Source organism: Phoenix dactylifera, chromosome 14 (assembly GCF_009389715.1).
Source record: "Phoenix dactylifera cultivar Barhee BC4 chromosome 14, palm_55x_up_171113_PBpolish2nd_filt_p, whole genome shotgun sequence".
Lineage (NCBI taxonomy): Eukaryota > Viridiplantae > Streptophyta > Magnoliopsida > Arecales > Arecaceae > Phoenix > Phoenix dactylifera.
This window is the reverse complement of record NC_052405.1, coordinates 851,688-980,795: the sequence shown is the minus strand read 5'-3', so window position 1 is coordinate 980,795 and position 129,108 is coordinate 851,688. Positions and strand designations below refer to the sequence as shown.

General features: G+C 38.7%; 12 protein-coding genes and 1 non-coding gene across 21 annotated transcripts; 8 read left to right on the top strand and 5 right to left on the bottom strand.

Annotated features, from left to right (window-relative positions):
* The first annotated feature begins 15,128 nt into the window (after positions 1-15,128).
* On the top strand, positions 15,129-31,153 carry LOC103701247 (nicotinate phosphoribosyltransferase 2-like). 3 transcript variants are annotated; one of them, XM_008783243.4, is made up of 15 exons: positions 15,129-15,642; positions 17,475-17,619; positions 20,555-20,674; positions 20,817-20,951; positions 21,060-21,121; positions 22,041-22,116; positions 23,462-23,563; positions 25,278-25,394; positions 26,353-26,411; positions 27,293-27,467; positions 28,861-28,995; positions 29,107-29,205; positions 29,526-29,634; positions 30,448-30,560; positions 30,767-31,153. In XM_008783243.4, the coding sequence occupies exons 1-15, from the start codon at positions 15,464-15,466 to the stop codon at positions 30,842-30,844; spliced, it is 1,704 nt and encodes a 567-aa protein (XP_008781465.1). In that variant the 5' UTR covers positions 15,129-15,463; the 3' UTR covers positions 30,845-31,153. The 3 variants fall into 3 exon arrangements, with proteins under 3 accessions (XP_008781465.1, XP_026658093.1, XP_008781466.1); XM_008783244.4 differs by having other exon boundaries at positions 15,451-15,646; XM_026802292.2 differs by lacking the exon at positions 25,278-25,394.
* Positions 31,154-33,168: 2,015 nt separating this feature from the next.
* LOC103701248 (probable serine/threonine-protein kinase At1g01540) lies at positions 33,169-37,586 on the top strand. Its single transcript, XM_039133234.1, has 7 exons — positions 33,169-34,738; positions 34,969-35,073; positions 35,213-35,335; positions 35,429-35,599; positions 35,700-35,829; positions 35,906-36,115; positions 37,045-37,586. Exons 1-7 carry the CDS (start codon positions 34,128-34,130, stop codon positions 37,207-37,209), a joined length of 1,515 nt encoding a protein of 504 aa, XP_038989162.1. The 5' UTR covers positions 33,169-34,127; the 3' UTR covers positions 37,210-37,586.
* Positions 37,587-40,290: 2,704 nt separating this feature from the next.
* On the top strand, positions 40,291-44,361 carry LOC103701249 (40S ribosomal protein S10-1-like). The gene is made up of 5 exons (XM_008783246.4): positions 40,291-40,532; positions 40,629-40,677; positions 40,770-41,052; positions 41,167-41,302; positions 44,025-44,361. The coding sequence occupies exons 1-5, from the start codon at positions 40,530-40,532 to the stop codon at positions 44,097-44,099; spliced, it is 546 nt and encodes a 181-aa protein (XP_008781468.1). The 5' UTR covers positions 40,291-40,529; the 3' UTR covers positions 44,100-44,361.
* Positions 41,942-42,035, top strand: LOC113462356. Its single transcript, XR_003384556.1, has one exon. It is a non-coding gene; the product is annotated as a small nucleolar RNA Z161/Z228 (small nucleolar RNA).
* A 1,882-nt stretch (positions 44,362-46,243) lies between the features above and the next one.
* Positions 46,244-53,726, top strand: LOC103701250 (sec1 family domain-containing protein MIP3). The gene is made up of 7 exons (XM_008783247.4): positions 46,244-46,459; positions 47,152-47,295; positions 48,397-48,549; positions 49,831-50,373; positions 50,501-52,003; positions 52,086-52,154; positions 52,621-53,726. The coding sequence occupies exons 1-7, from the start codon at positions 46,412-46,414 to the stop codon at positions 52,747-52,749; spliced, it is 2,589 nt and encodes an 862-aa protein (XP_008781469.2). The 5' UTR covers positions 46,244-46,411; the 3' UTR covers positions 52,750-53,726.
* Positions 53,727-55,817: 2,091 nt separating this feature from the next.
* LOC103701255 (probable receptor-like protein kinase At1g49730) lies at positions 55,818-65,912 on the top strand. Of its 3 annotated transcripts, none has more exons than XM_008783252.3 (9): positions 55,818-56,072; positions 59,165-59,716; positions 60,649-60,945; positions 61,568-61,829; positions 61,919-61,971; positions 62,061-62,125; positions 63,000-63,089; positions 63,172-63,256; positions 65,100-65,912. In XM_008783252.3, exons 1-9 carry the CDS (start codon positions 55,994-55,996, stop codon positions 65,636-65,638), a joined length of 2,022 nt encoding a protein of 673 aa, XP_008781474.2. In that variant the 5' UTR covers positions 55,818-55,993; the 3' UTR covers positions 65,639-65,912. The 3 variants fall into 3 exon arrangements, with proteins under 3 accessions (XP_008781474.2, XP_038989152.1, XP_038989151.1); XM_039133224.1 differs by having other exon boundaries at positions 59,165-59,554; positions 65,100-65,638; XM_039133223.1 differs by having other exon boundaries at positions 60,661-60,945; positions 65,100-65,638.
* A 2,144-nt stretch (positions 65,913-68,056) lies between these two features.
* LOC103701254 (protein RALF-like 34) lies at positions 68,057-68,473 on the bottom strand. The gene has a single exon (XM_017841391.3). The coding sequence runs from the start codon at positions 68,471-68,473 to the stop codon at positions 68,057-68,059; it is 417 nt and encodes a 138-aa protein (XP_017696880.2).
* Positions 68,474-69,609: 1,136 nt separating this feature from the next.
* On the bottom strand, positions 69,610-81,165 carry LOC120112980 (fluoride export protein 1-like). 5 transcript variants are annotated; one of them, XM_039133228.1, is made up of 7 exons: positions 81,091-81,165; positions 75,327-76,053; positions 74,907-74,984; positions 71,734-71,832; positions 71,454-71,646; positions 70,900-71,321; positions 69,610-70,139 (listed from the first exon to the last, which is right to left on the bottom strand). In XM_039133228.1, exons 2-7 carry the CDS (start codon positions 76,032-76,034, stop codon positions 69,918-69,920), a joined length of 1,722 nt encoding a protein of 573 aa, XP_038989156.1. In that variant the 5' UTR covers positions 76,035-76,053; positions 81,091-81,165; the 3' UTR covers positions 69,610-69,917. The 5 variants fall into 5 exon arrangements, with proteins under 5 accessions (XP_038989156.1, XP_038989153.1, XP_038989155.1 ...); XM_039133225.1 differs by having other exon boundaries at positions 80,960-81,140; XM_039133227.1 differs by having other exon boundaries at positions 81,046-81,136.
* Positions 81,166-82,728: 1,563 nt separating this feature from the next.
* LOC103701253 (thioredoxin M3, chloroplastic-like) lies at positions 82,729-85,972 on the bottom strand. The gene is made up of 2 exons (XM_008783249.4): positions 85,181-85,972; positions 82,729-83,325 (listed from the first exon to the last, which is right to left on the bottom strand). The coding sequence occupies exons 1-2, from the start codon at positions 85,431-85,433 to the stop codon at positions 83,006-83,008; spliced, it is 573 nt and encodes a 190-aa protein (XP_008781471.3). The 5' UTR covers positions 85,434-85,972; the 3' UTR covers positions 82,729-83,005.
* Positions 85,973-86,199: 227 nt separating this feature from the next.
* On the bottom strand, positions 86,200-95,079 carry LOC103701252. The gene is made up of 7 exons (XM_008783248.4): positions 94,852-95,079; positions 91,577-92,289; positions 91,158-91,235; positions 88,041-88,139; positions 87,761-87,953; positions 87,209-87,633; positions 86,200-86,825 (listed from the first exon to the last, which is right to left on the bottom strand). Exons 2-7 carry the CDS (start codon positions 92,267-92,269, stop codon positions 86,607-86,609), a joined length of 1,707 nt encoding a protein of 568 aa, XP_008781470.1. The 5' UTR covers positions 92,270-92,289; positions 94,852-95,079; the 3' UTR covers positions 86,200-86,606.
* Positions 95,080-108,357: 13,278 nt separating this feature from the next.
* On the top strand, positions 108,358-114,233 carry LOC103701256 (putative box C/D snoRNA protein SPCC613.07). Its single transcript, XM_008783254.3, has 5 exons — positions 108,358-108,622; positions 108,738-108,942; positions 111,869-111,937; positions 112,182-112,314; positions 112,395-114,233. The coding sequence occupies exons 1-5, from the start codon at positions 108,394-108,396 to the stop codon at positions 113,079-113,081; spliced, it is 1,323 nt and encodes a 440-aa protein (XP_008781476.2). The 5' UTR covers positions 108,358-108,393; the 3' UTR covers positions 113,082-114,233.
* A 2,431-nt stretch (positions 114,234-116,664) lies between these two features.
* LOC103701257 (glycine-rich protein 2-like) lies at positions 116,665-117,896 on the top strand. Its single transcript, XM_008783256.4, has one exon. It carries the CDS (start codon positions 116,959-116,961, stop codon positions 117,601-117,603), a length of 645 nt encoding a protein of 214 aa, XP_008781478.2. The 5' UTR covers positions 116,665-116,958; the 3' UTR covers positions 117,604-117,896.
* Positions 117,897-125,128: 7,232 nt separating this feature from the next.
* On the bottom strand, positions 125,129-127,888 carry LOC103701258 (auxin transporter-like protein 3). Its single transcript, XM_008783257.4, has 8 exons — positions 127,672-127,888; positions 127,384-127,569; positions 126,844-126,956; positions 126,563-126,746; positions 126,353-126,450; positions 125,907-126,114; positions 125,546-125,803; positions 125,129-125,465 (listed from the first exon to the last, which is right to left on the bottom strand). The coding sequence occupies exons 1-8, from the start codon at positions 127,822-127,824 to the stop codon at positions 125,274-125,276; spliced, it is 1,392 nt and encodes a 463-aa protein (XP_008781479.1). The 5' UTR covers positions 127,825-127,888; the 3' UTR covers positions 125,129-125,273.
* Between the last annotated feature and the right edge of the window lie 1,220 nt (positions 127,889-129,108).

The following is a 129,108-nucleotide window of genomic DNA, read 5'->3' as shown; positions in this document are numbered from 1 at the left end:
CAACAAAAATTAATCTTAGTCAACAGCAAAAAAAAAAAAAAAAAAAATGTTGCCCGTTAGGTGTAAGACCATTGTCTAAAGGTTTTGGCAGTGATTTTGCCGGTCACTGCCTATGCGGCCGCTATCTGAAGAAGTCAAAAGCAATAATTTTTTGATTTTAAGCCAATGGCTAAATAATAGTTGCCTAACAGAATTTTATACACTAATTTTTGCCGAGTAAAAGTAAAGGCTGTGACAAAGAAAAGGCAGCATTTTTTTTGTGTGAGGACCCGTGCGGGCGTGTGTTTAGTCCCACATCGGTTATTCGCCGGGTAGATCTTGGGTACTTATACAGGATCAAGGAACTCAAACAATACCTTCCGGCTAGCCATTTTGGGTGAAGTCCTGGATTGTTACAAATGGTATCAGAGCCGAGGACGGCTCTTATCCGATGGTGGGAAGGGTGTGAGGCCCAATAGTCCCACATCGGAAAGACTCGTTCCAGTGCCTGGGCATATAGGCGGGTGTCTCCAAATCCTGCAGACGCGTTTTGGGAGGAAAACAAAACCGGGGAGGGGTGAAGGACGCTTGCGTGAAGCCCCAGAACCGGACAATATCTGGCAGGGGAGCCTCGTGTTCCCCCTCATGTGGCCCCCACGTGGGCACTAGGTGCCTCACGTGCCTCGCAGAGGCGGGGGCGTGACATTTGGTATCAGAGCCGAGGACGGCTCTTGTCCGATGGTGGGAAGGGTGTGAGGCCCAATAGTCCCACATCGGAAAGACTCGTTCCAGAGCCTGGGCATATGAGGCGGGTGTCTCCAAATCCTGCAAACGCGTTTTGGGAGGAAAACAAAACCGGGGAGGGGTGAAGGACGCTTGCGTGAAGCCCCAGAACCGGACAATATCTGGCAGGGGAGCCCCGTGTTCCCCCTCATGTGTTGAATAGACATGTTTGTAACAACCCAGGACCTCACCCAAAATGGCTAGCCGGAAGGTATTATTTGGGTTTCTTGATTCTGTATAAGTACCCAAGATCTACCCAGCGAATAACCGATGTGGGACTAAATATACGCTCGCACGGGTCCTCACATACTTCCCCCGTTCAAGCCCTGACGTCCTCGTCAGGCTAAGGGTTCAAATCCATTCAAATCTAATCACAAACACCACGATCGGTCCGTGGTCAACCTCAATAGATCCGTGCTGCAGTGTCCCCTAGTCCACATAAGTTATAGGCCGGGTCCGCTCTGATACCATTTGTAACAACCCAGGACCTCACCCAAAATGGCTAGCCGGAAGTTATTATTTGGGTTCCTTGATTCTGTATAAGTACCCAAAATCTACCCAGCGAATAACCGATGTGGGACTAAACACACGCCCGCACGGGTCCTCATATTTTGCATAGGCATTAGATTTTTTTTGAGGTTTTGGCAGCAATTTTTCTTTTTTACAAAATACAATATACAACTTCATATACCATCGACATTCAACAATCAAAGTTCAAAAAATATATAAGAAACAATGTTCAATAGTTATTGTGTCTTCTTCAATGATCCTTATCTCTCTCAACGTTCCTCTCCATGTTGCGAAGAATGATCCTCTCCCTCCGTAGCATTGTCTCCCCTTGACATATCTCTATCATGAACAAAAAGTAAACCATATAAGAAACAACATTCAACAATAAAATCATAAAAAATATAGATTTATTATATGTAATAAAAATATATTTTTTTGTAAATAACAAAAATATTTTTTGTTACATAGATAAACCATTACAATTACAATAAAGACTAATATATAGGTGGCCATTTTATATCAGCAGAAATATAAAAGATTTGATATAAAAAAATATTATCCCGAAACTAACTCCAAAAAGTTATAACCCCAAGATGTATAAAACATCTGCATGTGTTTCTGATTTTTTTTTTTTTTAATTTTCTGAGTATCAGTTCTTAGCCCTATGCAGGCTGACCCACTCTATTGGCGTTATATGGTGAGGTGGTCTTATTTGGACCACCAACTTGCTCACCCAAGTGATCAGTCACATGGTCGACAGACCATAATCTTAGATATTATGGCCGCATGGTCCACGTTCGCTGACGCTTTTAAGCGTCAGTTACGTTGATGATGAACGACGCTTTTAAGCGTCGGCATAGATGGACGACGCTTTTTTGACGCGTCGGCCTAAACCGAACCCACACCCACCTGCCCGACGACTTACCCACGCTTTGGGGGGCATGGGCAGAAAATCTACCGACGCTTAAAAGCGTCGGTAAAGACCAAAAAAAGCGCCGGAAGATATTCTTTCTTTTGTAGTGTGACCATACCTCTAAGAAGTTCTACCATTGGCGCCATATATCCTCTTGTCCCTCACAACTGCAATGTGGTTTCATATGGGCCATTGGCAATGGAACTCAGGTGAAATTAATGCATGATCCCCGGTTTCCTTCAGTTTCTTTTGACGCATGGCCTACTTATTACCTAAACATGGACTCAAATTTATTGGATGCATAGGTATCTAACTTCATATCACAAGGCAGAAGGCTGATCAGTTTATGGTGGGGAGCCACTCGATTTGCACAGGTCACAGTCATAGATTTTTATAAGCCGGCAACCCCATCCATATTACAAAGTGCACCTTTAAACTTCAACGCTATGTGGCATCTAAGTGTTCCAATTAATGAAGGTAGAGACATTCTGTTGGAAGTCACTATGGAATAAAGACATGCTCAAAATCAGATATCTTGATCTTCAAGGGGGGATTGGCGATTACTACCCATCGTTGAGAGATATCTGGGTCATGGTCTGAGATGGGATGGCCATTCAGGCGAAGTATACTTTCCGTGAGGCGAATGGGGCGGCCGATTGGATGGCTTTGTTTGTTGCCAATCATTCTGGAGGACACCTATGGGTGGGTGAGGCGGAGTTGCCTAGTGCTCTTCGAGATGTACTGCTTTTGATTTTCTTAGCTGTATTCGTACTCGTGTAGTATGCTTTTTTCGGTTTAGCAAAAAAAAGAAAAAAAAATCAGATATCTTCTTGATTCTTAGCTTTATCGGCAGATGTTTCTTCTCTCTCTCTCTTTTCTCTATTACTTCAGTTAATTTCTTGATTCTTGGCTTTTTTGATATTTTACAAGATTTACTCATTCATTCAACCATCATGCCGATATCGCAATATTTACAAAAAATCTATGCAATGATCATATTAGTCTCCTTGAATTATTTCTTTCCATATTAATTAATATTGATACTAAATGGACTTGTTCATTCCAAGTAAATCTTGACCAGTAGAAAAAAAAAGGGGGGAAAATAGATGACATTGTACAAATGGTTATAAATTTTACAAAAGTCATGGTTAGAACAGTAAAACAAATTTATTTGATTATCTTTTGCCCAAACAAGCAAGAAAACAAAACTAAAATAGAAGAACAATAAAAAATTGACAGAGTAACCATCAAGAGGTGGTGTGTTGCTCTCTTGAGATGATACACATCATCTACCGAATTATTTGATGCAGCAAATTAATAATTTTTGCATGTCGTCCTCAGGATGCAACAAGCCCAGCCACCTATCCGTAGACCTTGCAAGTCTATGCCTGTAAGATGAGATACCCCTCAAATGGTACATTTTTTACCCGGTTAGTATAATATATGCATGAGAAAATATTGTATTGTCAGCACTGTAGTGAGCATATGTTTAGTCCTACATCGACTATGTATTAGATGAATCTTGGATACTTGTACAGGGCCAAAAAATTCAAATAATACTTTCTAGTTAACTTTTTTTAAATAAGATTTTAAATTGTTATAAATAGTATCGTAGTGAATTCAGCCTATAGTCTATGTGGACTAAGGAACATTGCAGCACAGGCCTATTAGAATTGATCACATGTCGATCGTGGTATTTATAATTGGATTTATAGAACTCATGGATGGATTTGCAAGGATTTGTATCCTTAGTAAGTGTAGGGCATGCAAGGGACCAAAAAATACCTTTCGATTAACTTTTTTGGGGGAGGTTCTGGGTTGTTATAGATGTGCTCCATTATTGATAAAAAAATAGTCAAAAGTATTGACAATTTGAGGGAGAATAATGAGCAAGAAGAACTAAAGTTAGAATTTTAGTACTCTTATTGTTTTGGCCTTGCTCTATTTATAAGTCGATGAGGAACATCTCAATTAAACAAGTTTTAATGTGCTAATTTAATCATTTTAAATTCATAATTATAAAATTTGCTATTCATGGGCCAAACTAACATGCATGTAGCCGGCTAACTAAAAGTTGAGCATTGGGTATAAAATTGAAGCTTTAATAGGTAAAGGTTTTCTTTCGTCAAATTTGTAATCAGTCAATTAATGAGATTTTTAAACTACAATTATTCTTCTTTAATGGCTAAGTATTTGAATCCATTCAAATCTAATCACAAACACTATAATCGGCCCGTAGTCAGCTCCAATGAATCCGTACTGCAGCGTCCCCTAATCCACGTGGGTTTTGAGTTAGGCCCGCTTGACGCTATTTGTAATAATCCTGGACCTCACCCAAAAAGACTAGTTGAAAGATATTATTTAGGTTTCTTGATCCTATATAAGTACCGAAGATCTACTTAGCGAATAATCGATGTGGAACTAAACATACGCTCGTATGGATCCTCACTTTTTTTTTTAATGACCAAAGTTCAAATTTGTGTATGAGATTTTTAAAAACATTAACTAAAATCATTCTTCTTTAATGGCCAAAGTTTTTCCAATTCAATTTTAAATAAGCAAACTTCCATATAATAATTGGTGCTAAATAGATTAAAAAAAGTCATTTTTTAATAAAAATATACCAAATATCTCTCACTTATTAAAAAAACTTATTTTTATATATAATAAAATGGTTAATGGCTTAGGCCCTGTTTGGGGGAGCTTTTGGAGGGCCAGAAAGCACTTTCTGGCCCTCCAAAAGTACTTTTAGATGAAAAACGGTGTTTGGTAAATTTTTCAAAAAGCTGTTTCAGCTTTTGCGGGAAGCTGAAAACAGCTTTTGGGAGGAAGCTCCAATTTGGAGCTTTTGGGAGGAAGCTGTTTCAGCTTTTTCGGAAAGCTATATTTTTGACCAAAATACCCCCATTTAAAAAAAAAAATTCCTCCCCCAAAACCGTCTCACCGCCTGTTCCTCTCCCCTCCTGTTCCTCTCCCAACCCACCTCCCAACCCACTCGCACCCTCCCCCCGCCGCCCGCCTGTTCCTCTCCCAACCCACCTCCCAACCCACCCGCACCCCCCCTCCCCCCCGCACCGCCGCCGCTGCTGTGCCTCCCTCTCCCCCGCCGCCGCACCCCCTCCCTCTCCCACGCCGCCGCACCCTCTCCCTCTCCCTCTCCCCCGCCGCCGCTGCAGTGCCTCCCTCTCCCCCGCCGCCGCATCCCCTCCCTCTCCCCCGCCGCTGTAGTGTCGCACCCCCTCCCTCTCTCCCGCCGCCGTAGTGCCGCACCCCCTCCGGCGCCGTCGGCCACCGAGACTGCCGCCAGCCACGGCCCGGCCCCCTCCCGCGGCCGCCGCGGCCTGGCCCCCTTCCGGTGCTGCCGGCCGCGCGGGAGGAGAAGAACGGAGAAGGGGGCAGAGGAAGGAAGGAGAAGAAGAGAAGAAAAAAAGAAAAGAAAAAAAGAAGAAAATAAAATAAAATAAATGAAAAGAAAAGAAAAGAAAAGAATAAATAAATAAATAAATAAATAAATATTTATATAAATGAATGAATGAATGAATAAATAAATAAGATAATAAATAAATACATTTCAATGGATAAAATAATAAATAAATAAATACATAAATAAAAATATATATACGAATGAACGTATAAATAAATAAATAAAAAGAAAAATAATGAGTGAGTGGCAAATAATCTGATCCTTATGATATTGATAAGTATAGTGAATTTGTCGCCATTGCAAATTGTTAAATAAAGAAATAATCTATTAAACAGATAAATGATTATTTATTGTTGTATTATACTATAAATATATTATTATATTACATTATATCATAATACATTAATATGTAATGTTACATAATTTAATATTATGTTATATTATGAGAAATTAATTTATACTAATAATATATTATTTTATACCTTTATTATTGTATTATACTATACATATTATATTATATTACCTTATATCATAATACATTAATATGTTATTTTAAATAATTTAATATTATGTTATATTATGAAAAATTAATTAATACTAATAATTATAATATTTTATATCTTTATTATTGTATTATACTATAAATATAATATATATTACATTATATCATAATACATTAATATGTTATGTTAAATAATTTAATATTATGTTATATAATAGAAAATTAATTTACTCTAATAATTATATTACCATTATGCTATGTTATGCAATATCATATTACTATATTATAATAATAATATTTTATATTATAATAATATTATACTATATCGTATATTATGTATTAATATATGTTATGTTTTATCATGCTCTATTGTATAATACTATGCAATGTCCTTTATGGTAATTTTGTCATATAAAAGTACTTTCTCAGTTTGTTTACTAAACATATGTTAAAGTTCCACAGCACTTTAAAAATATAGTTACTAAACAACAAACAGCTTTTTATAACAGCTCTACTTCAGACAGCTCTACTTTCAACAGCTCTACTGCCAACAGCTTTTCCAAACAGAGCCTTAATTTCTATTTAGTGTTTCGTCAATGTTGCTTTCGAGACGATCACTTGGTAAAAGGTTGGCGGAGGAGTGCTTGAGCCGGTCAAGGGCGGATTTATCCTGCTTCAATAATTAAGCAAAATGACGGAAGATATGACGTCGCCGGCTCCAATAATGTTGAGCCACAGGAGCTGCCGTATACGTCAGGCTGGACCTGTCCATCAATGTTGCGTACTTTTGGATCCTAATGGTAGTGCTATTAAACCCCTCAAGCTTGTGGAAGTAGGACCCAATTTATATTCCAATCCAATCCTAATGGTTTGGATTAGTTCGAGTTTCCACAGGAAATCTAATGAACCAGATCCAATTTATATTCGGAAAAGGTCAAGTTCTTTGATCCAAATCTAATTCAAATAACTTTGATTTCGGAACCGCAAGCCAACCAATTGCGCTTTCTTCCCATGCTTTTTTAGTAAGAGAGAGAGAGAGGGAAAAAAAAAACTTCCTTCTGCGGTCACGAAAATTAAAACCGGCTTGCTTGGTAATTGTTGAGAGAGGAAGAGGGGCCTTGAATTTAGTCCCACATCGGCTAGTAGCGGAAAGGTTCTGTGTCTTAAATGGGGGTTGGAAAACCTTTCCTCTCGAGGCGCCTTTTGAAGGGCAAAACCGTGAGGGCAGTGGTCTCCCCCCGTCTGCGCTGGACGCGCGGGCCGGAGCGCCCAAAGGGCAGTGGTCTCCCCCCGTCTGCATTGGACGCGCGGGCCGGAGCGCCCAAAGCGGACAATACCTCGGGAGGAACGCAGTCCTCTTTCTCTGCTAGCTTAATGTGGGCTAGGCTGTTGTGTGAGGCTCCGGCAGAATGCCGTCCCCGCAACAGATGGTGCGCCAGGTAGGGGCGCCTCCTCCGACCGTTGACTACCCCTCAGGACTGTAGAGGCTCAATAACCTTCCCGCTGGAGGGGCTATGTTGAGGGAGGGGGAAGGGCCTTGAATTTAGTCTCACATCGGCTAGTAGCGGGAAGGTTCTGTGCCTTAAATGGGGGTTGGAAAACCTTTCCTCTCGAGGCACCTTTTGAAGGGCAAAACCGTGAGGGCAGTGGTCTCCCCCCGTCTGCGCTGGACGTGCGGGCCGGAGCGCCCAAAGTGGACAATACCTCGGGAGGAACGCAGTCCTCTTTCTCTGCTAGCTTAATGTGGGCTAGGCTGTTGTGTGAGGCTCCGGCAGAATGCCGTCCCCGCAACAGATGGCGCGCCAGGTAGGGGCGCCTCCTCCGACCGTTGACTACCCCTCAGGACTGTGGAGGCTCAATAACCTTCCCGCTGGGAGGGCTATGTTGAGGGAAGGGGAGGGGCCTTGAATTTAATTCCACATCGGCTAGTAGCGGGAAGATTCTGTGCCTTAAATGGGGGTTGGAAAACATTTCCTCTCGAGGCGCCTTTTGAAGGGCAAAATCGTGAGGGCAGTGGTCTCCCCCCGTCTGCGCTGGACGCGCGGGCCGGAGCGCCCAAAGCGGACAATACCTCGGGAGGAACGCAGTCCTCTTTCTCTGCTAGCTTAATGTGGGCTAGGCTGTTGTGTGAGGCTCCGGCAGAATGTCGTCCCCGCAACAGATGGCGCGCCAGGTAGGGGCGCCTCCTCCGACCGTTGACTACCCCTCAGGACTGTGGAGGCTCAATAACCTTCCCGCTGGGGGGGCTATGTTGAGGGAGGGGGAAGGGCCTTGAATTTAGTCCCACATCGGCTAGTAGCGGGAAGGTTCTGTGCCTTAAATGAGGGTTGGAAAACCTTTCCTCTCGAGGCGCCTTTTGAAGGGCAAAACCGTGAGGGCAGTGGTCTCCCCCCGTCTGCGCTGGACGCGCGGGCTGGAGCGCCCAAAAGGCAGTGGTCTCCCCCCGTCTGCGCTGGACGCGCGGGCCGGAGCGCCCAAAGCGGACAATACCTTGGAAGGAATGCAGTCCTCTTTTTCTGCTAGCTTAATGTGGGCTAGGCTGTTGTGTGAGGCTCCGGCAGAATGCCGTCCCCGCAACAGTAATATTTTGAAGGAAAAAATCTCCTGCGCCTTATCGTTTTGTTTCTCTTGCATGGTACGGCTTGACCACTGGACGGCAAATGGGCAGCCATCCATCTACATTCAAGCATTTAAACATGTGAGACCTATACCATTTTTTATAGTATTTAACAATTGATATGATGTGCCATTGAAGAAGCCGTCCAAAATATCTCCATGCTGTAGGTTGTTTCCGCTCGCGACCTGAGCAAAGCAGAAGCATTCAATCCTAGAATCGATCTTTTTTCATCGCAACCTTGCAGTCTCGATTTTTTATCTATACCGAGTAAAACTCCCCGATAGAAGAGCAGCTCGACTTATACTCTCTCAAGGATATGTCTGGTCTCGCCACATGCCAGATTATTGTGATATATCTCTAAAATTATTATACCATATCGGCAATCTATAGTGGTACGATTCTGAATTTGTTAGAATGCGATCCCGGAAGATTCGAACTCTAATGATAAACAGATCTGAATGGTTCTGTGAAAGAGATAATCAGAAATTAACTTGGCTAGGATAGGCTCTGTCTTTTTGATTTTCTATTCATAAAATATTTACTGATTTAAGCATCGAAGAGCTCGGTCAAAACCAATCTGACAAGCCTTCATTCTTTATCCATCTTCACGTCCAGGGATTGGCAGAAATATTATTCATTTAGGGATTTTTAGATTGGGGTCACATAATTTTTAAACGTGTTTGTTTTTATTGAGAAACCTTAAATTTGTACCCTCTTATTTCTTTTTTTTATATGTCCTGTATCAATAAAATTGGTTTACTTTCACCAAAAATAAATTAATTAATTAATAGGAGCAAGATAATATGTTTTTTTCGCAGAAGATCGGCAAGGCAAATTACTTGCCTATACTTTTAGCCATCTGGTCTCTGCTCTAGCATCATCAATGACCGGCCTCCACTTTTTTTTTTCTTTCTTTTTTTCTTTTTCTTGGTGGTAAGTCATTGAACAATTTTGATAATGACCTTTGAACAATCTTGACTACAATGTTGCCTTGTAGATACAAATATGGGACAAAGATATGAGACATTTCTTTTGCTGATTCGAAGAGGGCAGGTAAAAGACTAATTATTATTTAGCAGCACTGTTGATAGCCCCCTCCATTATTTAGCAGGACTGATAATGCTATCCTTCTTAGCTGTATATTTTAGTCTGACTTCTAATGGTGATCTATACTTGCAATTAGAAGTAAAACTAATAGGATTGGCAGAGAAGACAAGTATGTGGAAGTTAAGAAACATGTTTTGAAAAAGATTGGGGCGGCGATTTGGCTAAGCGATATCATTATCAAGTATAGGTTTGGCCGAGCAAAATCTCTCACATGTGGAGTGAACGAGGGAAGAAGGAAGACCTACCAACACTATAATTATCTAGATCGATGTACCCTATCGACGTAACATCAAGACCTATGTCTATAAGACTTTTAAATTTTTTGGAGGCCATTGGGACAAGCTTTGATCCACTATTAACCATTTCTTAAGATACTAAGTACTTGACCGATTTAACAAATGCTAATATCATGGAGATTGGGAAAGCGATGGCCTCAGACATCTCTTCTCATTTCTATCTCTTTTTCCTCCTACTAAGCAGTACCCAACATCACATGAAGGGTAGGGTGGCGTCCAAACAAGTACTGGACTTTGGATAGGGCTAGGCCAAATTTGTGAACGGATTGAGCAGTGGGATACCCCTTTTCCATTCATTGGGAGATCCAATCATCAAAATCAATAAAAGAGCATCATGGACCGTAGGTGTAGCTCTCACACTGAAGCATGTGCCTCGGCATTTGTGTTCATATTCTCGAGATCTATGTGCCTACGCCTCACCATCTCAAGAAAAAGGAAATAGAAAAACCTAGCTCACTAATTCAGTTAAATTTTAACAAGTAATTAAGGGCTGAATAAAATTCGAGGATTGCCGCCTTCTTTATTTTATTTTTGCTTAGATAGCAAAGTTTAATTAGGACCGCAATCGAATCGAATACATAATAGATAAAAGATATATCAACTCAAATCTGACGTATTTATTAAATGGATCAAAAATATATTTTTGAATCTGACTATTTTATTAAACAAACTATTTCAATCTACGAAAAATTGAAACAAGCTAAATAGATTAAATCGTCAAACATTGCCGCCTCTATGCCTAAGTAATTTTGTTGATCGAACTCATAATATACAGGCTTGCATGTAGGTTGTGGAAAATTGCAATTCAGAAACAAATCCATGAACCAGCTGGAGAAATTGAGAACTTGCCTGGAGAGCCAAGCAGCTGCTTTGAGGGGCGAAAGTTTGCGTATAAAATGAACTGAGCCTGGTTCCGGCATAGCATTATGGCTTCATCAGGCCAGCGTTTCTGTAGTTTACCATGACTTCATTACAGTAAAAAAAACTTTCTCAAAAATAAAAATGCTGGCTCCCTTTTCAAGCTCCTAATTTGCAGCGACAGAGATGACGACCTCTTCTATTCTATTCGATATGTTCCAGATCTCTCTTTATGGTCACTCCACCCTGGTTAAAACAAAGTAATTTTACTACTTGCTCTGTTTCTTTACCTTTCTTTCAATCTTTTCTGTTCAAATCAAGGTGGCTCCTTTTTTCTGTAAAATTGCAATTTTTGTTTCTTTCCCACAGCGACAAAGTGGTACCACTGCGCAACCCCAACGGTATACTGCTCCAAAGAGATCCCTAAGATTGGTTGATGCGGATGAAGAAGCATGCATCAGTGGTTAAAAAATTAGCTTGGGGGCCATTTTTTTTTGGAAGGCAAGCTGACCTCCATGTACTTTCTCCTTACACGACACCCATACAGACAAGAGATGGAAATGGACAAAGGTAGCTCTCATTTCGTCGGCCAGGTGAGCTGAACTTAAAAATTGGGATGGAGCTTCCGGTAGTCTGAAAAAATATCTCTTACGAGAAGTGTACTTGATATAGATAGTATATGCCTAGAGTAAAACTCTTATGTGGTGATTGATTGGATACGAATGGATCAATATGAAAATGATCATCCGTTGCTTTGTGAGACTCGTAGGTTGGTTCGGAAGTTAGGCTTTTTTTAGGCAGCACAAGTATTTCGAGAGGCAAATAGAGCAGCAGGCTGAATTGCCTCATTTGTTGTTCGGCACTCCGAAGAGTTCATCTGGACAAGTGTAGCAGATATACTCTCTCCCTTGCATCATTTTTTTCTTGATTTGGCAGGTTGTACTCATATTAGAGCCATATGAAACGTCGTTGTTAAATAATAATAATAATAATAATAATAATAATAATAATAATAAAAGAAGAAGGCCAAGCATTGTGATCCCATGGTTCAATCCACTTTAATGTTGATGGAAGGTAAAATGGATCGTCCTACTTCAACATGGAACCACCCAAACTCCATCGAGCGAGCCGACCATGGCTAAGAGCCAGGCTGACCTCAACCCCACCAAGTGCCAGACAGACCCCGGCCTTGCCAAGAGGCCAGAGCCGACCTCAGCCCGCCAAGAGGCTTGAGCCGACCTCAGCCCACTAAAAGCCGAGCTAACCTCCACCAGAGGTCAGAACTGGCCTCAGCCCGCCAAAAATCGAGTCGATCTCCACAAGTGGTTGGAGCCGACCTCGCCAAGCATATGCCACAGTCTCCAAGCCTGTCCGACCTCGACTCGAGGTCGAGCCAACCTCAGCCATGTCAACCTTGGTCTCGCCATCTCCAAATCTTTGTCAAAGATCTGGCGGATCCTCAGGACAAGACTGAAGAAATATCTCCTAAATTCCCATCGAAGGCCTCACGGATCCTCGGAGCAAATCTGGAATGATGTTTCCCAGATCCTCCACCGGCGGGATCAGTCTCTGTGATTCGTGCCGTCTCTAGCTATTGGCCCACTGATCACATCTCAGTCTGAGATTTCAGATAACAACCGTCACTCTCACCCTATAAAGAAGAGGAAGGGGGGAAAGGCTCTCGGTAAGCTGGACAAGCTTCTACAAGCTACTACAAAATATTTTGAGCTATAAGAGGCCAAAAAAAGGCACTCATAAAGCTTCCCTTCATTAAAAAAAAAAAAAAAGGTCCGGCTAACTTAGTCATGGAAGGGCCTTCGTCGGAACCCCCGTCGGAGGTGGCACCCTTTCTCCGTCCCAGCCGGCATCTTCTCAGAGCCACCCTGGACCACCGGAGGCAGTCCTTTTCTCCATCCTCGGCCGGCGTCCCCTCGGCTCCCTTCCAGCGTGGTCGCCCCATGCCAGATTTCAACCACAACAGATGTGATGGCGACCACCGCAACCATGACTCATGCGTCATGATCGACGACCAATCAATCCTTTTTCCTTCTTCTTCTCTACCTCTTCCTCTTTTCCAGGGACGCATGCGATCCCAGCCCGCCCACACGCATGATTCCTCGCTCCCATCCTTTTCAAAATAGTGCCGCAGAGCATGCAGATCGCAAGCTCCACCCGGCCACTCGGGAAGAGTACAAACCGAACACCAACACTCTGCGAACCAAAAGGAGTGGAAGAAACACGGAGGCGCCGGAGCGTGGCGGCGTCCGGGCTCGCCGCCGGCGGCCTCGGATACGATGACGGTGAACGGGTGGACCCACACGGGTGAGGTGGGATCCACCTGTGTTCTGTTCCCGGTCAACCTGGGAGGGGTGTCACGGGAGGCCGGTCTCCCGCCCGCCTTGCTTCTAGATATCATCTTCAAAGTCCCCTGCATCTAGAAATAGAGTATGCTGTTTCTAAGATGAAAGGCAAACTCCTAAGACGGTGGGTTTGCATATTTGGTTTCCACACAAAGACTAGCAGTTTTTTTTATCATATTTAACTGTAAAAATACTCGATTTAATTAACTATAGGAATAAAAATACAGTATAATCATCAAAGCTACTCCAATTTATCTTGATTGATGCGACCATGATCATCCATCAAGTGTTCCCCTCTCATGGATTAATGAACAATATCCATTCGATGTGCCAGATGCCGGCAAGCGCCTATAATAACAATGTAAGAGTTCAATATTATAAATCTCAAAAGGAGAAGAAATATTTTGAAGTTTATGTTTATTATACTTGCATCCAATAATATGTAAAACCTACATTTACACTCAGTTAAATCATGTAGGGTTATCTTGGTCATTTTTTAAAATTTTTCTGATGTAAAATTTAGGTTCCATTAAAAGTTAATGGCTTGATTAACGTTCTATTAAGTTATAAGTTAAAGTATTTGATAAAAATAAACATCAGTAGGGTAAGTGTAGATTTTTCATACTATTGAGTGTAAATATAGTAGGAGGTTTCTGTAATTCATTCAATATTTTAAAAGGAGTATTATGATTATTATATAAGAGAGCTATTATAATAGCTATAGTGTTATATTATGATGTATATGTCAATACATATCAATACATTGATAAAAATGCAATCAATTAGGTATCCTGATAATATCACCTTTCAAGAAACAAATCTTGAAAGAATGGTATTGGTTACAAAGTAAACCGACATCGAGCTCAGAACTAATCTAACCAAGATCATTTTATCCATCATCGATAGGGCTTTGTACTACCATCCCTTCAATCGAGCATGCACACCCTGTTCTGCTGACGAGCACTCGACCCTCCGAAGGCTAAATCTTTAATTATCTTATATCACATGCAATCTTCATAGAGAATTATGTTATGGTCTTTTATGATTATAATATTAATATTAGTTTTAAACATTGATTTTTGTTAAAAAATCGATTTGTATCCAAATAATATTTGATTGATATTCAAATTTTGGTAGAAAAATATGGATATACCTGATATCCAATTTATATTTATTCATTCAGGACAAATAAGGATATACTTAATTTCTAATTTATATCTTACCAATTTAGAACAAATATAAATATTAATTTTAGTATCTATTTAATATCCATATATATATTTATGTTTATTGAATAATATGATTTAAAATCTGGATAAACAATATCCGATCCTTAGCCGATTGGTTTTCATTGGGCACAAATCTATTTGTGGGCCACCGTGCTTAGAAGCTTCATGTTTACGGACTCAATTATGCAATACACAATATATTTCGTCACACATCAAGGTTTGTGAGCCACATATCAGTATTATGCAGCTAGAAAGATCAATGCAAGACAAACTATAATGGAACGAAAGTCCAACTCTGCCTAAATTTTCGGCTATGTACCCATGACAAAATTCATAATACATAAAAGAACTTTTTACACCATCCTAGAAAGAAGCAAATGGACCCCACTGTTCATTTGATGAATGGTCCTATGCATCATGGATCGTTAATCATCTTTCAAGATCATCAATTCAAGTCAACTCGAGTCCCACCTGTCAACAGTATTACTCCCATGTTTTTTTGAAAAACCATTAAGCAGGGAATCCGCCGGCGCCGCCAGTACGACGAGCCCATCCTCGCCAAAGCGTTATTTTTTAATCTTTTCTTCTTTTTTCTAATACTAACGCAGCGCCGGCCCCAGAGATCCAAGCCAATCCGATGCACGACACGTGTCCGTTCTCTCCAAAATATTCGCGATTCGATCGGAGACTGTGAGGGATGAGAACGGAAATGAACGGCTTCCTGTTCTGGTCACCTCCGCAACGGCCGTCCTATTTAAGGGCTTCCCCCCTCGCCGTCCCATCTATCTCGGAAAACCTTCCGCCCTGCCGCCTTCCCTTCCGTTCTTTGCGGTGGCTCCGGCGATAGAAACCCTAGCGGATAGAGAGAAAAAGGAAAGCGGATCCATGGCGGGGAAGGCGGTAGCGGCGGCGGTTATGGTGAATGGATCGGTGGCGGAGAAGGAGGTGCTGGCGGAGATCGGCGGGGCGACGAATCCGATGGTGACCCCGCTCCTCACGGACCTCTACCAGTTTACCATGGCCTACGCCTACTGGAAGGCTGGGAAGCATCAAGACCGGGCTGTGTGCGTATGATCCCTTCCTCTCGGTCTCTCTATGCCCGCTTTCTTCTGTTTCTTGTTATGATTTGGTGCTGGAATGGATAACAGAGTAGGGATGCGGTGTTCTGAGATACGTATCGATAGTAGCTCTGTTTCTTGAATGTGGCTGGGATGATACGGCGTTCTATTTGAGTTGGCTATTTGAATGATTTGAGTTCTTTGTTTGCTAATTCGGTTTATTAGTTTTTCTCCCTTCGTTTTTTGCCAGGAAGATGGAAAAAAATAACATGTTTATTACATTAAAATTTCTTATAGTTTTCAAGTGGGATTTCTCCCTCTCTTTCCATCAAAAAAAAAAAAATCTTATAGTTCTGATCTATAGGGGAAAACATGTAGACTGTAATGTTCTTGATTGATGTTTTCCCTTCTTGGGGTCTCCCTGTCACCATGTTGTATGCCCACCGGAACGTCAGGAAACATCTTCACTGGGACGCACATGTCTGGCCGCTCGTACTTTCCTTGTTTCTTGGGATGAAATATTTGTTATTCCTCTTTCTTGCTATGATTCGACCATAGATTGAATGGTCAAGTAGGAATTTGATGGAGAAATTGATTGATCTGGGTTCTCTTTCGTGGATGTATGATGGAGCAGTTTGGAGTCTTTAGTAGCAGAAGCAGATAATTGGGGCTTCCTTTTCTTGTGAGAAAGATGCAAAAATAACACATTTTTGCTTTGGAATTTCTTGATAGTTTTATTATCCATGTGTATAGCTGGATAGCATAAAGTAATTACCTTGTACTATATTTTTGAGACATTTATTATGTGACTTATGTTTGCTTGTTTCTTTCAGCTTGGATATTGTTTATTTCTTTAAGCATAAGATTACAGCAAACAAATAGATGGGACAAAGTCTTCTTGGCTATGTTTATTGGTGTAGTTAAATTTTAAAACTAGTTTAGGCATTTGATTGTTATTGTAATGTTACGTGTTAGATGGATTGTTTTGCGTTGTCTTGGATATAGCAAAAATGAGAACGGCTATGGGTTAAATCAAGGTAGGATGAGACTTGATAGTCTTGTAGTGGGAACATCTCTATTGTTCTAATTTTTTATTTGATTTATTGCATAGACATACGGGGTTGACTTATGAGAATGGACTTCTTAAGATGAAGCTGAATACTTCGTTATGAAAGCAGCACAGCAAAGGGAATTAGTATCAGAGTTTCACTTTGTCACTCTGTTTGGATAAGTAGGTGAGGCAGGAAAATAAAAGAAAGGAAACGAGTGCAGATAATAGAAAGGAACTGAAGACGATTTCCTACATGTGAGAAAAACAGAGAAGAGTAAGGGAATTCCTCTTCTTTCCAAATCTCCTTACTTTCAGAGATCAATAAAGTAAGTTAGGAGAGAAACCTTGTTTGTATTATCCAAATGTGAAATTCTGACTTTCTTTTTCTCTCTCCTAACCAAACAAGGGATTCTGACTGTCTTTTATTATCTATTCCTCCTGTCCAAATCTTTCAATCAAAAAAGAGCATCAAGTCAAAATGCACGGTGATGAATTGTCGAATACACCATCTGAACTCTCTCTCTTCTCCCCCCTCTCTTTCTCTCAATCATTGTTAATTATGAAACAATTTTTTCTTTTCTGGTTATTGAATGTCAATTCTTTTTTTAACTCAATAGAAGTCAACACTTAAGGTTGTGTTCTTTTTAGCTTCTAAGAATTTTCATGTGTATGATGGATATGTAAGTTATGGCTACTGTGACATAAGTAGGATATGAAATTGATTCAGCAGTTTCTTAAGATATTATATAGTGTACACCCTAATGTCCTTAACTTTAAGATGTTACAGGTTTGATCTGTACTTCCGAAAGAACCCCTTTGGCGGTGAATATGCTGTATTTGCTGGTTTGGAAGAATGCATTCGGTTTGTTGCCAATTTCAAACTTGAGGAAGAGGAAATCTCTTTCCTGCGCTCAATCATGCCTATGTGTGAGGTATGATATGCTATTCATGCTGCTGATGTTCTGATTTGATATGTGTTTTTATTGTCTATATTATTGCCATGTGCAAAGTATTATATTATTTTTATTCATTTGTCATGCATTGATCATTTTTCTTGGTGCAACCAATCTTGGAAAATGGTTTAGAATTTTTGTTTGGTCAAATTTGCTAGTTTCTTTTGATTGTGAACTATTCAAATCAGGGGGCAGCAATAAAGACATTTTGCGAAGAACTCCTTCATTATTCTTCATTTATGATTAACCAATAGAGAAACAGGGTTTTTGGCACATTACTTCTATATTTGACAAAGACTGCCTTTTATCCCATCTTCGCCCACCACCAGCCGCCTTGTCTCCTCTACCTCCATCTCATTCTCCTGCCTTGGTTCCAATCTGCCACCTCCCCTCCTCCCCCTCCACCTTGTTACCCTTCATTAGCCCAGCTCAACACCTCTTCCTTGTTCTCCATCGCTACTTTGTTTCCTCACCTCCTCTTCAACATGCCTACTGACATGGTTGAATAAAGCTGCAAATAGACATAACATGTAAATGGAATGCCAGTACATGCCACTATTTTGGCAATGATTTCAACCTCCATAGTCTGCCTTGCTGAGGTTCTCGATGGCCATGAAGTTGTGCCGTTTGTGGCTTGCAGGGAACCTATGACAACGAAGCCACAAGGTAGCAGTAGAGAGGGAGTGAAGAGATGGGGGTCAGGAGAGGAGGTGGCAGTTGTCGCCATGCGGAGATTGAAACGTGGAGAGCTACCTCTCTTTTTCTTTTATATCAACATCTGCTGTGTCAGTACCGGTTGCCTGGCAAAATGGGTCAGTACGATCCCACGTCGTGCCGTGCTGGCCTTGTACTGATATAGTAGAGGCGGGAGAGTGGGAGAACGGGAGAGAGGAAAAGAGAGAGAGAGAGAGAGTGGGAGAGGGAGGGAGAGGGAGAGGAAGGAGGAGAGAGACCGGTCGGGGCCGGACAGAGGCCAGGGAGCCGTAGAGGTGGGTCTCCACCTTCGATTCCTTGGTTCGTTCGAAACAAGGGCCCAAAGGGGGCTCTTTTTATTTTTGAGAATTTTAAATGAAAGTTGACAAATCCATTGCTGACTTCACTTATTTTTTTTCAATGGGTTTGCCGACTTTCACTTACAATTTTCAAAAATAAAAGGGCCCCCCATCGGGCTCTTGTTTTGAACAAAACAGGGGACCGAAGGTGGAGCCCCACCTCCTCTGCGTGGAGGCTCCTCGGTCTTCGCCGGCCGGCCCCGACTGGCCTCTCTCCTCATTCCTCTCCCTCTCTCCCCCACTCTCTCTCTCTTCCTTTTTTTTTTTTTTTCTCTCTCCGGCGACGGGTCTTGGTTTCATTGCCGGAATTGTCCCGGTCTGCAGCTGGGTGGGTCGGGACGGTTCTGCCGACCATGTTTTATATACTATAGCCCAACAAAATCAACTTATTTGCGGTACTTGCCCTTTGTACTTGGGTTTAAAACCAGTGATTACTGGCTAAAAGAGGAGTCATCTCAGCTTGTTAGAAATTGAATGGACAATAATGTAAGAGTTAATAGAAAAATAAAGTTGCATTGAGATTTGGGAGTACTGTGGCAAAATCTATGGAATAAATGTTGGACGGGGTTATAGCTACCATCTGTGACTAGCCAATGAATTTATTTTATCATCTTTTAAATGGAGGCTGATAACTCTATAATCTATCCACATCTGTAAGTCAGTGGCAATATGGATTTTGCTTTCGGTTAACAGTTTTGGTAGGTACTTCATGATTTAATTGAGATTATGTGGCAATATTTAAATGCCAAATTGACTATTCTACAACATGCGTCCTTGCTGGAAAAGAAGTAATATTGCCAAAAGGTTTCAGGGCATTATAATAAGTGATTCTAAATGATGGATTAATTATGGGCAACTATTTGATGTAGCTGCTCGCTTGAACCTGAACAGGAAAACCAGTGACTTGAACAGGATTATATAAAATCAGAGGAAGGAGTAGAACATGATGGCAGAAAAGATGAAAGGAAACCATGGGAAAGGATAGGAGCAGAGACCAATTATGGAAGAAAGGAGAGAAATTGGTTCAAGAGATAATGAATGGGGATCAGAGAGCAAAGAATGTTGCACTCAAAATGGGGGTAGCCATTTATCAATCCTCCACCTCCTCGAGTCTCTCTCTGTCTCTCTATGTGTGTTTGTGTCTTAAATGAACAATATAAACAACCCAAGATGTAAAAAAATTCCAAAAAAATATTCTGCATGCATATGGATTCCCCCATCACATCGGCTTGTTCCCACTCTTTCTTTGAATAAGCAAAAAATTTTACCAAAAGGTATGGAAGTCCTGCTTCTTAATTTCTTCTTCCGTCACTTCATGAAGATATAAATGCACAAACCTATTTCTGCCACATTCTTGTATAAGACATTTTAGATTTAAGCTCATTTTATTACTTCATGAATTACATGAGGCTATGTCAACTGTGATTGAACATTCAATATTATCACAAATCTTGACTAGCATCGGATCATACTCATCGGTAGAAAACAATGGGTGTGAGCTTACATGAACTCTACATACACTCTACTTGCCTGGGTATAGTGAAGAAGATCTTTGATGTGTTTCGTCTCATTGAAAAACCTTTATGTGACATGCTTTAATATTATATAGAGTAGAATAGACATGCCATACACCTAGCCTTGTTACAATCAAAACATTCCAATATCTTACAGATTCTATTTAGGGAAAATTTATACTTGTTATCCTCTTTTTCTAGCTTGTGTTCATGTAGAATACAAGATTTTTGCACAAATGGTTAACTTTAACTTTTTATGTTCTTTGTTAAGAAATGCATAGTGCCTCATCTTGCTAGTCCTGCCTAACCTTATAGGATTTTAAATGTTTCCTTTCCCTCTCTCTCTAGGATGGGTTCTTTGATTATCTCAGGGAAGTTGACTGCTCCAATGTTGAGGTGTATGCTGTTCCTGAGGGTTCTGTTGTTTTCCCAAAGGTGCCCTTAATGAGAGTTGAAGGACCCGTTTCTGTGAGTAATTAAACAGTTGCTAGATTTGAAATCTTCTGCCTTTACTTATTTAATTCTAATCTTTGTTTTATTCTTTTGTACTATTGATGATTCTTGTTAAGCTTTCCATTTCACCTATATTATTTTGTTATGTGTTTGCTAGATTGTTCAACTGCTTGAAACTCCATTTGTAAATCTTGTGAATTATGCGTCATTAGTTACTACAAATGCTGCAAGACACCGACTTGTTGCAGGAAAGTCAAAAACTCTCCTTGAATTTGGACTTCGACGTGCACAGGTCCCTCTTCCCCTCCCAGGACACCCCTCCATATTTTTTCTCATAGCATGCTAAGTGCTTTTTATGTGTTTCTTGATCTGAAAAACCTATACTTCTTCTGATGTTTAGGGGCCTGATGGTGGAATGAGTGCCTCAAAGTACTGCTATATTGGTGGATTTGATGCAACAAGGTCTACTATGTTGAAACAATGTACCATATCTTTAGTGGTTCTGCTTTCTGACTTTTCTGCTGATTGGATGATTTTATCTGTTTGAAAACTTATGATGCATTGATTTTCTCTGGATACTGCTAAATATGATCTGCTGTGCAACTTGTGGCAGAATTTACAAGAGTTACGCATATTAAACTTGATTATTATTTTCATCATATTTTGTTATAGTCATGTTTACTCCATTATCTGTATATCTATAATGTAGCTATAAAGTCCTCAAAGTGGCACGAGTTTGAAGCCACTCCTTTTTGGTGGAGATTGTGCTTTAGAATTTAGAATGTTAACTTTACTGATGGAAGTATGGAACAGTTAACTAGCAGACATGAGCTGTGTAAAACCTTATTTAAAACTTATATGCTTCTATTGTTTGGCTCATCATCATCATCATTATCTGAAAGATTAGGAGTGACTATGTGGAACTAATCCAAGCATCAGGTCCTATTCTTGTAATTTGTTTTAGTTCTAATTAATGATATCATCTCTTCAAAGTTACTAATCCTAGAACTAGATAAAATAGGTGGCCTAGTGCATGAGGATCCTACCATTACAGGGTTTGTGGATGGTTACATGTACACAGCCGTACCTCCACATGCAGAGAGGCTATTTCCGTATTCCGAACCTGTGACCTCCAAGTCACAGTGGAGTAACCTTGTCATTGCACCAAGGCTCACCCTCAAGCTTAGAACTAGATGGACATCCCTATTATTTGCATGTAAGATTAGTAGGAAATATATTGGTATTACTATGATTGCTTGAATTTTTCTTACATAACAATCATCAAGACACAGTTCCTCCACCTTTTTCATGAAAGAATTACTAATTTTGTTTTTGGTTTCACTGTGTTGTTAATATCTTTCCTTACATCCTTTGCTTACAGCAATGTTGCAGCTGGAAAATTGTTTGGCATACCACTCCGCGGAACCCATTCACATGCCTTTGTTAGCTCATTCATGGTCAGTAGTTTCACCTACTAGTATATTATGCCTATGAATGTTATAGGCAAATCTGGAGTGTTGTCTCCATTCCTTTTCCAATACATGTGTAACATCATTTGTTTTTAACCATTACAGGGTCATACTAATTCATATAGGTTATTTCTTGCATATACTGAATGTATTAACGAGCTGATAGACGGCATGTAGCAGAGAGTAGATTTTCTAGCAAATAGCAGGTCTAAAGTGGAACTCAAAGCATGTTGCTAGAATATACCAATATTTTTTTCTTACCATCAAAAATTAATATTCCACATCAATTTCATGCATCAACTTCTTGAAAACATAATCAAAAAATTCAAAAGCAAAGTTGTGAAAGTCCTTGAGCATCAGTAAACGTCCACAAATGAAAACATATTTTTTTTCTCCTATTCTATCATCATCCACCAAACATCCTAATATCACGCTAACATCCACATAATGTAAAAGTCCACAATCTAATACCACCATCCTCCAATAGCATCACTCGTAAGATAAAAATATCCATAGTAACATAATATCAAATTTAAAATAAATATGTCCACAATTATATAACATTATTCACTAAACAAAACATTATCTTCAAAGATAATAGACTCCACCAAAGTTTAGAGAAAAAATATCAAATGGTAATTTGATGATTTACTATCTCAATAATCAATGATCATCTGCTAGTTCTAGGAGGTTTACTCCTTGAGCATCAGAACTAGAGTTGTCTGAGTCATTGAGTTGGAAACTGATCAAGCCCACTATGGAATAAATCACTCATTTTATACCCATGGCATAGTGGTCACCGAAGCAGGTTTTCCCTAGATGTATTGAGCACTTCATATCCAAGTGTGATGTAGCGCAACTATGATAGCATAGTAGTTATGGGCTGAAATGGTTGTGGCAGCCGATTTTTAAGACAATGATTAACAAATTTCCAAGTTATTGTGCATAGTTCAAGGATTATGTATGGCAAGAGAAGAATTAAGCCTCCATTATTCTGAAGCAAAATTAGTTGGCATTCTTTCGTATCTTCTTTAATTTTGTTTTGTGAACCTTACGCGCGCGCTCGCACACTGCTCTTGGTTGTGCCATCAAACATGCACAAGTAGATACATGAGTGTGATGTATGGAATTGTTATAATATTTTACATGCAGAAAGGTTGTGAAGGCTTTTTACAGTGGAGGATTTCCATTGTTAAGTTATTACCATAACTAGTTGTTTATTTCTACATTTTTTATCACTAGTTGCTTGTTCTACATTTTCATTATTACAAATCAAAGCACGGACTAAGCTAACTTATTTATTGGTAAGCTAACTTATTTAGTGGTTTTGCAGAGCCCTGATGAGATCTTGGACAGAGCACTTCTGAGTCATGATGGCTCTAGTACTTGTAAGGATTTTGTTAGGCTGGTGCAGAGCTGGCTTAGCAAACTTCAGGTGGTTATTTGTTATATGGCAGTGCAAATATATCTGTCTTTATGATTGGACTTCTCTTTCGTATTACTTTTGATTCTATCATCCATACACTATTTCAAACTTTATCCTTAGGTTCAGCTTTTTTGCATTTTAAGAAAATAATTGGATAGTCTGCTTTCCATGCTTTTGCAGGTTAATAGACCAAATTAGGTTCTTTCTCTGAATGTTTTGTATAATCTCCTCTTAGTTTACATTTTTAATTTTCGTTTAATCATCTGAAATGTGATGAACTGTTTATGTACGACAATAGCTGCTATTTTCCTGCAAATTCTAGTGGTGACTCTAGGTCATCCTTCCTTTCTTTCATTGTCATTCCCTTTTCTCATTGTCTATCTACATTTTGCTGCCGAATAGGGCCTTATATGGTTCCAAGTTCCAACTTGTCTGATAAATTTCTTCTTTGATGTTCAGCATCATTTATATTTTCTGCATCTTGTTTTTTGTGATACCTGTGGGAACATCGAGATGTCGGAATTCAGAAGTTTGTGGATTTTTTTTCTTTCTAAAAGAAAATTTGGCTAACTGTAACTTTTGATCAGAGTTTATAATATTGGACTGAATTTGCAGGCTTGGCTTAAGAATACTGAAGAAAGATCTATCTAAAATCCAATTCCATGGTTTTGTGATATCAGATAGAAACAGTAATGGGTAGAAATTGGAAGAAAAGAAAATTACATAAAAGGCTAGGGGTAAAGATTTAGGATTAAGTAATGGGAATGATATCAGCCAATTTTCTTTTTGCTGGTCTAAAATGATAGCAGATAAAATAAGAAGTATGTAGAACAAGGATAATTGAGAACTGTATATGGGGGAATTGAACAAGGGTTCATTAAATGGCAGGAATCATGAAATGGCTGGTTTGCAGATTCTAAATAAAATTATTGCATCTAAAAAAAATGTAGAATATCTTACTAATCAGTTCTATTAGGTACTGTTATAGGGAATTAGCCAACACGTACTCCTTTGCAATCCTTGTCCATCACCATCAATGTTTCTTAATGGAGTCCTTTTGTTCGATAGGCCATGACACCACTAAAGAGTACTAGGAGCAAAGCGTTAGAAGTTTAATGTTCTAAAGAATCACATTTTATGAACAAATTTTAGAAATGTGCCATGTATATCCTTCTTATGTGTCATCCAGTCACTTAGATTTGGACCCTGGACCCTCCCACGTCAAAGAAAAAGAAAAAGAAAAAAAAGCATATCATGGATAGGCTGTACCCATGGTCCCCCCTTCCCCTTCTTCTTTAGACGTGCACAGACAAGCAAGATGCACCAAAATCCCCTTTCCATGAAGTGCGGTCTTTGTTTACTTCCTACATAATGTAGCCTTAGTTCTTAAGTTGGTTGTGTTTCTCTCTCCCCCCCCCCCCCCCCCCCCTCCTCTGTCTCATATAATCTCTAGATCTTTGGGCATCAGATTATGGACTGTTAAGATTGTTTGTTTCTAATAGTTATCTAATGGATGTACATATGCTGAATTTTCATGTATCGTGCTTGACTATTATGTTTGTGCGTTCATAGTATTTTGACTGTATGTTCTAAGAGTTGTCCCTCACTGGTGTATCAATTTATTTTTGGTTCAAATTAACATTTTATGTTCCTCTGTTTTCATTTATGAATTAAGTAAAGAATGAATATGGTCGAATTTACACTTTCCCTTTTCGGCCTTTAGCGGACAGGTTTGTTGCGTGGTGTTTTTGGTGAGACAAATCAGAGTGAGCTGGCAGCATTCACGTCATATGCATTGGCATTTCCGAATGACTTCCTAGCCCTTGTAGACACTTACGATGTATGTGGATTGTGGAATGATCTTGCAGTTTCTTTATTTCACCTTGATTATATGTTTCTCCTATTGCACTTGTTGTTTTACTATTTTTTTGGGTGTTCCTATTGTTCGATCAAATTATGCTCAATTAATTCTATGTTTTTAGATTTCATTCACAGTCACTTTTATCTGCAATTGTGAGACATATTAAAAAAGGGTTTTGTATTGCAGTTATTGTCTTTTCAAGCATCTTTGCCCTGGCTAGTATATAATGCACACATGCAACTATCTTTTGAAGTCTGCCATGATGGTAAATGTTTGAGATTATATGATGGTTTCCAAAACAAACAAGGTGCATGCAGCTTGTCTTCTTACTAGGCAACCACCCAAGCATATAATATTTGGAAAGAGTATTGATCAAATTGCTACCACAGCCTTATCCTAGCTGTACGACATATGACCATTGGATTTACAGTTACATGACACATAAACTATAGAAAAATATGGAGAATAGAGCCAAGAGGTTGTAGACATCTACAACAATAGCAACCAGCAGTTAACATTTTTTTAATGTTTTATTCTTTACTCAAATTTGTTTTCCTGCTTTCTTATTATTCCAAGATATTGTAGTCATGTCCTTATGGTTACATAGAATTACTTCTGATCATTCCATGCACTTCCATTTTTTATGCTTATATGTCAAGGTTACATGTTATGATCATGTGCTTGTTCATATATTGATTCTCTAGTATGTCATAAAACTGATGGTACACTCAGTTATTCTTTATGTTTACCTATTTTTCTATGTATATTTGTCAACTTAATATCTCACAACATGTTTCATTTTATATATTTTAATTATAACACGTTAATATATATACTGAACTTTGGACCGCATGAGTTTTGTTATACTATAATTGAATTATCATTGTTGTCATATCCTGTTGGCTTATCAGCTCGTGTTAAACATTCTATTCATTAGGTTATGAAGAGTGGAATTCCCAACTTTTGTGCAGTAGCTCTAGCACTTAATGATTTGGGGTAAGTTCTGTACCTTTGAATTATTTTGGAGTTACCTTTGTTAAATTTTCGTTTCACATGTACAACATCTGAAATAGTTATAGTTTAGAGTTGCATCTAGTTCAGCCATAATTTTGTTGGCTTTTGGCATGAACATAAATATGTTTGCTTCTATCTTATAGTTCACTCTGTAATATTTATGAAAGGCACGGGTCTTGAATTTTTTCTGGACTTTTCCAATATAATTTTGGTGGAAGGGTTGAGATAAAGATGCAAAAAGAGAAGCAAATAGAACCAAACTTAGGCTGAATTATGTCCTTGGAAAATTTTTAAATAACATCAAATTGTCAAAAGATAAGTCCTCATGCACAGATCAATGTTGACTTAAGATAAATATTTCTCCAGTAACTTGAAGTAGCATAAGAGAGAAAGCATGATTAGAGTGAGGCAAACTCACACACATGCAAACACACAGTCTTAATGCATAGTAAATTGTCCATGCTATGACATCAAAATGTCTGGCATGCCTCTCAAATGATGAATTAACTTGTGGCATGTCTGAATACACACATGCGCTTCTATCTAAGTTTTCAATATATTCATTTGGTGCATTAATAATAGAATTTATATGTATTGTGTGCAAATACACTCGATTCCTACAGATAACTACAAGCTCTGGAGGTCAGTTAGCCTAGCTAACATGATGCATATCTTTTTGATCAGTTTCTCTCATGCATAATGCCAAACTATAGATTTATGTTCTTGATGATCTAGTGTCAATTTTCTTTAGGGGAGATTCTGAATTATTAACTAAATCAAAGTTTTATGGTTTAACTTTTATTTATGACTTGCATGATCCAATTTAATTTTATTAAGTGGCAAAGTAAATATTTCTGATGCAGGTATAAAGCACGTGGAATTAGGTTGGACTCTGGTGATCTAGCATATTTGTCATTTGAAGCTCGAAATATTTTTCATGCAATAGAAAAGGAATTTAATGTAGCCGGTTTTGGAAAAATGACAGTTACAGCTAGCAATGACCTTAATGAGGAAACACTTGATGCCTTGAACAAGCAGGTAAACAGTTCAAATGAAGTTACGCTGTTGGCGATATTTTCATTTTTGAATTGCATGCTGTGTTGGAAAAAAATGACAAATGCATTAGAAGTTCTTTAGAGGAAGAAATTCTTGATAAAAGTTGCAAGAGTGAGGTTCCAGTAGGCCAATGACTTAGCAAGATGGCTTTATCATAGCTTACTGTTTAATGTGATAAGTTTTTTGTTCATTTGTTCAAGAACCTCTTTCGTTTCCGTTGTATGAGGCAAGTGTATGGCCTAGATCACCATCTTCTAATGCTACTGATATTTAATGGACCTTCTAGCCTTATCAGGTGTCATAAACAGTCCAGTCAGATCAAATTAAAATCTCTTGTATTTACTCGAATTCCAACATTTAGCATTGTTCATAAGAATGTCATTTATGCCCCCATTTTATGTCTTCTTGAACTTTCTATGAGGCTGCCCTTTCAAAGTTCATAGCTAGAGGATAACTACTACTTAGGTCGCTTATGGATATCAATTTGTGACAAGCTGATTTTTTGTATTGGGATTTCCACCGATCCACTTTTGATGTTACGCATGGAAGATCTCATCTCCAAAATTACTTGCGGTGAAGTTGGATTTTTTAAGATTAATTGCTAAAATAGGAGTTTTCAAATCATAGCCTAATATGTAAGACTAGAACTACAATGATAAGTATACGACAATCATTTCACACCAGATTGCATATCTATCAAGAAATAGTGGTATTGAGATTTCAGCCATACGAGGGCTCCAACCCTGGATCTCTCCCAAGTGGAAAGGATACGAACTGAGTTAAGGGCCTAAGGCTGGTTGGAACTGTAGTAGTTCACGAACTACTGGTAATGTTGTTGTCATCAATCAACTTGACATTTATCAGTTTACAAGAAGCAGATGATTGGATAGTGAACTAGATGATCTTTCCAATGATCTAACCACATAAGAAAGTAAGCAGTGGAAAATTTATCCATGTTCGACAGATTTAGTTACCCTGATCATTATATGTTGCTCTTGGAAGCATGCTTGTGACTGAAAAAAATCCCATTTCATTACCTCAATGGTAAAGTTGAAACCTACCACCTGTATTACTTTTGTTTTCTTGCATATCTAGGTTCATAAAAGTGATATTTCAAAAGCAAGATTTCATTGTGATGATCTGTTGAGCTGTTTATCTGCACCTATAAACCAGGTGGCAATTGCCAAGATTATCAACTTCATTAGACTATGACCTGAATAGGATATTTAGTTCTTTCATGTTATGTTTCCTATCCATGTTGTAATGTGCTATCCATAATGTTACTGGTTTCGAAGGTCCTAAATTCGCAAATTCTGCAAGCACTATACTTTCAATCCATAATGCTGCTATATGATGTTTTGATTTTTTTATGCAGGGACATGAGGTAGATGCCTTTGGTATTGGAACTAATCTGGTGACATGCTATGCTCAACCAGCTCTTGGTTGTGTGTTCAAACTAGTTGAGATAAATAATCAGCCTCGCATTAAACTATCTGAGGATGTTACAAAGGTAAGATCGTACATCAAAAGGAAAACTTGCTATGATTACTTTACATAAAAAGGAAAACTTCCTATTATTACTTGCTTTGACGGAGTTATTATTGTTTTTCTTATTCCCTAGGTCTCCATACCATGTAAAAAACGAATTTTCAGATTGTATGGAAGGGAAGGTTATGCATTGGTAGATATTATGACTGGAGAAAATGAACCACCTCCTACGGTATGTGATTATCTTTTGTTTGAAGTTGAGCCTTGGGGCTGATTATTTGCCAATTGGGAATGTCTGTCTTATCATCATTCAGATGAAGTTAATTAAGTAGGAAGAACAATCTATTATTGAATAATTGGATAGAACCTATTCAAGTTTTTATATGATGATTAGCACTCTTTAGTTATTGGATCCCTGATGTTTCAATGCTGTTATATTTTAGGATTAGTTTTTCCATTGAGTTATACAGCAAGTTTGAGGACACTGTGTTGAGTAAAACTGAAGGATGTAAATCAACTACTCACCTTTTTTTCTTCTTTCCACATTTGTAGGTAGGAGAGCGTATTCTGTGTCGCCATCCATTCAGTGAATCTAAGAGAGCGTATGTTGTGCCACAACATGTAGAAGAGCTTCTGAAGTGTTACTGGCTGGGAAATTCAAGTATGAATCCTGAAGTTCTAGTTTGTTCTGGACTAGCTTGTTTCTGAGCATGACCTGCTTTCTTTAGCTTGCGGGTTGTTTATTATTTTTTCATTCTAAATGCATAGTGTGAAGATCAATGGTAAGAGATTGTCACTGTTAATATAGGATGGATTGAAGCTTATACTCATTCAATATGACTTACTCTCAGGTCCCACTACTGAGGAATAATATACAGATTCAGTTAACTGTCTAGTTTGTAGGTTGGAAACTCCAGTATATACTGATTATTATGGGAACAAATCCATCAATCAGTCTAGAAAGCTACCAAATGTTCTTTTGCATACAACAATTGTTGTCCATTGGTCCATTAAGGGAAGTAGTATGGTTATAGAAACATTTTGCTTGGTAACTGAATGGTAAGAGAATAAAGCCTGATTATATAAAGACATTCCTTTGTTTATGAATGCTTCCAATGGAACGACCCTCCCTTCCTCCTCTTTTCCTTATAACACTGGGTGTACTGCACAATTGAAACTAAAACCAAGAAACCAAGAATTTCTTTGATGTAATACTCACTCTTAGAATAGCTTCAGTTTACTTTTATTTAGCAAATATAAAGATGTAATACTCACACTTAGAATAGCATCAGTTTACTTTTATTTAGCAAATATAAAGATACATTGCAGCTACCGTTGTCACTTGTAGAGTTTCAATTCTTCTGAAACTAAATTCTTAATTTGGTAATCATAGATATGAAATTTTATGAATGCTGTCTTTTGGATTTTACCTATAAGTTGAATTGACACAGAAACTGTACGTCTGTTATTGTAGGTAAACGAAGAGAAGAACTACCTTCACTTGAGAAGATCAGAGCTCGTTGTATGCAACAGCTTGAACAAATGCGGCCTGATCACATGAGGAGGTTAAACCCAACGCCATACAAGGTTAGCTGTTGAATTTGCAATGTTTTGCATTCAATTAAATGTAACATTACACAACTTTATTCATACTGAATTTTAAGTATTAACATTCGGTTGGTTGACTAAACTTTATATTCAACTGAATGTAAAGCTTTTTTTTTTCCTTCACAGCATCTAGATTGGTACATTGTATTGAATATAACTCTCACATTTACCGTACCACTGTCCAGGTAAGCGTGAGCGGGAAGTTGTACGACTTCATTCATTTTCTATGGCTCAGCGAGGCACCAGTTGGTGAATTGCAGTGATATACACATATACATACATACATGCAAATGTATGTATTTATTCAGGTGATAAGACAACAATTATCTCAGAAGAAATAGGAATCTCAAAATGTTATGGGCCCATATTTAGTTAATAATAATATTTTTTGTGTATTTAAGGTGCCTGTATGATAAATTTTTTCCTATACATGGTTCATTCTCATTAAGTTTTGGAATTCTCTTGTATGGACCTCTTTGAGAGCTTGATTTAAAGAAACCATAATAATGGAAGAATGCTAGCACAGTCAGATGTATTATTATATCCAATTTATGAGGAGGTGCATTTTTAAATCTGCTTTGTAGAATTTTGATTCCTGCTTTGTAGAAAATTTTGGAACTGTTGGCTGGATGTTGGCGAGAAGCGAAATTAATATTATGCTTGTACACTAATCAAATAATTGTTTATGTGCGCCTCATCAATAGGACTACTATTTTTTCAGTAAGTGCCTTCATTTTGGTTGAAACTACCAAGTGATGGGATATTATTTGCCATGTAGTTTAACTACTCTATAATTGGATGCAAAACATTTCTTTCAATATCTTATTACTGCCTAAAGATGAACCATTTTGTTGCCTAGCCCAGAAAATCTCCAAATTCTTGTGAACCCCTGCATTCATGTTGGAAGGAAAATATGGTGAATAACCGGGACCTTTCTGTTTCCATGCTTGTTAATTTCAATTGTAAGAAATCTAAAGCTACATGATTAGAATATTGCTATGTAATGTTAAAGCCTGATATACAGTATTGACATGTGAGGTTAAAGCCCAAATACATTATTGACCAATCCTCTAGTAGCTCAAGTTTTTGTAATTTAGTAGTATCAGAATTACAGGTCAAGCATTCAAAATCTCTTCCAACTTGATTATTCTTTAATTTGCCCATTTGTCGTCCTGCACGGTTTTATGTCTACGATCGTCTCCATTGTTAACATCAGATTGATTCAGTCGCAGAAGCTTGATCAATCACAGCTTCTTTGCGGAGCCCTATTAGATACCAAGCCTCTTGTCATTCGGAGCTTTATATCATTGAATTTTGATCTGGATATTAAAGCTAAAGACTGACCAACTTTTAATTCCTGTTTACAGAAAATTATTATAGCAATGGAACTTATGCTGAGCTATGGCTGTGCCTGAAGACATTTTTTTTTTGTTCAGTGTCAGCCCTTTAATCAAGCAATCACCAACCCAGAGTGGAAGAGGTCTTCACATATTCCTTGATAAGGACCCGGAAAGAAATCCACTTAAAATAGGCACTAAATATAAGATCGTATATGTCTCGGTCCCACCATTTTGTGCATAAAATACTAATCTATTTGGACTATTTGCTAGTCCGGATCTTTAATGGTGGGTCGCCTTTCACCATTAAGAAGGTCAGAAGCTGGCGAGCCTTCTTGACTTTCTTGGGAACGGAGAGATTAGAAGAAATTGCTTCCAGAGTTACAATTACTCTGGTGGAGGACTCCACACCATATAATCTGTGCAAGCAATGGAGAGGAGAGGCACAGATAGGTACGTTCCAACAGATTCCTTCTGTTTAAATTACAGCAGCAATTTAATATCTAGAGTGTTTGGTCCATGGATTGGATGGTTGAGATCAGGTAGGTAATGAGCTCGCACCTAATATCTTGTTTGATTTGGGCCAAAAAATTCTTATCTTTCACATTGTCAGGCCTCTTTATTGGTCTAGAAGCCACCAGGGTGATGAGGGCACATTGTACGAAATCTATGTACATTTTTTGTTTTTGGGGTAATAATGAAGGCACATCCTTATCAAATACTTAATTTCCTTTGCCTGTCGCACTCTTTTGATTCTTTAGACTTCTAAATTCTGAGTATTGAGAGACAAAAGAGATGGTGAGGGGTTCACATTGGATCCTTCCAGGATATTTATAATGAATAATGACCTCATTGTTTGAAATGCCATTAGGGGGTTTTCTACCGCTTGCTACAAAATTACGCAACTCCCGCTCTGTTCTCTAATATAGGCAGGTTGGATCCAACGTTTCTAGTATTAATTGTTTACATTTTCTGTTTTTTTCCCCCCTCCTCCCTTTAAAGGAGAAAGTCCCTATCACTAGTTTGGTGGCACAAGAAAAATAACAGCAATTTGTGATCGAGTTAGCGGCTTAGATGTGGAGGTTACAGGATATCTATCCGGACAGGATGTACAGAGAAATATTATAGATATAAAATATTTAATTTGACTATTTTATATTGCCATAAAGAATGGCATGGCATGCTATTATTTAAAAAGCAGGGGCTATCAACTTGACAGATATAGCTAACATATTTTCCTCCCTTTTTCTTTTTTATAGATATACGTGCTTTTTATGTACGTCCACATTCTAATTCTATATTTTATTTTGAGGATGTGAGTACCTGTGGGCTACCGAAAAGCATTAAAGACTTTCCATGACTCCAAGGCTCCAAAAGATCCAAAACTGCTGCACTGCGTTACAATCTAAAACTAGCTTGCTGATTATATGACTAAATTAATATTGTGGAGTGAATACTTGCAATTATTCCCGCAGTCCCATCATGACAGCTGCAACCACCTCTAATTATTCCATCTCTCGTATTCTCCGTTTCCCTCCCCAGTCTTCGGTCCACTGGGCCTAAACCTTTCTCCAGCCTCCCGTCCTCTTTTCTTTTGTACAACTCTCTAGCCTCCGTTAGCTTCTTCTGTGGCCCACCTGTTTCTCTAGTTGGATGCTTAAAGCTCTGCCATCCTGCCACCTGTTTCTCTTTCTCCATGCATCTCACTCCCCATCTCACTCCGCTTCATCAGCTTCGCAGACACTCGTTTATGGGTCCGAAACGTTCCGAAGAAGATAAATGAGACTGATTTTTATTATTATTATTTCGAAAATAGCCTTAATTTTTATTTCGACTACTTTTTGCGGACATCCAGGTGACGGTGCTTTGTAAGCTGTTCCATTTTTAGGTCTGTTTAGCACTGTCGGCTTAGCATCGCTCTTTACCAAACGAATCACCCCTCTCTCACTCGATCACGTCAAATCTCATTACCACCATCTCCTCACTCTCAAAAATCCTGTTTTTACGCAATCAAATCCCCTTCCGCCCCTGCGTTCCTCTCCAAAATCCAATTTTTAAGCAAACAAATCCTGTTTCCACCCCTGCATTGCTCTCCAAGATCCAATCTTTCATCGCATTCTTTCCAACCTCCGACCTTTATCACAGGGCCCAGTTTTCATCCCTCCTTCTCCACTATTGCATTAAGAAGGAGGAGGAGGAGGAGGAGGGGATGTTGGACTCTGATCTCTCCAAGCCCACGGCCATCTTTGGCCTCCGCCTGTGGGTGGTGGTGGGCATCTGCGTCGGCGCCGCCTTCGTCTTGTTCCTCTTCTTCCTCTCCCTCTGGTACGCCTCCAAGCGCAGGACGACCCCGACTATCCCAAACTTCTCCAAAGAAATCCAAGAAGTCCGCGCCGACCGCCCTTCCCGCCACTCCGACCCCAAGTCCTTCGCTCAATTCCTTCGAAACCCCCCCTCCGATTCCCAGCCCCCTGTTCGCCTCCCTGTCAAGCGGCAGCCGGAGGAGGAGACGCCAATCGGGCTCCAGAAGATCCGTGTGGAAACCGGCAAGGACCACCGGATCACCTTCCCGGAGCGGGGGAGCGGTGGCGGGTCGTCGCATGGGAGCGGCGAGAGCCGGGCGGTGGAGCAGGCCTCGCCGGCCGTCCCCGAGGTCTCTCACTTGGGGTGGGGGCACTGGTACACTCTCAGGGAGCTCGAGGTGGCGACCAATATGTTTGCTGATGAGAATGTCATCGGAGAAGGCGGGTACGGGATTGTGTATCATGGCGTTTTGGAAGACAACACTCACATTGCTGTCAAGAACTTGCTCAACAACAGGTAGCATCTGCCCAAGTTGGCAGCTTTTTACCATTTTTGCAGCAAAGTTATCATTTTGGTTTGAAATTATGGTACTTGCATGAGAATGCGATGTTTGAATTGTATGAGAGTATAACCTGGTCTCGGAGTTTTAGAATTGCAGACAGGTTGTTGTAGGTGTATAATGGATTTGAATACGACTATCCAATTTTTATACGATTGCCATTTGATTAATGGTGTTGGGTTTTCAGAGGTCAAGCTGAGAAGGAATTTAAGGTAGAAGTGGAAGCAATTGGACGCGTTCGGCACAAGAATCTAGTGAGATTACTTGGATATTGTGCAGAAGGTGCTCATAGGTACTAAATTTTACTGTCTTTTTTTTCTTATCATCTCATATGAGCACAGCCAGTGCTGTAATTATGGTGGATCAGGATATGTGGCAGTGTTGTTAGGAATGCTTGTATCTTCTAATAATCCAATTTTGGGGGGTTTCAGGATGCTCGTATATGAGTATGTGGATAATGGCAACTTGGAGCAGTGGCTTCATGGGGATGTTGGACCCGTTAGCCCTTTGACATGGAAGATTCGGCTGAACATAATACTTGGAACAGCAAAAGGGTATGGCTGAATGTTATTATTGCCAACACTTACTCAGTTTCAGTGTATTCCATTCTTTCTCCATTTCTTGAAAGCTGGCTTATGGAAATGTAGGTTACTTTACTTACATGAGGGTCTCGAACCAAAGGTAGTTCACCGTGATATTAAATCAAGCAATATATTGCTTGATAGGCAGTGGAATTCGAAACTTTCAGATTTTGGCCTCGCTAAGCTCCTGGGCTCGGAGAGTAGCTATGTCACAACTCGCGTGATGGGAACATTCGGGTTGGTTTGAATCTAATTACTATTTTTTAGTGCACTTTCGTTATAATTAAACTAGGTCGTAAGAGAAAATTAATGATTTCCTGTTCCTGCCTGGTGATAGTTATGTGGCTCCTGAATATGCCGGCACTGGTATGTTGAACGAGACGAGTGATATTTATAGTTTTGGGATTCTTATTATGGAAATAATATCTGGTCGGAAGCCGGTTGACTACAGTAGGCCTCCAGGAGAGGTTAGTATTGAATGTTTCTGCTAATTGCGAAAGATCTTGATTTGATGCTCATCAAGTTGACAATGGAGTTTTTCAGGTTAATCTGGTAGAGTGGCTAAAGGCACTGGTCAGCAACCGCAATTCTGAGGGACTTTTGGATCCGAAGATGCTCGAGAAACCTTCTTCAAGGGCATTGAAACGGGCACTCTTGGTAGCACTGCGCTGCGTGGATCCTGATTCACAAAAGAGGCCGAGGATGGGCCAGGTGATACATATGCTTGAAGCTGATGATTTCCCATATCGAGATGTAAGTCAAGATCGCATCTCTATTAAACCAGTGGAGCTAATCTCTTGGTCTTTTTCGATGATATCAAGTACTTTTTTGGTCAAGCTGTCCACAATTTCTGCATGCCGCTCTTTACCTGCTCAGAATTGAATTCTACAAATCTATATCTCTCTATCATTTACTCACGCTACTTTAGCTTTCCTATTTTATATGGACTCTACTATGAACATTATCCGCATTATAAGTGGTCTGCATCAACATTTCTGGATCTTAAATCTGAATTTGGAGCACCTAAATACATCTTAATATCCATCTTTATACTACTAGTTTCATAGATGTTTGAAATAAGAGCACTAAAGTACTTATTGCATATTGATCGTGATGCCTCTTATGCCTTCGTTGTAAGTGGAAAATTTGAAACTGCGCATCAGTCAGGAAGGCATTTCTGGTTTCATTTTTCTCTGATGTTGTACTGGTGAAATATCAGTTTTTAAATCTGCAATACCTGCATCCTCAAAAAAGAACGAACTGAATTCTGCCGGCGTTGTCTTCACAATGAAAAAAGGGCTGATGCTGTGCGAGTTTTTTCCCCCTCTCCTATCTGTTTACATGACACCATTTGAATATGTTGTCATCAATTTCTGCCTTCAGCCTCTAGTTTCTATTTTTCTCTCTTAGTGACGCCCGATTTCATATACATCTATTATGAAATTACATCCATAAAGACTTTCATTCCGAAATTGCAATATTAACTACTTCATATTCTGTTGGCTTTTGCCCTTGGTTATTGTAGAATTAGAATAACAGCATGTTGCTGAAGTCTTTCTTCTGGCCTCCATACCTTGTGCCCAGATTGACATAGTCGACTGGCTATAACTGAACTGCGTTGGCTCCATTTCTTGTAAGATCTTAACTGATTGGTGTCCAATTTGTCGTATGGTCTATTCCAGGACCATCGAGCTGGACGAGATCCGGGGCAAACTTGCCATGACTCTCCACAGGCAAAAGCAAGAATATTAGAAAAGCCAGAGATGGAAAGAAGCGATGGCAGTTGCAGCGAGAATAGCAACATGTCGAGCAGCCTGCTAGGTGGAGAGAGCAAGAGGAATAACTAAGCATCAACATTCAGTTGGATTATCTATCCAAGGTCTAGTATGCTCCATTGACTCAGATTAATCATGCAATTAAATTATTAAACCTCGTCCTGTTGTCTGTAAATGCAGTTCCAGCTTAGTGTACATGCTTGAAGTCCTATAAAGTTTTGTGCACTATTCATTCTGCTGTCTTTTATAATTTGATTTATATGTCTCAACTAAAGTTGGGTAGGTGGTACAGGGATGCCAAGGGAGGACTGTTTACTTATTGTGTGGCCTATTTCCTATGGGCTTTTTTTAAAGGGTAAATTTTATATATGTAATGTTTGTTCTATGTTTGACCATCAGTTTTGTTAAATTACACCGAGAAAGTAATGCTAAATCTGATGTTTTATTAAGGCATCTTTAGTTCTGGAGGTCCAACTCTGGGAATATTCGATCCGGAAAAGTAAAGATGCTTGCGCTCTCCAATATGACTATGGTTCCAGACCTTGATCTGATGATTATAGAATACAGCCATATGAGGAGGCTCAGTAAAATTATCTCCTGCTCCTTTTTATTTCAATTCCGAAACCTTGGAAAACTATCAAAAAAAATTTCACTGCTGAAAGAAAGAAAGAACAAAAGGGTTAGCTATACCACAATGACTTGGCAATCATTCATGAAGCTCTGAGGTTGTGAAATCTAACCTAGCTTGCCCATCATCACCTTGCAAGAAATTTTTAGGTTGTTTTCGAAGACATGCATGAGTTAATTGCGCTGACCATGCGTGGTTGAGATTTAGAAACTAGGTTGCTAAAAACCAAGCGACAATCCAAGGAATGAAGCATGACAACCACTAGAATGCATTGCAAACACTGGAACTTTCAAATCACCAAGAGGAAGGAGTTTAAACTTTGGATGCTACAGACCGCTTCCTATCTATACTTTAGCATGGTGAGGTGGGCAGCCACTGAGCCTTGTCAGTGGAGTAGGAGTCAGAGCTGGTAGCTACTGGAGGGATTGCTGCCAGCTGAGAACACTGCATTATTATATGGAGGGGCCTGGGCCAATCCATTGCTGATGAAGGATGGTAAGGAGAGCAAGTGGAGAGCGCTGTTCTCTTTCTTTTCTTGTTTACTTTTTTTTTCTCTGGTTCAGACACAGGAGGCTGCAGCCTGCAAACAATAGCACGGCAGCACAGAGAGAAACATGATCAGCTTTTCTTTTTTGGAAGCCTGCCTTCGATGAGTGGAGGTAGTGGATGCAGATGGGCCACCTCTCTCTCCCCCCAACCCCTGCGAATTATGCTGGGAAATTTTAAGAGATTTGTTTGTGAATCACGTATGGATTCTTCTGTGCATTCATGACAGAGTCATGGCATTTTGTTGAGCATACCTTTCGTTGCAGAACCTCACTGCTGGACGAAGGACTGGAGATACTCCGGCTGAGATCCTCCTAAAAGGAACTCGCATGGCAGCAACCTCAAAATGTCGCATTGGCATTGAGCCAGGGAGGTTGTGTTGTGTGCTTGAGCTGTGAAATCTGGATGCTCATTTCTTACTGTACCAAGTTCCATGGAGAAATCTCAGCATGCCGTACAAATTCGAAGCTAGTCAAAGTAATTTCGTAGGGTTGTAGATGGGCTTCGACGAGGTTGTTGGGCCGGTCTTACTGTAAAATTTGGAAAACCTCGACCAAGGTCTGGCCCACCCTATTCACAAAATAGGTCCAAAAGAACCTCCTGCTTATTGCTTTCAAACTATTCTCTGTCGTGACCTTGGCATTGGCCGGTCTTAACGCCTCTTTCACTTCCAAGAGAATTTACACCCTGCACTATGTGCACCATCCCAATATTCTTGCTTTTTTTCTATGGACCTCGTTCATCATACGCTTGTCTTGGCGAAGACAAGCTGATTGACATGGTGCACGGCCACGTTGGGGCACATAGTTTAGGGCATAATTTGCCGGCTTCCAAACAAACCATCAAGCTTCCAGACTTGAGTAGTGGTATCGCTTAAAATTTCGACCCAGTTAGAGATTCTCTAAGTACAAATTCTAGGTTCATGAGTAGAAATACCGAACTGATTGGGTAGGATTGCCTCTTCTCTCACCACCATGATAGCAAGATCTACGAGCAATGAGTTGGTGACAACTGATTGTAGTTATAATTCCTCCTAGTTTCTTTTTATTATTTATATTTTTAATTGCTTCAGGCTCTACTCCCATCTTCTCATTGAAATGTTTCATCGTAGTTGTTATTACCAATACTCAGTCCGACTTAAGCATCGGAGAATCTGGTTGAAGCCAAATCCGATGAGCTTTTCTCTTCTTTCTATGTATAGATCAGTATATTTTCATGGCAGATCAACGCTTCATCTTCTACCACAATAGTTCAATTAGCGCCCTCCTTGTCTCTAGATCATCCGATCGGATTTTAGTGACAAAAATAGTAAATCCAACTGTCGTTGTGTAAACTCTGATAAGAACAAACAAATTTTATTGAAAGTAGATGTTATCTAAACTTACTTTTGAAGTTGGTTCGGTCCCAATAATGCGTATCAATGAGCCGTGTTTGGTCCCAAAAAAAACATAATGACCAACCCTATGAACTATGGCTTACACACTTCTTTACTTGACAACCATAATTTCTAGGTTCGATTTTTGGATAGTGCACTTCTTAAAATCGAAATGTGTAATTGTATGCAAGTGGATCTCCCTAGCTCCCTCCCCTGCTCTCTATCTCTATTTCTCCCACGCACCAAAAAAAGAAGGAAAGAAAGATTCAAGCCCCCACTCCAATCAACTTAGCAACTCGTCTTGTTTTTCTCATATTTATTGCAATTCAAGTGGAAAAGAAGTAGAGAGCCATATGCTGCTAAGTTGGCCTAGGACATGATCTATACCACTCTAGCTTGACAATATTACAAGCATTATTAATTTTGCAAGCAGCAGCAGCATCACCATATTGTCTTCGTCTTTTTAATCCAATAATTATTTCTAGTGTATCGCACGAGTATTATGTAACTATGTTTATTGATGTCCGAGCCCAAAATTAGATATACCAACGGGCCATGTATCTGGACTTAGGCCCAAACCTGTTGAAGCCCAGCACATAAAAGTGACAAATAAGCCTAATAGACGAAGCCGTGCGATCAGTGGGGTCCTCTTAAATTGAGAACATCCATCATAAACTCCTAACCGTCCGATTGACCGTGATCAACTCTCCAGTGTACTTCCCAATCCCAGCTTATATAACCCCTGCCACTCGAGCGCTAGGGTTTTCTCCAGCCCCACCTTTCACCTCCCCCGCGCTCGAGCTCTCCTCTGCGGCGGATCACCCTTCCTCCAAATCCGTCACCATGGTAAGCAAATGAGGCTTTCTTTTTCTCTCGATTTCAATCAATTTCTTCTACCTTCGTCGTCTAATCCCCTTTCCCCAATCTCATTACCCCTATCAGATCATCTCCAAGAAGAATCGCCATGAGATCTGCAAGTACCTCTTCCAAGGTGCGCTTTTTAGGTTAGGGTTACGGATTTTGGATCGTAAAGGATCGTTTTTGATTCGTTCTAATGGCATTTTTTTGGTTGGGGGAGATCAGAGGGAGTTTTGTACGCGAAGAAGGATTACAACCTCGCGAAGCACCCGGACATCGATGTGCCGAACCTCCAGGTGATAAAGCTGATGCAGAGCTTCAAGTCGAGGGAGTACGTGAGGGAGACGTTCGCCTGGCAGCACTACTACTGGTACCTCACCAACGACGGCATCGAGTACCTCCGCACATTCCTCAACCTCCCCTCCGAGATCGTCCCCGCCACTCTTAAGAAGTCCGCTAAGCCCCCATCCCGCCCCTTTGGCGCCGGCCCGCCCGGCGACCGCCCCAGGTGCTTACCCTCTCTCTTATCAAGAAACGTTCTTGGTCCATCTTGTGCTGCCTCTTTTGCTTTTATAGTTTGTGACTTCTTGATGATTGTGTTATAATGTGTGTCTTGGGACAGGGGGCCGCCTCGCTTCGAGGGTGATAGGCCGAGGTTTGGAGATAGGGACGGCTACCGTGGAGGCCCTCGTGGTGCTCCCGGTGATTTTGGCGGGGATAAGAGTGGTGCGCCTCCTGAATTCCAGCCATCGTTCAGGGTAAGTGCCTTCCACCTGTCATCTATTTGCAGAATTTCTTAATTGTATCGCATTGTTGCAAATACTTTTGGTTAAAAGGTATCGTATCTAATATATTTTTATGTACTCTTCGTTACATGACGAACTAACAGAATCGTTGCCATTACTGTTAAGGTTCTCATTAATAGTTTTCTTAATTCTATAATCAACTTTGTACTTACTAGCTGAAGTCCATTATCACTGCCATAAATTTTAAAATGATGTGCCTTTACCACTTCTGGTTACTCATCTGGAATAAAAGTGGTCTCATTTATCTCCAGCTCTGCACAATACTTTTACTTATTGACTTGCTCGGTGAACCTAAATTATATTGGTTCAAAGGCCAAAAGCCAGATCAAAAGATTGTAAAGATTATGTTTTAATTTGCATAGTTTTGTCCTAACTTCCAACTTCACTTTTACCTTGCCATTGATTTATGAGCTTTTCTACACCATGATGTTCGATTTTCTTTTAATGTTTTGCACGGCAAAATGCATGGACCTAGACCATGTGAATGGTTTTCACGTTGCCGTAGATTTATCATCTATATCTTGGTCTTTGAATTTTCTTTCTTTTCCTTAGTAATGATGCTCTTTAATGTTTTGTATTGCAAATATCTGGAGCTAGATGATGAGCATGGTTTATAAATATCTCACGATGGTCATCTGAGGCATTCTTGGTGCCTAGATTGATGCAAATCTGTTCTCTGATGGCTCTTATTGATCTTCAGATTTTATCTTACACCATGCATATCCGTACTTTAATGAACACTAAATAGAGAAGATTGTGTTTACATAAAAGTTGCTTGTTTTGGAAGCTATGCATAGTGCGGGTGCACACCTCCAAGTTAGTTCGTTTCTTCTGTATAGTCTGCACTAATATTCATATTAACTTATTAGCTTGAAGTCAATCCTTGACAAATTGTGTGGTAATATTTTAGGATCACTATTGGAGCTTAACAATTTGGTATGTGGCTAAGACTGTGGTGCTAGTTTTAAAATTTTCAACCTGTTATAGCTTGAAACTAGGCATAAAAGTGGCATTTGGTGATCCAAATGAGATCACCAAGGTGATCTTAGATCACTGGTGATCCTTATTCCTGCATAATCTGATCTTCGATGATTTGCGTTCGGTATGCTATATTCCAGTGATTAAACATTTTTAGGTATCCATGAGTAACCTATTTGGTATTTCATGGGAATCCAAGATCACTCACTATATAATTTCAAAGCTATTCTTGATATATTCCATAAAATATATTTATTAACTATATAAAATATTAATATATTAATTATTAATTTATTCTATAAAAATATATTTATTAGTCCTACAATTATTAATCCTATAAAGATATATTAACTGTTCTTATAGAATTAATATTTTTTATTTATACTTATAATATATTATTTTTAACACTAATAATTATTTTGAGTAGGAAAATAAATCAAATAGAAGTAATATATTAAATACTTTGATTATATAAACATAAACTACAATAATATATTTCTACTATAATTTACAATTGTCATTAAATAATTGTACGACAATAATATGATTAACAATATATTATAATATAACATATATCATAAATATAATATATGTGATATCAATATAATATATGTGATATCAATATAATAAAGTATCATATATAATATTGATATAATATATTAAATGTATATTGATATATATAATTTTTTTGCTGGACTAAGGGGTACTTTTGCTGGATTGAGGGGCACTTTTGTCCTCATCTTTCAACCCAATATCACTACTCTGGGGTGATCTTTAATTTTCGGCCTCAAGGATGGGTATCCTATTACTGGGTCGAGCAGTGATTTGAGGAATAAGGGTAATTTGCGATCAATGCCACGTAGGATCACCATGGTGCAACCAAATAGAGAGTTCTCATCATCTCCACCCACATCACCCTTGGTTGATCACTCCATATCAAACGCCCCCAAAGGATAAAAAAGAGAGTCAGTGGATGCAGTTAATAATATTTCATTTTTTGGTTTTCATATAAACCATTTCTTTGAAGTATTTTGTGTAATAAAAAGTAAATTTTATGCCCTTTGGATTCTTTATATGTAAATTCAACTGGGTCTCTTCGTTTTTAATAAATCTGCTTGTGATTTCTATAATGGATGTGTATGATTTGCCTGCTCTCTGAAGTATGCAAAGTAGTTACATCCGGATGGATGATTTGCCTGCTCTCTGAAGATTGGCCATGTCCATTTGACTAAAACTGCACCCTTGGTCTCCCACATGGAATTGTTTGCCACTCTTGGGTAGGTTTCTCTTTAGCCAAATATTGCAACTACCACTTAGCCACCAACCATTTTTACTATTTGATGCCCTCTTACTACTACTTGTCTTGGAGCTGATAATTTCTCTATTAATAAGAAACCATTTTTTTGTTCATTCTTTTAATTCTTAATTGATATTAAAGACATGCTAGAGATCTAATGTCTTCAATGATCCTGCAATATGGAGTTTTATTTCTTAATGTCCCATGGCAATGCAGCTAGCTCACTTTAATACAAGTTTGATCTTGTGCAATATCATGTGTATTTGCGGTGTCTGTGTTATTTCATATTGTTATTTAATGATTAATATCTAATCATTCAAATTTTTGAAAACTGATTGTACCTTCTTTGAGGCAAGTAGGTAATTTTTCTAATGGACTTCCATCCTTGAGATTCTACAGGGTACTGGTGGTAGGCCTGGCTTTGGCCGTGGTGGTGGTGGATTTGGGGCTGGTCCTGCATCCTCAATGGAGTAGTGCTAAGTTTCTGCCTTTTGTGCTGTCACTGCCTCATTACATGCTTGTAGCTCTTTTGAGAAATTTTGTAGTGGTGAAAGTTCTTTCTTTGGATGAAATTTCTTGATAAGAATGGTTTTTTTTTTTTTTTTTTTGTGTAGACTAGTGAATCTTGTTGGTTTCTTTTGGGATCATGTTGAACCGGCTTCTACCACTGAGAAAAATTTAGTCCTTTGAATGCAGAACTGTTGAATTTGGGCATAGTGAGATTGTTTTTCTTTCAGGATTGGCTAAGGTAGATTGTTAAAATTAATTGTAACTCTTGAATGCTTGTATGAGACAGGGGTTTTGTACCTTTCAATCAAGATACGCCGTACCGTCCGGTTCGGACTGGCATGGGATCGGTACTATAGGTACTATATCTGGTACAGGTGCGGGTGCCATACGGATATTCGGTATGCTAAAAAAATTTCGTACCATACCATAGCGATACTATGCTAGTGTGGCATTGGTATTGGAGTCATCTATCTAGATGGTAAGCTTGCTTGCAGGCTACTTACATGCGATGCTGGATCTGGATTTACTTTCGATGGCTGTGTACTATAATTTCAGAGCATTGAAATTCTTGTCAGGTGGTCTTGGAACCAAAGTGTGGAGATCTGAATGGGGTGTATTATTGTAACTCTGGTCACAATAGATGCATGTTCCTCTGACAAATTGAATGTATTGGCATGGCACAAATACTACATGCTTAATGCGGCCGAAGCTCAATCTGTTTGAATGCCGAGCTAAAGTAAGACGTTTCCAAGATTCGTAGCCAAAAAAGAGAAGCACATCTTGGAGATATTCAGAGATGAGTGTCATGGCTCGTGCCGTGTTAATTACCAGTTGCATGTTGGCATTAGCTTTGCCATCTTGTTGGATGTTGCTTTCTTGTACCTGGTAAGCATTCGTCCTACTGTCATGTAGATCAAAAACTTATCGGTATTGATCTGCACCGAGTGTCAAACAAGTGAATCACAGCAGGAGACCCGCCAGATCTCTGTAGTTAATTACTACTTGCAGCGAACTGACCATTTGATCTGATTTGGGCGCTGCTTGTGCAGATATATAAAGTAGGTTGGTATTTTGACTCAATTGATGATCCTCTTGTCATCGTTGCTCCAAAGATTTGCCTAGCTCGCTCATGTTTGGCACGGTTAGCATGAATTATATATACAGTTATGCAATGTAAAAATCCAACATGATGTTTATATACTGATGAAAAGTCCACTTGATAAGACAATGCATTTTAGTTGTTAGGCTAGGGATCTGATGGTGAAAATTAGTCTGAAGGGAGAACATTAAAGCTTATGAAGGCTGAATTACATGTGAAATGGGGAACGTTGGCGTGGTTCTTCAATTAGGCTGCTTATGACCCCAGCTTGACTTTGAGGTGGAACGTTGGCATTTAACAGAGTACAAATATTTGAGCATCTAAGCTTTTGTTTGGCTCAAGCTGGTTTCGACTATAAGCCAAGAAGGAGGTAATTTATTCTGCCCTATTAGGTACCCGATCCTAATGGAGTGGGTTTTATCTGATTTGTTACAGATTCGAGAGGAGCATGTGTAATGGTAAGATCCATCTTAAACTCAATCCGGATATATATAACTTTTCACAAATCCTATCCCCATTCTTTTCTATAGCTATTCTCAACATATAAAAGTTTATATATTAGGGTGCCTAATTGTTTATTTTTTAATTAATTTATTGTGGGGTTATTAGATTTTTGTTCTTATTAAGTCTTGCATAATTTATAGGGCACTGCTTTAGGGCTCATGCAGCCATGTCGTCTACAGAAACCGAATGCTGGGTTCAGGGTGTGACAGTGTTCTCAATTTAGAGAATAATTGGGTTTATAAAGAATAATATTTTTGTTTGTTCGTCTGGTTGAAAATTTGATTTGTTATATTTTATATCTTCTATATCTATTTTACTTAATGTTACGTAAAGTACTAAAATTTATTATCTATTTATTTAATTTGTAAAAAAAAATTAGATCCATATAATCTGTTCGATCTGAACCTGGCCGGCTCTCCATTACCGGTATCCGGAACACGCGAAAGGCAATCCGTTTCAGGGTCGGGTCTAGAGCAAATAAGTCTCGAATCCGAACCCGTGTCTTTGCGACCGGCCGAACGAAGAAGGGCTAACGGGATCAACCTGGCCTGGGAAGGGTTCGTCCATCGATCTATCGTCGTCGTCCTCTCAATTTCTCGTAATACCCCCGTCTCTTTCTCGGAGCGTTCTTTTCTTCTCGTAGAAGTCTCGAACTTGGTGGAACGAAGAAGGCATGGCTTCCGTCGATCTAATCAGATCTTGCCTCGACTCCATTCGCCAGGTATTCCAGCGTTTTTTTTTTTTTTTGGTTTCGTGTTTGGATTTTTTCCATTCTCTTTTCTTTCTCTTTTCTTTCATCGAATTCAATCAATCCATCGCCGGTTGGTTTCATATCTTCGATTTGGACTTGGAATATCAGTGGCTCGCTTGTTCGAGGAAAGCCTTGCGTCCTGTATCAGTTTGCTGCTTTTTGGTTGCTTAAGCGGATGCCTTAATGATATCCTAATCTTTAAATTGGTCTCGTGGGGAATTAGATCAGATGTGTCGGTAGCTTGCTTGTTTCGCAGACTATCTGGGATTTATTGGTTGCTTGCTTGATTTCTGCTAAAGATATTTCCACTAATAATCTTGATAGTTTCGACGTGGTTTATGATTAGATTTAGTCCAATTGTACACTAAGACGGAACTTGTTAGGGTTCTTTATGTAATAAAGCTAGTTCCTTTGCCCAAAAAAGAGGGGTCTAGTTCCTGTGATAATAGTAGATGAAAAGGGTTTATAAAGCCAGAGGTAGATATCCGTTAAATGTGTCCTTGTGCAATCTTGCATTCCTATGGAAACTCATTTGGCATGAGCCTTAGACTAAGACCATCATTGGTGAGACTAATATGCTTCTTGTGAATTGTGATAGGTATGTCATAGTATTTTGTAGAGACATCGAACCTTGTTTTGATTCTTTTTTCTTTCTCTTCTAGATTTCGGATCAGGTTGCAGAGGCGATTCTTTATCTAGATGCTGGCTGTTTAGAGGCCTTTCAGTTTGTTGGAGCATTCCCTCTGTTATTGGAGCTTGGAGTGCGTGCTGTTTGCAGCTTGGAAAACATGTCTCCTCCAGAAATTGTAAGTATGCTTTTTGACAGTTGTATCACTTGAGTATGCTGGTTGTTTAGAGGCCTTTATGCTGCTGGGCATAAGATATGGGAACTCGATTCTGCAGTTAAAAATTGTTGGTTGTTCAAAGGTTTCTGTTGAACATAGTCATGAATATTAATTACTACCAGAACATCCTTATGAATATTTTTTCTTTGATATCTTACATACTTTAGACATTCATGAACTCATGCACAAACATGTACCAATGGGTGCGGTAAAACACGGATATCACAACACAGGGCCAACTGGCCCATTTATGTTGAGCATCAGTACATGGCCTAGTGGAAATTGTTCTTTCACAATCATAAACAGTTTATTTTTTTATTTTTTTTGAGAAATAACTTAAAAACTTTAATTTGAAGAGATCATTCAACCATCTTTTGTGTGTAACTCCAAACTGATCATGTAAATTCCTTTTGAGTATTTGCATTGTGTGGAAGTTTTTTGTATTACAGTTGATTTTGGTCATGTGAATTAGTTGAGGTTCCTTAAAGAAAGTATTGCAATAGAACCTCTTAAACAGGTCCCTTGCATCTCTATTGACAGCACCCAGAGAAAAAAGTGAGTTATATTATGCAAACCATCTTTGCACTGTCCTCCTTCATTGCATTTGTTCCCTGTGTATTTCTTTATATTTATTTTATTTTTCAGGTACCTTCCATTTTCTAAGATAAAAATGCCTTGGTCTTATTTCTTTTGTAATTATTTTTGAAAATGACATGAATTGATTTTTGCCCACTCATCGTCTGAATAAATCTATGTTCCTGAACAAATGCTTGATAAATCAAGATTCTGGTAAGCGTTTGTTGTATTGCATCACTTATTCAAGAGCATGAAAATTAATCAAAGTGATGATTCAGAATTTTCGTAATTGAATGATATTTCATGAACCTATATCAGTTACTGTCAATTATTTAAATCATCTTGCCTATTGTTCTGGTATTATCTTCATCCATCTATCAACATAAGCTTCAAGATAAATGCTATGCTCCCAATATATATATGGCATGCACCCAAAATGATTGGAAGTTTAAAATAAGCCTGAATCTTTTCCCCCCTAAATTTCAGATAGTGGATTGGAACTCAACTTCCATGGATCCTGCTAGGAAGATTGTAATTATCACCTCACATCTCCTCAGCGATGCACATCGGTATATATTGCGTTGCCTGGCTACTCACAGGATGGTTCTTCAGTGCACTATTTTTACATCTATCTCAGAGGTGCTTCTCCGGTCCCAGATCTGTTTCCTTCAGTATTGGTAAATGTTTCAGTTTCTTTATTAATCGATGAGTTTCTTGCCAATATTTTATATTTGACAACCAGGAGATTCTTTGCTGGAATAGTATCGAAGTAATGCTCCTTTTTGTGTCTCCAGTCAGAATTGAATGATTATATTCCTTCAACATGACATTGTTTTTGACAAAATTAGGCATTATTTGGAGGTCTTAATTTCAAAATCATGATTTATCCTTTTCAGAGATCTTAAAATGGTAAGTTTTGAGAGTTGAGAGATTTTTAGGAGGTTTTTGATTGTTAAGTGAAAAAAAAATGGAAAAACATAAGATGATAAGAAAAGACTAAGGTTTTCTCAGGATTTTCTAATTTCTACTCAAAGTAAAAAATTTATGAATATATAATTTGTGATTCTAAATTTCCATTGACATGTAAAATCATGGAAGTTTATGATATTGTAGTTTACATCCAGTGCCCCCTTCAAGGATAGTTTGGCATTACATCAGAAGAAATACTGATGAATCCAATTCGCCCCATTATATATGTGGCCATTTAAGTGACACATGCCTTGATTCCAAGATATGCTACAAAAGGATCTCTTTTCTGTCAAACCAGAGCTACTTCTTAACCCTTGCAGCCTATATCGCACCCCCCCCCCCTCCTCTCTCTCTCTCTCTCTCTCTCTCTCTCTCTCTCTCTCTCTCTCTCTCTCTCTCTCTCTTCACCTTATCTCCATTCTTGCTGCTGTTACATTTATAGAGTTCAGTTGTTAATGACATCCAAGTATGTCTAAGGTTCATCCTCTATCTTTTCTTATTCTTAAGTTATAGCTTTCGCCTGTAACACCATCTACTGCATGGATTATATGATTATTAATGAGAAACTATGACATCCAAGTATGTCTAAGGTTCATCATCTACCTTTCTCCTTTTCTTGCATGTATGAAGTCTGAACCTCATCTCCCTTGTTATGCAAGCGAAATTGTGACTCCTGTCTGTAGATTGTTAATGCATACTGTAGAATATTTGGATTTCTCTTGTTTATGAAAAACTTTAGAAAATGTCTGCATGCCTGCTGCTCTTTGTATGATGCATCTTCTATTAGACAATGATGGACAACTAATACATCCTTCTGCATTTGAGTATAATTCCCAGTATAACACTTTGTCTTGACTTTCTAAACAATTACACAATATAAGCAGGTCTCTCAACATCTCGTACATCGTCAATCTTTCTTTGTGTTCGTTACTGTATTCCCTTTTTTTTCAGATTTCTCACTCAGCATATGTTGATTCACCCCTGGGACCTGACGCTTTTCGTGAATATGAGTCCTTGCTTCTCCAAGACTATGAAGAGCTCGTGAAAAAGACTGGAAAAAAGGGACTTCACTCTCATCAGCAAAATGAAATCAGACAGTCTACAAAAAGTGACCACCAGGAGAAATTGGTTTCTGATGATGACAGCTTTTCACAGCTAGCATCCACTGAAGGATATGATACTAAATTTGAAGCTAGCACTGCTAGAAGGCATATATGTGATGATGACTCCATTAATTGTACAGAAGCAGAAGATGGTTCTACTAGACTGCGTGTTACTGTGGATCACTTCCCTATGGTCCTGTGTCCTATTTCACCAAGAGTTTTTGTTCTGCCTTCAGAAGGAACAGTTGCAGAAGCATGCCTGTCAAATGACCATGAAGATTCTCTTAGTCCTGGATTGCCGTCCATTTGTACAGGACTTCCTTCTGATGGTGAAGATTTTCCTCCTGGAGCAACACTGAGTGCTCATTTTCTTTACCATTTGGCTGCTAAGGTAGTTCTGTGCCAGGGTAAACTATGGCACTAATGTCAATTGTATTCTTCTATTTGTCAAGCTATTTTTTCGTTTATTGTTCCTTTCTGACCACTTTTTTCTTTCTTCATATTGTTTGACTGTGTAGATGGATCTGAAGTTGGAAATCTTTTCTTTGGGTGATACATCAAAAATGATTGGCAAAATTTTGACAGATATGTCGAGCCTATATGACGTTGGTCGTACCAAAAGATCAGCTGGCTTATTGCTTATTGACCGCACGCTTGATCTTCTTACACCTTGCTGTCATGGCGATTCATTTTTTGATCGGATGTTTGCCTCGTTGCCACGCAGGGGAAGGACTTCAGCCTCTTTCCCTGCAAAAAGCTCTCAAAGTTCCAACAGGCTTGCACCTACTTATGTACAACGTGTTCCACTTGATATAAAAATACCCTTTGGAACAATTTTCAGCAAGGATGAACCTGCAATGAGCAGCACTCAGCTATCCGAAAGCTTTGGAGCATTTGCCGCAGGCTGGAACTCTGGTGAAGTTGGCTTCGAAGCTGATCTAGTTGATGTTGCGGACAAGGTTCACGCTAACAATGTGGACCATGAATTTAGTTCGCTGTGCGGGTCCTTTTTGTCCACTTATACAGGAGTGAATTACTTAGAAGCATTACTTGATAGAGGAGCGAAAGATGGGGCCATCCTGATAAAGAAGTGGCTTTTGGAAGCTCTGCAGCATGACAAAATACCTCTAAACTTAAAAGGTCACCTGAATTTGATTTCAGAGCTTCATGCTTTGGTTAAAAAGTTGGCTCCAAATCAGATGTCTCTTATACAAAACAGAGGCATCATCCAGCTGGCATTAGCTGCTGAAATTGCATTAAGCGAGCCTCATGGCTCCCGTTGGGATGCATTTGTGAGTGCTGAGAGAATATTGACCGTAAGTTCTGTAGATACTACTCAGAGTCTTTCGAGTCAAATCCGTGATTTGATCAATACAAGCATTTTATCAAGATCAATGGAAGCATCCCAGGGTGTTCTCTCTTTTCATGATGCTTTACTTCTATCAATGATTGGATATATTTTGGCTGGTGAACATTTTCCAACATCTGTGTCTAGCAGCCCCTTTTCTTGGGAAGAGGAGCATTCCCTGAAAGAAGCTATAGTGGATGCTATCCTTGAAAAGCCATCATCAGCAAAATTTCGGTTCCTCCATGGTCTAGAGAATGAACTTGAGGCTACTTCTAAGAAGGGGGAACCTGTGATGCAGGAGGATACTCTTGTAGAGTCACCAAAAATTGATGATTTTGATGATCAATGGGGTAGCTGGGATGATGAAGATACGGACAATCAACATGAACAAGCATATGGGGACATGCAGCTTAAATTGGAGTTGCGAGACAGGGTTGATCAACTTTTCAAGTTCTTCCACAAGCTGGCCAGTTTGAAGTGGAGAAACCCAACTCTCAAAGAAGGGCTGGTAGCATCAAATAGATATGGAGGTGATCCTTATACTAGGAAAAGTTTGCTCTATAAGCTTTTGGTCACTATATTGGCAAAGTATGATGTACCTGGACTGGAATATCACTCCTCGGCAGTTGGACGGTTCTTCAAGAGTGGGTTCGGTAGATTTGGCCTTGGCCAGGTATGTTTTGTGCATCTGGGCCTCTTGTATTATTTGATAATTAACGTACTTGCAGTAATGCGACATCAAAACTCTCTTTCAGGCAAAACCAAGTTTTGGAGACCAAAATGTTCTTCTCATTTTTGTTGTGGGGGGCATCAACAGTCTTGAGGTTTGGATTTCTCTACTACTAACCTCTCATATATGATATTTTATTGTTGAGGGGTATACCTTTTTCCTAATCTGGTAAAGACTTTCATGAAGAAGGAAAGCTCTCATTGGATTTTGTAGATCTGTTCATATACCTTGACCAGAGTTGCAGGCTGTATAGCCATGATTAGGTGCTTGCCAGAAAATAGATTGCTTAATTTTGTGGGACATCACTGAAAACCTACGCATTATACTCTTCATGCTTTTTGTTCTTCTAAAAAACTGCTCCATTTGAATCTTTGAAATAAAATGTCAAGCATATCCACTTTAATTAAAATGTGATTTTTTATAACTGAGCATGCAGTAGTGGATTGGAGCAATAAAATGAGAGTGCTAAATTCTGTAAATAGGTTTTAATCATTTCCTTGTATGTTAAATATAATAGATTTTGAATTACCGTACTGATACTTATATCATTGTACTGCTAGGTTCGGGAAGCTATGGAGGCAGTTTCAGAAAATAGTAGACCAGAGATAGAGTTGATTCTTGGTGGCACAACCCTTCTAACCCCAGATGACATGTTTGACTTGCTGTTGGGCTCTTCTAGCTACATTTGATTCTGCTGCACATCGTTGGAAAAGAGAATTAGAAGTGCAATCTATCTGCTGTTGTGTGAGATCATACGTATCTCATGTGAATATGTTTCAGGTGATGACTGAGCCCATCGTCACTTCAAATGAATTTCATGTGCATTTTTGCAGGAGACAATTAGTGGATTATCAATTCAAGTGTCAAATGCAAATTTGCACTAAGCACCTTGCAGTACAGGATGCCTGTTCCAGAGTTTCAAAAAATGATTGTATGATATAGAGAATTTTACATTCTGACGAGCCTCAAGTTGCGGTTATAGTCCAGAAGGAGAAACAGATTATAAATGTTCAATGCACTACAAAATGTGGTGGTTCAGAGGAACTGATTTCTATGACCACTCTTTGGAGGGAGCTTGATTGATATTCAAATATCAAGTAAGCTAATGGAAGCATTTTGCTACTTTTAAAAAAGATTTTATTTACTAGATCAAATACGTGCAAAAAAAAAAAAAAAAAATCCTTCATGAAGCAGCGGGTGCGTTGGCCACCTTTTTGGAAACTTCTTTTGAAATATTATGCGGATAATGCTTTACGGAATAGGAGAGGGAAGGTTTCAGTCTTGTACTTCTCATGAACGTGGATGCTGCTGAGGTTAACTATTATCCATTTTACCTTCGACATGGATTTTTGTGCTGTAGATGGTGGAAAAATGGCAGCCTTCTAGGTGCTGGTTATCTACAATTGTGTCCAGGTCAGTCTAAATGATTCTATTCATTTTTTGTACTTGATTGCTGGGGTCAATTGAGTGCACTGTAAACAGGAATGCTTGAAATTACCCTCTGCTAATTTTGCAGTCAAATGCTGGGTATAACTATTGTTATGTAAAGCTGTTCGTGAAGTTGTTGGTTCAAATGTGCATGAACACCAGGTCTTATGTGTATTCATATACCAATTTTTTTTCACTTACAATGCCGTATTATCAAAGTCTTTTTACTACGGGAGATCAATTTAGAGGATACATGCAGTTCTGCTGCTTAATCTGCAGACATTTTTCTGGTGGCATTTTGGGTCAGCGACAGAGCCATTATTGTCCTCTATGCTTAGTGTGGCATCTAGAGATTCTCATGTATTTTTGAACTTGTGGGTGATATTGGAGCTACTTTCCCACCTAACCCTTAGTATTTGCCTACACATGTACATGTAGCTATTAGTCAGCTCAAAGTAGGGCAAACTTAAGGGTCCCAGGCTTTTCTATTAGATACAGCTATTTTTCAGATGCTTGCATATAAATTTATGTTTGGTGGTAGATTAACCATCTGAATTGCCCTTCAAGCCATGTATAGCTGTTGTTCTCGATCATCAATTTTCTCCGATGACAAGCTCGATCAATGTAGATTGCAGTTTTAGAGCCAAGTTAGAAATTTATGTTCTTGTAAATTTCTATGCCTCAGAACCCTCCTCTTTGTTCATAATTTACTGCTACTGTTGCCACCTTAAAAAGAAAGAAGAAAGAAATGAAGAGCTCGAGGAGCTATGCCTCTATATAGATGTGGGGCAGGAGGTTAGAGTTTGCGGCAGACAACAGGAGGGAGAGATTTATGAAGCGAATAACTGTAGGTTGGTTTGGTTGCTGGTCAGTTGGGTTTAATAGTATGCAGCTGATGAGGATGATGTCTTTGTCGTGGTGAAGTCCGATAGGGAGACAGATTGGGGTATCTTTATGTGATGCCAAGGTGAGAAGAGTCTCGCATCCAAGCGTTTACGCGAGACTGACCCACGTAAGCCTCCATCTTTGTACCTGATGGACCCCAAGTCATTTAGGTTCCGTTTCTTCTTGGACCATCCTTGGGCATTACTTGTTTAAGCTTTGTGGGACTGATGCTGTTAATATTTAATAAGAGATCCAATCCAAACACATGAAGCTCATATTGGGAAAGTGAAGCAATTTGGTAACCGGATCACTTTAAGTGCTCGGTTCTCGGGGAAAAAATACTGCTTAGAATCAATTTGTGCCCGTTCCCAGCATATGTATACATAGGGGTGCAAATGAGCTTCGCAGTTCATGTGTTGCTCAAGTTCGACTCAACTCGACTATTACTGAATTTGAGTAGCAAAATGCTCAGTTTGAAAGCTCGCAAGCCTAATCGAGTATATATATTTTTAATAATATTATATTTTTATTGTATAATATATATTATTAATTTAATATTTTAAAATATAATATTATGTTATATTCTTTTTTAATCATGTTTTTTTTAATTATGACTAAGATTTGAATTCAAGCTCAAACTCGAGCTTGAGTTTGGCTCTATTGATATCTGAGTTGTGTCGACCCAATTTCTTTATAGAGTCAAGTTCGAACTTGTATATTAAGGTTCGATTGGTCGCGAGTTAAGTTTCGAGCACAAGTACTTTGAATTGAAACCATTATGAGCTTCTGGTTACTCAACTTGGCTCGGCTTGATTGTTATATAATTATTGCTAGTGTAGCAGTGTCTAAATAAATTAGAAGAAATTCCTTATGGATCTCCTCTCTAAAATGGAGAATTTTGTGGCATCACGTTCATATGTGCTATCTTCGAGCTAGGAACAGATGCAGTTAAAGTCTCTCGCCAACCTTGTATTATGCCCTCCATTCTTGGGGGAGAGGTTTGGTTTGAAGTTGGGGGAAGGCATCTTTTCAGCTAATAAAACAACATTAACCAACGCTCGCCCGTGAGACCTTTCCAGTTAAAAGCTCATCGCAACGTATGAGATTTACTTGGGATTTGGGTAGTTGGGTTGTGGTCCCTCTTTTAAATATCACAATGTACCCATGATGAATACTGAAGAGACCCAACCAATTTGCACCCACATCTACACCCTCTAATAGAGCCATGGATCCAATGCTTTTCCACCGCTCTCCACGTGCATTTTTTGTTGCCTATGTGGGTGACCTTATAGTAACCTCGAATTTCGTTCGATTCCTCTCCCTCCGACCCACGATATCTCGGGGCCCACGCGGACATATCCCCACGGTGGGGAACAAGTTCTGCTCACCGCCGGATCAGCTTAAGAGCCGCGATACCCCTTCTCCTCGCAGGCTGTAAGGCTGGCGCGGAGAATCTCGCTCGTGGGCTGTCAACGCCGCGCGTGACCAGAACCGTCCGAGTCCTGGCGAAGAAGCGGCGACTCATAAGTCGGTGAGATCACCGCCTCGTCTCACTCTCGAGCTCTCGCTTGTCCTCTCCCTAGTTCCCTTGTTGGCTTCTTGGATTCTCCTTCCTCTCTCATGCCGGCTTTCGTTCTCGGCTTCTTGGTGGCGGCGGTGGCGCTTCTCCATTCTCGCTTTCTTCTTGTGACCGCCGGAGGTCGGTTCTCTTCTCTCGCCTCACAAAGGAGACATTTTTCTTTGGCTGCCTTTTTAATTATGGTGGTTCTGAGGTCTTCGCAGAAAAAGGGCGAATCTGGCAATCGTTTTAGTTACTTGATCCTTTTTTTGCTGCAGCTGTAATTGTTTAAAGACGCGAGATTATAGAAATCTGTATATCTTTGTTTTCTTTTTGGAAATTATTGATTAAAAACGGTTTTTTTGGGCTTTTTTCCCAATACAGGTGTTCTATATTTTATTAAATGATTATTTCTTATTTCTGTCATCAAATTCTATTGTCAATGCTTGCAACGATTTATGGGTTGGGGTGTTCTTAGGACAGCTACCGATTAAGGTATACTTTAATGGATGATATCGATATGTCACGAAAGGATATAAAGTTTCGGTGTTTCAGTGTTTTCCCTCACCATTCAGTTATATTGTGCTAGGTCTCTTTAATTCCGTAGTTTGTTTGTCCTGGCATCAGATGTCTATTGGTTGAGGTCAATCTGGTCAATTTACAGCAGTAGTTTGGTCATGCACCGTGAAGTTGATAAGCGCACTAATATTCTGCATTCATTTGGGTGGCATTAATTCTGCTAGCACTCATGTCTGCTTAGCAAGTTCTACTTGAAGATTTGAATTGTAAAGAAGAGTGTTGGAGTTTTTACACTGAATTGAACCCGGCTTGTAGTTTGTTTTATTTGAGAGAACTTACACATTGCGAACATGTCATGTTTCCTTAAATTAATTGGTATTGTAGAAACTCCTCCCCTTAATCTCTTTCTGCTTGTTCTTGTAGCCTAGCTATTGCGAAGGGTCTAGCTTATAGGTCTTCTTTGCCCTTTGTTCATAACCTTTTGGAAGTTCCTGTCGATCTTGAAATCATATTGCTTCCTCCTCCGTCATAGGAACTCACTGAAACATTTGTCCAGCCTTGCTTGAAATTGGTGCTTCCTTGCTTCTAATGTACTTATTGATTTGATCTACAAGCAGCCTTCCTTATCTTTTCTGAGTGAATGTTGGATAGGATGATTCTTTCAGTTTATTTTTTATATCTTGCATTGTCCTTGTGTTGGTGCTCTTAGCATTAGAGGCAGAGCTCAATTCTCAAGTTCCTTTCTCTGGCTTTCTCAACAAGCAGAAGTTGAACACGCTTTTTCTGTTTTCTTTTATTGGAGTTTAGAGATTTATTGTCTCTCATGGGGCAAAAATTACTCTCATCCACTAAACATAAGACTGTTTGAATTCACCCAATATTTTCCTGTATATCTTTCCTTTGGAGATAGCTTCTCAATTTCCTCCTGTATTCAAATAAGTTTCAAGTTCTCTAGGATTTGATGGTTTCAGATCCAGGTTCAACTATTTTGATGTATTTGATGGCATCATGCTTAAAGAATTAAACTTTATAATTTTTGAAAACAGAATGTTTGAAAAATCATGTTCAGATTCTAACCATTTTATCATTTGATGGCAATTTGACAAGCCCACCCCCCCCCCTCCCCCGCCCCCCCAAAAAAGAAAAGAAACTCTTGTTGTAATTAAATATCAAAATGCTTACCAATCTTTTCAAAATTTGCAGAAGACAAGTTTAATCTAGAAAAATGTTACCTTTATTTTGGATGAATGAAGAAATGAGAAAAAAAAATGACAAATGAAATAACCCACAAACAATAAAGTCAGTCCCATTAGTTTGTTTTAACTGGAAATTCGAAAACATCATAGGTTTTGGATTGGTTCTAGCTGAATTTTTGACATTTTGCCCTCAGTTTCCGTGTCATGGAGGAGATGTCACAAAGTATCATAACAAAGTTTTTCTATCCCCATAAAAAATGAACAAAGCATTGGTGAAATATCTAAAATTCATTTCTTTCTGAAGCATAAGATCTATCTCGCTGAAGAATGCACTTGTATCTTCATGTTGAGCTTGGCCGCCAGATCTTAATATGACATTCTGTTATTTTCCTCTTGGGGTTGAAATAATGCAAAACGACTACTTATCTTCAGTATCCAAAGGTATGATGAAGAACAAGTAGGCAAAGTAGCACCTTTCCTTTTGAATTATCTCACCACCACAATCAGATTGCCTAAAACTTTTCAACTAGAAAAAGACCAAAGCCATCCTGCACCTGCGGCATATAATATAGGAATCTACTAATCATGAAGCATAGAAACCCAGCCTTAGTTAATACATGATCTACCACCACGACTGCTTTCTCTACCCAGCACCTGGACCCTTTTCTGAGCTCAAAATGCTATTTCACCATCATCACCAAGTGGTTTTTTGTATCCCTTTTGACCTTGAGATAGCCAAGTCATTAATTGTCGGAACTTTCTGGCGGTTGTCTTTTTTAACTTCACCAAAAAGTATTGGGAACACCCGATACTTGAAACCAGAATTTTCTAACTAAATGTTGCATGCCAATTATGATGTAGCAATGCATTTATAGATTGTTTCGACTTTCCCAACATTTCTCGCTCTTGTTTCTTGGAAGTGCTGCATTGTAAAATTTTTCCTATTTTTCAGTTAATTGGTCCTCTTCCTTTTTTGCTTCTTCTCTAGGGTTTTCTTGGTCATCAATACGGCGACTTATCCTTAATGTAACTGATCTGATTCTCAGAACAAGAGGAATTCCGTGCTTCTATCAGATCCTCTTGCTGTAGTGTATCTAGCTTCAACTTCTTTGAGAATTCTACTAGCATAGTAGATTAGCTTTTCTTAAGATATAGCTTAAGTTCCTTACCTGCTATTGGAGCCATCATCACTGGGGTCTTCGCTAAGGTCTCCTTGATTTTCACAAAGGCTTGTCGATGGACCTCTTCCCATTTGTACTCCACCTTTTTCTTTAGCAATTCCACGAGAGGGGCTGATAAGATCTTTATCGTTGTTGGTGGTCCTAGAAACTTTTAGTTTGATATCAGAAAACGTAATGTTTCTGTTTTTGATGAGTAATTTATGTGTTGTTATGATCTGATCTGTCTTCTTGTCATGTGCCCATAACAATTATATGACTATTTCAAAAGAAAGAAATTGTTATGATTATTTCTTATATCGAAACTGCTATTTTAATGATTATTCTTTCACTCGTGCAGATTGTCCCCTGGATTTGAGTTGGTCAAATTTCACCTCAATAGCTTCTACATGTTCAAGTCAGAATGAGCGATCAAAGTGTTGCCGCTATATTAATGCCCTTGTTGCAGTTTCCGTTGCTCAGTATGCAAATACAACAGGAGATCTGGGTGTTCCATCAGCACTCTCTGATATTTGCATTAACTCAGTCTTTGAGACATTAAATTCAAATGGGATACCTCGTAATGCGACTATGTTTTGTGGACTGGGGCCTAAAATTCCAGTTTCTTTTCGGTGTGAGGAGAGAGGAACAGTGCTGGAAATGCTCCAGTCTCCTAATTTTGATGATGTTGTCAGAAACTGCAAGATGCCTCTTTCACTGGAAAGTCGTTGCAAAAAGTGTTTAAACTCTGGTATATCATACCTTCGCCATCTTATAGGAGCACAAGATAATGTCACATTAAATATATGTCGTGATGCAACTTTTGTTGCACTTGCTAACCAGGGGGACAACTTTTTGGCTGCTGATGTTGCAAGTTGCTTCTTTAGTGTCCAAGGGCTTAGCATTCTTCGAGGTTTGACCAATTTCTCAATTGATTGCTTTTATCATCTCTGTGAAACAAAGAGGGTGGGCCAGTGCACGAGGCTCCAGGTCACAATAAAGCAACCTTACCATTGTGCCAAGACTTACCCTCTTTTATCATCTCTATGATATGACAAAATAAACAGATGTTTTTGCTGGTGATGTCTTTCACCTTTTCAATAGCTCATGCTAAAGGTGTTACATAGTTCCGTTTGCTTTGTTTAGCAAAAAAGACTTACAGGAGGAAAGCACGTGGTGGCAGCACAATTTTGATCTAAGAAAATGCATGCCAATCTAATATGCCTCCACATACATATTCTGTTTGCTTGATAAACATGATGAGAGATTTTTTATCCCTGTGAAGAGATTGTTGAGTTCTTGATGAATTAGGTGATATTGTTCTGTTGAAATGGTAGTTGAACAACATGGTTAGAGTTTGAAGCTAATTATTTGAGAAGGACTTGAGGGTGTGCCAGTAGGTATATGTGATCAAGCAATAGTTAGATGTCTACTTGTTATCATGTAAGTCATGATCAGCTGTCTTTGTGTGAAACAGATGAATATACTGCTGGTGTCTTTTGGTTCTCATAAATTGTTTGTTGAGTTCTGTTGACTTCAGTTCATAGATGAATCATCTCAACCCATGGAAACTAATAACCTAGACAACCAAGTGTTTTCATGCTGCATGGATCTCTCTTTATCAAATGTCGGATTCCTGTGCAAAGGTGTAGCACAATATGGATTTCAATTATCCATCTTTTGAGCATGATATAATATGATATATTATATATTTATATATCCCTTGAAGTGTTTTTGTGAGTCTAATAGATGAATACCAGACTAACTAGAGCTCGTATATCTTTATTTTTTCTCGCACACATTCACTTATTTTTACTGTCACTGCTAATTAAATTAACATTTCAGAGAATTCTTCAGAGTCATCTCTCCAATCACCTGCCCCTGCAACTTCTCCAAGTCCATCTTCTGCTCAAGCTCCTGCTCCGCAATTAATTGGCATGCCTCTTAAGAAACATCACCATACATACCAGCTTGGATTGATTCCAGGAATTGGCATTATGATTACTGGATTGGCAAGTTTACTACTAATAATCTTGATACTGCTTATTTGTAAGAAAAGTAGACAATTGAAGAGAATGGAAACTCACACTGAGAATTTATGGAATGCATCATCATCATCACATTTCTGGAAGTTTCAGGAAGGTAAATTTATTTTACCACATTCTGTTCTCACATGTTGATTTTTAAAACTTTTATCATCACATATTAATTTATTGTATGGTCCATCATTAGAAGCCTAGAATGTTTGATCAAAGTAAAGATCGCATTCATATAAAACAATAGAATTATATATATTTTTAAAAAAGGTACATCCCCTTATAAGAATTGAAATGCAAAAAATTCCTAAGGGTAAAGCAAACAATAAAGAGAACATGGATTATCATTGGGCAAGTAGTTGAAGATCATGAGTTTCAGTTTGATTTGTTTTGAAATATTGGTCCGCTATAAAGATTGTCTCAGGATTTTAGCTTGACCTACTGACTGCTATTGTTATCTGGATAGATGATAGCTAAGGGTACTTTATGGGGACCAGTATTGGTATATCAGGTTGTCCACATGCAAAGGTGGCAGACTACACTAGATGCTAACTTTTTTTGCCAGTCACGCAGGTGAATGGCTCCTTAATAATTGGTCTGGGAAGGTTATGTTCTTTATTTGACTCAGAGTCTTAGGCTTGTGAAGATTTAAATCAAATGGTTGTCAGAGCTCTCTGTACACAATTTGAAATTCCATTCGAAGTATGTCTTACCAAGATCTTCTGCAGGTGCATCTACTATGTTCCATAGGTTCAGTTACAAGGAAACAAGAAAGGCAACAGGCAATTTTAGCACCATTATAGGAAGAGGTGTATTTGGAATCATTTACAAAGCTCAGTATGATGATGGTTCTATTTTTGCTGTGAAACGGATAAATAATATTTCTGAACAAGGTGAGGTTGAGTTTTGCCGAGAAATGGAGCTTCTTGGCAGGTTGCATCATCGCCACCTTGTTGCTCTGAAAGGCTTCTGTTTTGCGAGATGTGAGAGGTACTCGTTGTCTTACATATTTTGCCAATACAAAATTCCTAATATTTTTGCAATATAATGATTTTCTTCATATATCTCATTATTTTCAGGTTTTTGATGTATGAATTCATGGAAAATGGTAGCCTAAGGGATCATCTTCATTGTAATCCTTCCCTTCTTCTCTTTCTTCTTGTCTATGTTTCATGTTACATGTTGAGACATTAGGAGAAAATCTGTCTTCTACCTTTGCAGCATCAGAGAGAACGTTGGCGTGGCAAACTAGAATCCAGGTTGCTGTGGATGTGGCCAATGCTTTGGTAAGCTCTATGGTAACGCTTAATATGGACCATAACAAAATGGAAAATTCTTATCCTATGTACTTTCTTGACCAAAAATTGAACTTTAATTTCTAATATTATAATCTATTGTGCACTCTCTGTACACTTTTGACTAAATATTTAATGCAACTACTGAAATTATGAAGAGTTAGGGGGGCTTTTGAAGTTCTTTTTCTGTCTAGAACTATCCATGCACAATTTGAGAGGTTTATTTGATAACTGTCACTCCCTCTTACATATTCTTGAACCATGGCCATGCCATTTGCTCCTTCACTCCTTTCTGCAAATAAATGGGTTAATAGTTGATCCTCCTTTTCTTTACCCAATCAATAAAAACATAACTTGTCTGTCCTTCTAGCCTAAATGCTACTGTTGTCTGATATCATATTTATTGGTTGGAATTCTCTCTCTCTTTTTTTGGGTAAATGTTGGAAATCACTGTCCAATTACTGTCTGATAACTTGACAGCGTTCTTTGCAAGTTTGATTCCATGATGTTCAGTGCAACTCAGTATGCATATGTATATGCTGACATTAGTATGCTTATCCTCCACACGTTAGGCCTGCTCTTAGTCTTCAAGATCTGAAGGATGTATGTTAATTGATATCGTCTCATTATTTGTTCTTGCTGATTTTTAACCTGGTATCGACTTCCCACAAATCTAGTAATCATGCCATGAAGAAAGGCTTGTTATTTACTTAAATGCTTCAATTTGAGTACTGGTTGTTGGGTTAAAACTGACGATGACTGAATGCTAGGGTCAACTGCTAATCTTTTTATTGGATTCCCTTTTTGGCAAAGGATTTGTTAATTGTTATATTTTTAATCCTCTTTTAATCATTTGCACATGCAGGAGTACCTCCATTTTTATTGTGATCCCCCTCTTTGCCATGGAGACATAAAGTCTAGCAATGTTCTTTTAGACAAGAATTTCCTAGCAAAGGTACTTGATGTGAACGGTTGAGAACATAATACTTAGATTTTTCGGTCGGTTACAAACGATGACAGTCATTATCTGCATATAGGTTGCTGATTTTGGTCTTATGCATTCTTCTAGAAGTGGTGCAATTGGCGTTGTACCAGTAAACACAAATACCCGGGGATCTCCTGGTAGGATATTTCATATAGTATTTTACTGGTAGGATAATTCTAGAAAAGAATTGTTACACTGCGCTGCCTTTGTTGTTAAGCCAAAGCTAGCATTTTACTGAATTTTCTATATCTTCTGCCTAAATAGTTTAGCTAAATCATTAAAACTTATAAGTAACATCTGATTTGAGCATGAAGAATACTTGCTAAATTATTTCGTAAATATCTGCTGCATAATTCTTCTGACATCATTGTAATCAACATTTAGGTCATTCCAGTGTGTTAGTAAATTATATTAGGCAACATCATTGATTATAAGTTGAGACAGATGCTGCTCATGTATACCTTATACTTAACAGCACGGCAGATATAGCGAATTTAATGACAATGAGTTAACATAGCTTGCGTGTAAGGATCTACAAGGAGTTACAGCCAAGGAGATCGGCTAGTTCTGACTATTTTCCCTGCATGCAAGTCACGTGATTTGAGGATACAGAAATTATAAATATGAAATAAATTTGGACATATCACTTGCCAGATTGGTAATCCTAACCCAAAAGAAGAATTTGCCGATACTCTTACAATATTGGTAAACTTTAACTAAGAGTCCTAAGATGGAAGGTATACCTCAAGCATTTTTTAAAAAATGTTTAGGGACTAGAAAAAATGTTTTAGGCTTTAAGCATTGAACTCTGAAATACATATGCCCACATTTATATTCATGAATGCTAAAACTCTTGCTTTTTTTATTGATGTAAAATGTTCAGGAATTTTAGCCATCTATTCTTATATGACATGAACCTGTACAACCTGCATTAATATCCCCTTGTTTTTTATGCTTGATGTAACCTTTAGTTGCATGTGTTGCTTGTGTTCTATAACATCCTCCCTTTCTTCCATTTTTCAGTTATTAATGCATTCGGTGTCATGACATTACTAGTAAATGATATATAGAACTGCTTAACTAAAGGTGTGTGTCTTGGTGAGTTTGAAGGAAGTTCTAGAGCATGGAAGGCATAGGAAATTAGTTGTTTACCTTAGCACCTGTAGGGTGCCTTTTGTGGGATATGTTGCATTGAGGATCCAATTTGAATAATGTGACATGAGCATTTGGGTAGCTCATTGGATCATTTACCTCCGTTGCCTTTCATAAAAGCATGTTTAAATGAATGTGGATGACTTATACAGGACACATAAGGTGAATGAAGTGGAGGTGGACTTTCCTGGTGCAGTTATTGGTTCTATTTTTGAATGGTTAGATAAATGAAGAATTGAACATGACTTCAATTGTTGATAGTGCTTTGAGATTTAGAGCAAAGGTTTAGAATAGTAAGATTGGCTATGCATACATCAATCTTTATGTCTGGTAGTCATAACATGTGCATAGCAGAGAGACAGATATGAAGCGAGAAGTATACTTAACGAAAGACTATGGAATAACACAAATATAAGAAGGTTAGGGGAGAATATTACAGGCATCCTATTGTCAGGAAATAATAGAAGGATAGAAATATGCTACGGTATTGTTGTAACAAAGAATTGCCCAATGCAGATGGGATTTAGTTGAAATGTCAAAAATATAGGACGAGAGACCAAAGAATCCTCGAATAGAAGCACTATGGTAGAGACCTCCAAGTGCTTCATTTTGTGGGGTTTCAGACTTCTGGCATAAAGTAGGACTCGCCAATTCAAACCAAATAGATGGAATAGAGCTTCATGTTTATGTCCTTCTACTTGATGTCCAAGAATGATGAATTACTTCATAGAGTGATCCCTGCAAATCTATGACTTGGAATTGATTCCTCAATAGAGTAAGTTGAATCTGGAATGGAAAGCTATAGGATTTTAATGTCAATGGATGCAGGTTACATGGATCCTGAATACTTGGTGACTCAAGAGCTGACTGAGAAGAGTGATGTGTACAGCTATGGTGTATTACTCTTAGAGCTTGTGACTGGGAAGCTAGCGATACATGATAACAGAAATCTGGTCGAATGGTCTCAGGAATTCATGGCAGCTGACTGTAGGCTACCTGAGTTGGTTGACCCAGCAATTGCAGATCAATTTGACTTGGAACAACTTCAGGTGGTGGTAGCTGTCATACAGTGGTGTACCCAGAGGGAGGGGAGAGCGAGGCCATCAATCAAACAAGTACTCAGGATGTTCTATGAGAGATTGGATCCAGTGCACATTGGCTTTGCACAAGCCGTGGAAGACGAAAAATACTATCATAATGGGGGAAGGACTAGAAAATTGAAGGCTCATCAGACTGAGATGGTCGCTTATAGTGGCGATGCCAGATGTCTTCAATCTTCGTCAAGCACTTCAAGATCCTACTGCAGCCGAAGTTTTTTGTTGGAGGGCGGTTCACCACAGTCCCCACCTGGTAGTTTTTCTGTTTGAGATTGTTCTGGCTATCTGAAATTTTTTGTTTTTGTCCCTCCCATCTCAAACTCTGCAAAGAAATTGCAAGTTTCAGAGGGTTGTAATGTAGTAGAGCTGGTCAACTTAAGGTTGGCCTACCATTTGTGGAAGAGCTTTGTTTACCATAGTTTTTGCCTTCTTGGGATTATTTTTTTCCCTCAAATGCTGTACAAATTCTTAGAAATTGCAGCCACAACTCTCTGATCACCCATTTTCAGGAAGAATTGAGTGGCTTTATTAAGTTATTGATTAATTTTGGTGCATCCATTACATTTGAAGTGGTTGATCTTGAACAAGAACCCAAAGAATGAGAGGAAGACAGATTCCATAGTAACAGGTTGGAGACCATTATGGCTAAAATTTGGCTTGGGCTCCTCTTATTCTATTAATAATGTTGGTAAAAGGTTCCTACAGTTACTTGATTGCTACTAATTCAAGATGTTCTTTTATTGTATTAATGTTGGGGAAAAGAGTTGATATAACTTTTTGGTTGCTAGCAACTCAAGGTGATGAATTTCTAGAGTTGCTTGAACAACAACGAATTTTCTGCTTACAGCCACTAACTCGAGATATTAACTGAGAGATGTTACAACATAATTTTCATATAAAGAATTCTTAAATGGATCATGATGGTAGTCAGGCTGCTTCTTTCTCTTATGCCTCAATAAGGACCTCAACGGTATATCAAATGTTTAAAATAAAAGGGAAATAATTATATATATAACAGAAAGGTTAGATCCAAGAAAGTAGATGGAATAATTGTTTTTTGAATATGAATTTGTACTTCTTTGGCATGGTTTAACTTAGATCACGTGGAACCTCCAATTTGAAAGAAAAACCAACTTACGTTTTACTTGTAAGATAAAAAGCTAAGAGAATCTAATTACATCTGTGTAGATGAAGTGCAAACAGTTCCAAAAGAAGTCTTCTTGGTCTTCTTATAACAGAGGAACTCGTACATTTTATAAAATATATTTCTTAAGCAATTATTTATATAATTAATTTCCTTTGAAGAGCTTTGTGCACAAGCAACTTTATTAGTTGCTGGAAGTTTTCTCTATAATAAACTTTTAATGGTTCATAAATTTGTTACAGGACTTCTTTTATGAATAAACAGCAATCAATTCTTATTTTTTCCATATATCAATGCATCAATCAATCAAGTAAAAACTCTTTGGTCCTCCGTTGGTGCACCAGCATTGAAGCATCCCCACCTATTCTCCTATTCAGGGTTTGAGAAATGCGAGATAGCTACCAAGTTCAGTTCCCCAATGTGTAACAAAAAGCTCCGTGGAGCTCGGTCCTTCAGCATGGCCATGGTGACTCTGGTAAGGAATCCTGCAGCTTTCTTTCACTTGACATCTATCACTTGACTCTGGCAAGGATTCCATATAAACCCCAACAACGTCATGGTCATGGACCCAGGGCTGATGTATGTTACAGGCTTGCAAGACTATATCGATTTCCATTATGCTCTCAACTACTCATGACTTAAGATTGGAATGAATTGTATCCTCTGCCCCATTAACAAAATTCAGAAAATCGAACTCCTAAGATCTGCCAAGTAAACCAACCAACAGCCAGTTGACTTTGTACAATTAATTAAAACCAAAGAGTTCGATCACGAACTTGCCAGCCAATTAAAGGTAAAAGGGACAGATAGATCACAAGCCAGGTGTTTTGGCCACAAAGCACCATAAGCTCTCATTAGATATCTTCCGCCATCAACTTTTTCTTTTTGACTCCTCTTATAATCCATCCAAATCACTTGCTAGCTACTAGCTTTCAAATATAGAGCCGTTCAATCCCCCCACCACTTATGCTTCCAAACTCATGCCTCCTCTGAGCCACCACCACCATCACCTTAACATATCCTTGATGATGCAGCGAAGTACCACTAATTGCACTTCCACACTTCAAGGCACAAGATATGACCTTGACGGGGAACCACATTCTAAATCCAACTACAACCAAATATTCTGCATCCATTAAAAACACAGCCTTTGAGCTTTCACCTCTTCTCTTAAAAAAAAATATATTTTGAAATCAGCATTCTAAAAAGATCTTGTCCCAATACAATTATACAACACATAGCAATCAAACAACAACATTAAATCAAAAAGGACCACACAACAAAAAACCAGTCTCGTTCCAAATACTTAGTAAGCAAATACATATTACAATAAACCAACTATATCAGATCCGTAGTCCAACAAAATCCTGCCCTGCCGAGGCCCGAATTAACCAGCGCCGCATAACACTTGAATGCATCCATTAGTATCGCCACTAACAACAACAACAACAACAACAAGGCAGTAGAAACAGGAGTAGTAGTCATAGGCATAGAATGGGATATATATATATATATATAAGACCTTTTTTTCTTGTTTTTGGAGCTCATCTCCGGCAGCGGGTGATGGCAGAGCAGCCACGATGGTAGGGGCGGACGGGGCCACGGGCGCGGTAGCAGTTGTGGGTGTAGTAGGAGCGGCCAGAGCGAGGAGGACACGGCACCCGGTTGGCCGACAGCGCCCCGTAGGAGATGTAGTACTGGATCCGACGCCAGAACAGAGCCCTCCTGTTATCCTTGGCCGCCTCCCCTAGCTCTTCTTCGTCTCCCTCATAGCCGAAAGGGTAGGAGGAAGAAGAGTAGAGGGAGGGGGTGGTCGGCCACTCCATGGCATCCGTCATCAGCTGCAAGCTAGTGTCATCCATCTGGGCTTCCACAACAGCCACCATGTGGACAGGAGAGAAGACGAGGACGAGGACGAGAAGGAGGAGGAGAGAAGGGGAGAAGAGGTTTGGGAGAGCCATTGGAGGAGAGAGTGGGAGCTGGTCAGTGTAGATGAAGGAAAAAGGAAGGGGGGGAGAGATAGAGAGAGACAGAGGTGGATGGGTGCAGGTTTGTGGAGTTTTAGAGGGAGAGCCAGATTACAGCTGGGAGAACAGCGAGGTCTGAATCAGCTGTCTGTCGTGCTGAAACTTCTGATGCTGTTGGGTGACGTGGCTTATTTTCTATTGGTCAGCAGTGAATCCAAATGTAGATAAGAAGCGGCCCTGTCGGAGGTCCGTGATGAATCTTGTGAACATGGTGTACGTGGAGGTGCAAGAATGAGATGAACAAAGTTTGCTGTTTGAGACGATGCAGCAGTTGGAACTGGATGGGAACGCGGCATCGGACAACGTGCCCCCTTGATTCCGGACAGTACGAGCTTGCTTACATGGATCTAGGCACCGCCTTTTTTTGTCGTTTTTATCATTTTTCGGTGCAAGGGAAGTGGCAACGCGGGAAACGAAGGAGGTAAGGTTACGGCCTCACGGGGCGAGGTGCGCCCTAGATCGGGACGCGGAGGTTCTGACGGACTCGGTTTGCGTTACCTCGGTGCGCCAAGAACCGTGGATCTGAAGTTAGATCTCGTTTGATGGTCGGACACCTGGGAGATTTCTGACCGCCCGTTCTCATATGATCATGATGGAATCGAGTGGTACAGGCTGCTCGTGATGTAGCAGTGGAGTGTATGTACTATATGGACGGGCCCAGCTGCCGCCCAACCTACGAAATAAATGAGTGAAGGGTGCACCACAATTACAATAGCCGTGTCTCTCTTTTTGTGTGATCTCAACCTTTATACTGTCATCAATCCAAACTAAATTTTCAGTTTCAGAACCAATCTCAACAATTTCCACTTCAATTCGTAAGCATATAGATAATGGAAGCATGCATGATTACTTTTTTTTGTGGCTGTGTATGTGTTCTACAGCATATGCCCACGTCTAAGATTCTTTTCCTTTAATGTTTTCTCCCGAGTCATCACTAACCTTTCCATATCTAACTGGAATTCCTGGTTTTTTTTTATTTTTTTTTTTGCATGCTTGAAGGTGCTTTTTCTGTCCTACAATATTCAATTATACAACATGTATACAAGGTTAGGACACCAAGGACAACAAAATAAAAACAGTTAACCACAAATCTTAAAGATTTCAAGGATTCTGCATAGACTCCTCATTGCCTCAGTCCTACATTATCTCTGAAATTTTATCCATTAAACAAAACATTTTACAAGAATTAAATCTAGAAGAAAATCTTGGCTGTTTATATATTTTTCATCCAATCTGTTACCCCAGACAAATAATATCCATCTTTTCTTTTTCCATGAAGCATCTAATGATGCCTTTGGTAACAATAAATTTAGAATTGGATAATAACTGTTACTGTTAACCGAACTGCATTGTGTTTGCTGAATATTTCAGGTAACTCTTACTGATCGTAATGCTTTGTCCACACAGGAACAGAGTAAATAAGAGTTCCCAGTGCAAATGATGGAATGATGGTGATGGCAGTGTAAGCATATGCCCTCCTTCTGTGCCCACTCTGCCACATGGCGAACACTTCGGCAATAAAGGTCGAAACAGTGCTCAAGCAGCCAAGGAAACCGAACTGGACTCCATTCACAATGATTGAACATCTCTTTGTGCCTACCTGAACACACACCAAACCAAACTGTTTCAGTAAATGGAACTGAAGAAACTAAACTTCCCTTGGTCAAAACCTAGTGTGAAATGAACTTCCCAGAGAAAGATGCAATGCTATTGGAGTGTTATGCATCAACATTTCAAATTTTATGATTTGGCTAGATTGTTAACTCTTAGCTGGGCTATATCGATCATTTGGACTTATGCATGTAGAGATTCATACGCTGAGCAAACTGTATTGTTACTAATATGATGGTTTATATTTCAAATTAAAAAAAAGTCAATATTGATTGAACAATTCACATTTTAAACTGAATCTTAGCTAAACTATTTTTTATTTATGTATGTAAGTTAGTAGATATGGGTCTCAGGCGATCAAGCAATACAGACTTAAGTTCAATATATTATTTATTTACGTATGCATGTTTGAAGCTATGGATCTGAAGCAATGCAAACTTAATTTATAGGCAGAATGGATTGTGTATCATCATGAAGATTTCCTTCTTTGACATTGTCGCATACTAAACATATGCTCTTTAAAAGGTAAACGAAATATAATAAGTTACAGCTATACCAGAAGTTCACTTGGAAGGCTAAACCGAAAAAAATAACCTACTTATCCAAGTTTATAGTGACTTCAATAAATTTTGAGTGATAATTTAATTCAATCCAATCATCTAGTGATTTATAAAAAATTTAATTTTTAAGGCATTAGCAAGACAATTGCCTATCATAAAATTAATTTTATAGCAGAATGCTTCTCATACCACTTTGCTTATTGTTGCAAGTGCAGCCATAAGACATGCTGCAAGAATGTTTGCTGACAATGTCCCAATGGGGAGCCATTTGAGCCTTCCTTTCCTTCCCAGCCCTTGGCCATTGAGCCTAGCCAAGTACCAGCGGATCCACACACCTAGAGGTCCCATTAAAAACCCTAACCAAAGGACAGCACCATCGGCGAGACTATCCAACTCGGTCCTAGCCAGCACCCCACTCAAAGCCCACAACAAGCCCCATAGCAGTAACATAAATGTCATGACCATTATTTGCCCACCGAAGCTTTGCACACTTAACTTTTTCAGCCTGCATCCAGCTCTTCCTGACTTGTCAAACCAGCCTGAACAGCTTCTTTGGAGTCCTTCAGCAGCTGAAACCCCGACAAGGATGCTTATACCAACCATGGACATCCCTATAGATTTATTTTAAAAAAACAACGGTCAGACCCTCCAAAATCATACAAGCATGATCAAGAAAAGCAAAATTTTGCATGCATTGAACTTCACTGCACTCTATTTTAGATGTGATATATATGTTAGCTTGCCTATTATGAAGCCAACCACAGCTTGCACCCAATGACCCTTGGAAGACAATTCAAGCATTTTCTGATTCCAGCCACTGAAGGTGGTGAGACTTCCCAGGTACCCTGTTGTCAGTCCAACAACTAAATGCTCAGATACATCACGTATCTGTGCTTTGAACACAAAGCCAAACCACCCCATAAGAAAGGAACCTAACTGGTAGAAAGAATATACATGGTTCAATTGTAATGTTGATAATATTATAAGAATATTATGAATGCAAAGAGCAGATGTGAGAGATACCATATTAGAGGGAAGATCAAGGTAAAGTGCACTATCCCCTGTGAAGTCTAGAGGACCGCCAGGGCCAAAGAGCTTTTGTAGTAAATACCTTGTAAATTCCTGACAATAAGTTTAGGGTTTATTCATTCCTCATGATATTTACATAAGCTGCACGGAGTGTCATTGCCAGAAAAATGGTTTGCTTACATTGGGAAGATGCTTACATGTTAACATATACTGCAGATATCAAAGAATGAGAAAAGTAAAATGGTAAGCAACCAAACGTCACCTGTTTCATTATTATGGCTGTTAAATTAGGTGCAGAGATGGTGGACAGAGATAATCTTCCAAATTGTATGCTCAGTCTTGCATGGAAAACATCCAAGTTGTTGAAGTTTGTATTATTATTTTAGTAAAGATAAGTTAGTGAAACAAAATTTCATGAGAGTTGCTACGTCTAGCTTTGCATGTTGAGTTTCCAATAGATTCTTATAATTAATATCTTCTTGAAAGTCGGCGGCTCCATCTCATGGCAGATAACTAGAGATGAATGGGTTTAAGAATTCCATATGCAAGTAACGTCAGCTGCAGGAATCTAAATATAACCAGATAGCATATATTTCAAAGATATTTAAGCTAGAGAGGGGAAAAAAGCATGTCAAATAAACTTTGATGAATATTTTATAAAGTTAAATAGGTAATATAGATCTTAAAAGGGGAAGCAGAATTCTTTATCAACTGCTTCAGATCAGAAGTGATTCACATGGCAGGGGGACCATGTGATCCATGAGTCCAATACAGCTCTGGTTAGACAGGTACGAAGTTGTGCTTGACTAATTTGGCACTGTTTGATTCATAATTCCATAAGATCGGCCCTTAAATCATAAAAGTTCATTCATTTAAGACATTTCTTGAAAATAACCTTAACTCAATTAACCAACCAGGTTGATGTGATCAAGGAAATAATGGAGATATCATGCAGCAAGTATTTAAAATGGCATGACTGTGATAAAAATATATTGCAATAGGAGTTTTTCCAGCTCTAATAGTGCAGAAACATGGAACTTGAAAATTCATATATTTCTTGACACACATTTTTTAGAGGAAATATTTCTTGGCACATAGATATGTCAAAGTAAAGATGTCTAGCATAGAGATTCTGAAAGATCAGTCACAAAGAGTGGTTTACAATCACCAGACGTCAAGAACCTTGTTCTCTTCATCTTCATCATAGTGGATGATGTTGACTAGTTAAAAAATGGAATGTGCTAGTTCAGGGACATGCTATTGTCCAAATTTCTAATACCTAGCCCAGTGAGGATACTTAAGCAACAGAAATCCTCCCTGGCCACAAAATTCTTCTTCTTCTGTGAATTCTTTTAAGATTAAACCTATAATAAAAGAAACAAAATTGCCTCCTTTTTAGGTGCCTCAGCAACTGGAAGAATACCATCAACAAACGTCGCAGACAAATGGATATGATAGAGTGGTATGCTGGAAGTATCACAAATATGTTCAAGATGCAATATTCCAGGTATACAAATAAGATTAAATGAAATAAAAAAAGGCCAACTCAGATGCTTATAATGTTGACAGTGCTTAGAAATGATGGAGGCAGCATTCATTTTTGCATTCTCACGAACTTTGTGGTTCAGCAGACCAGCAATACAGGGAATTAACATCCAGAAATAAAAACATTAATACAGTCACATAAGGATTTATGCTGTTTCTGGCAGCTGTCTGAATCCAAAGCGCTAGGCAAGAAATTCTTCAGATGGTAAAAAGTATGTGAAATCATTCAGTACCTCAAAAACATCTATCACATGCAAAAGGCAGTAGATCACATCATGCAGTGCCTTATACTTTTTGCAAAACCCAATTTAGTATGCCATTGGGAGTCAAACTAGTATCTGAAGATGCATCTTTAATTAATCCCTGTTTAAGTTTCTGTAATGTAATGGCTCTCTTATCCTAAATGAGACTTTGAAATCCAAATCAATCTAAGGAAATATTACTCCACAGTAATAACATTAATGGCTGTGGTGAGATTAGCTTGGTCATAAATTCCAATTAGGACTGCTATCAATTTCTTCCCACAAGCTCATGACTCCAATACTCCCTTTCCATGCATACATACAGCTTAACCTGAATGTGACATAAATTGGCTCTGTAGACAGTTATTAAATAAGAAAGCATAGACACTGCTGCAAAATTTATGTTACAAGGGAGAACATCTACCCTCTAGATGTCTTCAAATTTCCTCTTTCCAACTTACAAAGTTTGAGTTTCCAAACTAAAACACAAAAGGTACAAATTAGAAATGAAATATCCTACTCTCACCTGATAGTATGATATGAGGTGAAAATAATACAGTTCTTGCGGCGAATCAGGTTTGATGTATCCAGAAAAATTCTATACATAAAAAATGGGTGTCTTAAGGATTTTCTCCATGGAAATGAACCAAATTGATTTGACAGCTCTCTGACCATGTTCAGTAAAAATATAACAGTAAACAATCACTTGGTTCACAAAGTAGTTGAAGTACAATTGTAAGTATTCATGCCTCTTTGAAAACTGGGGTCTAAGAAAGATAATTGTGTCCTCTATGCTCGGAACACAAAAAATTCTTGACAAATCATATTTTTACCATCATAGAAGAAATACCTCGGTGTCAGTGAAGGGTATGCCATATGAATCAGTACTCTCATCCAAATGCATTTTACATTTCATTGTTCATTTTCCAATGGCTTTGTCATAGATGTCCCTTCTAATTGATCTTATGTAGTTACTAAAAAAATCAGTATGAGAAGTGACATAAAAAGGAGGTAAAGAAAATCACATGCTCCCATTTGTGTATTTTTATGATCATCACCTAAGAGAATAAATTTTCATACTGCAGCATCTCTTTAATGATCATATTAGTGTTCTCTTGGCAGTTTAGTTCTTTAAACAAGTAATCAAGTTGTCAGTCAGAGCAACTTAGTGAAACAGATCCAGTGGAATCATATATGAACAGGGATACAAATGATCAGAGAATCCAGGCAACATTTCATGAAGGAGCATTTGAGGTGCTGCTGTTACACAAGCAAATTTATTATGTAAAAACATTTCATTAAATTACAAAGGTATCACCAAGCTAAGAGATATCACAGCTGCTAAAGGTAAAAGATCTCTACAAAAGCATCATATCTTACCCCAAAAATTCCAAAAACAGCTAAGACAATCAAATAGAAAATGTAGTCCAGTCTTTGAGGGAGCCTGTACTGCTTGTCCTGCAAGTGGGCATGCCATCAGCTAATTTTTCTGTTTATTTTACCTTAATAGTAGGAAGGAATTGGAAATTCAGTGCAAGTCACGTGTCTCTCCTTCTCTTTCATTTGTGTAAAATGGTGAGCTCACTTAAGTTTAATAAACATAGTATCAGTTTGATACTAAGATGCAATATATCTGTTTAAGAAATGAGGCATAAGTTTTATGATCATTTCTAGCAGCAGCACTATTGCTGTTCATTTAAATATCACCAGCACAATACTTAAGTCTAGATGTTTCATATGATGACGAATTTGAAACTTCCAGCTGTTGTTGATGATGAGAAAAACATGTAGGGGACTCACATTGAGTGATGTACTCTTTTGCATTTGATTCTTCTCGGTTGAACTAAGCATGGCATCAGTTGGAAGTGGAGAAATGGTCTCCTCCATCAATGGTGACAGAAGTGAAGACAAGCTTGAATCATGGGATGGAAAGCCAATTGATATTATTAATTCGTCATCAGGGAGAGATGTAGACCCATTCTCAACATTTCTGGCATCATCAACCTTGTCATCAACCACTTCTTTATTCCCTCTATCACCCACTTGCGCCATCGTGCTATCAACATCCCCAAGTAAATGATCTACTAATTCATGTGAAAGTCTGATTGAATCAAGTATCCCGTCACCCACGTCCCGAGAAGGACTAATCAAACCCCCCTTCCAAGAACCCCCGCTACTCATTCTGCTTAATGAGTCTTGTCTTGCTCCCCTAATGACCATCTCATCACTAACTGTTTGATCCCCACTAACTCCCACCCATCCAGCAGTCTCATTTGGAACACCCTGAAGCAACAGGCTAGACTCATCACGAGAAATGCTAATAGAACTGCTTCGCCAAGAACTTGAATTACCAGTCGTACCAAATGAAGTGCTCCTCATGAAATTCCTTTGACTAGATGAATCCAAGCTCAGGCAAATACTAGGTGATGCAGGGGAAGATGGAGCATCACTATCACTGTCCCAATTTCTTCTGGAGGACTCATGTATTCTGCTGGGGTTTCTTTCCATGGGTCTTTAAGAAATTCAGCTGCAAGAAGAACGCAAGGTGGAATTCAGATAACAAATCAGAGATTTTAGCTGTACAAGTATGTTAAAAAAGTGGAAGAGAATGAGCCGAGCCATTTTGCAAGCTCACATGGTATCCCATAGTGACATGTACGACTGACAAATGGGCTAAACCTGGCAGATTTATTTCTCAATAGATTTAGCTATAGAAAGAGACAAGATTGCATGGTGTGAAAGCTATTCTGTGAAGAGAATCTATTATGGTTGTCACGCCCCCGCCTCTACGAGGCACGTGAGGCACCTAGTGCCCACGTGGGGGCCACATGAGGGGGGAACACGGGGCTCCCCTGCCAGATATTGTCCGGTTCTGGGGCTTCACGCAAGCGTCCTTCACCCCTCCCCGGTTTTGTTTTTCTCCCAAAACGCGTCTGCAGGATTAGGAGACACCCGCCTCATATGCCCAGGCTCTGAAACGAGTCTTTCCGATGTGGGACTATTGGGCCTCACACCCTTCCCACCATCGGACAAGAGCCGTCCTCGGCTCTGATACCAAATAAATGTCACGCCCCAAATCCGGATCATGACACGGCCGTGCTATTGCTATCTTATGCACACAATAACACGAAGCCACATAAAATTTCATAATAAAAATAAATAGTTTCATTTACTAATATCATAACATTGTTCATGAAGTTGAAACAGTATAGAGCTTCTAAAATCTGATTATTACATAACATTTTCAATTACCCCAACCCTGAATAACATCAAGCTCCCTGCTCCTAGTGGTCTTAATCATCTGTAGGAAAAAAAATAGATAAAAAGGTATGAGCTACACAGCTCAGTAAGTAACCAGGTACTATCTTATTGGATCAAGTACAATTATGCCAATGCAGTGATTAAAAAGCCAACAGTTGATGTAAAATAAAACATTTTATAGATGATATACACAAATCAGGTCATAAAGCAATGCATGTTCTATCCATAAAAGTTCATAATCATGATAATGCAAGTCATATAAAAATATTGCCATTTATCCATACTTTAGAAAACATACTCTCAGATGGATGTGCTGCTATGGTCACTATAATCCCGTGACAGGGCCTGTTAATCTTAGTCGACTAATTCTGTTATTCATTACCAACTTTAACCCGTTGGCAGAGGGCCTGTTATTCTTTGGATGCTAGCTCCAGGATGTCGACTGGCCTCTATTTCTAGAGGTGGTCATAGCTATCTGAGAGTTCATAAATCATATTCTTTTTCTTTCATAATTCATAATCATCATAAATAGGTTTGAAAATGATAAATGGCATTATATAATTTAAAATGCATAAACATGCTTCAAATATCATTTTTCATGCAGTCTAACATAATCATAATTTCATAACTCATACATCATCAAATATTCATGAAGGATGCTCTTTAATCAAATTCATGTATCACATGCAATCATATACTTGATCCTAATTTTGAGAAAAATATATCGTAAAGCAATACATTTTCATAATGATGAATAAATAGTAATTTAAAAACTTTAAGATCAGTGCCAAGGTTACTTACTGCAATATGCTTTCCAATTTCTTACGTCCGGGTGACAAATCCTTGATCACCTAAATAAATCACATAGGGGTCACATTATTCTCTATTTATTTCATAATTTTCTAATTTATCATAACATGAATTTACTTGCTTGGATCTCAAGTCCAATTTACCTAATTTAGAGCCCTATGGCCTCGATTTAGAACCAGATTGGGTTCACGTAGGTCAATTGGGTCTTTAATTAAAGAATTGGGCTCGGTTCCTGATTGGGTCTAGCCCTATCGGGTCAATTTGGTTTTCTGATTATGTTATTGGGCTCAATTTCAAGTCCAATTAAGTTTAATTTTGGTCCAGGATCAATGTGGCTCATCTAGGCTTGAGTCAGGGTCAGCCCAAAGTCAATTCGGTCTCAATTTTAGTTAAACTGGTTTTGAAGTGGGCTTGATTCATATTCAATTTGGGTCTGCTGAGACTAACTCAGCTTAATTAGGTTCAGATCCAACTCAATTGGGCTTAATTTGGTTCGGATTTAACCCAATTTATAGTTTGGGTTCGTCCGGACTTAGCCTAATCTGACTGGGCTCGGTTTTAATCAAATTTGGCTAAACCCATTTTTTTTTTTTTTATTCTATTTGGGCCTAACAGGTTCGGATCCGTACCCAGATCAGACCCGTTAGGTCGGACCCGTTAAGGGTCTCTCACTTTTTTTTTTTTTCCTTTCCTTTTCTTTTCTTTTTCTTTTCTTTTTCTTCTTTTCTTCTTTTTTTTTTTTTTTCCTTTTCTTCCTTCTTCCTTCTTCCTTCTTCCTTCCCGAACCTTCTTCTCCCATTTTTTTTTTCTTTCTTTTTCTTCTCCTCCTCTTCTCTTCTCCCGATTTCTCCTTCCCCCTTTCTTCTCATTTCTTCTCCCATGGAGGGAGAAGGGCGAGCTCGGGAGAAACGACAACGGCCGACGGCGCTTGGGGAAAACCGGGGAGGGGTGAAGGACGCTTGCGTGAAGCCCCAGAACCGGACAATATCTGGCAGGGGAGCCCCGTGTTCCCCCCTCATGTGGCCCCCACGTGGGCACTAGGTGCCTCACGTGCCTCGTAGAGGCGGGGGCGTGACATTTGGTATCAGAGCCGAGGACGGCTCTTATCCGATGGTGGGAAGGGTATGAGGCCTAATAGTCCCACATCGGAAAGACTCGTTCTAGAGCCTGGGCATATGAGGCGGGTGTCTCCTAATCCTGCAGACGCGTTTTGGGTGGAAAACAAAACCGGGGAGAGGTGAAGGACGCTTGCGTGAAGCCCCAGAACCGGACAATATCTGGCAGGAGAGCCCCGTGTTTCCCCCTCATGTGGCCCTCACGTGGGCACTAGGTGCCTCACGTGCCTCGCAGAGGCGGGGGCGTGACATTTGGTATCAGAGCCGAGGACGGCTCTTGTCCGATGGTGGGAAGGGTGTGAGGCCCAATAGTCCCACATCGGAAAGACTCGTTCCAGAGCCTGGGCATATGAGGCGGGTGTCTCCTAATCCTGCAGACGCGTTTTGGAAGGAAAACAAAACCGGGGAGGGGTGAAGGACGCTTGCGTGAAGCCCCAGAACCGGACAATATCTGGCAGGGGAGCCCCGTGTTCCCCCCTCATGTGGCCCCCACGTGGGCACTAGGTGTCTCACGTGCCTCGCAGAGGCGGGGGCGTGACATTTGGTATCAGAGCCGAGGACGGCTCTTATCCGATGGTGGGAAGGGTATGAGGCCCAATAGTCCCACATCGGAAAGACTCGTTCTAGAGCCTGGGCATATGAGGCGGGTGTCTCCTAATCCTGCAGACGCGTTTTGGGTGGAAAACAAAACCGGGGAGAGGTGAAGGACGCTTGCGTGAAGCCCCAGAACCGGACAATATCTGGCAGGGGAGCCCCGTGTTTCCCCCTCATGTGGCCCTCACGTGGGCACTAGGTGCCTCACGTGCCTCGCAGAGGCGGGGGCGTGACATTTGGTATCAGAGCCGAGGACGGCTCTTGTCCGATGGTGGGAAGGGTGTGAGGCCCAATAGTCCCACATCGGAAAGACTCGTTCCAGAGCCTGGGCATATGAGGCGGGTGTCTCCTAATCCTGCAGACGCGTTTTGGGAGGAAAACAAAACCGGGGAGGGGTGAAGGACGCTAGCGTGAAGCCCCAGAACCGAACAATATCTGGCAGGGGAGCCCCGTGTCCCCCCTCATGTAGCCCCCACGTGGGCACTAGGTGCCTCACGTGCCTCGCAGAGGCGGGGGCGTGACAATGGTGATGCAATCCAACAGTAGCATGGACGCCTAATGAATGAACCAGATCAACTATTCTACATATTCAGCAATAAAAAGAGATAGGATTGCAAGGTAAAAAAGTTGTTCAGTGAAGAGAATGAGCTAATACAGTGATTCAATCCAACAGTAACTTGTATTCTTAACAAAGGAACTATGTCAAATAGCTTAACTATTCAATAGAATTGATAAGAGATACTGAGTAGGCTGCATGGTGTATGAGTGAGGAAGGTTTGGTGTAGAAGGTGAATCTAGAATTTGATAAGGAGTGTCCAGTAGTTACAGACAAAACCATCTTTTCAGTAGAGAGACAAATCCTGAAACAAGTGCAACCAAAATGGATTTTTAGTGGAAAGAATTCAAGGAAAGGCATTTTTTGTTTTTTTGGCTTTTCTTTAAAAGAATCAAGTAAAATGGAGATATATAAATATTGAGTTCCAAGACCATTTGCCCTGTGTTTTACGGAACAGATTGGCGCATGTGGAGAGAAATAAAAGCAAATTTTAAATTGTTCTTAATTGTGTGACTTATATAATGATGCCAGAGTGATAGCCAAAAGATCATTATACTAATCTTGCAGCAGACGTAGCATTCTAAATTAAGTGTTACATTAATTCTGTAACACTTGATTTTCACTCAAAAGAATATTTAATTTAACATAAGAGGTTTTTGTTAAAAAATAATTGAAGAAACCACAAGAAGGATCTTGTTAAAATCTAATAAGGAGCTATCACACAGCTAACTCAAGGCCAAGAAGAAAGAAATCACAATATGACCATTTATAAGTGCCAGATATACATATTGAAAAGTAGTGGGAGAAGACTCATGATCCATATAAAGATTCTGAAGGGGATCGTTCCTCTAGAAATGCAGATAAATCTCATATCCCATAAAAATACAGATAAACTCACAGTCTTGTGAATAAAATTAATTCTGTCGTATCTATTTAAAAGAAATATCGAAGTTAAAATTATTTTCGGATCGAACCAAATTCCATAAATTCAAAATTTGAAGGGTCAGATCCAAACAAGAAACAACGATGAGCAATTCAAGAATCGAGATGTATCCAAAGATTATAAATATTCGTTATCTTGAGAGAAAAGAAATTACTCGGCAACAACGAGGAAATGCAAAAGATTCAAACGATAGGCGTAAACCAATGAAAGCAGGGGTCTTTCCCATGTCTCCGTTCGCACCCTTTTATAATAAATAGAAATCGATCAAACAGCGGCGAGACGCACCGGGAGGAAGAAGGAAAAGAGAAGGGGGACCCGGGTCTCCGCGGGGATGGTCTTAGCCGTCAGCGCCGCCACACAAAGTGATATAAATATTAAAGATATCTTCTATTAATACCGTATTGGTCATTCTCCCTAAAATAATATTAAAATACTTTTTTTGGTCGGCCGCCAGAACGATGGCCACCCAATATTTAGAGCATCCAGAGGTTGGTGTCAAGTTTCTACCCGTTTCAGCTTGCCACATGCTTCAAAAGACGGGCAGGATTGTAGACTAAATTATCTTTTTTATTACTCAACAATAGAAAAAAATTTTATGGACTGAGATTGATTCTGTCTCTTATTTTCATGTCATCTTATTCTTCTTGATGCTGAGAGCAGCGCTCATGCAGACTGACGTGAGCTGTGAGCTATCGTTGTATCAAAAAAAAATTATTTCATTTATAAAATAATATTTTTTATAAAATAAAATTAAAATTTTAAATGATAATTATTACCCTTAAATTTTTTATGGCGACACTCTCTCTCCATCTGTCGGTATCTCGCCGCCTTCTGACAAATCTATTTAGTTAAATCAGGTCTACCGCTGAGTTGAAGAATGAATTCAACCACAAATGAACATTAAAAAAAGCACCTCAGCTCCTTTGTTTTATTTTTATCTTTCTGTGACTCTGGCATGCACAGTTGGAGTGATTCATCAGCAAAATGGTGGGCCAATCAACACGTTTAAGATAGACGTTTGGCTCCATCCAATCAATCTCGATGATATCCATAGAATTCAGGGCATCCTTACTGGTGGCTAAGATTGTGTACTTGCATGGACAGCTAAAATTATGCTCATAATGATGCACGTCTCTGGCCTTTCCAAGTGACAGAGAAAGGGTAGGCACGTTTCCTCATAGTTTGGAAAGGCAGCCTTTAATCACCTTGAATTGGAAGAGGCTAATAAAATAGCCAGAAGCCCATTTTTGTGAGATAAAGCACAGCTCCTCCACTCCAGTGTAAGGTGTAACGCATCTATACATGCATAAAGATATGTAGGCATGGATTGTAAACTTCTTTTTTTTTGTGGTTATGTATTTCCTCATTTATACATAGGAATTTTAATATGCTCCGAACTATATGTTCTACAGCATATGCACAGACATACGCGCACATCTAAGATTCTTTTCCTTCTATGTTCTCTCCTCAATCATCACTAACCTTTCCATTCCTAACTGGAAATCCTTTTTTTTTTCATGCTTCAAGGTGTTTTTCTGTCTTACAATATTCAATTATACAACATGTATACAAGGTTAAGACCCCAAAGACAACAAAATAATAACAGCTAACCACAAGCCTAAAAAAGTTTTCAAGGACTCTATATACAATCCTAATTGCCTCAGTCCTACATTATCTCTGAAATTTTACAAAAAATTCAAAAATTAAATCTATAAGCAAATCTTCTCTGTTTATACAGTTTTCATTCAATCTGTTACCCCAGACAAATAATATCCATCTTTTCTTTTTCAACAAAGCATCTCATGATGTCTTTGGACCAATAAATTTAGACTTGGATAATAACTGTTGGTGAATGAAAGAGTTTAAGCAACACCACTGTTGGCCAATTGGGTTCTTAGATTACAGATTCCTGAATGCAAGCATGAGAAAAGATCAACTTGGATATGAATTGCAAAATGACCGTATACAATGTTTCTCAGAGGATTCAAAAAATAGCCCTGAGTTGCATTAATTTGTAAAGCACAAGTGAATACATCAACAAACTTTTAGTCCAATAGAAAACTTTACAATGATGTCAATTAAAGTAATACAGGAGAAGTATATACCAAGCAACCATCTAGTAAAATTTTCCAATCCATATCGAACCCAATGATGGAGCTCCGTGCAAACGCAGAGCTCCACTACCAGAACAGTTGCTTCCTTAGTGAGACAAAGATTTTTCAATGGCTGTCACATAAACAGACTTAGGAAGGGTACCGGTCATGCTGTCGATCATCTTCCCATCCTTGAACAGCAAAACCGTTGGAATTCGATCAATGTTGTGAGAAGTTGCAACTTGCGGGTAGTCATCTGTATTTAGCTTATAAAATTTGATTTTTCCAGCATATTCTCGTGCTATTTCGTCAATCACACGGTGAACCATCCTGCAAGGCCCACACCATGATGCCCAAAACTCCACAAGAACAGGTATATCACTGGCCAGAACAGAATCATTCCAAGCATATGCAGTGATGGCCTCAGCTGTGAAAAAATGAATAGGACATTACTTACAGTGAATATCGGATGAAAGGCGATGTTTATTATGATATTTTAGTAAACTTAGTTTATAAAGCTGAAGTTATTTGTAGACACGTTAAGGAATAACATTACAGTCCTAGGCAGTCCCCATTTGAGTCCAATACTTCAAGGTTGAAATGAATGTCAAACAACATAACTACGAAGAATGACATTTCAGAAAGGAAAAAAGAAATCAATTAACATACACTTCAGCAAGGAAGAGAAGAAATCGATTAACGTACAAAAAGATGATAGTTGGACCAAGTTATAGAACCTAACTCATGGGACCTTGAACCAGAAATATTTACACTGCTCCACTTTTCTATTTTCCTTTAACTCATGCTTCTGGAAGAAGATTTTATGCTGCTCCACATCTCTGTCTGGTATTTAGTTCCACCAAACACCGCTCCAACATCAAATTCCAAACAATGAAGTTTTCACATATCATCAGGAAGCATTCATATTTAATAGTTGTAGAGAATTCACCTCCATTAATTCAAAATCACAAAATTATGGCTCAAGTGTTCAGATAATTACTTTACCGAATAAGAGCCTGGAACAACAAAATTTTAATATGTAAATACACATTATAGGGGCACGAGTTCAAAATTGGGGCTTCCAACTTCAGAGTAAATAGAAAACCAAAAATCACAGAATTATCATTTCATAAGTACTCAACCTAGTTCAGCTATATCTGTGACATGATATGTGTGATGACCCACCACATAAGACTGAAAAAATAACCAGCCAAAAATATCAGTGAAAGGAATGCTGCTGTTATTTTGCAGGGAAAAAGGACGATCATAGTTGCATGGTCGGTCTGCAGCCGTTGATACTAGTACTTCTTGATCACATATAACCCATATAATCAGAAAACATGGCCTCGATCTAGCATTTCAGCCAACTAATCAGCCCTTATAGTGGAACTCACATAAGAGCTAAGAATTTGAATTCAATATCCTGCTACTTTTAAAATCTTTAATATCTGATTCATATTCAATATGACGAAAACTTGTTTAAATGCTTCTGTTTTATCAGTTAACTTTGCCTTATTGGAGGTTTGTACATCATGTTGCTGTCAGCAGCATACTATGAAGCCTAAATCTGGATTATAAATCAAATCATCATATATACAAGCCTATATAACCAGCTAAGACAGAACAAAGCAAGAGAAACTAAGTTACAAGTATCAATTTCCTTGAAATTTCAGCGCATAACCCGAACATCTCAAAACCCATTACAGGCACAACTATGCCCTCAAATCTAATATTGCAAAATAACCAACATGGCCTCTTAAACCAAGAAAATTGGAGATTCGAAGCATGAGTTAGTTAGTTAGCTCTCATTAAGTGGCAAAGCGGTCACTCAAGAATGCGGACAACGAAAGCAACTTTGATATCACAAACTAGATGAGTGAATTTACAAAACCAATGAATTTTTTGAATTTCCGACCATTCACTTCAGAAACTTCTAATGGATGTAAACATCAGTCAATTTAAAATTTATCTGAAAGTTATAAAGATTTTTTTTTTTGAAAAAAATTGGTAAACTAATCTCACAGCATCACTCCAAATGCAGGATAAAAGCAACAATACCCAAATCGAGCCCAAATATAGGAAAGAAATTGATCAACCACTAAAGAAAAAAGAACATGAAAGATGAATCAAAACCTATACACGACGGTCCTCATTACAACATCAAGAAGGATAAGATAAAAATAGCATCGAAGCATCTCGATTTCGTATCATCAAAAAGCTATTTTTATGACGACTTTGGTAGCAAAAGCAGGAAAAAAAAAAACGATTTTGAGAGAACATACGAGCGTCGTAGAAGAGGCAGAAGACCTCCCCGCTGCTCGCGCTCGGCCTCCGTCTCCGTCTCCGTCTGGTCACGGAGGTCGCGGAGAGCGCCCAAGGGGTTCGAACCCTCCATCCCTCCGACCCACCGAAGCACGAAAGAAAAGGGTTCAGGAGAAGGCCCTCTTTCCTATAGGGCGAGACGGGAGCTATGGAGTCCTTCGCCATGGGAGACGCGCACGATAAGCAGAGCGGCGCAAGATAAACGGCACCCATTTTGGTAGAGGGAGGGAGGGAGGGAGGGGAATGACGGGATGGCGGGCGTCGCGGCACCTACTCGCCGGCTTAATGTATATGTTCCTGCAGTGTTAAGTTTACTAAAGTATTCCTATCCATATGACCAAAAAGGGTCGATTGAATTAATAATTTGATGTGCATTCCTATTGGGTTCTTGTATCCTGGGCTGGTTAGTTAAAGAAGATTTTGGGATTATTCGGGTGCGGATGCGCGTGGAAAATTGGAGGGCGGGCTGCAAGGTTGGGGGTTGGTCGGGACGATGGGAGGGGACAAAACTTTTGATTATCTCCATCTAAAGGATGAGATTTCGCGGAATATTTTTCTTAGAAGAATGGTCACGGAGCCAGTGGATTTGGAAGGAAAGTTGGACTTGATCGCTTTAGCTTTAGGCTTCAGCACACTGGAGAGGATTTACTTTTAAATTCGAAGGAAATAATGGAAAGAAAACATCGATGGCAAAAATAAAAGAATTAGAGACTTTTCCATGATCTAATTGTCAAGGAAATGCATTTTGAACACGGCACCACCCCATCATGATGATGGGTTCTTTATAGAAACCAGTTGCAGGACAACCCAAATTTGATGGACAAGTGTTCAGTTTAAGCAAAATTAAGCCTGCATAAAAATTGCTATACATGCCTCTCATCTTTGCTGAATTGTAAACAGTAAATGATAATGAAGCCTTTCTGCATCGATCTAATGGGAGATTTTTAACTCAATTCACTCCTTAGAGCGAGGCAATACATAAAATGAAGAAAAGAGAATCATACTTGCATGTCTCTGCATCAAAACAGTAAGGAGCTACTAAAGCACACCTCTCATATGATAATCTACAGGCTAATAATACTCCTGCATCTTGTGGGAGAACAATACTAAAATTGGAACATCAGATGCAGAAGCAAATCCCCAAGTATTCTACAAGTTGGGCTGGGGCTTATACGCAATTCATAACCATTTACACTCTAGCAAAAAGAAACAAAAATTAGGAAGGCTCGGTGCATGAGGCTCCTGCGATTGTAGGATCTTAGTAGGATTGGAGCATCCTCATCGTTGCGCTGAGGCTCACCCTCCATTTACACCAAGATGATTCCTAAGAAATCATACCTATAACCAAACCTCACTGCGTCTGCAGAATATTTCAGGTGACTCTTACTAATTGTAATGCTTTGTCCATACAGGAACGGAGTAAATAAGAGTTCCCAATACAAACGACGGAAGGATGGTGATGGCAGTGTAAGCATATGCCCTCCCTCTGTGCCCACTCTGCCACATGGCAAACACCTCGGCGATAAAGGTCGAAACAGTGCTCAAGCAGCCAAGGAAGCCAAATTGGATTCCACTCACAACGATCGAACATCTCTTTGTGTTTACCTGAACACACCAAACCAAACTGTTTCAAGTAATGAAGCAATACAGACATAATTTATCATTATGTCTTCATACAAGTTTGTAATGAGGCAGAATGGATGGTGTATCATTATGAAGATTTACTTCTTTGACATCATCTAGTACTAAACACATGCTCTTTAACAGGTAAACGAAATACAATATGTTACAGCTACACCAGAAGTTCACTTAGAAGGCTAAACCGAAAAAAACAACCTGCTTATATCTAAGTTTTTAGTGACTTCAATAAATTTTGAGTTATAATTTAATTCAATCCAATTATCTAGTGATTTATAAATATAATTCAGGCATTATCAAGATAACTGCCTATTCACAAAATTAATTTGATAGAAGAATGCTTCTCATACCGCTTTGCTTATTGTTGCAAGTGCAGCCATAAGACATGCCGCAAGAATGTTTGCCGACAAGGTCCCAATGGGGAGCCATCTGAGCCTTTCTTTCCATCCCAGCCCTCGGCCATTGTACCTAGCCAAGTACCAGCGGAGCCACACACCTGGAGGTCCCACGAAGCACCCCAACCAAAGAACAGCACCATTGGTGAGACTATCCAACTTGGTCCTAGCAAACACCCCACTCAAAGCCCACAACAAGCCCCATAGCAATAACATAACTGTGATGACCATTACATGCTGAATGAAGCTATGCACTCTCAAGTTTTTCAGGCTGCATCCAGCTCTCCTTGACCTCCTGTCAAACCAGCCTGAAAAGCTTCTTTGTAGTCCCTCAGCAGATGAAACCCCGACAAGGATGCTTATACCAACCATGGACATCCCTATAGATTTATTTTAGAAAAACAGCAGTCAGACCCTCCAAAATCATACAAGCATGATCAAGAAAAGCAAAATTTTGCATGCATTGAACTTCACTGCAATCTAGATGTGATTTATATGTTAGCTTGCCTATTATGAAGCCAACCACAGCTTGCACCCAATGACCCTTGGAAGACAATTCAAGCATTTTCTGATTCCAGCCACTGAAGGTGGTGAGACTTCCCAGGTACCCTGTAGTCAGTCCAACAACCAAATGCTCAGACACGTCACGTAGCTGTGCTTTGAACACAAAGCCAAACCACCCCATGAGAAAGGAACCTAACTGGTAGGAAGAATACACATTGTTCAATTGCAATGTTGATAATATTATGAGAATATTATGAACGCAGAGAGCAGATGTGAGAGATACCATATTAGAGGGAAGATCAAGGTAAAGTGCACCATCCCCTGCGAAGGCTAGAGGACCACCAGGGCCAAAGAGCTTTTGTAGTAAGTACCTCGTAAATTCCTGACAATAAGTTTATGGTTTATTCATATCTCACGATATTTACATAAGCTGCACAGAGTGTCATTGCCAGTAAAATGGTTTGCTTACATAGGGAAGCATGCTTTATAAATATAAACATGTTAACATATACTTCAGATATCCAAGAATGAGAAAAATGAAAAGGTAAGCTACTAAGCATCACCTGTTTCATTATTATGGCTGTTACATTAGGTGCAGAGATGGGCGGGCAGAGATAATTTGCCAAACTGTATGCTCGCTATTGCACGGACAACATTCAAGTTGTTGAAGTTCAAATTATTATTTGAGTAAAGATAAGTTAATGATAATTTTCAAAATTTCATCAGACTTGCTAGGTCTAGTTTTACATTGTGAGTTTCCAATAGATGCTTATAATAAATATATTATTGAAAGTCGACAACTCCATCTCATGGTAGATAACTAGAGCTGAATGGGTTCAAGAATTCCATATGCAAGAAACATCAACCGCAGGAGCTGCAGGAATCTAAATATAACCAGATAGCATATATATCAAGGATATTTAAGCTAGAGAAGGGAAAAAAGCATGGAAAATAATTTTTTATGAATATTCTATAAAGTTAAATAGGTAATATATATCATAAAAGGAGAAGCAGAATTTGTTATCGACTGCTCCTGACCAGAAGTGATTCACATGGCAGAGGGACCATACGATCCATGAGTCCAATACAGCTCTGATGAGACAGGTACGAAGTTGTGCTTGACTAATTTGGCATTGTTTGATTCATAATTCCATAAGATCGGCCCTTAAATCATAAATGTTCATTCATTTAAGACATCTCTCGAAAAGAACCTTAACTCAATCAAACCAACCAGGTTGATGTGAAATAATGGAGATATCATGACTGTGATAGAAATATACTTCAATAGGAGTTTTTCCAGCTCTAATAGTGCAGAAACATGGAACTTGAAAATTCATATATTTCTTGACACATTTTTAAGAGGAAAAATTTATTGGCACATAGATATGTCAAAGAAAAGATGTCTAGCATAGAGATTCTAAAAGATCAGGCACAAAGAGTGGTCTACAATCACCAGAAATTGTGAAACCTGTTCTCTCCATCTTCGTCATACTGGATGACATTGACTAGTTAAAAAATGGAATGTGCTATTTCAGGAACATGCTATTTTCCAAATTTCTAATACGTAGACCAGTGAGGATATTTAAGCAGCAGAAATCCTCCCTGTCCACAAAATGCTTCTTCTGTGGTTTCTTTTAAGATCAAACCTATAATAAAAGAAACAAAGTTGTTTCCTTGCCTCAGCAACTGGAAGAATACCATCAACAAATGTCGCACACAAATGGATATGATAGAGTTGTATGCTGAAAGTATCACAAATATGTTTAAGATACACCCTTCCAGGTATAAAAATAAGATTAAATGAAATAAAATGGCCAACTCAGATGCTCAATAATGTTCGCAATGCTGAGAAATTATGGAGGCAGCATTCTTTTTTCAATTCTCACCTAACTTTGTGGTTCAGCACACCAGCAATACACGGAGTTAACATACAGAAATAAAAACATTAATACGGCACACATAAAGATTTTATGTTATTTCTGGCAACTGTTTGAATCCAAAGCGTTAGGCAAGAAATTCTTCAGATGCTAAAAAGTATGTGAAATCATTTAGTACCTCAAAAATATCAATCGCATGCAAAAGGTGGTAGATGCCTTCTACTTTCTACAAAACCCAATTTAGTATACATTGGGAGTCAAACTCGTATCTGAAGTTGCATCTTTGGATAATCCCTGTTTAAGTTTCTGTATTGTTAGGGTCTCTCATCCTAAATGAGACCTTGAAATCCAAGTCATCCTAAGTGAATATTACACCACAGTATAACATTAATGGCTATGGTGAGATTAGCTTGGTCATAAATTCCAATTAGGACTGCTATCAACTTCTTCCCACAAGCTCATAACTCCAATATTCCCTTTCCATGTATCCGGACAGCTTAACCTCAATGTGACGTAAATTGGCTATGCAGTCAGTTATTAATTAAGAAAACATGCACCGCTGCAAAATTTGTGTTACAAGTTAGAACTTCTACCCTCTAGGTGTCTTTGAACTTCATCTTTCCAACTCACAAAGTTTGAGTATCCAAACTAAAACACAGAAGGCACAAACTAGAAATGAAATATCCTACTCTCACCTGATAGTATGATACGAGGTGAATCTAATACAGTTCTTGGGGAAAATCAGGCTTGGTATATCCAGAAAAATTTCAAACATAAATGAGCCAAAATGATTTGACAGCTTTCTGAACATGTCCAATAAAAATATAACAGCAAACAATCACTTCGTTCACAAATTAGTTACACTACAATTGTAAATATTCATGCCACTTTAAAAAATGGGGTCTAAGAAAGATAATTGTGTCTTTATGCTCAGAACACAAAAAAGTCTTGAAAATGTATATGTTTACTAATCATAGAAGCAATACCTCAGTGTAAGTGAAGGGTATGTCATATGAATCAATACTCTCATCCAAATGCATTTTACATCTCGTTGTTCATTTTCCAATAGCTTTGTCACAAATTTCCCTTCTAATTGATCTTATGTACTTACTGAAAAAATCACTATGAGAAGTTACATAAAAAGGAGGGAAAGAAAGTTACATGATCCCATTTGTGTATTTTTATGACCATCACCTAAGAGAATTAATTTGCATACTGCAGCATCTCTTTAATGATCATATTAATGCTCTCTTGGCAGCTTAGTTCTTTAAACAAGGAATCAAGTTGTCAGTCAGAGCAACTTCGTAAACAGATCCAGTGGAATCATATATGAACAGCGATACAAATGAATAGAGAATCCAGGCGAGTTTTCAAGAACAAGGGGAGGAGCATTTGAGGTGCTGCTGTTACACAAGCATATTTATTATGTAACAACATTTGATTAAATTTCAAAGATATCATCAAGCTAATAGATATCATATGTGCTGCATGCAAAAGATCTAAACAAAAGCATCATGTCTTACCCCCAAAATTCCAAAAACAGCTAAGAAAATCAAATAGAAAATGTAGTCCAGTCTTCGAGGGAGCCTGTACAGCTCGTCCTGCAAGTGAGCATGCCATCAGCTAATTTTTCACTTTATTTTACCTTAATAGTAGTAAGGAAATGCAAATTCAGTGCAAGTCATGTGTGTCTCCCTCTCTTTCATGTGTGTAAAATGGTGAACTTACTCAAGTTTAATAAACATGGTATAAGTCTGATGCTAAGATGCAATATATTTGCTCAAGAAATGAGGCTTAAGTTTTATGATCATTTCTAGTAGCATCACTATTGCTGTTCGTTTATATATGACTAGCACGATACTTAAGTCTAGATGTTTCATATGATGACTAATTTGAAACTTCGAACAAATGTTGATAATAGAAAAACATGAAGGGGACTTACTTTGAGTGATGTACTCTTTTGTATTTGATTCTTCACGGTTGAATTAAGAATGGCATCAGTTGCAAGAGGAGAAATGATCTCCTCCATCAATGGTGACACAGGTGAAGACAAGCTTGTATCATGGGACTGAATGCCAATTGATATTATTAATGCATCATCAGAGAAAGTTGTAGGTCCATTATCATCATTTCTGGCATCATCTACCCTGTCATCAAATACTGCAGTATCCCCTTTATCACCCACTTGGGCCATCGCGCTATCAACATCCCCAAGTATATGATCTGCTAATTCATGTGATAGTCTGATTGAATCAAGTATCCGGTCACCCACATCCCGAGAAAGACTAATTGAACCCCTCTGCCGAGAACCCCTGCTACTCGTTCCACTTAATGAGTCCTGTCTTGCTCCCCTAATGACCGTCTCATCACTTACTGCTCGATCCCCACTAACTCCCACCCGTGCAGCAGTCTCATTTGGAACGTCCTCAACTTTCGGGCTAATGCTAATAGAACTCCGTCTCCAAGAACTTGCATTACTAGTTGTACCAAATGAAGCGCTCCTCATGAAATTCCTTTGACTAGATGAATCCAAGCTCAGGTGAATACTACGTGATACTGAGTTAGATGGGGCATCAATATCACTGTCCTGATTTCTTCTGGAGGACTCATGTAATCTGCTAGGGTTTCGTTCCATGATTCTTTAAGTAAATTCAGCTGCAAGAAGAAAGCAAGGTGGAATTCAGATAACCAATCAGAGATTTTATCTGTACAAGTATGTTGAAAAAGTGGAAGAGAATGAGCTGAGCCATTTTGCAAGCTCACATGGTAATGTAATCCCATAGTGACATGTATGACTGACAAATGGACTAAACCTGGCAGATTTGTTTTTCAATAGATTTAGCTATAGAAAGAGACAAGATTGCATGGTGTGAAAGCTATTCTGTGAAGACAACAATCTAATATGGTGATGCAATCTGACAGTAGCATGGACGCCTAACGAATGAACCAGATCAACTATTCTACGTATTCAGCAATAAAAAGAGACAAGATTGCAAGGTAGAATAGTTGTTCAGTGAAGAGGATGAGCTAATCCAGTGATTCAAGCCAACAGTGACTTGTGTGAATAACAAATGAACTAGGTCAAATAATTCAACTATTCAATAGAATCGAAAAGAGATACTGAGGAGGCTGCATGGTGTATGAGTCAAGAAGGTTAGGTGTAGAAGGTGATTCTAGCAATTTGATAAGGAGTGTCCAGTAGTTACAGACCAAACCATATTTTCAGTATAGAGACAAATCCTGAAACAAGTGCAACCAAAATGGATTTTTAGTGGAAAGAATTCAAGGAAAGGAATTCTCTTTTTTTTGGATTTTATTTAAAGGAGTCAAGTAAAATGGAGGTATACAAATATTGAGGTCCAAAACCATTTGCCCTGTGTTTTACGGAACAGATTGGTGCATGTGGAGAGAAATAATAGCAAATTTTAAATCGGAGCCAGCATTCTTAATTGTGTGACTTATATAATAATGCCAGAGTGATAGCTAAAAGATCATTATACTAATCTTGCAGCAGAGGTTGGATTCTTCCATCAGCATAGCTTATATAATAATGGGGGAGTGACGGACTAAGAGATTATAATACTAATTGTAAAGAAACCAGCTGTAACTTGTTCTTTTTCAGGACCCCCTGCGGATTTTAATTCTAAATTACAGGAAAGACAAGGAAAGGTATCAAATAAGATCAGTCAGAATTTCTTTATTTAAAAAAAAAAAGAGCTTTCATTGAATATCACCCTCTGACAAAGTTTACAATTCAAACAGAGTGCCTGAAAAATTCCCACATTCTTTAAACAACATTAATTCTGTAACACTTAATTTTCACTCAGAAGAATATTTAATTTAACATAAGAGGTTATTGTTAAAAAATAATAGAAGAAACTACCAGAAGAATCTTGTTAAAATCTAATAAGGAGCTGTCACACAGCTAATTCAAGGCCAAGAAGCAAGAAATCACACTATGACAATTTATAAGTGCCAGATATACATATTCAAAAGTAGAGGGGGAGGACTTATGAGACATATAAAGATTCTAAAGGTCGGGGGTACGCAAATATTGTGCATTGATTCTCCTAGAAAATTTTAGACACCAAATACCTCCAAAGAATGAGACAAGAAACATGGACGGAAAGATTAAAAAAATAAAGATACAGAAATAGTTTCTAAACTAGTAGAAATAAAGAGATAGGAAAGAAGGCATGGGTTTAACAATCCTCACGAAAAATTAAAATAAAAATAAAGAAGAACAAAGAAAAGACCATATCGCCATAAGCATCCGCAGCATTCTCTATTCGCGTAACCTATTTAACAATTGTAGAGCTGCAGCTCAAGAAACTATTATATGATAAACCAGTTGCAGGTTGTGTTTTGCGAGGAGCTACCGGAGACTTTAATTTTAAACTCCAGGAGAGAGAAAGAAAACTATCAAAATAAGATCGATCAGAATATTTTTATAAGAACTTAAGGATTGTTCGTCGAATATCACCATTTGATAAAGGGAGAGATTGGTAGGGGGTCGGGGTTCCTCTAGACATGCAGATAAATCTCATATCTCATAAAAATACAGAGAAATTCATAATCTTGTGAGTAAAATTAGTTCTGTAGTATCTTGTTTCAAAGAAACATCTAAGTTAACGCAATCTAACACAAGTAGTTCGTCCATATTGCAATCCAACACAAGTAGTTCGTCTATATTTGAGATCGACAAGCAAGAGACGATACTAGCTTCTCAAGGTAGAGCTCTGATTGAACCAAATTCCAAAAATTTAAAATTTGAAGGGTCGGATGCAAACAAGAAACGACCATGAGCAAATCAAGAATCGAGATGTATCGAAAGATTATAAATATTCATTTTCTTGAAAAAAAAGAGAGACAGACAGCAAATTTTCGCATTGGACTGCAAGAGATTTATTTTCTGATCGAATCAAATTCCAAAATTTAAAATTTGAAGGGTCAGACGGGAACAAGAAACGACGATGAGCAATTCAAGAATCGAGATGTATCCAAAGATTCTAAATATTCATCTTCTTGACAAAAAGAAAAATACACGGCAGCAACGAGGAGATGCAAGAGATTCAAAAGATAGACAAAAGCAAATGAAAGCCGAGTCTTTTTTTAAGAAAGCAAAAAAAAAAAAAGGAAAACGGGGAAAGATCATGTCTCCGTTCACAGCTTTCTATAATAAATATAAATAGGAAAAAAAACAGCGGCGAGACGCACCGGGAGGAAGAAGGAAAAGAGACGGTGGACCGGGTTTCCGTAGGGATGGTCTTCGCCGTCACCGCCGCCCCCCGGGGAACCACCGGCGACCGGAACCCCCGTCCGGCGGGAATGGTCGGACGAAGACAAGGGAGAAGGATCGGCAAGAGAGTCGTCGGCGCCAGAGATATGGAGAGGGGGTTTGGTTTCTCTCCTCCTCAATTCCTGGTCCCTCACATGCAACGCTCTTTCGCTGGCTTCCAGAACGTAATGACCAAGGTTTTATAACAATAACGCCGCAACGTTTGGCGAATATAACGGCCGTTATTTGTTTCTTACAAAATAAAAAATTGAAACAAATCTACTCTTCCATTCAAAAATATAACTGTTCAATATTTTAGAAAAACTACTGTACGAATTGGAATACTGGAACAATTGGTATTTACTTTTTTTTTTTTTTTCGTCCTATCCCTTTCTTTTCTGAATGAAACCAAAAGAATGTCTCATTCGATTGTATCTTTATCCTTATCTTATCTTTTCTTAGAACCGACCAGCTCGCTATACGCTATAATTATTGATGTAACTGTTTTACTTTAATAAAATAAAATTTTTTATAATAAAAAATAATTATATTTTTTATAATTATAGTTTATAATTATATATTTATTAATATATAATGGTTCATCAAACTATATAAGTGATGGGATAGTAAGTCACACTGACTCAACTGTGGAGCTTAATTAGATATAATAATTATTATTTTAAATATAATAATTAATTAAAAATCTTGTGTTTTAGAACTTTTCTAACAAATTCAGCAATATTTAATATTTATAATTGCATAAATTAACAATAAAAAATGATAGATTGGGATCCTGATTCTTAATTTGAGTTTTCATCAAATGACAATCTAAGTTGAAAATAAATCACTATTGGGACGAGAATACAAAACCAAATTACTCAAATTGTTCAAAATTTGGAACAATAAACACGTGTGTTTTTTTTTTCACTTCAGTGCACACTTGATTAAGTAACACAGGTAGAATGCGTGAAAACCTATTTTTTAATAGAAAATTTAAAATCTTTTAGAAATAATTGTAATATATCAAGCTAAGCTGAGCAAAAATTTTATAAAAATTATTTTCTAGTAATATAACAATAAAATTCTCCCCATCTCCTCGTTTCCTTTCATTCTTCTTTTTTTTATCCATTTTTCCACAATAATGTAAAATATAGTATCAACTCTAACCAAAATTTCAGATTTTCGCAATACCCTACCACCAAAAGAAGAAAAAAATACGACGATGATGAAGAACAAAATAAAAGAAAATCATACACTTACAATAGCTTCATCTCTCTTCATGCCACCACCACGTCATCACATCCCATGAAGGTGAATAAATAAAAAGTAGCAAGCAGAGAGAAGACAAAGCTTCCTTAGGTGCGCTAGAGCCGTGTGAGGTGTGGAAGGCCAAGGTCTCGACCCCAGTTTTTGTTTCTGAAATCACTATTCATTGACAATTTGATTACATGCAACTTTATACATGGGATGCGAGGATCCATGCAGACATGTATTTAGCCCCACATCGGTTATTTACCGAAGAAATATTGGATATTTATACAGGATCAAAAATTCAAATAATATCTTCCGACTAGTCATTTTGGATGAAGTCCTGGATTGTTACAAATGGTATCCGTTGTGATTCAAATTTGGCCCGAGGGTGACCACGCTGGTGGAGTCGAAGGAGTCGTCGATGGTTGGAAGGAGAAGACGGAAGCCACCTCCTGCGTGGCGGCCGCGAACTTGCACAAAGCCTCATCGGTGTTTCCGGTAAGGATCCTCCGATGATCAAGTTAGAGTGGGGTAAGGTTGGTCCAACCAAAAGACCCTTAGAAATTACATGACCGAGCTATTTAAAGCCTCGGTGGAGTGGCGTAGGTGGCAGAGGTACTGTCGGCCCTCATCATGAGGGGGCATGGCTCTGAGCCGGATGGCACGCAGCTCAGGCTTGTTGGTGACGTGCGATACAGCCAGTTTTTGAGAACGTTAAGGTGTTGACAGTCACGGCAGGGTATGGCCGGAGTGGTCAAGGTACCGTCTGACTGCTATTGGCCGATTATGGAGACACGATATAGTAGTGTGGTGAAGTACAGCCACGTAAGTGGGTGTAGGCCCGCACATGGGTGCGATCGTTGGCAAGGTTGAGCTCGTTAAGTAGTTGCGTCACGCGTTTGACGAGGTCGGTTTGGCAGGCGCTGAGAGTAGCTCGGTTTCTCGGATTCCGAGATGGTCGGAGCATATTGCTGGGGTTGGTGCCCCGAGCTTGGTGAGGCGGGTCGGCGATTGTCTGGAGGTACTCCGAGCTTGGTCGGGGGAGTCGGCGAATATCTGGAGTTGGTGGAGTCTTCGACGGAGTCCCGAGGACGAGCTGGCCCTGGGCCGAAGTGAAGATTCAGCCGATTATCATTGATGTTTACTAGGCCGAAACTGGACGGTCTTTTAGTTGTGGGCTGGACGGTCCATTTTTTTTCCTATCAGTATCAGAGTAAACTTGGCCTATAATCTATGTGGACTAAGAGACACTGCAACCAGGTTCATAGAGGCTAATTATGAGTCTATCGCGGTATTTGTGATTAAATTTGAATAAATTTAAATATTTAGCCTATACGAGCATCCGTAATCCTGATCCGGAAATTCTGCGGAAGGGAATCGGATTCGGGTACGAAGCAGTGGCCTACGTGCCCACCAAGCCAGCCGCCCCCTCGAGCCTTGCCGTGATGCCCCGTGGGTTCGGACCGCGGGCGGGACTTCGCGCTTTTCCTTTATTTGAAGTCAAAGGTCAAATGCACGCTGCTTGCGGGTTTATCTGGCCCGCGGCTATCTGATGCGGTCCGGCCTTCCAAGTTCTAAGGCTGCCAACGTCGTGGGCCCACCTGTAATCTAACGGTCAAAAATAACGACCGTTATGGCATCGCATCACATCAATTGCCGTACCAAACTGGTACGATACGTGGATGGCGGGAAAAAAGTTCTATACGGTACTATATGCGATCTCATCGAATCTTGCTTCTAAAAATTTAAAATTTAATTATTAATTAAAAAACATAACATAAAATGTATTTTTTTAGGAGAAAAAAAAGAGACTATCCAAGTAGGAGATAATTTACTCCAGCCTATGGATCAGATTCGGCCCTAAGACAGGGTTTACTATTAAATGATTTTCAAGGCAAGACTCAGGGATTAATGTAGAACTTTCAAGAGAGCGATTGCGTCCTATTATGCTCAATCTGGCCAGCCAATTAACCTTGACAAATCCATGGTTCAATTGGTGGCAGAGTATCCTAATTGTTTGGGAGTTAAGACATGTTGATGGATTGGGTCAGTATCTGGGCGTTTCCATCAAGAGAAAGGAGATTAACCATAGGAGATTTGCATGATGCAGTGAATTTTTTTACTTACCATTATATATAATTTAGAGTAAATTATAAAAATCTTCTTGAGGTTTACACATTTATATTCATTGATTTATAAAACCTACATTTAAATTCAGTTAAATTAATAGCATTGCTGAATCTATTTTCTCATATTAAGGTCAAAATTGCCTCTAAATGATTAGTAAATTATAAAAGATCTCCTAAGATTAGGGATAAATTATACTTACTTCCAATAGTTTGAAAATTCTACACTTATTTTCTTGAGGTTTGTTTTTATCTAATACTTTATCCCAAAACTTAACAGAATGTTAGTCAAACCATTAATTTTAATGGACCTAAATACCATATCAGAAAATATTTAAAAAATAATCAAACTAGCTTTAGGTGATATAACTAACATCCATTCAAGGAGGAGAACAGCCGTGAGGTGCCATGAGTCTGAGCTTGATCTTGATGAATTATCAGAAAAGTGCAATATGTCAAGAGAAAAATAATCTATATCTCTCAAGCAAGAGGATGCCTCTAAAATTTTTTGCTGCAGAAATTAACATCAAAAGTTTTCTCACAGAGTTCTCATGCACAGACGAATTTGGATCCTTTAGATGATAGGCTGCCAGAGTTATTACAGCTTCATATATAGATATAGGAATCTTAATTCATAACAATAATGTTAAAAAATCATGTTTACAGTAATAGACAAGTAAAACTAAAAATCAGCTAATAATACATCGGCATCCCTAATTTTAATTATGTGGTGGGCAAGAAAGCGAGAACAAAATCTGATCAGAAAGGACAGATGTTGGTTGGGAAGAATGGTCGTCGGATGTTGGTTGGGAAGGAAGCTTATTGTTGGTCACTCGTCGAAGAGGAACATTCGTGGTGGGGTGGCAAAGTAAGAAAGTACCTCCGCTTAATCTCGAAAAGAAGAAGATTCTTGAAAATGTAATGCTTCGAAAAAGTGAAAGAAGAGACTTATTTTTTTATAGAGGTAATTTTGACCTTTTATAATAAATAAATAATTTTACTAATGATGCCAATTTAAATGGGTGTAAATGTACGTTTTTTCGAAATATTGTCTCAATATATAATAAACATAAATCTCAGAAAAATTTTTGTAAATTTATTTTGGTCATTTTTTTAACTTTTTCTCACATGTCATTTGGATACCATTAAAAATTAACAGTTCGACTAACATTGTTAAGTTATGAATTGAAGTATTGGATAAAAATAAATCTCAGATAATAAACATAATTTATTCTTAATGCCAAAAAAAATTATAATTTATTTTATTTTATTTTTTTAAAAAAAAATCAGATACCAAGATGGCCACGCAACGACTTTTGAAAAGCGCCCGCAATTTGAGCGGCTTATCCTCTAACTCGGCCGAAAGGGCAAAAAAATTAAAAAAGCGACAGCCGTTCCGCTGCGTCCGCACTCATGGAACAGCCACGTGTCGCAGCTGTGAGAGGCTGCAATGGTTGGCTCGGACGCAATTGGCGGTCCTCTTGCATAATTATCTTAGATTCTGTGACGTATCACAAGAAGTTTAAATTAGATATCGGATCCTATTAGGTCAAAATGTTTTTCTGATTAGAAATATTGTTTCATGTTATATCAAAAAAAGTAAAAAAGAAATATTCGTTCATCAAGACAAACCCAACCTTTCTATTGGAATATGACATTCTTAGATACTTTATGATGGTCAAACCAGCGACATAAGATTAGAATCACAATCCAACCCAACAACCTCATCCCACACACACCCCTTCATCACTCTACTCTAAGGGCTCGTTTGGTTCGTGGGAAGCATTTTCTTCCTAAAAATATGATTTCTGAAAAGCAAATTTCTAAAAAGAGCATGTCTGACAAAGTAATTTTGGTATATTTGGTTGATCATGGAAAAGTGACAGATTTCCAGAGTGTTTATGTTTGGTTGACCATTCACTTTTCTGATGTGTAATTCCTATTATATCCTTAATAAAAATTAAGCATTTAATACCTTTTTTAATGTTGAAGGACATTTTTTAAGAGAAAATAAAAATGAAGTGATTTTCGGCTTATGGAAAAGTAACTTTTCCATGTTTTTAATGGGAAAGACTTTTCGATGAAATGTGGAAAACAAACGAATCAAACGAGTCCTAAATGGAGCCTGACCTTTTTGAAGGCTATGTCCTGCTTACTGTCCCTTAAGGAAACCATAGATGCGTGAAGAGGATGAAAAAAAATGGCACCGGATCTTGCTCTGTGCGAGGTTAAAAGGAATACTTGGCTCGTTTTTCTCTTTTTTTTTCTTTTTGTTCTTTGAAGATACAACATCTCCGCTATGGTTTGTTTCATATGTTTAGAAAGAATGAGAGGGTGATTCTAAGACCCTGAAAAGGATAAAAAATTTCTTCTATCTGCTCAACTATAGGTATGCCAGACAACATCAACCCTTGATATCACCAAAGCCGTAAATCAAGTATACCAGTATCGTGGAAAACTTTCCCTTTAACTGTTACTTTGATGGGATAAGAAACTTAGATCCTTAACCATGTCTAATAGCATCCTGTTTTGAAATGCTTGAGCTATTAGCGTTGTAAGAAATTATGCCGTCAAGGCACTCCAAATAACGGACATATTGCAGCAGAAGAACATTAAGGAGACGGGGAGAGAGAGAGAGAGAAGAAAGAGAAAAGGTCCCCGAACATCAGATCCATGCAATAAAGGCAGCATGAGCATTGTGCTGCATTTAGACAAATGTTAATTAACCTGATAACCATCGAAAAAGCTGTAATATTTTTTTTTGAAAGAATTAAATAGAGAAATTGAAGGTGCAAACTAGTTGAGTCGACTAGAGAAATACTCAAGTTTAAAACTCAACTCTAATTCTGTCACGCCCCCGCCTGCGCGGGGCACGTAAGGTATCCAGTGCCCACGTGGGGGCCACATGAGGGGAGAACACGAGGCTCCTCTGCCAAATATTGTCCGGTTCTGGAGCTTCATGCAAACGTCCTTCACCCCTCCTCAGTTTTGTTTTCCTTCCAAAATGCGTCTGCAGAATTTGGATACACTCGCCTCATATGCCTAGGCTCTGGAACGAGTCTTTCCGATATGGGATTATTGGACCTCACATCCTTCCCACCATCGGACAAGAGCTGTCCTCGGCTCTGATACCAAATGTCACGCCTCCGCCTGCACGGAGCACGTGAGGCACCCAGTGCCCACATAAGGGCCACATGAAGGGGGAATACGGGGCTCCTCTGCCAAATATTGTCCGGTTCTGGAGCTTCACGCAAACGTCCTTCACCCCTCTCCAGTTTTGTTTTCCTCCCAAAACGCGTCTACAGAATTTGGATACACCCACCTCATATGCCTAGACTCTGGAACGAGTCTTTCCAATGTGGGATTATTGGACCTCACATCCTTCCCACCATCGGACAAGAGCCGTCCTCGGCTCTGATACCAAATATCACGCCCCCGCCTGCACGGGGCACGTGAGACACCTAGTGCCCACGTGAGGGCCATATGAGGAGGGAACACGGGGCTCCTCTGCCAAATATTGTCCGGTTCTAGAGTTTCACGCACCCCTTCCCGGTTTTGTTTTCCTCCCAAAACGCGTCTGCAGAATTTGGAGACACCCGCCTCATATACCCAAGCTCTGGAACGAGTCTTTCCGATATGAAATTATTGGGCCTCACAGGTTCGATCGAGTATTAATATCTAAGCTTGAACTCAACGTGATAAAAAAAGAAAATAATATTTGGGATCGATTCGACTCGATACGAATATCAACCGGACCATACTCGAGCTCGAATTCAAATCTTGATCGTAATTAAAAAATATAAATAAAATATAATATAATACAATATTAAATTAATAATCTATATATTATAAATAAAATACAATAATTAATATATATATATATATATATATATATATATATATATATATATATATATATATATATATATATATATATATATATATATATATATATATTCAACTAAGGTTATAAGACTCAGGCAGCTTGCAAGCTGTTGGGCTCGTGTGAAAACATGCACGCATGGGTATTCTTTGTTTCTGTTTTTGATGTAATGGGAAGCATATATGAGGCGACCCGCAATCTATGGCTGCTCTTCTTTAAATGCGCATACTGGAGGAGAGTAAAAGGTGGCGTGCTTTGTTTGACGTCGAAAAGATATTCCTTTCCATCCCGAGCCTTGCGCAGAAGTATGTTCGTCATGTCGAATTAGATGCTTTGCACAAGCAATGGTGGAAAAAAGCTACTCTTTTTAGTGGGATGTTGGCTTGTGGTACCAGTTTGATAGGAACCATACATGTAAAAGCTAGGATTCTGCAATGATAGGGTTGCTTTGAATACCTAGAAGATATTCTAAAGATATATATATTTTTTTTTTTGACAAACTAGATAAATCATATCTGATGAGGCCGAGGGTATCCTCCGAACCCCAAAGCTCAGTCTCCACCGAGGTCAGACAGCAGAAGCGATTGCTTCTCCTCAGAGGTATTAATTGTCTGCTTTAGGAAGGTTTCATAGTCTCTTTCCCACGTACGGTTTTGCTCCACAAAAGGTATCTCTGAAGAGAAAGAGATAGTCCTCCTTCATTTAAGGAACAGATCTCTCCGCTATCTAGTCGATGTGGGGCTGAGTTCAGATCTTTTATTCCTACAACAATATCATTCTAGTGTGAATATATTTAAAAAAATAGAAAAAAAATAACGAAAGAGGAGGAGGAAGAGTAGTCACGTAGCTATCCACAAGAAGCTTCCAGAGTGCTGGGTTACATATAAAGCAATCGAGATAGCTACCCTATTAGCTTTATGATAGAAGAGATTCTTTTCATTATATATAACTAGTTAGAACATGGTTTGTTCCAGAGGAGGAGACCATGAGAAGAAGTCTCGGGTAATGAGAGGAAGTCTTAAGTGGAAGAAAAATGCATATATATATATATATATATATATATATATATATATATATATATATATATATATATATATATATATATATATATATATATATATATATATAAGTAATATGGAAAGGAAAAGTGATTGTGATGGATCTCTCCACTAATGGAGAGGATATAAACTGATATGAAGAAGAGCTCGGGACTACTGGTTTTGTGGAGAGTCACCAACCTTGTCATTGAGAGATTAATTCTTTAAGGTCATTTGGCTCGCGAGAAACATTTTTTCTTATAAGAATATAATTTCTGAAAAGCATATTTCTAGAAAGAGGATATTTAGAAAAGTACTTTTGGTATGTTTGATTGACCATAGGAAAGTGACGAATTTCGAGAGTGCTCATATTTGGTTGACCATCTATTTTTCTTGAAAAGTTATTTGTAATTCCTATTATATCCTTAATAAAAATTAGGTGTTCAATGCTTTGGATCAAATAATGATAGCTGGAAAGCTTTTTTGGAAAAAATAAAACATGTTTCGATTTTCGGCTCATAAAAAAGTAACATTTTCATGTTTTTCATAGAAAAGACTTTTTCATGAAACGTGGAAATATGATTCTTCTGTGAATACAACTTTTTCGTTTCTTTCCTTTGAAAACTCCAACCAGGCATCTCTTTACTTTTCCGTTGACCACAATTTTTCCTCTTCTTTTTTCGCGAACCAACCAAGTGCTTAGAGTATGTATCCATAAATTTTTTGGGAGTGTAAAATTCATTGCACCAAGAATGAGGATGCGTTTTGTTTGCTGTTGGTCTACAATTTCAAAGGCATAATAGTATGATACAGAGGAATGTACTTCTATGCTCCATGAAACATATTGCTAAAGAATGGAAAACAAATCTTCGAAGAAGTAAAAATTATGAAGAAATCTTATCATTCAAAGAAATAAAAGTAGAATTGGGTATAACATAAATGCAAGCATTAACCCATTAGAATTAAAATATAGTGTAAATATCTGAGTACTTACAAAAGTAAGTCAAGCTATGCATTTCAAAAAAAGGGGGAATAACAGTCTGATTATAGGTACCATCCATTCAAGACCTTGCCAAAATCATCATGACCCAATGTTGTATAGGCCGTACCAAGCCAATAGCGAATATCAAACTCTTCCCTGCTCCCTCAACCTTCTTTTAATTATGAGAAACATCGATGGAGACCATCACCACCGTTTCATTGAGGTTATAAAATAACCATTCGATTGATTCAGCTGTAGAAGGAGGTGTTTTTCTTTTGTTTAGAAGGTTTAGGAGATTATTTCATTTGCAGTGATTTGATGCAGAAGCCAACATGACTGCAGACTAAACCATCTTTTCGGTAGAAATTTTAGGTGTTTGAGATGATTTATATAGATTTTGGCATGGAACATGCCATTACAAGGCCATTTTGTCTAGATAATGATGACAATTTAGGATCAAATAGGTTAGAAATTGACATGAAAAGTTACGATGATAAACTTGTTGATCCAAATAAAACCTGAAATTTTAATAGGTCATATTTAAGTTTAAAGTCTTGATCTATCGAAATCATTACTTTTCCTAAAAGCTTAACTTCTTCCAAAAGCTTAAGCTTTTAGGAAAAGTAGTAATTTCAATATGGTATCAGAGCATAGGCTCTGAGTTCGAACCCTATCTTTGCACTCTTTAACCTCATTATTAAAAATTTCACATGTTGGGCTCACTCATTAAAGGGAAGTCTGGCCCACATGTGAGGAGAAGTGTAGGAAAATATAAAATATATAAATAAATCTGCCTCATCCTATCAGCTTAAGCTTTTGGGATAAGTGGTAATTTCAACATGATCCACTTCATCTGTTTATACCTATTTAATAATCATGTCGAGGTGGGTTGCTTGTTTTGACATGCTAACCATGGATGACCCTTTACGCATCTCAAATGGGGTTAAAAGATAGGTATAGACCCAACTTAACTCGGCCTAGTTATTAAACAAGTTATGAAGGTTTGCTTAGTTTATCTACTTCTGAAATAAGTCATACAAATTTTGAGCCATTTTAATATAAAAAAGTCAAATATGGGTTGGCAAGTTTTTTCTAATGCCCATGTCTTTGATGCAACCTGAACCTCTCAACCATTGCCAACTTTGGAAATAGCAAACATGCAGTTGCAATGCGCGTTGAATAAGAGAGAGAGAGAGAGAGTAAGTAATAGAGTCCAAATCATTTTTAAAAGTCTAATCAAGTTCAACTTACATGGGAGTTGATATGGTGAAAGAGATGGAGTTGAATCTATGTTGGCTTATGAAATGGTAGGATCATTTGATTGGAAAAGAAGAGAGAGCGGATATAATAGTTAATGGATGTTTTGGTGGGATAATTAGCATAGTTTATAAATTATAAGATAAATAGAAAGGATATTCTAGTATAAAAAATGATTGATGGAATCAGCAAGAATTATTTCTTGATTTTAAAGCTATCATTTTCATATAGATTATTATTTAGATAGACTAGGATAGCCCTCTTCGGTACTTCTAAATCACTAAATTTATTAGAGGCAGGATTAGATCCCAAATTACTTGGTTTACTTATTGCATATTTTACAAATTTGGTAAGCCGACACCTTTATTATAAGTGTATTACAATGCTTGACATTTTTGTATTTTTTTTCCTAATATCTTTTTAATATTATTTGTTCCTACTACTGCATCTCAACTAAAGGTCCAAGAGCATGTAATATTAACCAAATTTATTGCTTTTGTGAGGACCCGTGCGGGCGTGTGTTTAGTCCCACATCGGTTATTCGCTAGGTAGATCTTGGGTACTTATACAGGATCAAGGAACCCAAACAATACCTTCCGGCTAGCTATTTTGGGTGAGGTCCTGGGTTGTTACAAATGGTATCAGAGCGGACCCGGCCTATAACTTATGTGGACTAGGGAACACTGCAGCACGGATCCATTGGGATTGACCACGAACAGATCGTGGTGTTTGTGATTAGATTTGAATGGATTTGAACCCTTAACCTGACGAGGACGTCAAGGCTTGAACGGGGGGAGTATGTGAGGACCCGTGCGGGCGTGTGTTTAGTCCCACATCGGTTATTCGCTGGGTAGATCTTGGGTACTTATGCAGGATCAAGAAACCCAAACAATACCTTCCGGCTAGTCATTTTGGATGAGGTCCTGGGTTGTTACAGCTTTCATGTTTATAAAAATTAATATTGTCCTCTTATTTTTTAGTACCATCAATCAAAATCTAATAAGAGGAACATCTATGCAAAAGTAGAATGATGTAAAGAGCATATATGCAAATAATAATTTGTAAAAAGTAAATATGCAATAAAGTCATATTTGTAAAGGTAATATGCAAAAAAAGAAAAAATCTTTCTTTTCTGTTATCCAAAAAGAATGTTAATTTACCTTATCGACATTTACACTATATATACAAATATCAATAAATTTCTTTTTAGAAGTGATTTGAACCCTTCCAATAAAATAAATCCCAAGTCACCTGACAAAGCATATCTAATGGGAGCTAATACTTAGCCCAAAAGTGTACATGAGATGGAAACAAGGATTAGATTTGGTTATTTATTGTTGTGACGATTAGATTTAAAATAATTCATCATGTTTGGCTACTTCTTTTTGAGAGAACACGTTTGTCCAAATTTGGTGACTCATCTCCTTTTCAATTACTTGCTTGTTCCAACTAAAATTAATTACAAAGATTTCTCTTTTCACAAACATAGAAGCAAGCTACTTTGCTTGCGTTGCATTCATTAAATAGTAGCTTCCACTTCTTCCCTGCTTGTTTAAATTGACGTGAATGAGACATCCTATTCAGTCTTATTAGATATATCATATAAAAATAATTCATCGCTCATGTCTCTAGCTATCTAGATAAATCTAATAAAATTTAACAAATCTCCTAGTTTATAAAGGGCTCCTGTTATAGCTTTTACTTAAGCCTTTCCTTATCGCTCGAACACTCTTGCTCGCTTAATTCAATCTTGAGCATATCCATCTCTTCAAAACCATCACAAAATACTATTAACTTTTAGTCAAATGCTCCCAATTTCTTAAGCAATCTAACTAGTAATATCTTGTCTACTTTTGAAAGTAACATGTTTATAATTTAACCTGTTATTTTTTTCATTATATTCCCACTTGTTGCTTTTAAGTGATAATGATGCTGTCAATTATTTTAGATAGTGCAAGTAATCAATCATGATTTATAAACACCTTTTAGGAGATAGATTTATTTGATTTTTCATTTTTGTTCTGGTGATTGTAGACAAAACAAGGTATCTTGTCATTGAACATACCTTCTAGGAGATAGAATTAGTTGATTACCCTTTTTTTTGATGTTTGTTGAGAAATATAATATCTATGTAACAAACATATCCCTTTGTCATTTGATTATCTGATGCTAGCAAAATAAGGATGGCAGTCTACTATAATGAGTCAAATCACTCCTAGATCATTTAATCTTTTTTATTAGCATTCTTGTGTACTTGGAATTTGAATTTTCTACAATTCAAGTTTTATGAAACTTTTTATGATTATAAAAAACCTACTGATTAACAGGTGACATATGTTAATCTTTTACACCATCCTTCTCAATACTAACCTGATTACCGTCATTTTTAGGACACAAATCTTGCCCACCTGTTTGTATAACGACATTCACGAGATCACGTACTGCTTTTCACAATATTTTCAAACTTTTGACATAAACATACATTTGCACGTACATTTTTGCTAGTTTATAAAAATAGAATGTTGGCTCATACATGCGACGGATGCTACGAGAGTTCCGGGCCATCCAGGTCAAGCATGTCCTTCGGGAGGTGAACCAAGCTGTTGATTGAGTCGTCTCCTTCGCTGCTTAGCATTTCGGAGAGTTTCCGTGGACCCAGCAGTCATTAGTTCCTATTGCTTTCTGTAGTCTTTTTGATAGTGATGTAATTGGCTATGCTTATGTGAGAGCAATTTGCGCAGCCGACCCACCAAAAAAAAAATTTATTTTGTTTATTTTTGGATATTTATGTTTAACATGCATTTAACAATGGGCCTGACATTTGTATTGAGATTGTGGGCCGGATAAGCCCATATTCGATGGAGACAGCATAAAACCCAAAACCCTACGAACACCAAGGGTATTCCAACCCGAAGCTTCTCTCCTCTCCTGCCGCCTTCTCCGCCATGGCCGAACCCGAGGCCCTTCCGAACCCAGATCCTAAGACCAAGAAGCCAGCTCTCTGCGAGGAGTGCGGCTCCAATCCATGGAAGTACCGCTGCCCGGGCTGCTCCCTCCGCACCTGCAGCCTCCCCTGCGTCAAATCCCACAAGCAGCGCACCAGTTGCACCGGCAAGAGGAATCGGACCGAGTTCGTCCCCCTCTCCCAGTTCGACGACGATCGCCTCATCTCCGGTAGGCCTCTCTTCCCTCTTCCTAGCTCTCTTTATCGATCTTTATTGCCTGTTCGATCGTTCCTTAAGTCGCTGGTTGGATTTCTTGCCGACTTGTTTGATTTGGGTGGGTAAAGATTACAACTTTTTGGAGGAAACGAAGAGGGTGGCGGACTCGGCCCGTCGGATGCTCGCCGAGTTCCGGGAGGGGTTCAGGTTTAATAAGATGCCGGTGAGGCTCCGGCTGCTCCGGAATGCGGCCTACCGTCGGAGGATTCGGCTTCTGATTCTCCCGCCTGGCATGTCGAAGAGGGAGAAGAACCAGTCGAGATACGATCAGAGGTTCGTTTGTCTTTATATTCTAGATTTTCTTTTTTGCTGTTTTTTTATTGATTTTGGAATTATTGATTCTAAAGAGTTAAGATTATTAGATTGATAACAGTTTTAAATTTGATACGGTTTGATATGAATTGTTGATCTGTTAACTAGTGCAGGGGGCCATGCCATACGTGTTGGATTTTTTTTAAAAACTAAAACATCTTTTCTGGAGAAAACTTGTAAGCTACTTATATATAACTTGTATATGCTTTTTATATTTTTATTATATAAGTTTTATTCCGTCATATGTAACTTATAGATTATGGCAGGACCATGCAGTTCTTGCACAGAAGCTTAAAATTTTTAATGAATGAATTTTTTCCCCTTTCAAGAGAGCACTCAAACCCACCAAAACCAACTTATTGAGTTTGGTTTTACTGGTAAGTAATTATGTGCAAATGCGATCAATAGTTATATTGTTCGTAAGTTATAAAAATTTGAAATGTATAATACTGAATTGGTGTGGGACGCAATTTTATTATATTGGTCCATTAACAGTTAACAGAAGGAGAAATCATGGTCGAAGTTATCATAACTGGAAGTTCAAATTCATAACTTCCTGGCATTTCTTATTCAGTGGAAGAGGTAGCATTGTCAGTACTGCAGAAAAAAAGGGAAAAAATCAAATTTGCTATTTATTAATTATCTCCAAGGTTCATTGTAATGGTGTGTATCGCTCTGTACTAGAACATACCGTACTACACCGATACTAAACTGAGACATTATACAATTGAACTTTTACCTACTTCTTGAATGTGTTTTGCTTTCCTAAACCTTAGGGAAAATTCATTTAGTTCATACTCCTTTAACCAGTTTCAATGTTAATTTTTGGGGCTACCTGGAGGACCCAAATTAACTTCCAGTTTTAGTGATTAGAGTCATTATAACTATTCATCTTTGCATGAGGATCAATCATCATAGAGCAGCAGATGAGATAAGAATATAATAAAACTCTTGCTTTACCAACAATAAACATCTTAATAACAAGCATTACTACAATTTTTTTTGTATTATGCAGAAAACTAAGAGTAGGTAAAATAGTAATAAAGCATACTCGAAATTCTGAAGGACAAAGAATAAGTAGATGTTTTCCTTGCTAATTTCCTTTGTTATCTTGTTTGGAAACTTCTTATTGGGATGAAACAATTGAATCATGTTATAGCTTCCTATATGTATCTGGTGTTATAGCAAATAGTTGAATTTTTCTTTTTATAAGATCAAAAGAAGATGAAAAGACAACATTATCAAACTTGGGATGAAGAAGACCACAGCGTAGCAAAGCTCAACTTCAAAGATAGAAAAGGTTTCCCTAATTAATTTCCTGTACCACTTTAATTGGCACCCCTCAATGAGTTGTACCAAAAAAAATAGCTGATGGATATATAGTTGAGCTAAAGGCTCTTCCTTTGTTGGATTGGTGTTGGATTTGACACATAGAAGTCCTATTTTGCGGAGGATTTGGGGGCAAAAAGGGAGAAGTGGTAAGGAGGGGGGGGGGGTGCGCGCATGAGAGAGAGAGACAATAAGGGGTTTTACGTTAAGGTTCAATAGCCAGGCAGCCGGTTGGTGGTTGACCATCTATTAGTCCTGCTTGCTAGCATCAGATGAGGCTTACTTCGATGCTAGGCATGGAGGGGAACCCATCTAATTGCTGTCCCCTTCCCCTGTTCTTTTTGGGAAAGGAAAAGGATGTTAAGCTAGGCTGGGTTAATGGGTGGGTTGGGTCTAAGTTTTGAAACCGATCCAATCTGAATTTTAAGTAGAATTCGTTTCTTATAGTTTCGATGGCCATGATTTTTTTTTTTCATTTTAATTCAATGGATCAGATTGTCTTTGGACAAAATTATTGGTACTTATATATATATATATATATATATATATATATATATATATTATAGATCTATTTAGTTCGGATGACATCGATGTCTTGTTTCTCAATGGAGAACTGTAGGTGGAGCTGATGCAATTCTTTGTTGAGGACAAAAATTGTCAGGGTCCTTGCTTTCAATCAATAGGTAATAGAACTGTCACCACTGTCCTATATGAATCTTATGCTCCAGTTTTTAACAAATATGGTCACATGATGATTAAGAAAATAGAGGAACATGCTAATTTATGGTATTGCTGAGACTGCGTATCCAATCATTTCAAATTAAAAAGAGATTAGTTTTCGTTTCTTTTCCTCCTATGGTCCTTTTGTGTTATGAGCATGTTAACCAGTATCATCAGGATTGGTGTTAAAATGCCATATTTATGCCTGCAATGCCAATGCTTGGCTGCCAAAAGACGTCTCCTCCCTCATTATATTGAGAACAATTGTAAATTCTTTTGCATATTTGATGAGTAAATATATTTGCAGCTTATCTGCTTTGTGTTGCTGTTATTTATATTGAATTACCCCCCCTTACAATGATACTTTTTTAGCTACTAATCTCTACCATAACATCTATTAAATATTCATCTATTAAATATTTATGCAGCATCTTTACCTTTTTTTTCATTGTTTACAACATTCACAATGCTTGCCTTTCAATATGCTGCATGAAAGGTATAACAAAACATGACATTTTAAATAATCACGTCACGAATGATACTTGAATGAGTGGTTTCCATGCCTCTTTTTTACAGGCATATTGATATTTATGTTATGACAGAAGCCTATATTGATATTTGGGTTCTCTACAGCTGGCCACTGCAGGATATACAAAAAGTTTCTGATAGTAACTTCTTCAGAGCATTTTTGTTCATTCTTGTTTTGTATTATCCTTGTTTATCCTCCCTTTAAAATGCAATCAATAAATTAATATGCATTTTATGTTAGCAATTGTTCTCTTGACTATCTTGTATTTGGTTGAGCTTTATATTTATTACGTCATATACTCTTGTCCAGGAAAAATTGTATCTCTTGGACACTTGAGTGGAGGTTTCACTTGACAGATATCATCCTAATTGACCACAGGTGAGTTTAAAACATGCAGCCACCTTCTTTGGTTAATATATGCCAAATCCTCTCAAAGCCTGTCAAATAAGGATTTATTATCAAAGAACCCTACTTTGTTCTGCTATGCATCCTAGGAATCTCTAGACATTCTTTGGTGGCATGATATGTTTGGACTGTGACAGTGTGACTACTGTGTCTTGTGTGCTTTAACCATCAATTTGAAAGAAGCTATGCAAACTTGATTACAATTTCATTCTTCCAGCGTTGGTGAAAATGTGAGTTTGTCTTCTGTCATCGAGAAACATCTAGCACCTAGTCCATGGAACAATCAGTTGAGGCCATTTTGCAATGTACACTTGGATGATTTGAAGTTTTTCCTTCGGAAGAATGCTAAGGTATTATATGTTTAATTGTCACAAATTCTCACATCTTAAGCTTGAATAATATTTGAGGGCAAGATTTTTGATCCTTGCAGGGAATCAAGTCACCATTTCGTCAGTTGAACATAAAGGCTCCTGTAGGCCTGCAACTGAAGGATTCTATTATCGTAGAGTATCCTGTGATATATGTTTTTCTTCCTTCACACTGCTACAACTTTGAAGTCGAGAAGGACATGAGGTCATTTAGTAAGAATGAGAAACCTCTTGATTCTCCTGGCAGCAACCAAATCCCAAAGGGTACTTTATTTAGAGAGGAGGAAATAGAAGAAGGTGAGATGCTTTCAGACACTAAGGTTGTGGATCTGAGGGATCACAAAATTTTAGAGCCTTGTAATAATACTCAAATTCCTAAGAATGTGACTATATCTGAGAAAGAAGTCATTTGCCCCAGTAGGCAGATGTCAGGTGCAGTTGCTGAAGATTTAAAACCTATTTCTAGCGGTAAGTGTGGAGCAAATGTGGAGGAAAGTAATAGACATTCCAGTAGTGGTGCAAATCTGAAGAATTTTCCTGAGGAGGAAATATTTGACTTTCAGCAGGAAATGAAAGATGCTTATTCAGACCTTATTGGGGAAATAAATCCTGATGATTTTCTGTGCTTGGACGGTGGGTACGGTGAAGAAGATGAATCAGAAGAAAGAAGGAAGAATCCCCTGGGTTCTGGTGGAGAACTATTTATGGAAGAGGCATTAGAAGAAGGGGAGATCCCAACTCCCAATTAACTGAAGATACACAATTATATTCTAGAGCAAGAAGCAACATCATAATTCTGAATTAGGACTGCTATTGAAGCAATTGTATCTTTTGAAATCAGCTCATTTTGGTTTGAACTTTCTTCTGCTAGCACTAATAACTGCAATAGCAACCTCTGGATTCTGGATATGACTGCAGCTTCTGTTTTAAGGAACATAAAGTGAATTAACATGGTTATGACAAATAGAGATCCAATACTTGATGCAGATCACAATTTAGCACATCAATGTGTGTTATCCATATTCACCAGCAGGACAGTCACACTCTGAATCAAAATGGCGGTGGTCATTCATCTGTAGCTTGCAGTTTGTTTATTATCTGGCACTTATAGGGGCGTAGTTGTGGTTCAGTTGCTTCTTGTTTGATACTTCCAGCCTTCGCATGACAACTCTGAGATTGCTTTCCTGTCAGCAATTTCGCTGCTGTGTCTCTGCTAGGGAGTTTGAGGTTTGGTGAGAACCATCCGCTTACTTCATGGCATATTGTGACGAAGTATTCTGAGAAATATATTTATCTTAATGTTGATATAGATACAGCTTTACTATTGCATTTTTTTTATCGGTTACTTCAGTTCTGTTAATTTTTTCACTACAATTTCTAAGATGGCTTTTTATAGCTTCATCAATGGGCCATAGGCAAGATGAAGTATTCTTTGGGGGGTTCCTTAATGTGCAGATGGAAAAGTTGGTGATGCATCCACATAATACAATGCTCCAGTTCATCTGGCTACAGTTGTCGGACATCAGTTGAGCAAATAAGAGACTATTTCCCCCTTTTTTTTTGATATAATGCTCCAGAGTCCACTGTGATTGTCCCTCTACCACTCGGAAGGCATCTTCTACATGTTTTCTAATGGTTTAACAGATTCCATCTGATGGTTATCAATCTATTTCACATCCTCTCTTCAGAATATATGCGTCGATCCATCCAGGAAGCCACGACAATTGGCATCTCTTGCAGTTAAAAGCTTGTAATTCTCTTCAAAAAAATAAAGGGGATACTTCTCTCTTCACTTGAGAACTAGGAGTTTGATATGTTATTTCTCTATAACTTCTTTTTAGCTCTCTCACTTGTTTTTTAACAACCTAATGAAAACGGCAGAATAGAGTTTTTGGATTTTACGAGTTACTGAAGGAAATCATTAGATCTGCTATTTTGGCATGTCAATAATGTATTTTATTCCCCTGAAATATATTGGGGACAGGATGCATATTAACATTCTCTCTTCTTTCCCCTAGTTATAATGATGGGTATTAACTTACAAGCCATCTCATTTTCAATGTACATTTATCAGGTAGAGTACAAGTAGGATCATCATTAAACTTTGTTAATTTATATTTCATCGGCGAGAACACAAAAAATCTGTTTGTATTACTGCAACTCTGTAATTTGGTGTTATCTCTCGGACATCTCAACTTAAATTTTTAATTCTCTTGATTGCATGTTTGATTGGCCGTGTTGTAATTTACTGATTTATTTACTATTTGGGCATCTTTATTCTGTTGATAACATGACCAGTATATAATGCATCATCACATCTATTTTGTCATTTTATCAATTTGGCTGCTGCAACCTGAACCTCCAATTCAAATGCAGCAAGATCTCAAGTTTTTGGAGTTCCACATTTGCTTATTCCTATGGAAGAACAATTCATGTAGAGAATTATGCTGTTAAACACATCGAACTTATCCACAAGCATGATCGATTCATAGCCACTACTTTCATTTGAGCATCGGCATCCATCAGTATCTTCCTATCCGTTGCAGCTGTATATGAAAAAAGATCATGATGTTAGTGGATTATGTTTTTGAGAGAAGATTATGATAATGGATGATTGTGGGGACAAAAATGCTCCTTGCCATAAAAATATATTTTTGTATTGGTCCGTCATTGGAGAACTTTGATGATGCAATTGTAGTTCCACACAAGAGTTTAAAGAAACATACAGTATTTGTGCTGTTTTTACTTGCACTGCAGACATGGCCTATCTCAGGTCCCATGCTCTTGTGAAGTAGAAAAATTGCAGTACTTCAAGCCACAAATTTTACCAGCCTTACAAGCTCCAAGTTACTTATCCACCCACAGGAGTACTTGCTTCTTTTGCCTCCATCCACTAAAAAGATTCGATCTAAAAGGTTGTGAATGCGAAAGAGCTGAATCCAGATCCGAAGAACTCATTTTAACTTCTGCGCTCACCTTCCGTTCCATTCGCATGCAAACTACTTCACGTTGCATGCATCTATTTTGGTACTCAACCAAGGGGTTTAGGTTTAGAATCTCTTTCTTTTTTTGTTGAAACGGTTGATTCATACAGCTCTAGTATAGATATATCCAATATGGTCAGAAAATAACAAGTTCTAGAGAGCTTTAGGCAACTCCTCTTTTCCAACCCATAGGGTGCCTCTAAAGTGATTGGCTATATATAAAGCTACTCAGTCTGTGGCTCCGTTTATCTTTCGTCTGGTCATTTTGGGTGAGGTCTTGGTTGTTACAAATGGTATCAAAGCAGACTTGCTCCATAACCTATGTGGACTAAAGTATATTACAGCACGAATTCATTGGAGCTGACCACGGATCGATTGTGATGCTTATAATTAGATTTAGAGTCTCTCACTAACTAGTAGGTGTGTAAATTATATGAACAGATTATTCCGATATATAAAATATAAATTCCATCGGCTTTTGCTACTATGACTTTTCCCAACCATGATGAGATATATGCTAATGTCCATAGCTAGATTCAAATGATCAAAATAATATGATATCACTCTGTAATCAACATCACAAAACTTTAATGTGAGAGCAATATTAAGTTATCTTCACCAATAACCCTTATAAACTTTATATCATTTTCAATGAGGGAGCTTAACAGCATAACCTTTTTCATCATCAAGCTCTTTCTTTTTGGTCCACGTCGAAAAGAGATGAATTAACTGGTTGAAATCTAAAGGAATCACTAGCCCGTATCTCCTAGAATGACGATGATACTGCCTCAAGCTTTCTCGAACGACCGACCAAATTGTTCTGTTATCTCATATTTGATCTCCATTTGCGAACGCTGCTTTCTCGGATGGTATCACCGGCTGAGAGCGTAAGAATTCGATTCCAAAGCAGAGGGCCAAGAATTTGATCCCAGATTGAATCAATTCCTGAATAAAAAAAAAAAGTCCTCTCCAAATCTTAAAGACAAAATAATAAATAAATAAATTATTTTTGCTATTCTATCTATCTTCTATTCTTATTTTTGTACTTAAGCCATCGTTAAAAAAAATTAACAATTTCAAAATAAAATGACTAAAATATTTTTAATATATAGATATGTAAAATAAATTATAATATAGTTATTCCATTTTATTTTTAATTAAAATAAATATAATTTTATTAAAGGTGTTAGAAGAATTATTTTATTATGAGTATTTAGTTTTTACAATAAATCTAAATTTTTAAAATATATTCACATAAATTTGAATTTTTTAGGCGAATATTTATGAAAAAAAACTAAATAAATATGGGCATTGGAAATGTGTCCTCGTTGCTCATAATTACGCGCACCGAATCGCATGCTCCAAACGCAAAGTTGGCAGCGATAGGTGTAGAAGTTGGGAAGCGTGAAGGGAGATCAGAATCTTTTCGATTTTTATTCTGCGGAGGGCATCCCACTTACTGATTCGTTCCTTAATCCATAAGGCCCGATCCCAACCGTCCAATCTTTCAATCCTAAAGCAGAGATCGCTTCCGCCGTGCCAAATCTGAGCGCAACCGGGGAGAAAGAGGGGAGAGAGGGAGGAGGAGGTCGGAGTTCGGAAGTCGTCTTCCCGGGCTAGGGTTGGGGTTTTGGGGGCGGGAATGGCGCAGGTGAGGCGGCAGACGGGGACGGTGAAGTGGTTCAGCGGGATGAAGGGCTTCGGCTTCATCTCCCCGGACGCTGGCGGCGAAGACCTCTTCGTGCACCAGACCTCGATCCACTCCGACGGATTTCGCGCCCTCGCAGAGGGCGATGCCGTCGAGTTCGCCATCCAGCGCGACGACGACGGCCGATCCAAGGCCGTCGACGTCACCGGCCCCAACGGATCCGCTATTTCTTCTTCTGCCGGCGGTGGAGGGAGGGGATACTCCGGCGGCAGAGGTAAGGGAAGCGGCGGATATGGAAGTGCTTATGCTGGAGGTTACGGCAGCAGCGGTGGCGGTACATACGGCAGAGGGTGGAGGAGTGGGGGGAGAGGCGGGAAGATGGGTGCCGGAGCTGGAGGCGGAGGGTATGGCAGTGGTGGTTATGGTGGTGGTGGGCCGTGCTATAACTGTGGAAGGACTGGACACTTGGCGAGGGACTGTAACCAGGGAGGAGGAGGGGGAGGCGGTGGCTATGGCGGCGGCTATGGTGGCGGCGGCGGCGGAGGCGGAGGGAGGTACGGTGGCTATGGCGGTATCGGCGGTTGCTACAACTGTGGAGATCACGGTCATTTTGCCAGGGAGTGTCCTCACGGCGCCTGAAGTAATAGTATTGGGACTAATGGGTGCTTCTTCTAAATGATAACATCGTGGACTTGATCTTGTTTTCCTTTTTTGTGCGTTTTTGATCTTGTGGGTATTTGTTATATCCTGTCAATTTGAATGAAGGCTTCGTCTACTTTTCTTGATTCAAGGTTTACTAAGAATCTTATTTGCCCACTTATCACATCATGGAACACAAAGTGACTAGGTGTTTGATTTACAAAAAATGTGACATTTGTTGTGTTTATGACTAATGGAAATTAATATTTGGTGGCAATTGTGGTGCCATGGAAGATTATCGCTTTGATGGTACAACTTGCTTGTGATACACAACAGTAGATGAAAGTATGTACTGTAGTATTTATACTTCATTTGTGACTGTATTCTTGTACTAGGATTGGCTGTTAATAACTATAGATGTTTGGCATCTGTTGTTATCCCTGATATATTTAATATCGTCACTGCTCTATGATGTATTGCAATGAAATGAAACTAGGATTGGTGGGCTCACTTTTGATATTTTCGGGTTAGCAAAAAACTGTTTTGTTTTCACGGATTCATTGGCTCAAAACCAAGGTCACAAAATGGCTTTCAGGGATGAAGAGGAAATACTTTTCAGTCCTTAAGGACTGGCTTGTCTTTATATATGTATTTCCTTTATACACTTAAGTTAGCCATGCTTGCTTGTTTGCTGCTATACATTGCTACTCTCCAGGTTGATGCTGTCATATTAGTATTGTCTTCCTGAGCCTTTTTTAATTGGCCAGTGGTTAGTTATGTTCTGGAGATTGTTGAAGGGCTAGAATATTTTTTTTGAACTCTTGATTGACTGCTCATTGTAACTCTGGTATTTTTGAAGTTTAAATTCTTTCCTCCATGGCACTATCTTCTGTGGGAATACTGAGGTACATCATCTATCAGGCTCAAGCCTTACGATCTTATAATAGTCATAGATAAATTGCCATTTGATATTAACGTGTTAGTAATTTGCTAATGCTTATTTGCAAATCTATGTGCTCTTTCCTTGAGTTTGGACCTTGAGCTTTTTTAGCGATGTTGTGACCTTGAGATTTTTTATGCCTGGCTCTATGTTTTTGCTGCATGCTGACATATAATTTTTTTTCTTTTCCTGACAGAAGTACAATGTATGTTTTTGATGCTTGAGATTTTGGGCCTTCTGCGTATGCTATTTGTATTTAAATATAATGTTGGTATGTGAGACTTGAGAAGGGATGAATAGTTTGACTGAAACTACAGAAGGGAATTTTAGATTCTCGAGTTTGAAGGTTTACATTATTGCTCTATTATAAGACAGCCTAAAGAATGCATGTGTTGACAGAATATGATAAGCTGAGGCCATGGAAGAAATGGGAAATTAGAGATTTGCCAGACAAATTTTATTGAGCATTTTTTTTCCAAATAAGAGGAGAAAGCATGCCTGGATGTATTAGTATGATTCTTGGATATTGAAATAGCACATGGATGCAGATGAGCAAATCTATAGAGGTGGTGTATCAGTATATGGTGGACTTCTTTTGGTCAATGGTTAGAAATAGGCACCACAATTCTTCTTTAAAAAAAAGAAAAAGTGGTTTGGAAAAAAATAGAGCAGCAATAGTAGCAAATAAAGTGAGAATTCATCGAAATGACTTATTCAGTATAGGATAGAAGATTTGGATGAGAGCAATGAAGATCTCCATACACTAACATGGGCTGGAGGAATGAAAGAAGAGAAAATGTTGTGACTCTATGATTCACATTTGCCACTCATCTTTGTTTTTGTATGGGTGGACATTTTTAACTGAAGAGGGGCAAAGCAAAATGTGAGAAGAGAGTTGCCCTTGAAATGCCTGGATCATGCATAGGCCAGTATCAATCTATTCGAAAATGATTGTATTTAATCACATTTCAATTAAAAAAAAAAGAGAGAGTGAATGTATTTTTCTATCAGATCTAGGCTATTTTGATTGTTATATGATATAGAGAAAATATCTATTAAATCATGTGTGCATCATGTTTGACTCATCCAAAGAAACACTGCAACTTAAATTATGGAGAACGACCTTGCTCGTGACATCAAACAGTTAAACAAAACTGAAAATTTCATATACACCTCTGATACCAATTTTACAATCTCTAACCAGTATGCGTGAGTTAATGACATCTTCATCATTTTAAAGATCAAGGTGACTAGGTTAGCATTACCATTTCTTTTACAAATTTAGATGACTTGTCCGCATCTCCAAATATAGTCTACATTCACGTCAATTTCCTTATTAAATTTTTCCTTATAATTTAGTAAGAATAATAAATAATAAAAAGCAAATCATGAGGTAGAGATACGCACAAGTTTGTGTGTTAGTATGGTTGTTCTTAAGTTAATATTGTATAAGGCGTATAGTTGGTAATTCTTCACAAGTTGAAAGAAAGCACAAAGTCAGAAGTCTGTGAAAACAGTTTGTAGCAAGACGGAAAATAGGCAGGGCTCATTTGGAATTTTGTTAGACGTTTGAAGTCAGACTTCTAATGGAGTTAATCACAATGATGGAATCTTATTGCTGACTTTATGTTCCAGAGCGAGATCTGTAGAGCCTTGCTAGATATTAGCTTAGCAGGGATGGTAGCCCAATATCTCTCTCGCTCTTTTTGTTCAGAAAAAAGCATCACTGCATATGTGAATTGTCATCAGAAATTCTACAGAGAACAGAACCGCAAAATTGTGTATCTCTATGTTTGTCATTCAACTCCTAATGATCTACTGGTATACAGATCAGGCAGAAACAATTTTTTCTTAATAAGTTGGTTTCTTTTTATTCAATCATTTATGAAGCTTGTTTTTCTGCTATCTAACTTTTCAACATTCTCAAGTTTGATTTACTGAGTCCAGAAAATAATTTTTAAAAGTTTTTGATGTCCAAATTTTTAAAAACTTTCAAGGTTTTTTTTTTTTTTTTGAACTTTTCATGAAGAAACTTTTGTTGATTTTATTCATCGTGTGAATTTAACACGAGCCTTCTGGTGCATCTGTCAGAAACCTGTCAGAAGCTTCAACATATTTTACTACATTCTACTAAGTCCTTGGCTGCCTAGTTTCATTTATCATGTAATGGCTAGGTAGGCTGGCTTTGCTATATCTTCTTGATGTTATCTTCTCTTAGCAAGATCTACAGATTCCCTTGGAAAGTACAGAATCATCTGCTATCATATTAAATTATTTCAGGGTACTTCCTTATATATTTCTGTTTTCAAGTTTAGGCCCTCATTTCTTGCAACACATCTCTGTTGTACTACCAGAATTTCTTGTGTTTAGAAAAATATTTTTTCCCTTTACTTTTCATTTTCTCATCAAAAAAATTCTGAAAATTTCATTAATTTTGTGGACATTATGGAGTCAAAATTGGTGGGTCATTCAAGTTGAGTGGCATGTTGCAAAAGCTTTAGTGGCGAATCCTTTCATATATTTGGCGCATTGTTAGCGACACCCACAAAAACAGCCCCTTGAAGGAACTCTGCTTACTGATAATGTGATGCAAAGCAAGAGCATTCGCGACATATCACATCTAACAGGTTTAGATGAAGATGTTTTTAGCTGAATAGCTTATTTTCAAGCTTGTTTTTACTGTCCTTGCAGTCGACAAGCCAACTGCTGATCCGAGAGTGAAAAATGATTTGATCTGCGTACCAAATTTAACAGTTCCATTCCCTATTATGTTTGCTGCAGTATGAGAATTCCATGTTTTGTTTCTTTAGAACTGAATGCGTGTACCAAAGAAGTTGGTTTGCCGCTAATTGATGTTACAATTGGTTTCTCAATATTTGGAAGGTGCATTTGTTTTCTGTGAAACTCAAGAATTCATACTTTTCTATACATCTGCCATCTTCATGGTACCTATAGTAATTCATTTGTGCAAACCCATACTAGGAACAGAACTTTGTGATAATTTGGCCATAAACTTTTTTCTTGATGTAACTCAGGACTTGTAGCCTAGCAATAATCCAAAGTTGATTTACTTGCTTGTGTTCTTATTCTTGGAGCATCATTGTGGTTATTTGCAGCACTTGATATTCCCATAACATTGATGCGTCTTTAGTTCTAGAGTGCATCGAGCTGGTTGAATTTATTAAGATTTTCTATCCATGTCCTTATTAAATCTTCTCATGCCTTTCTTTCTTAGCAACCAAATGACGAACAATGGAATCTGGATATTCACCGAATTAAATGGTTAGATGCCAGCTTAAATCATTTTCAAACCATATTGTTTAGCTAGTCTTTTTTGGACATCTTCATGCAATTGCTGCATGAGATTTGGAGTGTTTTGGACATGTTCTTTTGTCAGTACCTCCCTAAGGGCAAGTAAAAATCACCACTATTTGGTGCTTACGGATTTTTTCAATTGAAAGATGATGCTGTAGCTTGTAAAAATCATCAATTTATTAATAACATCCTGGAGCAATCTTTTGCTCATCTGTTTTAAGCTTTCTGGGAATGCTATGATTTTCTGATGAAGCTGCGGCATGTAGAACATAATATGACATGTTAAGCAAGTGGATTTCTAAATTATGACACGCTGAATTTTGTGGGAATAAAGGGTGGATCCGTATGGACTAAAAGATTTCCCCACAATAAACATTTGCTTTGTTAAGATGAGCGCAAGTCATTAATAACTTACAGGGGATAATTTCTTTGATTTTCCTTGGCAGGCCATCTAGTTATCTTTCTATGCATCTCTAAGTTAATTGTGTTTTTCCCCTTCTTGTTTTTAGCATAAGTGAAATCTTAGCTCGCGGACTAGAAACTCAATACTCAAAATTGACATCTTACTCATATAATCTGGGGAAAGTAATAGTTTGATGCATTGCTATCCAAGTTTGGTCTTTGGTCATGTATTACTATAAGCACAATGATCTTGAGCTTGCAGGGTAGCCACAGGAAAACAAGAGAAATTTTGTCTGATTTGTTTGTTGTGGAGACTGGAGATGCACAGGGGACATCAAACTCTTTCTCTTCGACTTGCAAGCAATCGAGCATGGTCTGGCCCTCTTCTGTATGGCTTCAGTTGGAGGCATCTTTTTCTTTCCAAAAGAGGATATGTGAATTAGATCTACTTGGGACTCTGTCCAGCTGCAAAGTCCCACTTGCAGCAAGTAATGGACTGATGGAAGTACTGATCTAGTGATGAAGACCCCTCAACAACCCCATACTGTGGTATCCCTACATGATGAGCCATTCAGAACCTCCAAAAAGGGCACTGGTTGAACATTAGCAGAGCTCTGTCCTAATAATCAGTTGCCATCTTTGTGAACTGGATCCCATCCAATGCGAGGATTCGAGTGTTTTATTGTTCCATGTCCTTCGTAGTGTGCTCCGGTCTCTCTATTTGCAACCCTTCAATTTTGACCTAGGAACTTTCGATCATGAGGACCTTGTTAGGGTCAATTTCTTCGATCTCTGTTTTAGGTTGCTGCGAGAGGAAGTGTTTTGAGCATGATAGTGCAATGAGAAGTGTGTCTGAGATACGTAGGATGGATCAAATTGTTTTGTAGCTATGGTGGATGGAAGCATGTTTAATGTTTCAGATTAGATCAAGAGGAAACATGTAGGGTTGCAAGAGGCCTTGCATGTATGCTTGTCCATTTTCATCCACAGGGGAAGGTGTCCTAATCTCTGTTGCATTGTAGGATTCTCAATGGTGAGAAGCCTCCAAGTTGGAAAGAACAAGGCAAGGTCACATGGCTCAGCCCTAGAGGAGGGCCACCATGTGCCATGCTCCTCTATAAATTTGTATTATTTATGTATGGAGGAGCAGTACAAGACAATGAGCAGTACCATCTTGTCCTCTTTAAGTGCGAGGTTGGGTTCATACTCTGGCCAATTGGCCAAGGCCATTCCATGAGATAGCTCAAGGCTTTATGCCACTTGGATCCATCCTTTCCATTAGCTGAAGTAGTTGGGTGATCAATGTGGTAGTTTGAGAACAACTCGAGGAAAGTCTGTTCTCGTATGGTACAAAGCTTGATGGTCTCTGTAGGAAAGGACAGCAAAACAAGGAGTAGAAGGTGTGAGAGAGATCGCTTTCTTTGTGTCGGAGCCTTTGCTTCTTTTCTAATTTGGAGGTCCCCAGGAGAAAGCAGCTTTGGCTATGAGCACAAACATGAGACCCCATTTTCCAAAGTCTCGACCTTGCTTTACATCACATGATTAGGTTGGAGATATGGCATCCACCATTTGGGTGCTCATTTCGGTGTCTGGACTGGCCTTCTTATGTGCACATTTATCAGTAATGATCCAGGTCCAGTAAAAGTGAAGGCAGATGCATTCAAAAGTGGGTATGCATGCTATAGGTAGTGTTTTTCTATCTTGTTTTGTTTCTTTGGACATGAAGTTCAGTTACCTAGCTGAGAACATTTAGGTGGCGACAGTGGCCATATTCTGTAGTTAATCCTCCCAGATTTATGGGGGATCCATAGTTCCATGTAGCAGTCTCCAGGACTGAGACTCTGGCTGCAATCTGTAGGCTGTTAATCTTTTCTTTCGGTTTGAGAGGCTGTTAAAGATGCAGCTTCTTCTGCATTAGGCAAGCATCATCCTGAGGATTAGTTAGATACCCACCTATCTGTCGATCTATTTAATTTCCAGCCATCTAGTTGTCGTAGTTGAATTCCACCTGCATCTTCCCTTGATATTTTTGAATCGATGCAGACCGAATGGTGCTAGAACTTAAATAAATACTAGTTTGAGGGTGTAAATCATGACTGCAGCTCTGATCATGAACAATTCCTTCTGACACGAATCCAGTGTTGCTTGTATATGCTGCTCAACATATGGTGGCATTTCAGTTCCTTCATATGGTGGAGCATTTTCATGCAGTAATTCTTTATATAAATCATTGTAGATGATCTATATCCCTTCTTTGAGAACTTCAGAATCTGCAAGACATGGTAGAAAAGGCGCTAAAGAATAAAATCGATCCAGCTGGTTTTAATTAAATCTTTCTCCCTTGATTGTTCTAATAGATTTTTTCGAAAGAGGATAAAGAGGTGGGCATATTTTCTGCATTCGATCAGGGACTAAATTGAGCTATCATGTTTACTTGAAAAGTTTTCTTACTGAGTTGTGACTTGGTCAAGTCTTGCATGACTTCCAGTTCTATTTGGTGTAGATTTACTGCACTCCAATCCTTCTGGACCCAATGATGTCCTTGAATCCATGCTGCTACTCTGTGCAGGTGTGAATCCAGAAAGAGCTTTTGGGTTTCCAGATCTATGCTTTGGTACTGGCCATGACTTATTCATGGTAATTATCTACTTTTCTTCATGGACCATCCCATAACACAGACTTTTCTAGGAACATGAACATGCAAGCTCTCTCTACTTTTCCCAGTTACCACCAGACCAGACCACTCACTTTTTTTTTTTTTGTTAAACAAAAAATGGTGTACCGAACTCCTTGAGGCTGATGGATTACTATAAGCACAAGTTTGCAGTGGTATGGTAGAATATATGCAAGAGGATGAAAGAGGAGAGATATAAAAATATTGACTTTTCAATTGGAGTTGCATTTGATTAGAGGATAAATACAGCATTAAAGTAGGCCAATACTTGAACACACACATGACTTCATTCCTTTTTCTTTTCCCTCAATTTTTTGATGAGTGGGGTGACAAATCTCCCTAATGCTTTGGAGGGCATTGATAGCATTTGGTGAACAGACCAAATGTATCCACCTGTTGGATGAAGTTAAGCATACTTGCCCACCCCCCAAATCCAAACCCAACCACCAAAACCCACACCACCACAAAGCAGTTCAGAGAGTAGAGACCAGCCCAGCCTCCCAACAATGATGGGGGCCTCTCCACAGCATTCTGCAAGCACCAAATACCCAATTAGAAACATCAAACATGAAATATATTAACTCTAAACTAATGGCTATGTGATACTAAACCTCTCTAGCGGAAGCAGGAGCAAAGGTTATCATGTGTGCCATGGCTGGAATTATGTAGACAGTGAAGCTGACGAGCAGGGAACCGACGGTGGAGTTGATGGGGCCGAAGAAGGGGAATATGATTGCGAGGAACCATATCGGTATCACCACCGGGAGCCTCGCAAGCGCCCTCTTGAACATGCTTTTCGTCTCGTGGATTCCGATCAGTTTCTCCCACACAAAGTATAGGGGAGTGCATGCGAATCCAAAGGTTATAAACTGATTCATAGCATTCGACAGACATCACCATAGCATGGAGCAATTAATAGACTGTGGAAGTCTGTCATTTACGTTGAAGCTAAAGAAAGTTGGATTCTCTCACCTGATGGATGAGCATAAGAATAACAGCAGAATCCCTGAATCCAGACCTTGGGAGCAAAGAGAAGGCATTGGAATGGTCGAGGAGCATGTCGCCGAAGGCCCAGTACATCGAAGCAGCTGAGGGTAGGGTGAGCGTCAGCACATACAAGGTTGCCACCAGATATATAAGCTTAAATTTCTGTGGTTTCCACATTGCATGCATGATCTCTCTGCACGAAGAAAACAACAAGAGTTGCACCATAAAAAACAGTGATGAAATATACGAGAATTAGAAGAGGGTGCCATAATGTTCTCTTGTGAATTAGAAGAGGGTGCCAATCCTCAAACCCCTGAGAAGGCCATCAAGGAGGAAAGGCCCGAGCCACAAAGGCAGGAAGGGTGGTTTGGCCTGCAACTTCTCGTATATATAGGCACTTGGAGTTCAGAACATGGTGCGAGATTACTCACACTGTGACAGCATGGCCTCCAAAGGTATAGAGGATGTTGGTAGCTCCAGTGAAGTATAGAACCATCCTGGTTGGACCTGAATGGGTCACACCTTCCACCTAGGAAACAAATTAATTAAGAAGCCATTATAAGAGGGAAGTAGAAGGAACAATGAGAACAATTTGGCAGTGGTATTTGGGATGTTGGAGGATGACTGTAAGTGTAAACTACCTGCCCATGGAGCAAGGCAGCGGTTGTTAGATACCATGCAGTATAAGTAGTCATGAGGAGGCCTAGGAAAGACCAGATCCTGTAATTGTGGAAGGAGGGGATGAAGATTGTTGCAGCACAACAGGCACCAAAGATGTATGTCCAAGTCCTCTTGTCGAGGCTGTCATTGATGTAGTAAATATTGCTGCGTAAAAGAAAATAGTGTAAAAATGTTCGAAGTAGAGGGAGGCAAAAAATAATAGTAATTAATAACATGTACATTTTGGTTTTTGGTCGATCACCTTGCACATGCAATTAGCTGAATCACTGATCCAAAGAGAAGGAATGTGCAGTTGAAAAACAGACCTATATTCCTCCAGTGCTTCCCCAAAAGCCCATCGAGGACTTCAAACCACTGAGGAGAATCAAAATATAATAAAAAAATAGAACAAATTAGAAAATAACAATGAGTGAAATAAAGTGGAGATGATTCCTCCCATAGAAGATTCTTTCTTTCTTTCTTCTTTTTTTTATCATTAGTTTTCGAGTTTCTCTTCTTTACATATCCTGAAAAGAAGGAGCTCCATACTCTGTCTCTTATCATGCAGCAAAGTGGCTTTTCTGTGAAAGATGGTTAAAATAACTACAATCCCAAACTCTCGGTTGTAAAAGATGGATACTGCTTCATGTCGCCATACAGGTGAAAACGGGCAGCATATTAAGACTACCAAAGTTGCAGCATGAGAGATGTCCTTCTAGGAAAATCTACTAAAACTTTTGAAGATGATCGTTAGAAAGTCGATATATAAATCGTTTTTAAGTGAAAGAAAGCATTAATCTACCTGGATAACATGGTTCCTGAAATCCACCTTCTCTCTTTCTTTTCTTGTCCTGTACTCCACATAGAGCACACTGATAAGATAAGCAGTCCAACTCCCCATCAGCCCATAAAACAGCTGAAAGAGGATCCCTGACACCATCCCAAGCTGGGAGAATGAGTATGGCAGCGTGAGCAGCACTTGAGCCACCTACAGCAACACCACAACCACCACCCAAAATCTTAGCCAATGTATACGTAAAAGAAGGTTCATCCTTCAGCATTTTTTAGTCATTATTAACATGAGCAATACCTGGTTCGAAGCACAGCTAAACCATGCATCGTAGACCGAGCCTCCATGCCAGAAGTACCTTGAAAGCTTGCTCTCAGAGCCCTTCGAGTCCCCTTCAACCTCCATTTCGACGTAATTCCCTGCAACAATGGTCTCGACTTTCTCCGACGCCATCTATCTCTCAATCTCCTCCCCTCCTTCCTTTTCCTTCTTCTCCTTGTTTGTATTGCGTGCCAAGTTCGAAAGGAGCTCCGGTGATTATAAAGGAGTCTCTGCATCATTTTCTTCTCCTACCACTCATGAGTTCACTTTCTTTCCAAAGTGGAGCATGGGACCCAGCCTTGGGGCTGCGAACGCGCGGCCTGGCCCACCAAAAAGGTGTTCATGGGAAGCGTAAGCCCGTAAGAGCCGGTCCAGTAAAACTCTAAGGTGTGACTTTATGCAGCATGTGCTTCCACATGCTTGTAATTGGTGTATGAGCTCGAGTTTTTTTCTTTTTTTTTTCTCTTTTTTTTTGGTACAACATCACCTCATCCTACTTTAGTGTAGGATCTGCCAACAGAATCAGAGACTAGAAACTGGCTCAAAAGCGAGGGAGGGGCCCCCTGGTGTGGCCAAAATATCTCTACAGAGTGCTGCGCAGCGTAAGATGCAACCCAGTCTGCGGTCCTGTTCGCTTCTCGGTATACGTGCACTACTGGAAAGGCGATGCAATCTCTCAGCATCAACCTGATGTCGCACAACAGTGGATTGCTATCCCCCCTCCATCCCTCCTCATGTATCCAATCGATTACTGTGGCCCTCCAAGATAATGTGCTCGGTCCCTAACCTCCGTCTCGCATGGGAAACTCTCTCTCATGCTGCCCTGAGCTCCATCCCTGCAGCTAAGAGCCTATCAATCTGTCACCCACCAGCAGCAATCAACTGTGAATCATGGCCTCTGATCACAAAACCTACACCGCCCCCACCACCAACTCTTGGGCCACTACCATCTGATCAGCACCCAAGGGTGATCAGCAGTCTACTCTACTCTCATCTCTACGAGCAAGGGAAGCAGCAAGTGGGCCCCCATGGAGATGGGCCGAGATCATCTCCTAGGTAGGGAAAGGGATGGGTCTCTAGGATGGGGTGAATGATTGCTTTGGAGTTTGGAGATGGAAGTGTGGTGCTTCGCATGATTAGGGCACACGTGTGACAACTGGCTGCCTCTTGTAAATTAGGCTGTGGGGAATAGGGGGCGCTTATCTCCATGTTGATCTCAGTGTACAAGATATGATGAGGGAGCTCTATAAGGAGGCAGCCTCACCTTCTCCTGTGGATCCAGGCTTCTTCACTTCAGACTTTAGATCTTAGTACCAAAGATAAAAGAGTAATTAAAGTATAAACATTAAATTCCTATGGACCCTAAGTTACTTTTCTATTTGGTGGGTTCTTAGTGAGTCTTATGATTATGGTGGT

Coding starts and splice junctions, on each gene's coding strand:
- LOC103701258 (XM_008783257.4), bottom strand. CDS start 127,824: ATGGCGTCGGAGAAAGTCGAGACCATTGTTGCAGGGAATTACGTCGAA. Junction 126,957..127,383: donor TCAGGAACCATGTTATCCAG/GTAGATTAATGC, acceptor GATTCTCCTCAG/TGGTTTGAAGTCCTCGATGG. Junction 126,115..126,352: donor GGAGGCCATGCTGTCACAGT/GTGAGTAATCTC, acceptor TTCTTCGTGCAG/AGAGATCATGCATGCAATGT.
- LOC103701247 (XM_008783243.4), top strand. CDS start 15,464: ATGGCGGGGAAGGCGGTAGCGGCGGCGGTTATGGTGAATGGATCGGTG. Junction 26,412..27,292: donor CTAGCACTTAATGATTTGGG/GTAAGTTCTGTA, acceptor TTTCTGATGCAG/GTATAAAGCACGTGGAATTA. Junction 29,206..29,525: donor AAAATGAACCACCTCCTACG/GTATGTGATTAT, acceptor CCACATTTGTAG/GTAGGAGAGCGTATTCTGTG.
- LOC120112980 (XM_039133228.1), bottom strand. CDS start 76,034: ATGGAAAGAAACCCCAGCAGAATACATGAGTCCTCCAGAAGAAATTGG. Junction 74,985..75,326: donor AAAAGAGTACATCACTCAAT/GTGAGTCCCCTA, acceptor GCCCACTTGCAG/GACAAGCAGTACAGGCTCCC. Junction 71,647..71,733: donor TTGATCTTCCCTCTAATATG/GTATCTCTCACA, acceptor TCTTTCTACCAG/TTAGGTTCCTTTCTTATGGG.
- LOC103701250 (XM_008783247.4), top strand. CDS start 46,412: ATGGCTTCCGTCGATCTAATCAGATCTTGCCTCGACTCCATTCGCCAG. Junction 50,374..50,500: donor TTTACCATTTGGCTGCTAAG/GTAGTTCTGTGC, acceptor TTGACTGTGTAG/ATGGATCTGAAGTTGGAAAT. Junction 52,004..52,085: donor GTAGATTTGGCCTTGGCCAG/GTATGTTTTGTG, acceptor ACTCTCTTTCAG/GCAAAACCAAGTTTTGGAGA.
- LOC103701256 (XM_008783254.3), top strand. CDS start 108,394: ATGGCCGAACCCGAGGCCCTTCCGAACCCAGATCCTAAGACCAAGAAG. Junction 111,938..112,181: donor ATCATCCTAATTGACCACAG/GTGAGTTTAAAA, acceptor TCATTCTTCCAG/CGTTGGTGAAAATGTGAGTT. Junction 112,315..112,394: donor TCCTTCGGAAGAATGCTAAG/GTATTATATGTT, acceptor TGATCCTTGCAG/GGAATCAAGTCACCATTTCG.
- LOC103701254 (XM_017841391.3), bottom strand. CDS start 68,473: ATGGCTCTCCCAAACCTCTTCTCCCCTTCTCTCCTCCTCCTTCTCGTC.
- LOC103701253 (XM_008783249.4), bottom strand. CDS start 85,433: ATGGGTGCCGTTTATCTTGCGCCGCTCTGCTTATCGTGCGCGTCTCCC. Junction 83,326..85,180: donor CTGCCTCTTCTACGACGCTC/GTATGTTCTCTC, acceptor ATTTTTTCACAG/CTGAGGCCATCACTGCATAT.
- LOC103701252 (XM_008783248.4), bottom strand. CDS start 92,269: ATGGAACGAAACCCTAGCAGATTACATGAGTCCTCCAGAAGAAATCAG. Junction 87,634..87,760: donor TGTGGTTGGCTTCATAATAG/GCAAGCTAACAT, acceptor ATAAATCTATAG/GGATGTCCATGGTTGGTATA. Junction 86,826..87,208: donor TTGCAACAATAAGCAAAGCG/GTATGAGAAGCA, acceptor TGGTGTGTTCAG/GTAAACACAAAGAGATGTTC.
- LOC103701255 (XM_008783252.3), top strand. CDS start 55,994: ATGCCGGCTTTCGTTCTCGGCTTCTTGGTGGCGGCGGTGGCGCTTCTC. Junction 60,946..61,567: donor TTTCTGGAAGTTTCAGGAAG/GTAAATTTATTT, acceptor GATCTTCTGCAG/GTGCATCTACTATGTTCCAT. Junction 61,972..62,060: donor CCTAAGGGATCATCTTCATT/GTAATCCTTCCC, acceptor CTACCTTTGCAG/CATCAGAGAGAACGTTGGCG.
- LOC103701257 (XM_008783256.4), top strand. CDS start 116,959: ATGGCGCAGGTGAGGCGGCAGACGGGGACGGTGAAGTGGTTCAGCGGG.
- LOC103701249 (XM_008783246.4), top strand. Junction 40,678..40,769: donor CTGCAAGTACCTCTTCCAAG/GTGCGCTTTTTA, acceptor GGGGGAGATCAG/AGGGAGTTTTGTACGCGAAG. Junction 41,053..41,166: donor CCGCCCGGCGACCGCCCCAG/GTGCTTACCCTC, acceptor GTCTTGGGACAG/GGGGCCGCCTCGCTTCGAGG.
- LOC103701248 (XM_039133234.1), top strand. CDS start 34,128: ATGTTGGACTCTGATCTCTCCAAGCCCACGGCCATCTTTGGCCTCCGC. Junction 35,336..35,428: donor ATACTTGGAACAGCAAAAGG/GTATGGCTGAAT, acceptor ATGGAAATGTAG/GTTACTTTACTTACATGAGG. Junction 35,600..35,699: donor CGCGTGATGGGAACATTCGG/GTTGGTTTGAAT, acceptor GCCTGGTGATAG/TTATGTGGCTCCTGAATATG.